The sequence below is a fragment of the Brassica napus genome, chromosome C3 (assembly GCF_020379485.1).
Source record: "Brassica napus cultivar Da-Ae chromosome C3, Da-Ae, whole genome shotgun sequence".
In the NCBI taxonomy this organism is placed as follows: Eukaryota; Viridiplantae; Streptophyta; class Magnoliopsida; order Brassicales; family Brassicaceae; genus Brassica; species Brassica napus.
Window position 1 is genome coordinate 52,249,655 of NC_063446.1, and position 120,790 is coordinate 52,370,444.

The 120,790-nt window shown below is 36.6% G+C and overlaps 10 protein-coding genes and 1 pseudogene across 16 annotated transcripts in view; 7 read left to right on the plus strand and 4 right to left on the minus strand.

Annotated features, from left to right (window-relative positions):
* LOC106349767 (E3 ubiquitin-protein ligase RSL1) overlaps nucleotides 1-153 on the minus strand; it is a gene marked incomplete at its 5' end in the record, with an annotated part of 2,755 nt that extends 2,602 nt beyond the window's left edge. The window contains one exon of the mRNA XM_013789735.3: nucleotides 1-153. This exon is cut by the window's left edge and continues 204 nt beyond it. Coding sequence (XP_013645189.3) covers nucleotides 1-153 — 153 coding nt within the window.
* Nucleotides 154-21,475: 21,322 nt separating this feature from the next.
* LOC125583165 lies at nucleotides 21,476-21,958 on the plus strand. The gene has a single exon (XM_048749763.1). It carries the CDS (start codon nucleotides 21,476-21,478, stop codon nucleotides 21,956-21,958), a length of 483 nt encoding a protein of 160 aa, XP_048605720.1.
* Nucleotides 21,959-25,917: 3,959 nt separating this feature from the next.
* Nucleotides 25,918-28,158, plus strand: LOC106346495 (DDB1- and CUL4-associated factor 8). 2 transcript variants are annotated; one of them, XM_013785847.3, is made up of 5 exons: nucleotides 25,918-26,083; nucleotides 26,433-26,684; nucleotides 26,786-26,929; nucleotides 27,009-27,713; nucleotides 27,782-28,158. In XM_013785847.3, exons 1-5 carry the CDS (start codon nucleotides 25,979-25,981, stop codon nucleotides 28,007-28,009), a joined length of 1,434 nt encoding a protein of 477 aa, XP_013641301.1. In that variant the 5' UTR covers nucleotides 25,918-25,978; the 3' UTR covers nucleotides 28,010-28,158. The 2 variants fall into 2 exon arrangements, with proteins under 2 accessions (XP_013641301.1, XP_013641302.1); XM_013785848.3 differs by having other exon boundaries at nucleotides 25,995-26,083; nucleotides 26,428-26,684.
* Nucleotides 28,159-29,626: 1,468 nt separating this feature from the next.
* LOC106349765 (glutathione S-transferase T3-like) lies at nucleotides 29,627-30,331 on the plus strand. Its single transcript, XM_022697800.2, has one exon. It carries the CDS (start codon nucleotides 29,627-29,629, stop codon nucleotides 30,329-30,331), a length of 705 nt encoding a protein of 234 aa, XP_022553521.2.
* Nucleotides 30,332-33,584: 3,253 nt separating this feature from the next.
* LOC106346494 lies at nucleotides 33,585-38,537 on the minus strand. Of its 3 annotated transcripts, none has more exons than XM_013785844.3 (13): nucleotides 38,352-38,537; nucleotides 37,774-37,878; nucleotides 37,404-37,531; nucleotides 37,178-37,328; nucleotides 36,989-37,098; nucleotides 36,787-36,870; nucleotides 36,640-36,688; nucleotides 36,445-36,536; nucleotides 36,188-36,314; nucleotides 35,802-35,878; nucleotides 34,360-35,726; nucleotides 34,167-34,277; nucleotides 33,585-34,086 (listed from the first exon to the last, which is right to left on the minus strand). In XM_013785844.3, exons 2-13 carry the CDS (start codon nucleotides 37,864-37,866, stop codon nucleotides 33,746-33,748), a joined length of 2,730 nt encoding a protein of 909 aa, XP_013641298.1. In that variant the 5' UTR covers nucleotides 37,867-37,878; nucleotides 38,352-38,537; the 3' UTR covers nucleotides 33,585-33,745. The 3 variants fall into 3 exon arrangements, with proteins under 3 accessions (XP_013641298.1, XP_013641299.2, XP_048606704.1); XM_013785845.3 differs by having other exon boundaries at nucleotides 38,257-38,518; XM_048750747.1 differs by lacking the exon at nucleotides 38,352-38,537 and adding an exon at nucleotides 38,107-38,178.
* A 9,960-nt stretch (nucleotides 38,538-48,497) lies between these two features.
* On the plus strand, nucleotides 48,498-50,368 carry LOC106405163 (mitogen-activated protein kinase 3-like). The gene is given in 6 exon segments (NM_001315731.1): nucleotides 48,498-48,808; nucleotides 48,885-49,014; nucleotides 49,089-49,226; nucleotides 49,318-49,650; nucleotides 49,730-49,913; nucleotides 50,015-50,368. Coding segments are annotated over 6 exon segments (1,113 nt in total). The 5' UTR covers nucleotides 48,498-48,650; the 3' UTR covers nucleotides 50,185-50,368.
* Nucleotides 50,369-50,563: 195 nt separating this feature from the next.
* LOC106405063 (protein NRT1/ PTR FAMILY 2.7) lies at nucleotides 50,564-54,038 on the plus strand. Its single transcript, XM_013845699.3, has 4 exons — nucleotides 50,564-51,004; nucleotides 51,102-51,837; nucleotides 52,969-53,489; nucleotides 53,571-54,038. Exons 1-4 carry the CDS (start codon nucleotides 50,926-50,928, stop codon nucleotides 53,906-53,908), a joined length of 1,674 nt encoding a protein of 557 aa, XP_013701153.1. The 5' UTR covers nucleotides 50,564-50,925; the 3' UTR covers nucleotides 53,909-54,038.
* Nucleotides 54,039-55,493: 1,455 nt separating this feature from the next.
* Nucleotides 55,494-62,250, minus strand: LOC111203766 (annotated as a pseudogene).
* A 5,187-nt stretch (nucleotides 62,251-67,437) lies between these two features.
* On the plus strand, nucleotides 67,438-70,694 carry LOC106356087 (protein NRT1/ PTR FAMILY 2.3-like). Of its 3 annotated transcripts, XM_048750749.1 has the most exons (4): nucleotides 68,209-68,395; nucleotides 69,349-69,429; nucleotides 69,686-69,753; nucleotides 69,828-70,694. In XM_048750749.1, the coding sequence occupies exons 1-4, from the start codon at nucleotides 68,353-68,355 to the stop codon at nucleotides 70,398-70,400; spliced, it is 765 nt and encodes a 254-aa protein (XP_048606706.1). In that variant the 5' UTR covers nucleotides 68,209-68,352; the 3' UTR covers nucleotides 70,401-70,694. The 3 variants fall into 3 exon arrangements, 1 of the variants encoding a protein (XP_048606706.1); XR_007320596.1 differs by having other exon boundaries at nucleotides 67,506-68,395; nucleotides 69,536-70,370; XR_007320595.1 differs by having other exon boundaries at nucleotides 67,438-69,429; nucleotides 69,536-70,370.
* Nucleotides 70,695-104,629: 33,935 nt separating this feature from the next.
* LOC106372641 (uncharacterized protein YKR070W) lies at nucleotides 104,630-107,241 on the plus strand. Its single transcript, XM_013812902.3, has 12 exons — nucleotides 104,630-104,895; nucleotides 104,980-105,083; nucleotides 105,218-105,253; nucleotides 105,342-105,415; nucleotides 105,542-105,582; nucleotides 105,771-105,842; nucleotides 105,919-106,108; nucleotides 106,194-106,289; nucleotides 106,374-106,441; nucleotides 106,605-106,785; nucleotides 106,874-106,957; nucleotides 107,052-107,241. Exons 1-12 carry the CDS (start codon nucleotides 104,789-104,791, stop codon nucleotides 107,121-107,123), a joined length of 1,125 nt encoding a protein of 374 aa, XP_013668356.2. The 5' UTR covers nucleotides 104,630-104,788; the 3' UTR covers nucleotides 107,124-107,241.
* A 389-nt stretch (nucleotides 107,242-107,630) lies between these two features.
* LOC106405375 (protein HESO1) lies at nucleotides 107,631-110,360 on the minus strand. Of its 2 annotated transcripts, XR_007320597.1 has the most exons (10): nucleotides 110,274-110,360; nucleotides 110,081-110,156; nucleotides 109,812-110,000; nucleotides 109,548-109,727; nucleotides 109,294-109,478; nucleotides 108,900-108,995; nucleotides 108,787-108,832; nucleotides 108,561-108,636; nucleotides 108,356-108,457; nucleotides 107,631-108,264 (listed from the first exon to the last, which is right to left on the minus strand). XR_007320597.1 is itself a non-coding variant. In XM_048750750.1 (9 exons), the coding sequence occupies exons 1-9, from the start codon at nucleotides 110,127-110,129 to the stop codon at nucleotides 107,815-107,817; spliced, it is 1,410 nt and encodes a 469-aa protein (XP_048606707.1). In that variant the 5' UTR covers nucleotides 110,130-110,293; the 3' UTR covers nucleotides 107,631-107,814. The 2 variants fall into 2 exon arrangements, 1 of the variants encoding a protein (XP_048606707.1); XM_048750750.1 differs by having other exon boundaries at nucleotides 108,561-108,641; nucleotides 108,755-108,832; nucleotides 110,081-110,293.
* Between the last annotated feature and the right edge of the window lie 10,430 nt (nucleotides 110,361-120,790).

Genomic DNA, 120,790 nt, shown 5'->3' on the forward strand with positions numbered 1-120,790 from the left:
CTTTCCTCCTTCCGTGGCCGGTGCAATCTCGTCACTCACCAAACCTTTGAAATACAATCTGTAGACAACATTGTCCACAAAAATTGTTGGTGCAGATTGGGATTCGAAGACGACCTTAGAATGACTGAAAATCTCCAATTCGCCGTTTCTTTGAAATTATGCCCACGTCATCTCTTGCCATGATTGTTTTTCCTTTTGTCCCAACTCCCAAGTAGTTATTATAAAAATGTGTGTGAATATATATAGGAAAAAGGAAGGGACAAGTGTAGCGTGCTTGAGAAGACGTCAAATAGCTTTGTCATTAGTTATTCTTTACACCAATTACTTGCAACCGTTTTGGGTCAGCGAGCGCCGGCTCAATGGTGTCATGGGCTCAGGAGAAAAAAAAATTAATTTTCAAACTATTATTTTTCTTTAAAAAATTTAATATATGTATGGTTTTTTTCAAAATACCATAAATATTATTAAAAATAAATCTATGAAAAAAAAAAATACTTTCATATAAAAAAATTTGGGTCCATTTTCTTATTTTTAATATTAAATTACATGTATTTTTTAAAAAAATCGGACTCTTATCTATTAAAAAGTAGGTGGACAACGGATTGGACCTGGAGCGGTCGCACCACTCCCCCCTATCTAAGCCGGCCCTGGAGTTAGTGTTGATTTTATTATCCATTACATGGATTCTCAGTAGATTCTCAATTTACATTATATTGGGAGATGAATTTGTGTAGAGTTTATGAATTTTAAGAGTTGATAGATTTTAAAAGTTATGTGGATTGTGAAAATTTATATACATTGACTTATGAAATTTGATCATAACTTTTTTGGATTAGTATAGATTTTCATGAATTTGTATTACCTATTTTCTATCATTCTTTTTGTAAAGTAAATATATAATTTATTTATTTTCTAAATCACATAACATTATTATTTATTTATTTTCTTTCAAATTAAAAAGAAAATAATAATGATACATACAAAATTGAATATTTTTTCTTAAATAGTCATTTTAAAGTTTTTGTACAAAAGAGCATCCAAAGAGAAAAATGACCCAAAAAATTACATGAAAAAGGCAAAAGACAATTTTACCCCTTGCTTTATATATATAAAAGTAATAAATAATTAAAATTAATAATAAATAAGTTTTTTTTTATAATTTTGAATTATATGTTTTCAAATTTGAACTTTTTAATAATTTTATAATTTTTGATTTTTTTAAAATAATATTCTCTAAACTCCGGTTTGTTCGCGTAACCCGGGATATGCCTCTCAAATTTTTTTTTGAAATTCAAAATTTTTTTTGAAACTATTTAAAAAAATATATTTTAAAATTATTAATATTTATAAATGTAATTATTAATATTTATATTCAAAATGATAATTATTTATAAAAATAATTATATATTCTAAAATGTAAAAGTATAAAAATGTAATGAATTATAGTTTTGGACATATAATTTGGATTTAAGGTGCAATAGATATTTGGTAAGAATAATTATTTTGCTTTCTAGTTTTTTATCATATGGATTTTGAAAATCACAAGTTTACATATGATATTTTGAAAGTTGAGTCTTATGAGTAAAAATAAATAGAATTCATCTCCCAATAACACTAGATTTTGTTAGAATTAGAGAATCTATAATAACTAAACTTTTTGAATAACAAGGGATTTGAATGGATTTTGAAAATTTTTAAACCAATAACAATGGATTCTAATAAGATTTTTGAAATCCAATAACCAATAAATATGGAATCTCAAAATTTTAAAAATCCACGAGAATTCACCTACCAATAACCCCCTAAGTGTTTTGCATTTATATCTCTAATATATAAAAGAGACTATTTTCAAAGAATTCAGGTCAATCATATGTTGATATTTCAGGGAAAATGTTGCTTTAAATCATTTCAAGTAATTTTTTTTTATTTTACAATCAGTGTCTTCGTCTCTTTTTCGATGTCAATTTTTGTTTCTACAACATGAATCTATTTCGTCATCCCTGCAAATTTGTAGATTCTTCCTGTACATTTAATAGCATAAATCCAAGAACCAATATTGACCGGTCAATATGATTCTCATTTTTCTCGCCCTCAGGTTTATGGCTTGTGGTTTGTTTGTTTTTGCTAGCTTATATGTATGATCTTTGACTTCGATTTTCTTCGGATCGATGGCTTATTCACATTAGGTTATAGAACAACTTCAGTTTTTTTTTTTTTTTTAAAGATAAAATAGAACAACTTCAGCAAATACCTGATCTGAACACAATGTTTCATTCCTTTAGGTTATAAGGAAGACTTGCAACTTGCAAGGAAAAATATGGAGGTCGCTTCAGAGAGTAGCAATCTCATGTTGAAGGTCATGCATCCTGATGGGTTGGTACTACCTTCGTTGGGTTAGAATCTCAAAACACTATATTGGTTTGTGAGTTTCAGAAAATATGATAACTTTGTTTTAAATTTCTATGCATGATGATGAATCTCAAAGTCCACACAGAAATTAAGGTAAGGGTAACGTATGTAACAAGCAACTAATGGAAAGTGTGAATGTGTACTGATGATTTTGTGTGGAAAGTAAGTGTTTTATTATTATTATGATTTGATACAACAGTGGCGAGTTTGGGATAATCAGAGATAAGAGAGTACAAGTGTATTGAGTATAGTTTCGAAGTGTTAAGTCTTGGATCCCTTTCTCCTTCTCCTTGGTTCTCTTTTTATAGATGTTGAGGGATGGATCGTAACTACGACATGGTCTGCGGCGAGGATCAAGTACCTTGAAGATCATCTTTAATGTGTAGATCTTCTTTACATTTGGTTTGACCATGTCAGCTCGGCATGGATTATATTCTAAGCTTGGGATGGGTTGGATTATATTCTAAGCTTGGGATGGGTCTTCAACCTTCGTGGGCCAATATTGAAACACCTCGACCCATAAATATATAGAAAGCCTTTGGAAATTCGAAGTAAAGTTTGGATCATCAAGTAAACATACTAAAACACAGAACCGTTATTAATAAAACCGAGTTGAATAACGTAGACAATAAGAATAAAGTTCGTAAACCTCCCATAAAATCCCCAAAATTTATGACACCCAGTCCTGATGATCTTCATTGTACCGCATTCCAGTCCAAACAACTACTCCTTATCTGCATCACAAAAAAGGAGGCATTGGCATACAAAAGTACTCACCGAGGATACTCAAACCCGCTAACATGCAACCCGTAACATATCTAATATTAACAAAGAATTCCATGCTAGAAACCAAACATTCTTTTCCGTTCTAGCAACCTAACATTTCATTTTCTTCTCGTACTTAACCATTTTCGTTTAAATAGTCATTTAATCATGGAGAATTTGCCAAATATGACTCACAACTTGATTTTAAACACAAAAACCTATACCCAAATTTGAATCAAATGCAAAACTAACCTAAAAGCCTTGTGAAATTACAGCCAGCCCCTTGTGACCAAACAAAAAAACAGAAGCTATTTTTACGAATATAGCCCCAGTAAATCGTCTGAGTCGTCTGAGACGCTAGAAGTCTTCTAGACGACTTCCAAGTAAGTCTCCTGGTGTAGCTGATCTTAAAAATAATTTTTAGATTTTAAAAAAAAATATTTTGATAAGCGTAAAATTAAAATCATGTAACTATAAACAGTTTTAAGTGATATAAATTAAAATATAACAAAACTGAATTGTTTTCAACATAGATGAGTGTAGGTAGTGAATCATGGTATTCTTTGGTCTAGGGTTTGACAACATATGTTGTAGTATTGTATGTGTTCTTAGGGTTAGATTTTGGAAAGCTTGAATATTTTTTTGAAAAATTAAAATTTTACCTGTAAGTGTTTATTTTTGTGTATAGTAAACACTTTTGAAGTTTAATTTGATTTTATGAAGTGTTTAGTTAGTTGATAAAGTTTAGGAGTTACGTTTAGGGTCTAGACGACTTCTATGGAAGTCGTCTGGTGAATAGTTTTAGCTGGACGACTTAAAGGGAAGTCGTCCATACCGGACCGAATCCTTTATTTTACCAATGTACTTTTAAACCTAACCGTATCATTTACCGGACATATAAATACCATTTTTTCACTTTTTCACAATTTTCCAAAACCCTAGCGCCGTTTCTCTCCAGAGGCGATTACGAAGGCGATTTTGCCCTGATTTCTCACCGCTTCCTTTGTTTCAGATCTGAAACCGCGTCCCGTTGAACTCCGCCGCCGGTAAGTTATTTCTCTTGTCTTAAGGCGTTTAGCCGCCGTAAAACCCTAAAAATTGTAGTCTTGATTCTTCTTTTCCCGTCGATTTTTGCATATCTGTAACCGTTGGAGACCATATCTTCTCCGACTGTAAGTCATCCATCTTTTAAAGAAACAGCTTTTGTATTTATTCAGAAAGATGACTCAGACGACTACCTGGAAGTCTTCCATAGTCTAAGACTTCGTAGAAGACTTCCTGGAAGTCTTCCAGAGTGTAAGACTTCGTAGAAGACTTCTTGGAAGTCTTCCAGACGACCTAAGTCTTCGTTGGAAGTCTTCCAAAGTGTAAGACTTTGTAGAAGACTTCCTGGAAGTCGTCTCAGTCGTCTTCTCACTAAAATTTACATGCAATTTACATGCAAGTCTTCTCAGTTGTCTTATGTGTTTGAGATGCTTGTTTTTTATTGTTTTGCAGGCCAGAAAATGGATTTACCATCACTCCCGCAGAGGATATATACATTAGGGGAAGAGCCCCCTGCACATAAGAGCATTTTGTATCACATTGATGACACAGATTTATTTAATAATCTAAGGCGAGCTCTAAACGATGACGAATATGAGGAGCTGAAGGAGTCAAAGTTGGGAGTGTTCATCAAGTTCAAGGAGATGAATTTTGGTTGGGCTTCAAGGCTGGTTCATTATATGCTCAGTTTTCAGCTTAACATCAAGAAGAAGTATGAGCTCTGGAGTCTCGTTGGTCCACAACCGATGAGGTTTTCACTGTTGGAGTTTGAACACCTCACTGGTCTGAACTGCGATTACATCGAGGACCTGGAAAATCCAAGGGTTGAGGTTAAGAAGGAGATGGCTGCTTTCTGGGAGATGATGGGTGTTGATGTCGATGCTGGGCCAAGTACTTAACATATAAAAGCAGCATTTGGGAGATGCGAGGAGTGGTATCGGGAAGATAGCATGTGGCTCGGATACCTTTCCATCTTCACTGGATTCATTGAAGGGAGAAAGTACTCAACCGCTACACGGGCTAGTCTTGCAAGGCTAGTGATGGATTTAGAAAGATTTGAGAATTATCCTTGGGGAAGAGTGGCGTTTAAGGTGCTGATGGAGTCTTTGAAGGGTGTAAATTTGGAATCAAATTCATACACTGTTGATGGGTTTGTTCAAGTTCTCCAAGTGTGGGCGTACTTTGCTCTGCCAGAATTTGGTGCTACTTATAGGCATCCCCTACCAAACAGACCATCTCCGCTAATGTTGGCTTACAATGGTGGCAAAGGAAGCAGATTTTTTAAAGAGGCCATTAGCAGATAGGTATTTAAACTTCACTTCCTAAGACTTACCAGACGACTTACTTCAAAGTCTTCTGTGAAGTCTTTTCTGGATGATTTCAGTCTTTGTTATCTGAGTTGATATCTATATCTTTTATTTTTGCAGACTAGCGTGATCAACTTCGTCCAGAAGGACTTTGCTGAGATGTTTCCACAATGGGACTTTGATGTAGAGGACCCGGCCGCGGAGAACATAATCAAAGTCATGTTTAATTCGAAAGCTAATTAGAACTGGACCATGAATTGCTGGGAAGTCACCGGTACTAAACCGAGAGTGAAGAAGGAAGAGAGTACAGCGGAGACAGAGAGTGGTGTGAAGGAGGAAAGTGCAGTACCTCAGAAGAAATCTCGTAAAGCGGCTTCTGTTGAGGCTAGTAAAGTGCCTTCTGCTGAGGCACCTGCAGAGGCTCATTCAGAGGCTTCTACGTCTGTTGGTGGGATGACCAAGGAGCAGATTGAAAAAAGCTTCAAGGGCATAGCTGATGTCATGAGGGATGGGTTTGGGAGGTGCCTTAGGGAGATCAAGTTGCTGGGGGATAGGATAGAAGCTGTGGAGAAGAAGTTGGGAATCACCAAAAAAGGGACTGCATCTAATGAACTTCAAATGACAACTTCAAATACGGAAAAGCGTGGGCACGAATCCGAGGTTAGTACCAAAACCTCTCTCAAAATCACAGAGAAGAGATTGACTAGAAAAAGTGCTAGGAATAAGGAATGATGTGATTTGTTTCTTGTATGTCGGAACATGTGTGTTTGTTTGTAGTGTGCTTGAATCATTTGCTTATGTATGGATTTTGTTTCATCCTTTCAATTGGATATTTGGTTAATATTTTATAAATACATTTTGTACATCGAAATTGCAGAGTGAGAGTGTGAATGGGGAGAAAGCAGGACAGAATGGGGCGAAAGCAGGACAGAATGACCCCCAAGAACCGAGTTCCTCGAAAGACCTGAGTCTTGTGATAGCAAATGAGCCTCTAGAACAGAGTGGTGAACCTAGCGTTCTTGTATTGCACAAAGAAGTACCCACTGATTCAGATTTACAGAAGGGGGAAACTAGAAGGCAGAGAAAGAGGAATGTTGCTATGGCACATGTCCGTGGAAAGAGTGAGCGAGCAAGGAAACTTGCTGCCTCACAGCAAACTCCTTTTCAGAGAAACAACACTGCCAAAGTGATCATTCCAAAGAAAAGGGTTGGCCAAGGCTATGATCCTTTTGCACCCTATGACAAGAAGATGTCAAAGGTGCTCACTGACTAGGTAAAACTTGATCCGTAAGTGAGAATGTCCCATAATAGCTTCCTTTAGTATACAAAATATCTTATTTATCTACATTTTGTGTTTGCAGTTATTTTAAAACACCTATGGACAAAAAACCACGATGTCCAAGTCGGTTTTATTTCACCCTCCGAACCCCCTTAGAATAGCTGAACGACGGAGTAAGTCTCCTGCTATGTCTTCTAGTTTCCACCTTACCAGTAGTTATGTCTTCTCTAGAAGACTTAACAGACGACTTACCAATTAGTCTTCTGTTATGTCTTCTAGAGAAGACTTATCAGACTTACGCTTAAGCGTAAGTCGTCTGATAAGTATCTCTTACTTGCATTGTTTTATGTGCAGCATATGGATGCTTTTATTAATGTACTGAGGCAACGGTACCGAGATAATCCACATCATTTCATGAGCGAGAGACTGTGCTTTCTTTATCATGTATTTTCTCGGCAGTGGTCCCACAAGTACCCCGAATTTAAGAGCGACAAGGGCGACATCAACGGCTTAGGAAGAAGACTCCCAGGTGGGGCGTGGAATTATCATGCAGACATGGTACCAACATTTTGCCAATCTATGAAGGTTTGGGGGTTGGATGTGGATAATATTTATGTGCCAGTGAACTTCAGGAACGAGCATTGGATTGCTATTTGGATATCGATCCCTAAGAGGCACATAGTCGTCTGGGACAGCATTTTAACACATATTAAAGCTGCAGACCTCGATGTGCTCATGGAGCCTTTTGTGAACATGGTCCCTTATCTGCTTGTTGAGTGCGCTGGCTCTGACGAAGAACGTGTCAAACACACACTGGAGCCATACACATATGAGAGAGTAAGGGTTGGAGTACCTCTGTGCCGAGCTGGTGATTGTGGCGTGTGGGCTCTGAAGTACATCCAATGTCATGCTCTTGGAATGTCATTTCCTTCAGAGTTTTGTAACAAGAACACGGAGGCTATAAGGGAGAAGATGGTGTTGGCTATATTTCAGGAGACTCCTGAAGGCCATGCAAAAGAGAACAAAGACAATGATGAGAACATGAGAACTTATGACGAGCAAGGTTAATGATGTTTTATTTGTACTTGAACTTGTGGGATGAAATGTGCTTTTGTATGACAGGAAGGTAATGTTTTAGGAAGGTGATGTTTTTGTAACAGGGTCAGGATAGGATGTAGTTTTTTGTAACCTATCCTCGTACCAAACTATCATTTCGTAGGAAATTAGTTTGGTAGTGTTGTAACCTTTCGGATAATCTAATCTAATGGTGGAGTTGTTGTCTTTTTAAGTTGCAATTAAATTCATAACATGTAAACCCATAACAGAAGCAGATAAATTGCAATACAGAGAAGTTCATAACACAAAGTCATAACAGAAGCAGATAAATTGCAATACATGGAAGTTCATAACACAAAGTCATAACAAATACGCATATAGATAGTCTTCTGGACGACTAACGAGAAGGTCGTCCAGGAGTTAAGTCTTCTGGACGACTAACGAGAAGGTCGTCCAGGAGTTAAGTCTTCTGGATGAATAACGAGAAGGTCGTCTAGGAGTAAAGTCTTCTGGACGAATAACAAGAAGGTCGTCCAGGAGTTAAGTCTTCTGGACGACTAACGAGAAGGTCGTCCACGTCAGTTCTTACAATGTGGACGCGTATGGCCAGTTTCTTTGCAGACTGAGCACCTATAAACCATGTGTTGCTTCTGGGGCATGCGTCCTCTCATCCTAGATAGCTCCAACCAAGATTTCCATCTTGATTTCTTCTGTCTCCCCGGTCCACGCTTTACTTCCGGAGGAAAGCTTTTGCGTGCCTCAACTTGTTGTCCAGCACAAGGATAGATATTCTCTGAGTATCCTGCAAACAAAATATCTTTTGAGTAGACCGGGCATACAAGTGTGGAGATATGCAACACAGCATATGATCCAGCTGCTATAGCATGACAACAAGGTATTTTCTCGACACCATAGACACCACAATCACACTTTCGATGTTCCAAATCAACAACACAGTCCTTTCTGCCACCTTGCAAAAAGAATCGCCATCCATCAATTTGTTGGACATACATTGTATCCGCTATCTCCGATCGAACAACAAGCAAGTATTTAACCCCCCGACTATGTTGAGTTGTGAGACTCAAAGCATCTTCTCTTCTTTTCCAAAACCACCTTGATAGCTTATCCCTTATGAACTCCAACAGGAAATGAATCAGAAATCCTCTAGCTCGCTTCAGTGCGGAATTAATAGATTCAGCGATGTTGCTAGTTTTTATGTTGTACCTGTCTCCCTTACAATGAACCCTTGACCATAGGGTCACGTCGGCATTCTCCAAGTAGGTTGCAAGTTTCGGGTTTGCACTCCTTATCTCACCCATGTACCGGTCAAAATCGTAAAGTGTATGAGCATAAGCAGCACATTTCACCAAGTACAAGAGATGCTTCCCTTTATACTTTTGGACAATGTTCTGTTGCATGTGATAATAACATATTCCTCGGGTAGCCCACGGAAACACCTTATCACACGCATTCTTAATACCCGTGTGCCGGTTAGAGACTATCACCAGAGGATACTCATCAGATACACAACTCGCCAATTTTGTGAAAAACCACTCCCAAGATTCATCATTTTCACCATCAACGACCGCAAAAGCCAATGGAAATATCTGAAAATTACCATCTTGTGCGGCTGCAACTAACATAACACCTTCATACTTCCCACTTAGGTGAGTCCCATCCACCACAATGACCCTTCTCTGATACCGAAAACCTCGGATTGAAGCTCCAAAGGAGAGAAATAGATACTTAAATCTATTCAGAGAATCAAGTTCTAGACCAGTGATAGAACCCGGATTTGCTAAGGAGATTTGCTCCAAATATGAAGGCAGTCGCTCATACCCATCTTCCGCTGATCCTCTCACCAATTCTTGCGCATATAACAATGCTCTGTATGAAGTGGTGTAATCAAGTGTCATGCCAAACATGTTCTTCATTGCATCTTTGATATGGTGCGGATTCAACCCATCAATGATTCCAACACGATCTATGAAAAGCCTACCAACATACTTCGGAGTACAGTGTTTCCGCTGGGCGATTCTGTCTCCCACAGAACATGTATGAGTTTCCACATACTTGGTTACCCAAAAATTGTTTATCCCATGTTTCACACTCGCTCTGATCTTCCATCCACAACCATTAACCCGACATGTTGCCACAAGGAGAGTTTTCGTTGACTTGTATATTCTGAAGGAGAACTTACGCCTCACCGCTGTCAACTGCAACTCTGAAACCAATGCATCCTTACTAGCAAAACTCTGGTTGACATAGATCCTGCTACCATACGATCTTCCTCCTTCACTACCATATGTCCCTTTCAAATCTTCAAAACACATATCATCATCTTCTTCCTCATCCTCATCCTCATCTTTAACCTTCCCATACTCACTGTAATCCCCAGCATCATCAACCGCTTCAGCAACAACATGGATATTAGCATCCTCGTTCCCATCATCCTCGTCCCCATCATCCTCCTCCCCATCATTCTCGTTCCCATCATCCTCTTCCCCTTCATCCTAGTTCCCATCATCCTCCTCCCCATCATCCTCCTCCCCATCATCCTCGTTCCCATCATCCTCTTCCCCTACCTCTGAAACAGCTCTCATCTTGCTAAGGCTTGATACACAAAGACGTACTTCATGCGTTTTAGCTATCTCGAGCAAGTTTCGAACTTGTCTATCAATTGTAATATGAATAGGAGGGGTGTCTGGAGCCATTTGTTGCATCATTGCCTCAGGTAATGCGTAGGCTAACTGCACAGACTCTGTGTTCATGTCCAGGTTATAATCTTCTTGAGCCATTGCAACAAGTTCAGCATGTGTCGAACCTAGACTCAAAAAGAATAGTCTCGCTCCTTTGAACTTATCAACCACAAAATTCCAACGGCCATCTTTCGATAACCATTCTCCATACAGTGCATGTAACTGACGATCCATCTGAAAAAAAAACAAAACAAAACACATTAGCAAACATAGAAAATGCAAGTTCTTTAAACATTGAGGCAGACGACATCCACGGGGGTCATCTAGTAGACTTCCAGAGAGGTCGTCCTTTTAGGTCATTTTTGCAATTAAAATTTTGCACATGATGACTTCCAAAGAAGTCGTCTCTACAGCAGACTTCTTTGGAAGTCATCCTTTGTAAATATTGACATACTTTTGTTTAAAAGAAATTCCCGAGAAACCCAGAGACGACTTCCGTGGAAGTCGTCTGGGGTGAACAGGTTAGTTTTGCAATTGACCGGACTGTGTCAGAAATTTGACTTTCCCTGGACGACTTACTTGGAAGTCGTCCGGTAGAAAACCAAAATTTCAATATTTTATTATAACGAGACGACTTCCATGTAAGTTGTCTCAGGTTAGTTTTGCAATTGGAAAATAAAACAAAAAAAATTATTTTTTTATAGACGACTTACACGGAAGTCGTCCGACAGACGACTTACATGGAAGTCGTTCAAGATAAGCAAGGTTTGACCAGAATCTCGGAATAAAATCTTGGACGACTTCCGTGTAAGTCGTCTGGCGGACGACTTCCGTGTAAGTCCTCTGGCGGACGACTTCCGTGTAAGTCCTCTGGCGGACGACTTCTGTGTAAGTCGTCTACAAAAAAACTAAATTTTTAAGTTTTATTTTCCAATTGCAAAACTAACCTGAGATGACTTACATGAAAGACGTCTCGTTATAATAAAATATTGAATTTTTGGTTTTCTACTGGACGACTTCCAAGTAAGTCCTCCAGGGAAAGTCAAATTCGGTCAATTGCAAAACGAACTTGTCTATCCCAGACGACTTCCACAGAAGTCTTCTCTGGGTTTCTCGAGATTTTTTTTCATCCAAACAAAAATGGACGACTTCAATAGAAGTCGTCTCTAGAAAAAGATTTAAAAGTCAATTACAAAATTAACCTCTCCTTTAACCAGACGACTTCAAGGTAAGTCATCTACGCTAAGAAGACTTACCCAGAAGTCTTCTTCGCGAACAGATCTGGATAAAAACTCGGTTTAGTGAGATAACTTCCTTAGCACACAGAAGTCTTCTCCAAGCACACAGAAACTCAAACGAAAGTGACCCACCAAGAATCGTAACATTCAATGCCTCTATGAACCATAAAAATTTTAGAATCAAAATCTTGGATTTTTTTGGATGAATATGGAGTGAAAGTAAAGAGATGTTGTTTTTAGTTCATAAGAATTGAGAAAAGAGGAAGTGCAAATTGATTTTAGATGCATTAAGAGCTTCAAATTGGTTGTTCATGGTGGTTGGTGTATTGATGACAATGGCAATCTTGTAAATACTTGAAGATGATGAGGTTGAGAGAGTAAAAAGCCCATTTTCGGAAAAAAAAATTAATAGCATTTTCGTGAATAATTTGAAATTGTAGGGTGAATAGGGAAAATGAAAATTCCAAAAAAACCATAGGTTAGTTTTGTGGTTAACTTTGAGTTTTGAGTCACTTTTGCAAAAAGCCCTTTAACCATTCCAATATTTAAATAGTTGTTGTAAACTTAAGGATTTAGAACGGTAAGTATCTGTATATTATTAATGAATAAGTGTTCCCTTTATATAGGGGTTACAAGAGAGATAAATGGAAATACAATAATAGGAAAAATTACAAATTATAAACATAAACGAATTAGGAAATTGGCAAGTTATAGCCGCCTCTCTCTCCTCTCCAAGTCTCGCGGCTGCCTCTCTCTCTCTAGGGTTGGACCGTCTCTCTCTCAAAGTGTATGAGCCGGTTATGGACCGGGCCGGTTATGGACATCCACCAATTGATTTATAACACTCCCCCTTGGATGCCATAACCATACAGGGATTGTAATACGCTTAATGTTGCCTCATTAAAACCTTATCAGGAAAACCCAGTAGGACAAAAGCATGATGAAGGAAAAAGAGTACAACACGTACTACTCCCCCTGATGTGAACCTCAGTGGAGGTCCTTCAGCCTACGCTTCCCAATCTGATGTGTGAGGTTCTTGAACGTGCAGGTAGGAAGTGCCTTGGTGAATAGGTCAGCTGAATTGTCACTGGATCGTACTTGGACGACCTGGACCTCACCGGCTTTCTGAAGCTCGTGAGTAAAGAAGAACTTAGGCAATATGTGTTTCGTCCTATCACCTTTTATGTAACCGTCTTTGAGCTGAGCAATGCACGCAGCATTGTCCTCATACATCACAGTTGGCTTTTTGCACTCGGCCATCCCGCAATCAGCTCGGACGTGTTGGGTCATCGACCTCAAACAAACACACTCGCGGCTGGCCTCATGTATGCCAAGATTTCTGAGTGATTAGATGAAGTGGCCACGATGGTTTGTTTCATGGAACGCCATGATATGGCAGTACCTCCATGTGTAAAGACATATCCTGTCTGTGATCGAGCTTGATGTGGATCTGATAAATAACCAGCATCAGCAAAGCCAACTAAACCATCTTTGTTATGGTTAGTATTATATAGACCCAAGTCTTTCGTTCCTTGAAGGTGACGAAGAACATGTTTGATCCCTTTCCAATGCCTCTGGGTCGGACAGGAGCTAAACCTAGATAATAGGTTCACGACAAAGCTTATATCAGGCCGTGTGTGAGTTGCCAAGTACATTAAAGCTCCTATGGCACTGAGATATGGAATTTCGGGACCTAGGTCATCTTCATCGTCCATCTTGGGACGGAATGAGTCAGTGTCCAGGCCGAGAGACCTCACGACCATGGGACTGGTCAGAGAATGGTAATCGGCCATATTGAATCTCGTGAGTACCTTTTCAGTGTATGACATCTGATGCACAAGGATCCCATCATTTATGTACTCAAGTTGTAATCCCAAATAGAATTTTGTTTTCCCGAGATCTTTCATCTCGAATTCTTTCTTAAGGTATTCAACCGTTTGGGAAATTGTATCCAGAGGTTCCTAGGATATTCAGATCATATATTTCGATGATTATCAATATTTTTCTCGAGAACTTGCTGTACATTCAGCTCAATGCCCTCTAGTACTTTCATTATCCAGTGGACCATATAAATATGCAGTCACTACATCAGTTTGCTGCAAGTCTAATTTTCTCTCTTATATAGCCAGACTTATAAGAAATCTTAAAAGTAGTTGCATCCACCACATGGGAGTATATCTCCTCATAATCTATTACTAGTCTTTGTGAGAATCTTTGTGCAACATTAGCTTTATATCTCACGATTTCTATTCCTCACAAGACCCATTTATATCCACTGGTTTTAACATCATATGGCGTCTTAATCATATGGCCAAATACGTCTTTCTTCTTTAAACTATTTAACTCCACGTTTTCATTCAATCTGTTCTACGAGTGCGCACTCTTATATTGACGTGGGTTCACGATCCTCGCTTATATTCATAAATTCAAGTGCTACCTTGTATCATCTTATGTCGACATTCCTTATTGTGTTCCAGACATGATATAATCGATTGAGATCCATTATTATCAGGACTTTTAATACTTTGCAGCTTGGCGTCCCAAGCTACATTGTTTGGTACCTGTACCTTAGAGCCGGCCGGCCTTATCTCTATGTCTGGGATGGTTTCCTTGACTTCGGATTTGTTTTATCATTCTATGCACCTTTCTCTTTTGTTTCCTAGGATTCTTATCTTTTGGAACTTATTGGTCTATCTTGTATAGACTATGTAGCAACTTGACTGTGTCTCTCTTGGACATCAATTTAGTTGATGCTTTACAAGCTGGTTTATATATGACTTAGTCATTCTTTTTCGGGTCAGCAAATGTGTCTGGCATTTGATTAGTTAGCTTTGTAAATATATAATCTTTGGATGTCTATTTCACATTATTTAGTCTGAGGATCTTGCCAAGACAATGATGGTCGATGCCATTCTGTTTCTCTTACCAGCTTATTATTTTCTCCCCCTAATAGTCGGATCCATTAAACTTTGCAATCTGTGTTCTTGGCCACTAAATAGAACACCCATATTTGGCTCAAGGTACTTCATTATTTGTGGGAGATTCATATCCAACATATATCCTCATCCTCATCCTCTTCTAAGGATCCATCTTAGACGGCACGTATATTTGTGGTGGCTTATCCAAATATCTCAAGATGTTATATGTTTGGCTCATGACCCGTAATAAATTTGAGATGGGAATGTCTATGCTCACTTAATGGTCTGATGCTTAGTAGTTAAGATGCATGTAAATTCGTGTGTCCCCAAGCCTTGGACTGAGAGTTTGGACCTATAGGTAATGGTCAATACAGATTTATAAAAGGATTCAGCCAAGCTATATATAGTATGGACATGTGCGGATTTGTCCTCACTGCCCCCTCATGGACATACTATAATCTTTAAGTGCTTTGGGACATCATGGCCTAATGAGTTTCCCTTGTGTTTATGCTACACATGTGAGATTCTATGGGGTAACTCTTTGTGCCCTTTCCAATATCAATTTCACATCATGTTTTGGACCAGGATGGCCAATCCGGTCATACCATAAAGTGTATAATTTCGTGTGTAAACCATTCTGGTTACCATGACTATTGCCTCTATCATACTGATCTTGGCATAGTCTAGATCAATAGAGAATGCATGTATAGGTTTTTAGGACTCATTATGGCCTTGGGCGATTTTATACATATATCTGAAGGAACTCTTTGTTTCCTTCGCCCATTGTTTCAATATGGAAACCATTCATTCTTATATCTCTATATAATCTCAATAAGTTTTTCTGGGTGAATATAAAGCATCTAAATGCTTGCCCTTATACATATCTGGCCATAGCCCTTAATGTGTACCATACCCGCAAATCATATTGGCGTTTTCACAAAAACCATTCATTCCTTTTATTAAGTTTTAATAAAACAAGTTCATAGAAATGAAAAACATCAAAACAAAGAACATAGAATTTAGAATACAAATGTCGAAATCAATCTTTAGGTTTTTTTTTTTTTTAGACAATCTGAAGTTTCATAATCCATAAGATCGTCCTTCTCATGATTGAAGTCGTTTTCATCATCTTGGTAAGTCATTTGGGCTTCAGGATTCTTCCCTTTCAAGCTCTCTTGATAGAGGTCAACTAGATGCTTGGGAGTCCTACAAGTCTTAGCCCAATGATTGCTCATTCCACATCTATGGCACACGTATTTCTCTGATTTAGTCGAGTGTTGGGGTTTGAAAGAAGATCCACGGCCACGACCATGGCCTCGTCCAAATGAGCCACGGTCCCGTCCATGGTCTCGACCATTTCCTCGCCCGCGGCCAAAGGATCTTCGACCGCGGCCACGTCCGTTCGATTTGTCTCGACCACGGCCATGCTGGCCGTTTCCTTGGACGTGGTTGGACTCTTTATTGTCCTCTGTAGCGTGTGCATCAGGTAGTGGAGCTGATCCAAGTGGTCTCATCTGACTGTTTCTCATTAGTAATTCATTGTTCTGCTCAGCGAGCAAGAGACAAGAAATAAGATTAGCATAGGTTTTGAAACCTTTCTCTCGGTACTGTTGTTGTAACAGCACATTGCTTGCATGGAAAGTGGAAAAAGTTTTCTCAAGCATATCCTGTTCCGTAATACTTTCACCACACAGTTTCATTTTAGAAACAATCTTAAACAGTGCAGAGTTATATTCGTCCACAGACTTATAGTCTTGGATCCTCAGATTCGTCCAATCAAACCGAGCTTTTGGTAAGATCACCGTTCTCTGGTGATCATATCTCGATTTCAATTCATTCCAAAGATCTAGTGGATTCTCAATGGTTAGGTATTGATCCTTGAGACTCTCAGCTAGATGATGACGAATGATCAAGATGGCTCTGTAACGATCCTTTTCATTGGCATTATTGTTCTCGGTGATACACTCACCGAGTCCCTTGGATTTCAGGATGATCTTAGCATCGAGCGCCCACTGAAGGTAATTGTCTCCAGATAGATTTAGGGCAGCGAAATCAAGGTTGTTGATTTTCGACATCTGAAGTTATAGATTAATATTTTTAGATCTTTTAGGAATAGTTTTTAATGTTTAAACGATTAGGGTTTTATGTTCAAACAATCAAACAAGCCTTCACAGCCAAGATCTATGCCTCACGGCCAATGAGCAAGCCGCACGGCCATGGATGCAAACTAGTTCGTTTTTATGCATTTAGTTTGTCGTGTAATTGCAATCCTAACATGGTTTGTTTCTATCAGTTCATGATGCAATCAAAACAAGCAAACCTATCGGCCAAGCAAAGATCAAGCCACACGGCTATTTGATTCAATTCAACACCATTCCTAGAATAAGTTCTAAGTGTAATTGCAATCAATCAATGTGATTAAGTTATGGTATGAATGCAACAAGGCCACACGGCCACGAGTATGATCAAGTCTAGAACAGTTTAGCCTAATATGTAGTTTCAGATTTTGATTTTAAAATAATCTAAGCTAGGTCATTAGGGTTTTAGTTTAAACAAGCCAAACAATCAGATTCGAGTTTGAATAATCCTAACAATAGTTCTAGGTGATCAAATCAACCAATCAATGTTCAATTTCAAACAATCAAAATCGATTTTCAGAATTAGGGTTTTAGGGTTTCGATTTTATTAACAAGCAATTTCAATTTCAGGATGATCAAATTCAATCTCAATCAATCAATCAATCAGTTTTAATTAATCAATAGTTTTCGAATTAGGGTTTAGGGATTTAGAAAATTTGATCTTAGATCAAAGGGATTTGATTTGAGATTCAAAACCTTTAAGGTTCTGATTTTAATTGATCAATGGATCAATCTTGATTTTTAGGGTTTGGGGATCGAACTTATAGAGCTTCGATTTACTCGCTTAGGGATTGATCTATTATCCTATGGCTTTCATCTTAGAGATTATATTTTAGGGTTTCATTCTTTACAATCAACCAAATTCGATTCATTATGTTCTTAGAATTCGAAATACCTTTAGTTTAGTTGTTTGTAGAAACCGGAGCACCAAGAATGAACCTCGAGCTTAGACACGATCGGGACGCGAGCTGGCCTGGAACGCGAATGGATTGAGGTTGGAGACGCGAGCTGCTTCTATCGGATCGCGAGCTGTCCTTGATGTAGGATGGAGCTGAGTTCGTCTAGGATCAGGAACGCCTTGGGGCTGGATCTGTTCAGGTGGACACGAGATGGAATGGAGTCGCGAACGGATTAGGGTTCGTCGGTATCGTCGGGTTCGGATTAGGGTTCCAAAGCTAATCGGCGCGCACTGTATCTGTGCGTGAGGGCGCGTCGGTGGTCAGATCGACAAGAGGCTTGCACTGACTGATTCGTCTCGTCCAGGGCTTCGATTTGATATCTTGATCATTTTCTGGATCCTCACGGTTTGGGAGAACGGCCTCTTCGAAGTTCCGAGGCAGATTCCTTTTCATTTAGGGTTTTAGGGTTTTAGCGATTTGGTTTTAGGCTCAGGGTGTTAGAGGTTGTCGTGCTGATAACGTGTTGTAAACTTAAGGATTTAGAACTGTAAGTATCTGTATATTATTAATGAATAAGTGTTCCCTTTATATAGGGGTTACAAGAGAGATAAATGAAAATACAATAATAGGAAATATTACAAATCATAAACATAAACGAATTAGGAAATTGGCAAGTTGTAGCTGCATCTCTCTCCTCTCCAAGTCTCGCGGCCGCCTCTCTCTCTCTCTAGGGTTGGGCCGTCTCTCTCTAAGTGTATAGGCCGGTTATGGACCGGGCCGGTTATGGACATCCACCAATTGATTTATAACAATAGCATGCATTTTAACGATTTTGTTTAACAAGTTTGAAGTTGTTAGTTTTCTGGTATCAAATTTTCTTTTTAAAAATGTTAATGTGTTAATTGGTTATCTAAAAATAAGTTGAGTACTAAATGGGAAGACGAAATATCTTATTCAGTAACAAAATATATAAATTAATAATGTATGGATTATGGTATTTATTATTTTATATAGTTATTAATTCTTAAAAAGTTTCCTTTTTAGATATTTTTCAATTTTCAAATATATTTCTTTATAGAATAAGTAAATAGTTAGCTCTACTCTATATAAATTAATTACATTTTAGAAATTTGACTTTCATATTATTTTATTATGTATTATTTTGTGTATATGAATATGTTTCATAGAATTAAGATGTAATTTTAGATATAATTTTACTAAATATTATTAATATATACTGATGTGTAAATAGTATAAAGATAATTCTATTGTGAATATAAAACCAATAATACAATGTTTTTGTAGTTATATATATATATATATATATATATATTAATTTATAATTTTAATGAGACATATATTTACCTAAAATATCTTTTAAGATCATTTTTATTATCTTAATGAGTCGTGTCATATTCTGAATCGGTCCAACTCAGGAATGAAATTTTTTATTAATTTATCATATTTATTAATTTATCGAGTTTTCACTATATATTTTAGTAGGAAATAAAAATTATGTGAGTGTTATAAATCATGGAGTGGATTGCCATTAACTAGACCCGGTCCAAGACCGGTCAAACACCTAGAAGATGGAGAGATGGCCGAAGCCAAGAGAGAGGAGAGAGAGAGAGAGTCGACTTTAGGAGAGAGAAAGACGGCCACAAAGCTTGGAGAAAAGGAAACCCTTTCATTTTCCTTGTAGATGTAATCTTTCCATTATTATGTATTAGTAGTTTTCCTAATCCTAGTGAATTTAGGTTTTTGGATACTTTCCATTTATCTTCATCTTGTAATCCTTATATAAAGGAACCCCTTTGATCATCAATAAGAACACAGAAATATTCAGTCTCTAAACTTTTCGTTTTACAACACGTTATCAGCACGATGACTCCAAAACCCTGAGACAAAACCTAACCTAAAATCCGTCACACATAAACCTTAAATCAGGCGCAACTTAAAATCGATCTATATCTCAAACCCTGAGGAACCAGACGATGAACCACATATCAAATTGAAGCTCTTGACGAGAAGAATCCATCCGCGTAAACCGTTCGTCGATCCGATCTCAGACGCGCCCATACTCGCAGAAACAATACTCGGCGCCGTCTTGGTCTTTTGGAACCCTAATCCGAATCAACAAGATTTTCTAGCCAAATTCAAATCATGTGAAAGATAAGTTTATCATACCTTAGTTGTTTGATGATATCTTGTTCAGATTATGGTGTTCATGTAATTTAATACTCCTTGTTTTTATTTCATGAACTGAGAGGAGTTGGTGCAAAGATCTAATCCCGAAGAACCCTAGATTGTTCTTGCTTGTGTTCCAGCTTGCAAATACCCGATCAGCTAAAGCCCTTAAGCGTTCCTGATCCTAGACATTCGCAGCTCCCTGTTCACAACAGAGCTAGTCCAGTTCACATCACAGCCAGCTTGAGTTCCCAATCAACTAGCTCGCGAACTAGATAAGAAGAAGACGCGTCCCGATCGCGTCCGACGACCTCAGCACACATCCGTGACCAGACGCAAGACCGTTCCAGACAGCTCGCGTCTCGTCCCATCTTGCGACCCGATAAGGAGCCAGATCGCGTCCGTGTACAACTAGAGGTTCATCTGACTTTGGTGGTCCGGTTCAACCCTACAAAATAAAGGTAATTCGAAATCTGAAAACAAGAATCGAACCTGGTTGTTTTGTAAAGATTGAAACCCTAAAAGATAATCTCTAAAACTAAAAGCCATAGGTTAAATAGTTCAATCCCCTATGAGTAAATTGAAGCTCTATAAGTTCGATCTAAACCTAAGAACGCGATTGATCCATTGATCAATTAAGATCAGAACCTTAAAGGTTTTTGAATCTCAAATCAAATCCCCTTGATCAAAGATCAAAGTTTTCGAAATCCCCTAAAACCCTAATTTTGGAAAATCGGTTTTTTAATTTTGATTTGAAACTTGAGTATTTGATTGATCGCCTAGAGCTATGATTAGGATTGTTTTAAAACTTGAATCTGAATCTTGTTTAAACTAAAATCCTAATCTCGAATTTTAAAATTCCTAATGGCCTTGAAACCCTTAATCTTGATTGATATTCCTAAAGGCCTTGAAACCTTAAATCTCTCATTACTTAAAGCTTGAAAGATTGATTTAAAAATTTTACATATTGAATGAGAGTTAGGTTGCTAGATTATTTAATTCTAAAACCTAATAGATATGCAACTAAGAAATAGGATTGAAGGCATCTAGATCCTGTTTTTGTATATGGCCGTGTGGCTTAATACATTGTTCATACTTGCGGCCTTGTGCCCTTGATTGATTAAAAGCCGTGTGGCTTAGTGCATATCAAAGTGACCGTGTGGCCTAGTATCCGGATGTTTATATAAACCGGATTGCATCATGATCCGATCCTTAAGATCGTTGTATCTTATAATGGCCGTGAGGTATAAGCATCACAATGCAAAGCCGTATGGCCTAAGCATTATAGAGAGACTTATGAAATCATATGCACTGATTATTTAAATTGGTTGCAAGAATTCTAAATCATGAATTGATTGATGATTTCAGATGCCGAGATTTGAACCCATGGATTATGCAATTTTAAATCTCTCTGGAGATAATTATCAAGAATGAGAAATGAACACTTCAATTGCCCTGAAGTCTAGAGGACTCAAGAAATGTATCATTGAAGGAAATGATGAAATTGAAAGTGAAAAGCATAGAGCCATTACAATAATGCGCCATCATCTTACTGAGGAACTGAGAAATCAGTATCTACATATTGAGAATCCTCGTGACCTTTGGACAGAATTAAAGTCTAGATACGCTATGGTATTATTACCAAAGGTCAAACATGAATGGATGAGTCTCAGATTCCAAGACTTTGAGACAGTGGCCGAGTTTCATTTTGCCTTGTCCAGGGTAGTGTACCAACTGAGATTATGTGGAGAAGAGGTAACAGATAATGATGTTCTATTCAAGACATACTCCACATTCCATCCAGAAGATTTGTTGTTAAAACATATCTACATAGAAAGAGGTTCTACCACTTACAATGACCTGATCTCTTGCCTAACGGTGATTGAGAATGACAAGGTACTAAAGAGGAACAGTGAGATGAGATACCCTGATACAAATGAGACCGATATAGATCAGGATGAATCCAAGGGAGCCGTGTCCAATATAACTCAAGGAGTGGCCGGCATGTCTATTGACTAAGAGGGATCTCGACATTTTATTTTAAAGTCCTTGATTTGTGATTTGCTTTAACCTAATTGTCATTCACGATTTTGTATATACAATGGAATTGGTTTTGAATTCATTATCTTGCCTGATCTTACTTGAACATATGAATTATTCTATTTTTGCCTAAAGGGCATAAAACCAAGTAAGAAATCATGAATGGGTATAGTAAGCATAGTAAAGAAACTATGGCTAAGGCGTTGCCTTAAAAGGCATTATACACACCCAAAAGAACATGTGACCCATTGAAGTTATAATGTATGGTTTCCAAGTAGAAACAATGGGTAAGGAAGGAAACAAGTTCCTTTAGATTTTAAGAAGAAAAACGCCTAAGACCTTGAAAGAAAGTGATCGAGACTATACCTATGATCTCTATTGATCAAAACTATGCTACAAGATCAGTATGATAAGAGACAAGAGAAGTGGTGACTATACTGATATATCCCACGAATTGTTTTACACTATATGGCATGATAGGATTAGCCATCCTAAAGTCTAAACCTGATGCAAAGATTGAAAAGGCACAAAGTTATCCCATAAAAGATCTCACGTTGTGAAACATGTACACAAAGGGAAACTCATTAGGCTTAATTGTCCCAAGCACCACGATCTTATAGTATGGTCATGAGGGGGAGAGAGGATAAACCCATGATCAATACTACAAGTTCGTATACCACTATGGTCTAAGACCATGTTATATGGCTCGGTCATTACTCGGCCATAAAGGACTATTCCTCGGCCGTAGAGGCCATGATACAAACGGCCAAACCAAAGAGGCCATTACCCGGCTGAAGAGACCATGAGAATAAACGGCTCGGCTGTGACTTGGTCGTGACTTGGCCGCATAGTGCAGGCTTGGCCGCACACGTTCCATTACCTATAAAAGTTCGGCCAAGTAAGCCATCACCTATAAATGATTGGCCATGTAAGCTATTATCTATAAGGATAAAACTATAAAGTCTATAAGCTTGGGGACATTATGAATTTACATGTATAGAATGATAATATGCATCAGGCCATATAAGTGAGCATAGATATTCCCATCTCAGATTGAATACGGGTCATAAAACCATACATACACCATCTTAAGAGATTTTGAATAAACCACCACATACATACATGTGCCGTCTACGATGGAACCTCAGAAGAGGATTGGGAATATATAAGAATAAGATCTTCTCCACGAATTCAAAGGACCGTGAGCCAAAATATGGGTGATCAAATAGTGGCCAGGTACGGATTGCATGAAACAAATGAATCCGAATATTAAAGGAGAAAGATTATAAGCTGGATAAAGAATGTTAAAAGTACGAATGGTTTTAACCATCATTGTCTTGGCAAAGATCCTCGGACTAGAGATTATAATTTAAGACGTCCAATGAAAGATTATATAAAGCTAGCTAATTGAGAAGCTAATCGAAATGCCAGACACTGACCCGAGAAATGACTAACCAGCTTAGCACCAAATGAATGTCCTAGAAGAGACATAATCAAGTTGTTATAGAGTCTATACAAGATAGACCAAGTGTTCCATAAGATAAAGGAATCTCGGATAGAGAAATGGTGCATAGAATACAGATCCGAGATTATAAGAGAAACCATACCAGACATTGAGAAAAGGTTGCGCAGCTACACATCTAAGGTACCAAACCATGTAGTCTTGGGACGCCAAGCTACTAGGTAACAAAGGTCCTGGATAATAAAATCTCAAAGTGATCAGATCATGTCTGGAACAAAATGGAACCACATGAAAGTGTCGACACACACACACATTTGTATAAAGATACATAAATTTATAGCACTTGAACATAAAGAGATGAACGAGGATCATGAACCCACGAAAGAGTACTCATACAATCATAAAAGATCATAGAGATTAGAAAAGATAAAACGTGGAGGTTCAAAGTATCTAAAAGAGAGATGGGCGTATTGGCCATATACATATATAGAAACGTCATCTGATAAACCAGTGAAATAGATGGAACTTGTGAGATAAAGAAACCGTGAGAGAAGGCACATGATCACGAGGTCTAAAAGTGTTCATGTCTTCCTACTTAACAGCATTAGATTATAGCTTGTTACACAAGGTACTCACAGAGATCAAAGGAACAGATTATAAGGAGATAAACTCCTATGTGGTGGATGCTGCTACATAATTTTCGAAATTGAAAATGGTCTGGTCATAAGAAATAAATTAGATACAAATGATGTAGTAAGCAGTATATGGATCACTGGATAAGATGAAACAACAACTTCGTTCCTAAGCTGATTCATGGACTGAAACATAAAGCAGCTGCATATAATATGTAAAAGAAATTGATCACGCATGATCATTGATCTTGGAGTTGTATAAAAGACAATCCAATACAGTCCATATATTTGAAATTTCTTGTGATTATACTAAACCTAAAAGAGGTTAGTAGGCATAGAATAAATCTATATGGGTGTCCGACCAAAAGCGTCCGGCCCCGGCCCTTCAAACTAAAGATGTCCGACTCTGTCCGTTTAAGGGTGTCTGGCTCTTCAGCAAAGAACGTCTGGCTCCTCGAGTAGACGTGTCCGGCTTTTAAGACTAAAAGGCGTCTAGCCCTTGTTCTTGATCACGGGCTAGTAGAGACAAAAGATCAACCGGATACAAATGTATTGTAGTTCATAAGCTTGTGAGAGCCGAGATCTATGACCTAATAATATATATTTCAGTGTGTGATATAATCCACAGCAACAGAGGTCATGAGACACCATCAAGAGATGGATAAAGGACTACAATGTCCGAGATAGATATGGTACTACCTAAGGCAAAGAAATCGATGTCCACATCCATGAGAGTGTTCGGCCGCAGACCCATAATAAGAGATTATAAACTCACAGCAATGATCATTGATCTTGAACATTCATGAGACAAGTAGTGGACATGTATAGAAGAGGTCTATGATCCAGACATGGATCGGCCAGGTCGAGATACAGGTTCATGATAACCACGTCTAGTACATTGTCCATAAGTACTTAGTTTGTCCGATCAAAGTAAAGAGTTAACAGTAGACGATCAAGTCTAGACTGTGGACACATGCAAACACGATTTGCAAAGACCAAATAGTGATCCCCGAGAACAATATGGTTCACATTGTTTAGCACACATGCTTTACCGGGACACTCAATGTCAAAAGACATGAGAAACGACCTAAGAGGTCGAAGTGGTCTAGATACGGCTTAGTAATGATATTGGCCGATTACTCCCTTCCTACATATACATGAAAGATCACGCACCAAGATGCGTAGAATGTAGAACCTACACTGAGGTTCACATCAGGGGGAGTAGTGCGTGTTGTACTCTTTTTCCTTCATCATGGTTTTGTCCCACTGGGTTTTCCTGATAAGGTTTTAATGAGGCAACATGAAGCGTACTACAAATCATGTATGGTTATGGCATCCAAGGGGGAGTGTTATAAATCATGGAGTGGATTGCCATTAACCAGACCCGGTCCAAGACCGGCCCAATACCTAGAAGATGGAGAGATGGCCGAAGTCTAGAGAGAAGAGAAAGAGAGCCGACTTTAGGAGAGAGAAAGACGGCCACAAAGCTTGGAGAAAAGGAAACCCTTTCCTTTTCCTAGTAGATGTAATCTTTCCATTATTATGTATTAGTAGTTTTCCTAATTCTAGTGGATTTAAGTTTTTGGATACTTTCCATTTATCTTCATCTTATAATCCATATATAAAGGACCCCCTTGATCATTAATAAGAACACAGAAATATTCAGTCTCTAAACTCTTCGTTTTACAACAGTGAGGTAGTTTTGGGAATTTTTTTCCCTTCCAAATTGGTAAAAAGAAAATGAAACAAACTAATCAAATGTGGGTTTGGGACTTATGATGCGTATGCCGTTTAGAGTGAATAAAACAACAGGACGTCACGGTTTGATTGCCGCAGACGACAGGATGTCCGAAACCGACAAGAATACTTGTAGAAAGGCATGCATAGAGACTTCCTGTCCTACAAATGGCGAAACGAATAGGAAGCGATGAAGGGTTCGCGGAGATATTCAATAGGGAGGTGGGCTTCTCTCATCCGAGGTCAATATCTCGTCGAATCTCCGCCTCTGAGGTTCTCATTTTACTCCTTACTGCTCGAATATTCCTCGATGGTTATATCACACACTCTCTCTCTCTCTTGCTTGTTTCCGTTTTCCGATGAGACTTTTGAAACTCAGGGAGGGGTTCTTCTTATCGTGTACAAAATGTGGATTTTGGATGCTTATGTCATAAGTATTAGAAAGTCTTGTCATCTTTCTGGATTTGTACTTTGAATTCATGGATCGTAGTGGTCATTTCCAGGGACAAAGTTTCTAGAGGACGATCTTGAATCAACACAACGCTTTGAGAATCATAACCACAAGTTGTAGTTTTCTGTAGGACTTTGTTAAATTTAAATGTATTGATTTTTGCTAGTTCAGGGGATAGTGAAGAAACTCGATCTATACGGGAAGTTAAATGGGCATGAAGGATGCGTCAATGCTGTGGAGTTCAGTTCCACTGGAGATATTCTTGTTTCGGGCTCTGATGATCGACAAATCATGCTCTGGAACTTGTTGAATGGAACCAGGACACTGACTTATCCTTCCGGCCACTGTGAAAATGTGTTTCAGACTAAGTTCATACCCTTCACAGATGACCGGACCATCATAACATCTGGTGCCGACGGACAAGTATGTGTCTGATATAAATCGTATATATAGAGTATAGTTAGTTTTCTCAAAGAAGATGTTATACTTGCTTTAAATCATCTAGTGTCGATTCCATTTTGCAGGTAAGACTTGGTCAGATCCTGGAAAATGGTAAAGTGGAGACGAAAAGACTCGGGAGGCACCATGGTCGCGTGTACAAGCTTGCTGTTTTGCCTGGAGATCCTAACGTATTCTATAGCTGCGGCGAAGATGGTTTTGTTCAACATGTTGAGCTCTATATCTCTCAATGTCTTTTCATTTCTCAATCTCAGGTTCTGAACTTGTCTTTGTTTCTTCATCGGACAGTTTGATATACGAAGCAGCACTCCCACCACGGTTTTGTATTCCTCTCCGTTCACACACGGATGCAGGAGACATCACTCCAGCAGTAGAATCAGACTTAATTCTATAGCCATAGATCCCAGGAACCCACATTATCTTGCGGTTGGGGGTTCCGACGAATACGCACGAGTTTACGACACCAGAAGAGTACAGTTAGCTCCCGTATGTCGCCACATCGTACCAGACGCCCCTGTCAACACCTTTTGTCCTCGTCATCTCCGAGAAACCAACAGCGTTCACGTCACGGGATTGGCATATTCCAAAGCCAGCGAACTACTGGTCTCTTACAACGACGAGCTCATTTATCTGTTTGAGAAAAACATGGGTTTCGGTTCGTCCCCCGTTGGTATCTCTGCAGAGAAACTACAGGAAATGGAAGAACCACAGGTGTATACAGGTCACCGCAACGCGCAAACGGTTAAAGGAGTGAACTTTATGGGTCCAAATGATGAATACGTGATGAGTGGTTCAGACTGTGGTCACATTTTTATATGGAAGAAGAAAGGAGGTAAGCTTGTTCGGGCGATGTTGGGTGATAGGCGAGTGGTGAATCAGCTCGAGTCTCACCCGCACATAACGTTTATTGCGTCCTGCGGGATTGAAAGAAGCGTTAAGCTCTGGACGCCAGTGTCAAACGATGTTATGTCTCTCCCAGAAAACATCGAAAAGGTAATAATCACATCTCCTCTGGACCAATGTTTCCAGACACTGAAGCTGTGTTGTTTTGGGGAAAGCAGGTAACGGAATCGAACAGGGTAGGAAGAGAAGAGCAGTCGAGGGTGACATTGACCCCTGAAGTAATCATGCATGTTCTGCGGCTACAGAGACGTCAGACATCGGCTTTTACAGAGAGGAGATACGTTTTGACTGACGTGGACGGTGATGAAGAAAATGAAGCTCAGTTTATTTCAGGGTTAGTAGCTGGCGATGATGACTCTTCAGAAAGAGAGTGTAATGTCAGCTAAAGTCCTAAACTAGTGTGTGATATATATACATAGTAAGAGTACAAGTGTTCTCTTTCATGTGTTTGAAATTTACTTGTGGGAGTATTTTGCTTGTGTGTTTGTAACTCTTAAATAATGAAAACAAGAAAGAGTGATCTTGCAAAAGGAAATCTCCTGATTAAGCTCGAAATCAACGGTTAAACACACAAAAGGACGTCCTCCAAATCAGAATCGTCACTCACAAGTCAAAAAACTCGTGATCTACTAAGGAAGTAAGGCCATCGGTATCGGGAGCCCTTAATCCCGTCCCGTAGATATAAATGGGTCGAGAATAAATGAAAAAGAAATTAAAAGAGAGTGGGACAGACCTTTAGTAAGGGCTGTTCGGGCTCGTCCCGTAGGCGACGTGGCAGCACGGGAGTGGACGATGGAATCGGTGATTTGTTCGGCTGTTGTTCTCCTCGAGAATTCCGAAATCGAAATCAAAAACAAAAATCAAAAGCTCGATGGCGATGGCGATGGCGAAACCTTGATCTCCAAATACATCTCTTCAAATCGAAAGCCAACCCTGCGTCTTCTCTCTTTCACTGGAGTGGGAGATCTCTTTATCTCCGTTGGCGAGGTCGCAGCTTCCGTCGTCGTTTGATCCCCAGATCCTCCTCCAAAGCTCAATCCACATCGGTTCGCTTCCGTTCCAATACGACGAGAACCAATCCTCCCCAAAACCTTTGAGAATCGTCCCAATCTTAACAAGGTTTGTTTTTCAAGTCCGATCTGATTTCGAAATTTTTTTTAGGGTTTTGTCGAAATTCGGCGAATAAAATGGTATTTATCCGATGTTGTTTGATAGATTCGATGGCAAAAAGATATAGATTCATTGGTTTGAGAACAATTGTATAGATTCTAGGGTTCAGCAATTTATGATAGTTCGTATAGATTTCAAAAGCTTTCTATGGTTCGATTGTATGATTGTTTCGTTGTAGCTTGTGTGATTGTTTCGTTTTGATTGTATGATTGTTTAGTTGGTAAAAAACATCCTTATTCGGTTCAAATTTCTATGTTTGATTGTTTAGTATAGATTTGAACAACTGTATGATAGTTTCGTATAGATTTCTATGGTTCGAGATCAATTTTTTAACTGGTTTAGAGTTTGATATGTGTGCAAATTCCAATCTGTGAAAATAAGCTCATGTCATTTGTATAGATTTGATTCGTATAGACTAATAGTTTAGAGTTTGATTCGTTTAGATTTAAATATCTCATGTCATTTGTCTTGATTAGCTTTCTTCATGAGACTTTGCATTTTCCATAGTTCGTAGTTTATAGATTAATGTTTTTTTTTAATCTTGCAATAGTAATGCATTCAACTGATTGTTTCTCTGTCTTGTGTTAGACATTTTGTGGTTGGAAATATTAAATGTTAGATATATATTTAAGTCACTGATGTTTTAAAAGAAAGTTGATAGCTTTTTAGTTGTGTAATAAGTTGGGATTAGACATTTCTTGTTCGGAGTTTGCCATTAAGGAGGTGATGTACTTTGTATTCTTCACTTCCTCCTATTTAAATCTCTGATCATTTCTCTCTTCTATCATCTCATTAGTCTTTCTCCAAGAAATCTCTTATATTTTCTTACTGTTATGGATCCAAGCAATCTTCGTAGCCAGTCCTCTAGCTACATAGGACTGCTTCACAGTCAACAAGGTAGCGTTTTCCATGAAAACTTTCCTTATGAAAGTTTTCATTCTAGTGTTAACTTTGGAGAATCACAGACTTTTCCGGCTTTCAGTTCACAACAATCTCAAGACGCACCAGTAGAGACACCAGTACAGACACCAGCAGCCCGTGTTGTAAGACGCAAATGGAATCCAGCAGATGACGAGGTACTGATCAGTGTGTGGCTTAACACTTCCAAGGATGCTATTGTTGCAAATGAGCAGAGGTCGGGGGCCTTCTGGAAACGGGTTGCTGCTTATTATGCATCAAGTCCTCATGGAAGAGAGGATGGTGTGAGAGAGCACGGTTGTTGCAAGAAGAGGTGGCACAGAATCAATGAAGATGTTAACAAGTTCTGTGCCGCATACTCGGCAGCAGAGCGACAAATGAGCAGTGGTGAGACTAACACTGACGTTCTGAAGAAGGCGCATGACATTTTCTTCTCTGATCAAGAGCACAAGTTCACACTTGAACATGCTTGGTGTGTGTTGAGGTATGAACAGAAGTGGCTCAGCCTTAACACACCCACGGCTGGTGGCGTTTCGAAGAGGAAGAATGTGGAGATAAATTCCCAAACTTCTACCAACGAAGGTGTCAAGGCTGCTAAGGCTAAAAGAAATTCGGGTTAAGGGAAGTCCGTGGCTGAGATTGCGACCGTTTAGGAAATGAAGAAGGACGATTTGGTGAGGAAGGAGAGACTGTCGAGGCTAGCAATACTAGACACTCTCCTTGCCAAGACTCAACCATTGAGTGAGGCGGAAGAAGCTGTGAAGAATAAGCTCGTAGCCGAGTTATTCTGAAAAAAAATAAGAAGAAGATGTCTCTTTATGTCTTTAATTTTCTGTATGCTCTATGTTCTTGTTTGGTGTTTTCTCTATGTAGTTCCGGTTTCCTTAAATGGGTTTTTATAAATGAATCATTTTCTTTTAATGTGTTTGCTCTATGTTTGTGTATAGCTCTTTGTTTCTAACTGTATAGAGCTATTTGTAAATAAATGTGTATAGCTCTATGTTTGTAACTGTATAGCTCTATGTGTATCTAATTTAAATTTCGACAATGTATGCATGTTAAGTAAAAATGGGACGTTACAGCTATACGCAGCCATCAGATGACGAGGATTTATTTGGAAACAATGACGACAGTGACTACAGCGAGACGGATGATCTCATACAGCGTGACAAAGCTGAGTTAAGCTTGGAACGTAGTTCACAGGTTCACTACCCTCCGCAACCGGAGGTTGAGTTTGGTTTCCCGCAGTTTTGCTATCGTGGTGCTAAGCCACTGCTTGCAACGTCTAACACTAGGCAATATCAAGGTATGTGCTAGTTAGTTACTGACTTGCTTATGTGCTAGTTTGTGTATGTGCTTAGCTAGTTTTGCGTATGTGAAACAGGGAGAAGATATTACACTTGTGCGAAGAAAGACGACGGTGAATGCCATGTCTACAAATGGTGGGATGAGGCGCTGATGGAGGAGATGAGAGCCAGAGATATACACGTGCTTCAGCTGGGTGAAAAGGTAGAAAGCCTAACCCTTTTGACTGACTATGACACAGAGCAGAAGATACGAAACCTAGAGAAGATTATGGGTGATATGGCTAAGGAGAAATCTTCTTTTAGTTATGGGTTTGAGTGCTTTGTAATAGGCATAGTTGTTCTTGTTGTTGTAATAGGCTTGGTGGTTATGTTTGGATAATTTTAACTATGTAATCGATGTATTTTCTCGGATGTAACCGACATGGTTTTGTATTTTCTCGGATGTAACCGATATGGTTTTGTACTCTTTTATTTGTGCTCGTGACCAAATAGAATGGCTGACCATAAATCACATGATCACAAGTTAGATTGTTTATACACATGTTTAACCATAATAAGTTAGATTGTTTATACACATGTTTATTTCATTTATAACCATAAGTCACAAGTTGAGTTTATTTGTACCAATAAGTCACATGATCCAAAGCCACATGTTTATTTTGCTTTCTACCAATAAGTCACAAGATGTACTAAAGAGTTTATACCAATATTCATTCACGGGAGGATTCGTAGAGACTTCTTCTTTATCATATAAGTATTGAGACTTCTTCTCTCATTACAAATGTGCAAAGTCTCATCTTCTCTTAAATTTCTAAACATTTTTTTTCTCTCGTAAAAATTGTCAATGGCTTCTTCTTCCCATTATCATTACGACAAAGATGATGATGATGAATCAGATGACGTATTTGAAGATTTATTTGAAGAAATTGATTTCAATCCAAAACCAAAAGAGCGAAAAACACGAGTTTTTATCGAGAGACACCGGGAGGAAGGCCATCAGAAGCTCTGGAATGATTATCTTAGCGAAACTCCAACATACCCGCACAATGTATTCCGGCGACAGTTTCGAATGAACAAGGCATTATTCTTGCGTATTGTGCATCGTCTCTCTACAGAAGTTGAGTATTTTCAACCCAGAGTAGATGCAACCGGACGTTCGAGTCTAACTCCGCTCCAAAAATGTACCGCAGCAATTCGTCAATTGGCGTATGGTGGTGGGTCTGACACAGTTGACGAATATGTCCGAATTGGTGAAACAACAGCTCGAAGAAGTTTGCACAATTTTTCCGCGGGAATAATCCACTTGTTTGGCGATGAATACCTAAGACGTCCCATACCGGAGGATCTGCAAAGACTACTATATATTGGAGAACAACGTGGGTTTCCAGGGATGATTGGAAGCATCGACTGTATGCATTGGGAGTGGAAGAATTGCCCCACGGCTTGGAAAGGAATGTATTCACGAGGAACCAGAAAACCAACGATTGTCTTGGAGGCGGTAGCTTCATATGACCTCTGGATATGGCACGCGTCTTTTGGAGCTCCATGTACTATGAACGATCTTAATATCTCGATCGATCACCCGTTTTTGATGACATTATTAACGGAATAGCGCCGCAAGTTAACTTTTATGTTAATGGTAATCCATACCATTTGGCATATTATCTCACGGATGGTATTTATCCGAAATGAGCTACTTTTATTCAATCTATCCGACTACCACAAGGTCAGAAGCATTCATTATTTGCTCAAACCCAAGAAGTTGTGCGAAAAGATGTCGAGCGTGCCTTCGGAGTCCTACAAGCTAGGTTTGCCGTTGTTAGAAATCCATATAAGATATGGGATAAAGAAAAAATAGGAAATATTATAAGAGCATGTATCATACTCCATAATATGATTGTCGAAGATGAACGATCATCAGGAACTGAGGACAACGTTCATGAATTTGAAGAAAGAGAAGAGGTGACTACATTTTCCGTCAATATGCCTTCACCTATCGTGAGTACAATTGATCGTCGAACGAGCGTTCGGAATAGACAAGTCCATCAACATTAAAAAAATGATTTGATTGAAAATATATGGGCTAAATTTGGACATCTTACACATAACATATAATTTATAAGTTTCTATTTGTATTGGAATAAATGTTTGTGTGTGTTTTTTTTTTATTATGATGTTTGGTATTTTTTTTTTCAACTTTGTAATTTTCTTAAGATTTCAATTTTAATGTTAAACTTTTCTTTTATATGTTTTATTTAAAATTTCTTTTTATATGTTATTCATTATTAAAATAATAAATTAATTAAATAATAACCTAAGGGACCAGCAAAGTCCCACTAATAATCTACCAAATTTTTCAATGTCCTTAGCTTAGGTCCCTTAACATATAACTTTACTAAAAAAATGCTAAGGGCTTGTGAGTCCCACCAATACCAATGCCCTAACAACTCTTAATAAAGGATATTGTCTACATACTCAACTATATAACTATTGCCACTTTTTATTACTAGTATTTTTGGCTTCGGTTAAGTTTAAACACACATGCAATCTCTTACAAATTCTCCAATGCCATTTATCTGTAGTTCTTATTTGAAACCAAAAATGTAACCATACAAAAATTCTAATAATCTATCAAGTCAAACAATTCATATAGAAATGTGGCCCTTAGTCGTTCAAAAAAAAAAAAGAAATGTGGCCTTTTTTAATGTACAATTTGTTTCAAGAGACCTAAGGCCATTGTTTGTTTAGTAAAAAATAATGATCTGAGACTGAAGGAGTAAAGTTGTTAACATTGACTTGTTGTTGTTGTTGTGCAGCCTGAGACCTCTGCGCCAACAACTGATGAAGTCTTGCCTCCTTCTCAAAGGAATTTAGCTGAGAATAGAACCCTGATCTCATATCAAACTCTGCTCCATTTTCCATCGCATTCTGGATTCTTCCTCTTCCAACCGCTAAAATTGCTGGATCAATAAACTCTATGTCTCCTGCAGTATTCAAATTGCTACTTGGAGGTGGTACATGATACGCGTTCCTTATCACAGAGGACGACGAGTCATGCAAACGAGTTCCTACAAATAAAATATGTGCGATTAGTATCAAGCTTACGCAAAGCTAACACTAACTCATCGTTAAGACTGTAATATGATACCTGAAACGAAATCAGATGACATGTTCGCTCTTTCATGTGAAAGGAAACCAGGAGGAGGTAATTTGCTGGGAGCAGGAAATCCAGGAGGAGCAGAAACTTGGGACCTCACAGCTGCAAGACGACAACGGTGACAAGTTTAAAAATGCAGATGAATAAACAATCTTGAAGAAGTAGCGATATGATATTTACTAACCAGGACTTTTGTAAGAAGAGAATCCAGGACTAGCAGTAAACTGTTCATATCCACCAGAATGATTAGAAGCAAAACCATTTTGACTCCTGAACTTATCATGATAGATATCCCGATTCACTCCAAACTCCTGGATAGGCTGACCTCTTGACAACTGCCCATATATGCTGTAGGTATTATTATTATTATTATTGTCATATGCTTGATTATTTGATTCTTCATGCCGAGCAAAAGAGAATCTGGACTGGTCATTACGCTGCTTTAGAAGGTTAGACTGTTCCAGAGAACTGCCCCTATGATCACTCTGGCCAAGTAACTTTGCAAAATTGGGTGGCATAGTCAAGGATTCATCCCAGGGGTCAAAGTCCAAAATGTTTGAAATTATATCATTCTCTGCACTCTGAATGTTGTTCCTGCCTTCAGTATTAGCAAATAGAGAATGCTGCATACTGGAACCGGATCTGGAAGTCTCAGAAAATTCATTTGGATGATGCACTCTATCGCTACCTATTTCAAAGGAGGACCCTGTATGTGAATAAAATCCACCAGAGGTTTCCCTGGTCTGGAAAGGACGATAAGCAGTATGAACTGAATCCAGGATGGAACTTGATGAAGTACACCTATAAGTGGAGTGGCTAACAGCCTGTACATCACGCCTACTACTATTGATCGATGATAGACCATCCACTTCCAACGCTGAGTTGACTTGCAACTGGGATTGCAAATCTGATCTCCAATCCCACTCTCCACTTGAACCAGGAATCCTATTCTGTGATACGTCAGCTTCTGCACCAGTGTTTGTAGGAGGATTGTTTCTGCACTGCTCAAGATCTGGTACATTGTTACCAGGTTTTCTAATAGAACCTTGATCACAATAAGCACCGGAAGCCACTGGAACACCAGGGTCTTCATCTTTAGCATTTGTAGTTATCCCCATCCATGCAACCTCAGCCGCCAAGTTACTAACATTAGGTACATCTTCAGAGATTTCATTTGTACTATCAAAAGAATTCTCAACAGCTGAAGGCTCCTCGACGACTCTGCTATCGTAGGAAGATTCTACTATACAGGATACTTGATTACTACTCGGATCTCTATTAGGTGATACAGTTCTCTTGGACCCAGGATCAACTAGAATATTATTCTGCGAAGGCTTCAACATACCCGGTTTGCTTTTCTGAGCCAATGTTCGACTTTCTTCCTTGTGAGGTGGTTTCTGAAGAGTGTTACTAGTGGATACATGCGAATGAGCTGCCTTTGCAGTAGGCATAGCCAAAGTTCCATTTTCCGATGTAGATCTATGCTTGTCCAAAGATCCATTTGACGCAGCTGAAATTGCCAAAGATTGCTGATTTGTTATACGAGTCCCCCTGCAAGACATTTTCGATTTTATAAATGAACCATTAAAAACTTCACCAATACAACTGCTTGTGACACAGACTTACCATGATGCTGCAGCAGGAAGGGCAGTAGATCTAACAGAGCTCCCACTAGGTGGAGAACTAGATGCTGCAGTGACAGTCTGCACAACAGATTGTACTGAATATGAAGAATCAATCTCAGACAGCATTGTTGTAATACAGAAACCCAAGGAGAACAATAAATCACACAGAAAACACATTTCCACAATTCGTATAGCAGGGGTTAAGTTTTTACATAATGCTGCATATTCTACTCAAGTTTGCAGTGATCAATATTAAGATGCATTTAACCATATATGACTGGTCATAGGAGATCAAAACTGAATATCTTAAATTTTCTCTGAAACAAAGGAAGCAAGCCAGATAGCACCTTATGCATCAAGGTAGTGTAGAAATTTTATAGAGCTTACAGTAGAAGGAACTTTTGCAATTGGTTTTGCAGTAGAACTGTCACTGCAATAAGCATCCAATGGTGGAGGTAGCAAGCTCCCTGAACGGTTTTGCAGAGTATTTGTTGCTCCAGTGATTTGCTGAACTCTGCTCATTCAAAATTACTAAAAGCCTTAATTAATCGTCCAAGATATGAAAACTCCCGTCAATATATACGCTAGGGATAGTAAATGTGTGTACAAGAGAAAACCTTCAAATATCTATGGATAAAAATTACCTTGTATGGGCAGGTATGATCTCATCTTTTGTAAAACTATCCTCTTGGGAACCAACCTCATGCAAATAGAGGCACTCAGGATTGTTGCATGCCTGGAAATAAAAACAAACAATCCATAATCAAATAATATAAATTGCAATGAAAGAAAAAAAATTAAGATCCATAGAGTAGAACAAGAGTGCCTATCGGACATACCACATTTCTTAACCACGCATGACAATACTTGGTTGTCCCAAAACATCCCCTGCAGTATAGGAAGAAAAAACGATCATGAGCTCAATAAAGATAATTTACATTTGTGCACAACGAGTCTCGAACAACAGGACGTTCGGCATGACTTACTTCAGTCCTTTACCATCCAAGATAAACCCATGAACAGACTGAATGCATCTGACAGCCTCTTCCTCTTTAGCATAAGTGATATATCTGGAGTCATACCCGTTTACAATCAGAAAGAAACAATAATGGAAAACAAACATTTAAGGAAATCAAGTCATGTTCAAACAGAAACGTAGTTGATAACACTAGTAAAAATAAAACTTACACACTGCATGTGTTGTTAGGGAACTGTTGGATGAGACCGGATGCTGTCCTGGACATGGAAACCTTAAGAACCTTTCCATACTGACCAAAATAGTCTTTACGCTGGAGGATCTGGGAAAAGAAAAACCCCCATTAGTAAGCAGATGAGTGTGATATAATAAAAAAGTATTGAGAGAAAAAGATCAGGTACATCTTCATCTGCTAGTTCAATGGGCAACCCGACAATGTAAACAAGATTTCTCTGAACCACTCGGACATTGGCTAGTTGCTTTCTCCCTTCAGAAGGTTTCAATTTTGACTTGTGTGTCTTTTTGCGATCCATGTTCCCTTCAGAGTTCAGTCTGAGAACAGGAATATATATATAAAAAAATCAGCAAAACCGCCAAAAAGACAACATATCAGGTGTATATCTCAACCTCTCGGGATCAACAGTCATCCCGACAATTTTTTCCTTGTCATAGGGAGTGCGGCAAGCAGGACAACGCCCTTCAGATTGATCTTTCTCGGCCATGTCCATTATGTGATGCCAACACCAAACACAAATCTGAAAGATTGGTGTAAATACATACAAGATCATAAAAATCCGCAGAACAAAAGAAAATGATCTGTAACAATAGCTAACACAAAACATGGTTTTTAACATAACCATCATCTACAATATTATATGCTTCTTAGATATACACCAAGACACAAGATTCAAAGTAAAGGAATAAAAAAATTGCTATCACAATCAGTTGTACACAACAATGCATGCATGGACATGTAAAAGAGAGAGGATGGGTAGACCTGATAGCCACATTTGCAAGGATTCAATTGCTGGTCGGTGAGATCCATCTCCTCTGCACACAAAGGGCAAGTCTTCTCACCGTAGTCACTCATGGTCTGATACTCCTGAATAAGACAAAAGAAAGCAAATGCGATATGTAAGGACGAGTGAGATCTATAGCAACAGACAAGAGTAATAAACAGGCTATTGAAACTACGTTCGATTTGAGTTAGGATAATTAACTGCTCTCTATATGGCTAAGCTAAACAGTGGCAATTCAACTTCCCGACCAAGAAGCCCTAATATTTCTGTTTACTGGTTAATGATTATGATATTTCTCTAAAGGAACGAACTTTCAGATCGATATCGAGAATCAGAAAACCCAAATGTTGAAAGGGCTCTCCGTAATTAAATCAGTGCATGCGATGCGACGGTTCAACAATCGAATCGTAAACGGAAAGACAATCGACGATTCAATATTTACAGAAAAATCTAGTGCGTACAGATTTTTCAAATTCTGAATCAGTAAAACCCAAACGATCCCGAAAAGAGACAGAATTAGGGTTCTTGAGATCCGGAAATGAGAAATCGAACATACGAGTGAAGGAAAGATCGATCGGGATTTGGGGATTGGGAGAAGTTGGAACTGGAGATTGCGACTTGCGAGAGAGAGAAACGGATGGATGGCTGTGATTTTGGCCGCAGGCTTTTGAATATCTCTTCTGTCACAGATCCGCCGCGTCGCTGTCTTGGTTGAATAATAATGCTACAAAAGCTTTACTGTACCCTTATATTCTCCTTTTATTACGATTCTATCACTACCCCGTTCGATCACTCCGGTTTAAGTTTTTTGTGTGTGTGTGTGTGGTTGATGTTAACCGAATAATTTTGCGGAGAAAAGAAAATTAAAGTTTGTTGACCCGATTATATTGAGTCAATTTTGTTTTGCGCAAACATTAAAATTAGAGAAATTTATATTAATGTTTTATTTCATGCGTAATTTTTTAGTTTGAACCATTCCTAAAAAATATCAAATTTTATATAAGTTCATTATTATATCTTTTAATATCTTTGTATTTTTAAGGGCCCATCTTTTTTTTTGAAATACAAATGGATATATTTAAAATGTTCTAACGAAATCTCTTAAAAATCTTTTTAGAATCTTTTTAAATTTACTTTTGAAAATAAGTTAGCTTTAATTTAAATTATCATAAAATATAATTAGAAATTAAAACTGAATTTTGTTTTGATTTATAAACAAAAATTAAATTTTTTTTTTTTTAATTATATTCAATCATAATAAAAAAAATGAAATTGATTAATTTCAAAATATACTTTACTAATATTTTTAAAAGATTTTTTTAGAAATAAATATTTATTTCTATTTTAATATTTTAAATATATATATATATATATATCTATTCTATTAAAATAAAAGTCATGACTTCTTTTATGTGTGATATTTTTATTTAGACCATCATTTAATTTTTAATTAAATGTATATCCTTAATGCTAATAATATATAATTTTTTAAATACTTTAATCATAATTTCTTTTGATATTTTTTAATTTATATATATAAATTCTAACAAATCTGTTCAAAAAGATTATAACAAGATCTAATTGTCAAAAATTGAATATAAATATTTTCACTAATTTCGTAATTAGTAATGAAATGTTATTATATATTAATATATATTCAGCTATATTTTATAAAATGAAAAGAATAAAATTATATCCTATTTTATCTATTTTATAATAATATCTATTATTTTAAAATAAAACCATTATATTGAAGTAAATATGATAAAATTATTTAAATTTAAAAGTTAATATATATTTTTTAATAAATATAAAATATTTATGCTAAAAAAATAATATGTTGGTAGAACGGGTTAACATTAGTAAACTATATAATACATGAATAAAAAGTTAACTTCTCTAAACATTTTTATATATAGTAAATTATTATATAAAATGAATAAATTGCTAAAGAAAATCTAACGCTTTGAATCACGAGTTACGATCAAAATAAATTATATATAAAATAATTTTAAAATATGTTATTTTATGCATAAAAAATTAGTTTAATAATCAAACGCAAATTTAATAGGACAAATATATAATAAAAAGCAACATATATATGTGATGATTTGAATTTTTAACATAAAAACTATAAAATTATTGTATTTGAAATAATTATACAAATATTTAAATATGTGAGTAACATTCAAAATGTATATTAATTGTGTAAAATGGTTGACAGAAAAAAATTGTGTAAAACAAATATCTATATATAAACATGAAAGTATATACACGCAGGTTGTGTGGATCAAAATCTAGTTATATATTAAAACAGAAGTCACAACCTTGATTCATGTGTGATTTTTTTAAAAAAATAGACCTAATCGATCTATTCTTAGAAAATAATGTTACATTTAATCTATAATCTTATCATTTAAATTTTGGGCCTACCAGAAATATTTACCAGAAATTTTTATTGGGCTATCAATAATTAGATTTAAACAATCGATTATTCATTGGATTTATATAGAGTATAAATTAAATAGATATAATTTAATGTTGTAATACTATATTTTCATATGTTAATTATTTAAATATTTGTCGATGTTAGCTTTTAAAATTATAAAGATTTTTTTTTAAATAACAAAAAATTATATTATCTAACAATGATTAATCTTTACTACCTTAAACCAATGAAAATAAATTTTAAACTATATAGTTAATTTAAAAATTAAATAAAAACTAAATTTTTAATTATTTACTGGATAATATAAATCTATGAAGCGAAAAGTTTAATTTTTTAAAAACTTTCTAAATTTGTGAAATGTTACAATATTTTTGAATATGACAATAAAACAATATTTTACTAATCTTTATATATATAGTTACGATTTTAATAATGAAATAATAATCCGAAAAAATATATATATATATACAAATACATGTGAAAGTTTGAAACAATCTATTCAATGAAAAATATACCGTAAACTTATTATGTTTTAAAAATTGATTGACACATATATATTATAATATATAAAAATTTAGAAATGAAAACAAAATATTTATATAAAAATAAATGAAAAAAACCTGCGCGGTTGCGCGGGTCGAGATCTAGTTTTATTAAAAGAATATCAGCCCTATCGTATCCTTACCATAAAATCTTGCTGATCCATTTTGACTTTCAATATCCCTAAATTACTTAAAAAAATATATGAGAAAATTACGGTCAAAGATACAATTTCACTTTGCAATTACACTCTAAGGCCATAGTGCTTGAAGAGCACTTTTTGAAGATACAATTTCACTTTGCAATTACACTCTAAGGCCATAGTGCTTGAAGAGCACTTTCTGAAGATGCTTTTACGACCATACCCTTTAACCAAGTTGATCTCTTTCTACGTAAGAAAACAATTTGTTTCATTAATTGTTTTTTCTTTTTCTTATCAATCTAAAGCATATTTATCTCGTTGCGAACTAATTGTTTATCTTTTTCCAGAACTTTAATTTTTTCATTTCCCAATTCATATTCCATTGCGAAATCTTTGTCCATATTAATTCAAAGTGTTAGTGGTTACTTGTGTCGTCGTAAATTTCCCTTTTTTTCTTGTTTCCAGATTATCTAATCAGGTTTAACATATGCTGAAGAATCAAGCACGCAAAAAAAAAAAAAAACCAGTTCAATCAAGTTTTGTGAGAACATGGAGGATGCCATTGCTGCTGCTTCTACCACCGTAGAAGCCGCCGCAGCAAGTAGTTCCTAAGATTTCTGAGTTGTTAGTCACTTCAATCTCTTTGATGATGAAGAAGATAGATCCAGTGGAGGCTGTGGCGGTAATGGAGGAGGTGGTTACGGAGATGGAAAACGTGAGGGTAGATACAAGACACTCGTGGATACAATGGTGGTGGATGTGGTTCTTTGAAAGGTGGAGTTGGTGGTGGTATAGTGGAGGTGGCTGTGGATACCGGAGTGGAGGTTGTGGTGGTTATGGATACGAAGGTGGTAGTAGATACAGAGGTTGATACGTTTGGAAACTTTGTTGATGAAACTTCGTTCACAAACCTCATTCACACAATCTCATCCATGGAACTCCGTTAAAAAAACTTAAGTTACAATTTTTTGGTCAATTTGAAATTAGTTATTGTCCTTTTGATGATAAATTTACTATATATGAAAGAAAGCTTGATCATCTTTTTTTGAAAATGATGAACTTATAACCCACTAAAACCATCCACAAGACTTCGTCCACGAAATCTCGTCTACAAAATCTGTAAGATTAAAAACCTCGTCCACGAAAATTCGTCCACGAAACCTCTCCACACGTTTACATATCTCCCATCCACGACTGCACCATCCGTATATATATATACATATATATTATAAATTTAACAAGAAATATATACATTATGGACATCAAAATGTACAAGAGAAAAAATAATAATTTGTTTACGCATAAATATAAAATTTTATACATTATAATTTGCAATAGTGACCAATAAAATATATTGGGGAAATACATAACCAATTAATATGTCAACTAAACTAATAAAACAACTAATAAACTACCTTTATGCTTTCCCTTACGGCATCCAATCTTGTTTCCTCAGAAGGGTATTGGCAGAAGGGTATTATGGTTTCAATATTGCATCGAAACCAGCAATTGTATCCTACAAACATAAAGTGTCTAATTGAGTATGAAGAAAGAAAAAATGTGTCTAAATATGTAACTCTCTCAAAATATATTTTATACTAGGGGTTGGCCCGCCCTACGGACGGGTGAGTTTACATTAAAACTATTTATATTTAAATATTATAAATCATTGAAACTTTATTTTATATTGAAAATAATAAATATAATCTGTTTTTATTCTAAGATCATATGGTAATTATTTTTTGATGAAATATCAAATTTATTGAACTATCAAAAGAATGTTATATACGAATCAAACTCTTTTAAGAACTGAAAAGCTCTTCTGTAGATGTAAAAACTACTCATAAGTTGTTACTTCAAACCATCTTCTTAATAACCCCTCCAGCTTATAATTTGGCTTGTAATGGAGTGAACTAATCATGTTCTTCACTGCCTTGTTTATTATCCCTTGCATGTTGTTTGTAGAAATTCTCGGCTTCTTATTTATTAGCCCTCGCATATTGTAAATTTTATTTTGTTGGTTTGAGTTGACCACTAACAATATTTTTGTTAGAGAACACAAAATTATTAAATAAAAAATTAAGGAAAATAAAATGATTTATATATTTTTGTTTGATTTCTATTTCAATTTCATATAGTTGGAAAAATATAAAGTAAGAATAGCTACTTTTTCCTAAGAGTATCAGATTTTTCAATAACTAATTTCATATAGTTGAAAAAAAAATAAAGTAATAATTTTTGACAATAATAAATTAATACACCAACTCCAAGCCAAATCATTGAAAATCAAATATAATGTGATAAAATTATAAAATTTAATTTTTAAAATAATAGACAAATAATTTCAACAATGTCATAAATAATAATTAGTACATATTATGTAACAACAAATGATGTTTTATAATATATGTTTGTTTCAGTTTATATTAGATTTTCAATTTATAAAAAGGTAAGTTTATTATTGTAGTTAAAAATGACTTCTGTAATATTTAAAAATTACTTATGTAAAATATTTAGTATACATTAATAAATCAAATTTATTATAATTTGTTGAATATGTATTTAGTAAAATCTTTTTTTTTTAAATCGGAGACTCTTTAACCATGCAACTTATGCTTTAATCTTGTTTATTTAAATCGTTGTGGCAGGTAATGAGATTGTTTACTTGAGGATTAGTGATAAATAGTTGTATTGTAAAGATAACTGTGTTGTAAAAGATAATGTTCTACTCATCAATATATCATTGCCTAAATTTTAAAATCTTTATGTTTTTATTTGGAGGCTTAACATTTTATTATTATTATGTTTTGGTTGTAGCTGAAAGAGTGTATTGACAATGATATGCAACACTAAGCCGATAAGGTAAACTTAAATCCAGTTTTGGTGTTATATTATTCTTGTTTCATGTAGAAACTCTGAGTCTCTGACTTTGTTGTGCTCTTAGAGAATGTACATAATCAATTGATTTAGATTCAACTGCTTCTTACAATAGCTATCTTTGTTGTTGTCTTTTTGTTGGCTGCGAGTTTTTGGGATATATCTCCTTGAAACTGTTTTTAGAGATGAGGCGATGTTCCAATGGTGACATTCGTATAATAGGTTTATTTTTCCTATTATAAGGGAATTTTTACCATTGGTATAATGGAGCGTAAGGTTAATCTCTTAAGTCAATTCTCAAAGATAAACAAATTTGAACGTGAAACTGTTTTTTTTAATTTAATAATAATCTGTTATGTTCAGATTTAGATGCACCATAAGAGCAAACAAACATTGAAAACGGCAGGGGAACACTTTTTGGAATGATTAAAACCGATAATGGTGATGCGTGAGATGGTTAGGCTGTAAGATATATGTACGGTGTAGGTCTTCATCGATTCCATAAGACTTATTTATAGGTCGAGCTTGTATATGTTACAGAAATCGTTCGTAAACCTGAATAAATGAGGCGGAGTGAGAGGAGAGGTGAGGTGGAGTTTAATGACTGAATTAAAGCATGTGTTCAAGAAAAAGAGAAAACATTACAGAAAATCTAATCGGAGACCATGGCAAACGATAGGGTTATTGGGCCGAAGAGGAAGGGGAAGACAAAATTGATCTAACCCTGCCAAAGCGTACCACAGTTATGAAAGTAAGAAGGACCCAAAAATAACTAGAGTCCATCAATGCTTTGCACTAAACGAACAGATTCAGAAAGAATAAGAAGTTGTCTCTCTTGCTCGACATGTGTCGAGAAAAGGGATATGAAGGGTGATGTGGCGCATTGTGGAGTCTTTCTCTTCTACTTTATTATTATAAATAGATACTAAATCGCAAGTCATTTGGCCAATTAAGATCTGCCAAATATCTTTTATATACTTAACAAATATATTTTAATCATATGATAAAATAGATTTGATATAAAGAAAATATTTTCTTACTTTTAAAATATATAGTAATTTAAGTTACTTTTTAATCATATGATAAAATAGATTTGATATAAAGAAAATATTTTCTTACTTTTATAACATATCTTATGTTGTTTAAGAGTATATTTTAAAGAGATTATTATTTCCTTTTTAATATCAAACTTGCTTTTTGTAAACTTTCCTTTTTATGAAATTACATTATATATATATAGTACATTTTCATGCTCATATCATATGACTCATATGTTTATAAAATATATTTTCCTATAATATGTTTTCCTTTTGTAAATATTTTTTTGTTTTTATTTTAATATTTGTTTTTATTATATATCTTATTTGGGAAAATAGAAAAAGAAAATTAAAATTAAAATATAGTTGACAAAAATTATAAAATAAAATTATAATTATAATAATTATATGTAATATTTTAATTTATTAAGATTATATTTTTAAATAACCATTGTAAGAATTAACGTGAATGCGACACATAAGAAAATATTTTTTTTTTAACAATTACTTCTCCGATAATATATAAAGATGGTTTTTAATATTTGTTTGCTTCAAAAATTTACGGATATCCATAAATGAATAACGAATAGAATCAAAATTAACGAATAAAATACCCTCCCCGGACGGAACGTTGTGGTATGTTGCATTAATTTTTTTTTTAATTCGTTTAAATTTCTTTTATAACATTAAAAAATAATTTATATTTTAAATTTGTATTTTCCAGGTGGGGGGTTGACGGATGTCTTGGATCGTACGTAACCGACACGATCAAGGGTTACTTCTCCATGGCACATCCAAACTGGAGTAAGACGCCTCACTACGTCAGAAAGACGTGGTTCAAAATTTACGCTGTAAGTTTCTATTAATTATATATATTTTAATTTTTTCATGATTTATATATATACTTTCTAAAAAACTAATTGTTAATTTATTTTTTCCAACAGCAAAAATATAATTGGGCCTTGGGGATCACTGAGAGGGTGAGGAAGAAGTTTAACGCGAAAGCGAAAGTTCGCTTGTTGGACACGGTCTCCAACTGGAAGGGTGACTGGATCGTGAAGGGGTATGAGCGTGGCAAACCCGCTGAGCTCACCACGGATGTGTGGGATGGCCTCATCCGTTATTGGCGTCTTCCTGATTCCATTAGAATCGCCCAGGCTTGCTCTAACTCCCGTAACACGGTCGATGAGCACGGGAACGGGCCGATGCTTCACACTACGGGCCAAAAACCCCACGCCGGTGTCCGTTTGGAAATGGTAATTAAATATTTTATTAAATAATTTTTTTAATACATATATTAATTTATTCTAACTTTCTTAACTGTTTTTTAGGCCAAAGAGACGGGACATCTCCCGTCTCTTATGGAACTTTACGAGAGGACCCACAAGAACAAGGCGGGCGTATTTGTAGATGGCAAGCTGTCCGAGCAAATCTACAACGACGTAGTTGCTTGGGTTGAAGACCGCCAGACTCAGCTGACCCAGCAGTCTACCGACGGATTACCCGTCACCTTATCCACACTTGAAGTGGATAAGATTTACGAGGAGGTAAATTTTCAAAAAAATTAATTTTTAATTATTCATTTAATTTAACTTTAAATTTTTACTTACAATATTTATTTTTTGTTTTTAAGGTTGTCCCTAAAAAAAAGGGACGGACGTTGGGTATTGGTTCTGTCAACGATGTTCCGAGAGCGACATCGTCTTATGGTCAGCGACGGGATGATGAAGTCACGGAGCTGCGTAGAGAGTCCGCTCAACTGCGTAACTAGTTGACCGCGACAAAATCTCGTATGGGTGGAGTCGAGGGCTTCTTGGACGTTATTGCGGCCACAAATCCGGAATGAGAGTCCATGTTGAGGAACATGCGACAACAACATCCCATTCAAGGCGAGTCATCCGACGTACATAACGAGGCGGATGTTACGAGGAGGAGTGATGAATTCTACAGGGCGATGAACGACCCTTAGTTTTTTTTTTTGGTTGTTGTATTATATAAATTCAAAACTTATTTATATATAAAATATTTTCATATTGATTTATTTTTATTTTGAATTTTAATTTATTATTAAATTAAATAATTTTAATTATTTTTTAATTATATTTTTAAATTCTGTAAAATAATAAAAACGAAGTAAATTCATAGCCAATGTACGACCTCTTTACGTGGAAACCTTACGAGGAAATGACGAGAAACATTTAACGAGTATTTTACGAGGAACCATTTACGAGGAAATAACGAGGAAAAGTTTACGACCATTTTACGAGGAAATCATTTTGTGGTTGTTACGTGTATTTTGCGAGGAAACTCTTTCAAGGTATTTACGTGTAGATTACGAGGAACTATTTTCGAGGTATTTACGAGGAATTATAGCGACGTCCTTACGTGGAATATTGACGTGGAATATTGACGTGGTCTTTACGACGAATCGCCCTACTTCGTCTTTACGACGAAATATATTCCTCGCTAAGTTACGACGAATTAGCGAGGAAATATGTGTTACGACAGACGTGTAACGAGCAAACGCGTTTCCTCGCTAATTCGTCCTAAAGCTTCTTTTACGACGAAATAACGAGGAAAACCGCCATCGTTAAGATTATGTTTTCTTGTAGTGGTTTGCGTAAACTTGAGATTTTCATCAATTATTTGTTACATTTTTTCCTTTTTCCTTTTGGTTATAAGTTAGTTATTGGCTTATGACCAAGAAAAAATAAAAGTTTAGTTACAAAAAATGTAAGTAGAATCTGTCTGCGGTATATGATTTCTCCATTATCATGCTGCCTAACATACTGGAAAAAGTGAAATAAAAAAAAAGTTCTTAGAAAAAGCTTCAAAAAAAACTGGTAGTGAATTTTTGAACAAAAAAAAGAAAGAAAAGAAACTAGTAGTGAATTAAAACACGTAATGAAGATATGTTAGTAAAATGATTGGTTTTCATAAACCACACGTGATATTAATGTTCGATTTTGTCAAAAAAAAGAAGTTTTTGATAATCTCGAAAAGAAGTAAGATTAAAATATAACATAAACAATAGTATATGTTAGTATATGGGGTAAAGGAACCTAGGAAGTGGCTAAGCTTCGGGATAGAATTGGAAAAGATAGAAATGTTGTAGATTTGTTTTCCAGACTTCAAAATCACCCATGTGCTATGAATGCGCAATCAGTTTTCGAAATTTTTAGCTAAGATTGATAGGACCGTTCATATGAATTTACTTTTCATTGGTTGTTCTATTCCGGTCTGGTTATCTAGACCACCTCAAGTTTGAATAATAGAATGACTGTTCGACGTAAAAAAAAACACGAATAATATATAACAACATATTTATGGTATAAAAAATCTACTCAGATATATGAAATTGACAAATTAGTGAACACCCACGTTGCACATGCTCTTAAAAGCCACCTAATTTATATTGAAATAAACATTGAAGAAATACATAAAAATAAAAACTTTACAGCCTTAAAAAAAAAATATTAGAAAAACAACTATGGGCAGAGAGAGATAGAACTGTAAAGGACGTCGGGAGGAAGACCGTTGACGAAGTCAAAACCGAACAGCAACCGTCGATCTGAGGCGGCTCAAATCTCGTCCACACAATCTTTCCATCTCCCTTCTTCTTCCTCGCAGTTACCGCGAAAACTCATCTGAAACTCGTCTTCTCATTTCAGTCCCTCATCTAACTGTAATATAATTATATATATAAAGGAGTCACACAATACCTTCAGATTCACTATACCTCAAAGCACAACAAGTCAAGCTTGAAGTTGACTTAGCGCGTCATCGATTGAAAGAGAGAGAGAGAGAGAGATGAACAACGCCGGCGGCCAATATCCAGATTTTCCGGCGGTGCAGACGCACGGAGGACAGTTCATAAGCTACGATATCTTCGGTAGTTTATTCGAGGTCACATCCAAGTACCGTCCTCCGATTGTTCCAATCGGTCGGGGCGCATACGGCATCGTTTGGTATGTTCGCTGATCTTCTTATTTCTGGAGAGATCGGAGTTTTGATATTTTTTTTTGTAAATTGGGATTGGTGAAGCTCTGTGTTGGATTCGGAGACGAACGAGCTTGTGGCGATGAAGAAGATAGCCAACGCCTTTGATAATCACATGGACGCCAAGCGTACACTTCGCGAGATCAAGCTTCTTCGTCATCTCGATCATGAAAACGTTTGTATATTTCTTGATTAATATCTTCTGAAATTAGATGAATAATTATATTAATACGGTTGTTTTTATTACAGATCATAGCTATAAGAGATGTGGTTCCTCCACCACTTAGAAGAGAGTTCAGTGATGTTTATATCGCCACTGAGTTAATGGACACTGATCTTCATCAAATCATCAGATCCAACCAGGGCTTGTCTGAGGAACACTGTCAGGTAATAAAACTACTCCTCTTGTTTTTTTTTTTTTGAAGATTAATAATTTGTTTCAAGAAACATGAGACTGACATGAATCTTCTTGAAACAGTACTTCCTGTACCAGCTTCTTCGAGGGCTCAAGTACATCCACTCGGCTAAAGTTATCCACAGGGATCTAAAGCCTAGCAATCTTCTCCTGAACGCCAACTGCGATTTAAAGATCTGTGATTTTGGTCTTGCTAGACCCACTTCAGAGAACGAGTTTATGACTGAGTATGTTGTTACCAGATGGTATAGAGCACCTGAGCTTCTGCTCAACTCATCTGATTACACAGCTGCTATAGATGTTTGGTCTGTTGGTTGTATCTTTATGGAGCTCATGAACAGAAAGCCTTTGTTCCCTGGTAAAGACCATGTCCATCAGATGCGCTTATTGACAGAGGTAACAAAGCAAAAATACATATTCTTTTTAGCATGGATTCAAGATTGGGCCTGTTTTGTAATATGTGTGAATCTTGCAGTTGCTTGGCACGCCGACAGAATCAGATCTCGGGTTTACACACAACGAGGATGCCAAAAGATACATCCGGCAGCTTCCCAACTTCCCTCGCCAACCGTTAGCTAAACTGTTCTCTCATGTTAACTCATTGGCCATTGATCTAGTTGACAGAATGTTGACGTTTGACCCCAACAAAAGAATCACTGGTAAGTGTATTATACGTATACATGTTCTCTGTTTCTGTCTTCTCATCATCATGGTTTGATTCAAACTTAGTTAAAACGTATTATCTTGTTGCTGTGTGTAGTTGAAGAAGCTCTGAATCACCCGTACCTAGCCAAGTTGCACGACCCGAATGATGAGCCAATCTGTCTAAAGCCATTCTCTTTCGACTTTGAACAACAACCTCTAGACGAGGAACAGATAAAAGAGATGATCTACAGGGAAGCCATTGCACTCAATCCAACATATGCTTAGAAGAGCAGCAACCGAATGAATGGCCAAATATCCTGCCCTCTAGCATCTTTGCTTGTTCTTTTATTCATGTACCTTTTTTCCATGTGTAATCCTATTTGTTTGTTTAACATTGTATTACTGCTAGTGAGTGAGTGCATGTAGCTCTCATGTAAAAGTACTCCAGCTATGAAATATTTACTTCACACTTTTTTACTTCACATACAAAAAGGAATATAGTATAGAGTTCTGTAATATTCTCATCAAGCCTGACTTTCCTATTCTCAAAATTAGTGGGTTCCATCATGGTATTGTTAGTAGTCTATTCACATTCAATGCTTTTTTTTTTTCTGATCTTGGCTCTAGGTAGCTGCTTGCATTATTGAAGTATGTATGGCCAAATCATTGGAAATAATTTGGCAAATGGGTACTAATTTAGCAATATCCATTACAAGACAATTTTTAGAGTTGACTTATTAAAAGTTAGATAGGATAAAAATGTTGTCTTCACACAGGCTGTTCGAAGCTGACAGTGATGGCTCAACACACATCAAATGAAAAGCTTTGTGTTTTATACCTTTTTTTTAACGTTTCTTGTTGGAGGGTGCTGCTCGTGGAGAATAAAATATCGTGACCACCATCGAAAGTCATCTTCTTTAAACATTGTCTTTAGTGTATCATTGCTTATATATATCTTCCAGCATTTCAGGCCATTTATAACAAACAAACAGAAACAGGTAGAAGCTCTCTACTTGATTTAGAGACATGGCAGGTGATGCAGAAACACAAATATCAAGCACCAAACGCCATGGTGGAGGTTGGATCACCTTTCCGTTTATGATAGGTGAGAGATTCTGTTTCTCTGTTTTCATCTTTCACATAACCCTTAGAGCTTAGAACAAGAACCTTACAGGTAATCTATCTATGTTTCTATGGTGCAGCGACGTTGTTAGGCCTGACAATAGCTGCGTGGGGATGGTTACTAAACTTGATCGTCTACCTGATTGAGGAATTCAACGTGAAGAGCATCGCAGCAGCTCAGATTACCAACATTTTCAGTGGCTGCATCTGTATGGTTCCAGCCATTGGAGCCATTGCTGCTGACTCTTTCTTTGGAACCATCCCTGTTATCTCAGTTTCTGCTTTCGTTTCTCTTATCGGCGTATCTCTGCTGACACTAACAGCTGCGCTTGACTCTTTAAGACCCAACCCCTGTGACACTGCTTCAAGCCTATGCCAATCACCTTCGAAAAGCCAGCTCGGTGTTCTTTATACGGCCATAACTCTAGCCTCTATAGGAACAGGTGGGACACGGTTTACTTTAGCAGCCGCTGGTGCGAACCAGTACGAGAAAACTAAAGACCAAGGCAGCTTTTTCAACTGGTTTTTCTTCACAACGTATCTGGCCGGAGCTATAAGTGTAACCGCCATTGTCTATTCTGAAGACAACGTCAGCTGGACCTTTGGGTTTGGTCTGTGCGTAGCTGCTAATTTCTTCAGCTTTTTGGTTTTCATCTTAGGGAGAAGATTCTACAAGCATGACAAGCCCTTAGGAAGTCCCTTCACAAGTCTACTTCGCGTCATTTTAGCCGCGGTATTCAAAAGAAAAGCTGTGGTTTCCACCTACGAAAAGGACTACCACAGTGAATCACTCTCAATGCCCACAAATAGTTTGAGGTAACAAAACATCCTTGAGAACAGCAGTTTTATTGTAGCATTTTTTTTTGAGAAATTCTTGGGTTATCACCTAGGTGACCCTCTAGATTCACCAACCAATAGTGTTTGAGTATTTGATATTTGATATCTTTTAAAAAAAGAAATAAATTGAATATCCAAATTAGATTATATTTTTAAAATAAAATAATAAAAATACATAAAAATAGTTAAAAAAAATAAATAAATTAATATTGTTAAATCTTCAGCAAAATACTAAACCCTATACCCTAAACCCTAAACCCTAAACGTTAAACCTTAAACTTTGGATAAACTCTAAACCGTTGGAAAATCTTAAACCCTAAATCATACATTAAAAACTAAATTTTACTAGCATTAAACCCTAAATCCTAATCACTAAACCCTAAACCCTTGGGTAAACCCTAAACCCTTGGGTAAACTCTGAACCCTTGGATAAATCATAAACTCTAGGGTTTAATTTTAAATATTTTTGATTTAGAGTTTATGATTTATCCAAGGGTTCAGGGTTTATCCAAGGGTTTAGGGTTTAGTGATTAGGGTTTAGGGTTTAGTGATTAGGGTTTAGGGTTTAGTGTTATTAAGATTTAGTTTTTAATGTATAATTTAGGGTTTAAAATTTTCCAATGGTTTACGGTTTATCCAAGATTTATGGTTTATAATTTAGGGTTTGGAGTTTAGGATTTAGGGTATAAGATTTAGTATTTTGGTTTATCAATATTTATTTATTTATTTTTTGTAACTATTTTTATGTATTTTTATTGTTTTATTTTAAAAATATAATCTTATTTGGAAATTCAATTTTGTTTCCTTTTTTAAAAAATATCAAATATCAAATACTATTGGTTGGTAAATCTAAAGGTGAACCCAAAATTTTTTTTTTTTTTTTTAAATGATTAGGAAGTTCTGAGCCCGAAAGCCCGTATATCTCCCTAGGGAGGGGTCAAAATTAATGTTAAATTAACTCTTCTTAGGATAATTGAACCCATGACCCCTTAAACCCCTACTAGGTGATCCAATAGTTTTAGCCACTAGGCCAACTCCTAGTTGGTTTCCATTCATTGCAGCATTGAGATTCTAATGATTTTTTTATTTATTTATTTCTCAAACACGCAGATTCTTTAACCGTGCAGCCTTGAAACAAGAAGACGAGGTTAAACCAGATGGCACAGTTCACAATCCGTGGAGACTATGCAGCGTTCAACAAGTGGAAGATTTCAAAGCAGTCATAAGAATCATCCCTCTTGCGTTAGCCATAATATTCTTGAGCACTCCAATCGCGACACAGCTAAGCTTAACAGTTCTTCAAGGTCTAGTGATGGACCGGAGGCTTGGTCCTAACTTTAAAATCCCTGCAGGCTCTCTACAAGTCATCACACTTCTCTCCACTTGCTTATTTATTATAGTCAACGATCGGATTCTCTACCCATTTTACCAAAAGCTAACGGGGAAGTTTCTCACACCGCTCCAACAAGTCGGTATAGGCCATGTTTTCAACATTCTAAGCATGGCTGTGACTGCCATTGTTGAAGCAAAGCGATTGAAGATAGTAGAGAATGGTCATTTCCTCGAGTCATCTTCTATTGCTGACATGTCTGTCCTATGGCTATTCCCTCCTCTAGTCATAGTAGGAATCGGTAAGGAACTGATTTTCAGACCAATCTATCAACTTGAACTGAGAAAATAATCATGTTCTTGGTTTTGTCTTGTGCTTGCAGGAGAGGCTTTCCATTTCCCAGGGAATGTAGCTCTGTGCTATCAAGAGTTTCCAGAGTCTATGAGGAGCACCGCAACATCCATTACATCGGTGGTGATTGGGATATGCTTTTACACAAGCACTGCTATAATCGATCTGATTCAGAGGACCACCGCATGGTTACCAGATGACATAAACCATGGACGAGTTGACAATGTTTACTGGGTTTTAGTCATTGGAGGAGTCTTGAATCTCGGCTATTTCCTCGTGTGTTCTTGGCTTTACAAATACAGGAATCTCGAGGATGATGGTCACGAAAAAGATGTTGCGGTTTCACACTCTACTACTTTGTCCTCATGATCTTATAAGATGAAGAGTGAGAGAGACAGAGAACATGTTATTTGTTGTCGGTATCTTCTAGTGTTCTGTAATTGTGTGAAAGTATCTTCACTTTGTAGCCACTGAAAAGTTTATATATTTTGCTTTATTTCTTCTTCCTCTCACACTTGTTCTCTCTGAATGCTGCATGCATGTCTCAATGTTGAATACTATAAACTAACTATAGGTTTTCTCTCTTAGCTACTATATAAGTATTCTTCATCGATGCCAATTTGATTCTCTCTCCGACCATAGGTTCGAACCTCATTCTCCTGTTAACTATTGGTTTCTCAACCCATATTACTAAAAGAAAACAAAAAATTTCCTCACACGCTCAACATCTCAACATCCTAAGCACCGGAATTAGTAAAGAATTTATTTCGGGTGTCATTCCATTCCAAAAATTGAGATAAAAAATGATATCATGTTTTTGGTTTTTGTCTTTTGCTTGCAGGAGAAGCTTTCCATTGCCCAGGGAATGTATCTTTGTGCTATCAAGAATTCCCAGAGTCTAATAGGAGCACCACAACTTCAGTTACCTCGGTGGTGGTCGGGATATGCTTCTAAACAAGCCACAAGTGCTGCTCTAATCAATGTCGTTAACCATGGAAGAACATGTCTTCTGTTGTCATCTAAAGTTCTAACCTTTGATTGGAAGTATCTTTTCATTCTTCTTCTACTTCGTCAGTTCTTCTAAACGATTTCTCTCTCTTGTTCTTGCAACAACAGTTTTGGTTAAAGCTTGCTGCCGGTTTAGGAGTTAGGTTCTTGGTAGGTTGATGGCGGTTAAATTAGGCAACAGTCTAATTACTGGTTTGGTCGTAGGTTTTGTCGGAGGATTTGTCCACTTCCGGTCCGTTTTCCTATATGGTATTCTTGTTAAATGGGTGTATACGGTCTCGGTGGTTTGAGCTAGAGGCGGTAATCTCTGGTCATTTCTACCGAACGACGGCATCGTCGGTTTGTCGGTTTATTCTCGTACCGCCGGCGTCTCCTTAACCAGGTTGGTTTGCGGGTTCGGGGTGGATTCTAGGCTCGGTATGTTGCGTTTTAGCGACTCGGAAGCTGTAGGAGCTGTGCTTCTGGGGTTTGAGGGTGCCCTATCTCTCGGTCTTTTGTGGTAACTGGATTGTCTCTTCTAATCTTACCAGTGTTGTTTGATCCACCATCGCCTCGTTAAGCTCTTGTCCTTCCTCGATCGGGCCACTCCTCTTCTAGTTTACTGTTTTAGCTGTCATGTGTTGTATGCTTGTTGTTTGGTTTCATTTCATCCACTTCTAGTCATCTTTGTATTTCTGTCAAAAACTAAAAAATTTGATATAATCAACTTAAGAGCATCTCCAATGGTAAAATTCATTTTTTCTTCAAAATATGAAGATCTTAAAAAAATGAAGAAGCATGTTCTCCAATGGTTTGCTTCATTTTTTTCTTCAAAAAGGAATATTCCAAATATATTATTTTTTTCTGTTTTATCATTATTTAACAAAAACATCTTTTACTTTTGCTAGTTTACTAATTTTACCCAATTATTTTATTTTAACAATATTTCACCACAACTGCTAATTAGTATTAAATAAACATTATCATACAATATAATTAGTACATATAACATAAATACATAACACAAGAACACTACATTTTATAAGGAAGCATGAAATGTATATTTTTCCCACATGTGATCAATTAAATTGTTCCGAAGAGTGAAATGAGCTTCTTGATCTTTAATTCTTCTAAATCAAGCCAAAAATTCTTGAAAACGAATATTATCATGCTCTTCGATATCAACCTCTAGAACTGGAACTTCTCCACCAACTTCAATTGGAGCATCAAGATCACACTCATCTTCAATTAATTATCATGTTATGTAGAATTATACATTTAGTCATTATGTCATGTAGCACATTTTTTTCCCAAAAAAAACGAGCTGGTCCTTTCACAATTGCAAAGCGTGATTGAAGAATTCCAAAGGCACGTTCCACATCTTTTCGACATACTTCTTGTTGTGTAGCAAAATATTTCTTATTTGAACCCACTGGCTCATGAATAGTTTGCACTATGGTAGACCATTTTGGATATATATCGTAGGCCAAATAATAACCCATATTATATTATTTGCCTTGAATGATGTAATGAGCAGGAGGTGCAATACCTTGATCGAGCGAGATTGGAGAAAAGATGTGAAGACTCCAAGACATTGATATCATTATTGCTGCCCGGCATCCCGAAATATGCAGGCCATATCCAAACATCATAATCCGCAACAGCTTCAAGAATTATAGTTGGTGATCCACTACCACCTGCATATTGTCCAGCCCAAGCGATCGGACAATTTTTCCACTTCCAGTGCATGCAATATAAGCTACCCAACATTCCCGGAAAGCCTCGCTCTTCATTAATCTTCAGAAGTCTTGAAACATCTATAGGTGTTGGTGATCATAAGTATTCCTCTGAGAATATTTCCACAATAGCCTGACACAATATTTTTATACTTTCGATTGTTGTTGATTCGCCAATTTTGATGTATTCACCAATCTTCAGAAGTCTTGAAACATCGGTAGGTGTTGGTGATCGTAAGTATTTCTCTGAGAATATTTCCACAATAGCCTGAAAAAATATTTTCATACTTTCGATTGCTGTTGATTCGCCAATTTTGATGTATTCATCAGTAGTATCAGCGGGCAAACCATAAGCTAGCATCTGAAAGAAGGCTGTTGCGTTCTGAAGAGATGATAAACCAACTCTTCCAGTTGTATCCTTTCGCTGTCTAAAGTAGTTGTCATGGTCTTCGACAGCATTAACAATACGAAGGAATAAATAACAAGACATACGATATCTCCTACGCAACATGGTGTCGTTGTAAGTTGGATTCTCTGAGAAATAGTCGTTGAACAATCTTCAATGTGCGCTTTCTCGATCTTGGTGGATAAAAGAAGGTCCAGGAACTGAGCCTCCATGAATCACCTGGCTGCTTTGTTGATTACGTAGGTATTCTATTATCGCATTGTTATTTCGATAGCAGAATGTATCGCCAATTCTTCTTTCTCATGACTATTAATCAGTTATACATTTTCAGCATCATCATCTGAATAGGATGAAGAAGAACTCAAATATAGAGGTGAATTTGTGAAATTGTAATTCATTTTAAAAGAATAAACTTAGAGTGTGTGAAGTAAAAATTAAATTTGTGAAAACCAACAAGAACTATATATAGATCATTTTGGAATCACTTTTATTGTAATATTAAATCATATTATTTTAGATTGAAAAATGTGAGGATCTTTGAATCACCTTTTCATTTCATTATCAAATCATGTCATAGTAGATTGAAAAATGTGAGAATCTTTGAATCACCTTTTCATTGCATTATCAAATCATGTCATAGTAGATTGAAAATTGTGAGAATCTTTGAATCACCTTTTCGTTGCATTATCAAATCATGACATAAAATATACATATATATAAGAATATTTGAATCACCTTTTCATTGCATTATCAAATCATGTTATAACAAATTAAAAAAAATTGAGAATCTTTGAATAAACTTTTCATTTTACTATCAAATCATGTCATGATAAGTTTAAAATGTGAGGATTTTAATTCACCTTTTGATTGCATTATCAAATTATGTCATAGTAGATAAAAAATGTGAAAATATTTAAATTCACCTTTTCATTGAATTATCAAATCATGTCATAACAAATTAAAAATCTGAAAATCTTTGAATAAACTTTTCATTGTATTATCAAATCATGTCATAATAAGTTAAAATGTGAGAATCTTTGAATAACATTTCCATTGTATTATCAAATCATGTCATTACAAATAAAAAAAAATCTGAAAATCTTTATTGTGTATAAATAACATGTTGTGTTCTACATTTTCATTCACATCACTGAATCATTATATTTTCTATTGCATCCACATCTGATTTTAACTTTGTTTACAAAATGCCGTTACGTTCTGCTGGAAATACTCATGAAGAAGATAGACTTTTATGTCAAGTATATATGGAAATATCTCAAGATCCAATCAAATGTGTTTATCAGTCGTTCGACCAATTCTGGTCTTGTGTGGCATCTGCTTACGAGAACGGAAAAGATGCACGTTGGAGTGAACGTACAAAGAAGTCTATCCATTGTCGAATTCAAACTATTGAGAAAGCAACAAAGATATTAGATGCATGCATCAAGAAATGTGAAAACAGACGTCCAAGTGGTGCTTCAAAAGATGACATTGGAAGAGTTGTTTTTAGATTGTGTAATATATATCTTACTTACTTTGCAATAATGTTTTAAAATGATATGCAATTTAAACAAGCCAAGTTAATGTTATTGGATGATCCAAAATACAAAGGAGGTTAGAAGTTCGATCATGTATGGAGCATTATAAAGAATTTTGAAAAGTTTAAAGATGGTGACACATCCACAAGAAAAGTATCAAACTCATGTGGTTTCGAAGATACAAATCCACAATTAGAAAATGTTACATAATATTTTGCTACACAAGAATCTCCCGGTTTGACTACTTTTTCTATGAATTTAGATGATGAAGAAGATAAAATGGGTGGATCTTTGTCTAAAAAACCAATTGGAGTGTAAAACGCCAAACTCAAAAGAAAAATTGATGATCAAACATCACTTGTTATTAACACCTTGGAAGAAGGAAATAAAAAACTACTGGATAAATTAGAGAAAACAAGCGCACAAAGACAACAACATTTGGAGATTCAAAACAAGAATTATGCTTTATAGAAGTTTAAAGAAGAGAACACAATTTTATTTTGTGATTTGAACTCCATACAAGATCCTAACGTTCGTGCATGCATTCAATCTGAGCAAAATCGAATTTTAGTAGAAAGCAGTGAACAACAACAAGCTCAACAGTCACTTCATTTGGACAATATTTTAACAATCTTAGTGGATCTGGAAATGGTTTACCAAATTATTAAGTGTTAGTTTATGATGTGCTAAGTATTTTTTAATATTTGATTTGATGTTTATCAAGTCTTTTGGTTTTTATATTATTTATGTAATTGTGTTTCATCTAAATATTAGTAAAAAAAGAAAAACATGTTTCTGGTATATTTAATATTTTAAATTGATTGAATAAAAATAATAATAAAAAATTTAAAAGATCAAAAGTGTGTATCAGTCGTTCGACCAATTCTGGTCTCGTGTGGCAGCTGCTTACGAGAACGGAAAAGATGCAAGTTGAAGTGAACGTACAAAGAAGTCTATCCACTGTCGAATTCAAACTATTGAGAAAGCAACAAAGAAATTGCATGCATGCATCAAACAATGTGAAAACAGATGTCCAAGTGGTGCTTCAAACGATGACATTGGAAGTGTTTTTTTTAGTTTGTGTAATATATATCTTACTTACTTTGCAATAATGGTTTAAAATGATATGGAATTTAAACAAGCCAAGTTAATGTTATTGGATGATCCAAAATACAAAGGAGGTTAGAAGTTCGATCATGTATGGAGCATTATAAAGGAACTTTGAAAAGTTTAAAGATGGTGACACATCCACAAGAAAAGTATCAAACTCATGTGGTTTCGGAGATACAAATCCAGAATTGGAAAATGTTACATATGATTCTCCTACACAAGAATCTCCAGGTTTGTCTACTTTTTCTATGAATTTAGATGATGAAGAAAATAGAATGGGTGAATCTTTGTCTAAAAAACCAATTGGAGTGTAAAAAGCCAAACTCAAAAGAAAAATTGATGATCAAACATCACTTGCTATTAACACCTTGGAAGAAGGAAATAAAAAACTACTGGATAAATTAGAGAAAACAAGCGCACAAAGACAACAACATTTGGAGATTCAAAACAAGAATTATGCTTTATAGAAGTTTAAAGAAGAGAACACAATTTTATTTCGTGATTTGAACTCCATACAAGATCCTAACGTTCGTGCATACATTCAATCTGAGCAAAATCGAATTTTAGTAGAAAGGAGTGAACAACAACAAGCTCAACAGCCACTTCATTTGGACAATATTTTAACAATCTTAGTGGATCTGGAAATGGTTTACCAAATTATTAAGTGTTAGTTTATGATGTGCTAAGTATTTTTTTTAATATTTGGTTTGATGTTTATGAAGTCTTTCGGTTTTTATATTATTTATGTAATTGTGTTTCATTTAAATATTAGTAAAAAAAAAGAAAAACATGTTTCTGGTATATTTAATATTTTAAATTGATTGAATAAAAATAATAATAAAAACTTTAAAAGATCTCAAAATTAAAGGTGTGTATCAGTCGTTCGACCAATTCTGGTCTCGTGTGGCAGCTGCTTACGAGAACGGAAAAGATGCAAGTTGGAGTGAACGTACAAATAAGTCTATTCATTGTCGAATTCAAACTATTGAGAAAGCAACAAAGAAATTGCATGCATGCATTAAACAATACGAAAACATTTGACATTAGAAGTGTTTTTTTTTTAGTTTGTGTAATATATATCTTACTTACTTTGCAATAATGTTCTAAAATGATATTCAATTTAAACAAGCCAAATTAATGTTATTGGATGATCCAAAATACAAAGGAGGTTAGAAGTTCGATCATGTATGGAGCATTATAAAGAACTTTGAAAAGTTTAAAGATGGTGACACATCCACAAGAAAAGTATCAAACTCATGTGGTTTCGGAGATACAAATCCACAATTGGAAAATGTTACATATGATTCTGCTACACAAGAATCTCCAGGTTTGGCTACTTTTTCTATGAATTTAGATGATGAAGAATATAGAATGGGTGGATCTTTGTCTAAAAAACCAATTGGAGTGTAAAAAGCCAAACTCAAAAGAAAAATTGATGATCAAACATCACTTGTTATTAACACCTTGGAAAAAGAAAATAAAAACTACTGGAGAAATTAGAGAAAACAAGCGCACAAAGACAATAACATTTGGAGATTCAAAACATATGTAGTATATAAAAGGGTAGTGTAAGGGTTAAAAATAGATAGGATCCTGCTTTAATAGTATAGATATAAGTTCGAAATGCATGTCAATTTTTGCGTGGTGCAAGATTTGGTATAGATTTTGTTTGCTCTGATTATAAAATAGCTAGCCAAAATGTGACATTTCATCTACTGTTGTCGTTTTCCAATATCACGTTGGTGGATATAAAAAGATCTAGCCAGATCTTCAATAGTAGTATCCACTAATTAATCATCTTTGTAGTCTTTATGTCAATTATGAAAATTTTTAAAAGTTTCCCGAGACTGATTTGATCAAGATTTGTGCTAAATGTTTTTATAGTCGTGTAATGATCACGAAAGTTGAAGCATCCTTGTTGGTTATGTATCTGTAAAAAAAGAGAGAGTAAACGTTGCCTAGTATAAAATTACCGGTAAAGATATCATTTACTGACCCTGAATTTGATGAGTGAAGGTATCTGTGGTTTGATCTGTTGTTATCAAGGAAGAAGAAGATATAAGCTTAACTGAAAACGTGTACACCTTGATGAGTGAACATTTTATGTTATTGAAATGATTTGGTAATGGTTTACATTTAGAAGCACCTAACCACGTTTTGACATTAGTGGTATCAGGAGGAAGATATGTATATATATATATATATATATATATATAACGTTATACAATGATAATTTTCTCCCTATGCCACCTATCATAATCAGAAAAAGTATCGTGAGACTTTTTTTTTTTTTTGGCATCAAAAACTCCATATATAGTTTTATTACAATGATTCCAACCAAGAAGTGTCAAGCACTATCTAAGTTGGGACCTCAGAGTTTACATGGGCAAAACAAAGACCGCGAGACCGGGCACCTTTCGCAAGGCGATCAGCTCGGAAATTCTGAGAACGAGGAACAAAAGATATAGAGCAACAAATAAATTTAGAACGGTGCTCGATAAAATCATCAAACTCGGCCATAAGACTAGGCCATTCTTCTTCTTCTTCGATAAGCTTAACCAATTGAAGACAATCTGATACGAAAGCCATCGAAATGTAACCGAGAACAAGTGAGGATCTCATTGGCCACAGCAGAGCGTTAAACTCAGTGTGTAGAGGGGACAAAACTCGATTACTAGCACATGAACCGAAAATTGTATTCCCATCCTCGTTCTCGATCACAAAACCTCCTCCATAACGTAAATCGTTATCCTTCCAAGAAGCATCAAACCTGCAACACGGCCGCTGTGGGATAGAGTGATGTGCTAGGGGCTGGTGGCCTTCATTTTCATTCATCACCGTTGAGATAACGTTCGCAAGCCTCCAGCTAGCTGCCTCTGATGTCGCAGATTGCAAGATCTCCGTAGGTGATATTTCTTTCAGTTCGAACACCATGTCGTTTCGCGCCTTCCATATAAACTAGAGGATCCATGGGTAGCGCGCCAGGTCCTCCGGTGAGCTATCCTGGTTCTGCCATTTATTCAACAGGAAGTCAAAATTACTGAGCAGAGATGAGCTCGGGAATACTCCCGGAGTGGTGGTGGGCAGCGTTGCGAGAGCCCAGGTTTTTCTTGCTGACGGGCATTCAAACAGCATGTGGTTTGTCATCTCGTCCTCTTACCCACACCTTGGGCACGTCCTGTTCGAGCTGCAATGGCGTTCTACGAGGCGGCTGCGCACATGAACACAATTCGATATAGCTTACCACATAAAATGTTTGATCTTTCTCACTGTTTTCACCGACCACACTTTCCCTAGCAGTCCGGTGGTGCTGGGTTCAGAGACGATCTGCGGCTCCAGTTCCTCTTCAAGGCGACATGCTTCAACGTATCCAGTTTTAACAGAGTAAGCTCCCGACTTGGTATGGCTCCAACAGTAGCTATCCACCTTAAAAAACCTACTGATTTTGATGCTGCAAATCAGCGGAATATCTTCAGGGTCAAACAGAGCTCTCAACGAATCACTCTTCCATGTCTTAGTATGGCGGTCAATCAGTTCGTGGACCAGCAGATTCGGGTTCTGTATCGGTCTTACTCCACAAGGGGGTCTGGCTGGAACCCCAGGGATCCAAGGTTCATCCCATACCCGAGTATTGTACCCGAGCCGATTGATTTCCTCAGTCCTGATTTTAGTAAGGGTCTGGCCGCCATCATGCTACGCCATACATACGATGGCGAGCTCGCTTTCTCGACAGTTATCGGATTAGTGTTGCGAAAATATCTGCCTTTCAGGACTCTCGCCAAGAGGGAGGAGGGATATTGGATTAGCCTCCATAGCTGCTTTGCAAGCAGAGCAAGATTGAAATTTTTGAGGTCTCTAAATCCCAAGCCACCCTTCTCCATGGGTATACAGATTTTCTTCCACGCAATCCAATGCAATCCACGGTTATTTTGCTTGGTACTCCACCAGAATCTTGCAATTGCGCTGGTCAGTTTTTTAATAGTATCCTACGGTAAGAGGAAGCACGACATCACATAAGACGGGAGAGCCTGTGCAACTGACTTGATGAGAACTTCCTTGCCACCTTTAAACAGAAGTTTGGCGGACCAGGAGTTTAAACGCTTTATTAGTCGCTCCTGGATGAATGCGAAGGCCTGTTTTTTGGAGCCGCAAATTTTTTCAGCCAGTCTGAGGTACATCCCCATACCTCCCTCTCACGAAATACCTAGCGCTCCTTTGATTTCGGCCTTAAGCTCTGCAGAGATTTTACTTCCAAAAAAGACTGAAGATTTAGCTACATTTAGCTGCTGACCCGACGCTTTGCCATAATCTTCAATTATACGCATAAGTTCTCTGGATTGGTTTGTGTCTGCTTTGCAAAAGAATAGACTGTCATCAGCAAAGAGGAGGTGAGATATCGGTGGGCTATCTCTCGCAACTTTCAGTCCTGTAATCCGTCCTTCTCTTTCTTCCCCATTAATCTGGGAGATGAGCGCCTCATTAAGGATAATAAAGAGGAACAGAGAGAGAGCGGGTCTCCTTGGCGAATAGCCCTAGAGGGTGTGATATTGCCTTTTGGTTCTCCATTGATAAGCACATTGTATGATACAGACGATATACAAATGTGTATCCACGATATCCATCTATCACAGAAGCCTAGTTTACACATCAGAACTTCCAAAAAGGACCATTCCACTCGATCATAATTTACTCATATCGGTTTTGATAGCAACAAATTTGGCCTTGCAGCTCGGGTCAAGGCATGGAAGACTTCCTGAGCCACTAATATGTTATCTGTGATCATTCTCTTAGCCACGAAGGCTGATTGCGTCTCCGAAATCAAAGTCGGGAGAAAAAGTTTCAGTCGCTTGCTCATAATTTTCGAGATGATTTTATAGCTTACATTACATAAGCTGATCGGTCGAAATTCCGTCATCTCGCATGGACGGTCTGTCTTAGGGATCAGACATATATTCGTTTGGTTGAGCCTTGCATCGAGTATATCAGCTGAGAAAAAATCTTTCACCGAGCGGAAGATTTCACCTGCAGTAATTCCCCATAATTTTTGAAAAAACAGGCTCGTCATGCCATCGGGGCCAGGGGCTTTATCCGGGTTTATATCAAAGAATGCCTTTTTTTATCTCATCATCTGATGGAGCACGAGTAAGAGAGTCATTGATATCCAAAGAAACTTTCTCAGAAACGTACCGAAGGGCATCATCAAAGTTACCTGGATTGGAGCTGGTAAATAGGACCTGAAAATACGCAGCGGCCACCTGCTCGATATCTTCTTCACACTCAGCCCATCCGCCGAGTGGGTTCTTGAGCTTGGTTAGTCTGTTCCTAGCTCGTCTTTTTTTTGTCGTAGCATGGAAGAACTTTGTATTTCTATCTCCAGCCCTCAACCAGTTCGCCCTACTTTTTTTGTTTCCAATACAATTCTTCATCCCGGAATGCCGAGCACAAGTTCCATTTCAGCTGTAGAATTTAATCATTTGAGATCAAGTCATCCACCTGGGCTTTCTCTAATTGATCTTTGATCTCTTCAATTTTCGCTATAGAGTTCGCCGGGTTCATCTTTTTCCACTGTGATATTGCCTTACGGCATCTCGCAATACGGTCAAAGAGATCAGGAGGACGCAGAGAGCCTGGATCATTCCATCCCTGCAGTATCGCCTCTCTGAAACTGCCACGGGCGATCCATCTCTTATCAAATTTGAAGCCCCGTCGACCTTTACCTCTACGGGAGAGAAACCGAGTGATAATGGGCCTATGGCCTGAGCCCCAAAGCCATAGATACTCCACATTGGTGTGGGAAAATAGGTGGTGCCAATCTTCGTTTCCAACTGCTCTATCCAACTTGCATTTAACTTTGCCAGAGCACCTGTTTCCTACCCAAGAGAATGAGTTACCTTTGGATGGGAAATCAATCATACCGCAGTTGGCTAGCATAGTTGACCGAAACCGAAACTGTTGTTTTTTTTTTGGTAAAATGCCGGAGCATCTCTAATGATGCTTCATTTTTTCACTTTTTGCTTCATTTTTTGCTTCATCGGTGCTTCATTTTTTCCTTCATTTCTTCATTTTTCGAAGAATTGAACAATATTTTTTCAAATTTGAAGAAATACTTTTCGCTTCTTCATTTTTTGAAGATACGTTTTTCTAACTACAGATTGGTCCCTAAACTTTAATTTGTTCTTAGTTTTTACTTAAATAAACTATAAGAGCTAATATTACCAACTTACATTAAAATTTTTATTATTATTTTTATTCAATCAATTTAAAATATTAAATATACTAGAAACATGTTTTTCTTTTTTCTTTTACTAATATTTAGATGAAACACAATTACATAAATAATATAAAAACTGAAAGACTTGATAAACATCAAACTAAATATTAAAAAAAACTTAGCACATCATAAACTAACACTTAATAATCTGGTAAACCATTTCCAGATCCACTAAGTTTGTTAAAATATTGTCCAAATGAAGTGGCTGTTGAGCTTGTTGTTGTTCACTACTTTCTACTAAAATTCAATTTTGCTCAGATTGAATGTATGCACGAACGTTAGGATCTTGTATGGAGTTCAAATCACGAAATAAAATTTTGTTCTCTTCTTTAAACTTCTATAAAGCATAATTCTTGTTTTGAATCTCCAAATGTTGTTGTCTTTGTGTGCTTGTTTTCTCTAATTTCTCCAGTAGTTTTTTATTTCCTTCTTCCAAGGTGTTAATAACAAGTGATGTTTGATCATCAATTTTTCTTTTGAGTTTGGCTTTTTACACTCCAATTGGTTTTTTAGATAAAGATCCACCCATTCTATCTTCTTCATCATCTAAATTCATAGAAAAAATAGCCAAACCTGGAGATTCTTGTGTAGCAGAATCATATGTAACATTTTCCAATTGTGGATTTGTATCTCCGAAACCACATGAGTTTGATACTTTTCTTGTGGATGTGTCACCATCTTTAAACTTTTCAAAGTTCTTTATAATGCTCCATACATGATCAAACTTCTAACCTCCTTTGTATTTTGGATAATCCAATAACATTAACTTGGCTTGTTTAAATTGCATATCATTTTAAAACATTATTGAAAAGTAAGTAAGATATATATTACACAAACTAAAAAAAACAATTCTAATGTCATCGTTTGATGCACCCACCACTTGGACGTCTGTTTTCACATCGCTTGATGCATGCATGCAATTTCTTTGTTGCTTTCTCAATAGTTTGAATTCGACAATGGATGGACTTCTTTGTACATTCATTCCAACTTGCATCTTTTCCGTTCTCGTAAGCAACTGCCACACGAGACCAAAATTGGTCGAACGACTGATACACACCTTTGATCTTGAGATCTTTTAAAGTTTTTATTATTATTTTTATTCAATCAATTTAAAATATTTAATATACCAGAAACATGTTTTTTTTTACTAATATTTATATGAAACACAATTACATAAATAATATAAAAACCGAAAGACTTGATAAACATCAAACCAAATATTTAAAAAATACTTAGCACATCACAAACTAACACTTAATAATTTGGTAAACCATTTCTAGATCCACTAAGACTGTTAAAATATTGTCTAAATGAAGTGGCTGTTGAGCTTGTTGTTGTTCACTCCTTTCTACTAAAATTTGATTTTGCTCAGATTGAATGTATGCACGAACGTTAGGATCTTGTGTGGAGTTCAAATCCCGAAATAAAATTGTGTTCTCGTCTTTAAACTTCTATAAAACATTATTCTTTTTTTGAATCTCCTAATGTTGTTGTCTTTGTGCGCTTTTTTCTCTAATTTCTCCAGTAGTTTTTTATTTCCTTTTTCCAAGGTGTTAATAACAAGTCATGTTTGATCATCAATTTTTCTTTTGAGTTTGACTTTTTACACTCCAATTGGTTTTTTAGACGAAGATCCACCCATTCTATTTTCTTCATCATCTAAATTAATAGAAAAGTAGCCAAACCTGGAGATTCTTGTGTAGCAGAATCATATGTAACATTTTCTAATTCTGGATTTGTATCTCCGAAACCACCTGAGTTTGATACTTTTCTTGTGGATGTGTCACCATCTTTAAACTTTTCAAAGTTCTTTATAATGCTCCATACATGATTGAACTTCTAACCTCCTTTGTATTTTGGATCATCCAATGAAATTAACTTAGCTTGTTTAAATTGCATATCACTTTAAAACATTATTGCAAAGTAAGTAAGATATATATTACACAAACTAAAAAATCACTTCCAATGTCATCGTTTGAAGCACCACTTGAACGTCTGTTTTCACATTGCTTGATGCATGCATGCAATTTCTTTGTTGCTTTCTCAATAGTTTGAATTCGACTATGGATATATTTCTTTGTACATTCACTCCAACTTGAAAAATATACTACATATGCCACTCTTTCAATTAGGGTTAATAGGACATTTTAGATTTAATGCAAGCCACAATTTTTTCTGGATTTTCTTGCTATATTCTATATTTTATAATATTTTAATAACAATTAAAGGTAACCAAATCTAACTAATATTGATAATAAGTAAATATATAATTTAAACTAATCCCATCGAAAGTGTTACATTTAAAAACATATTGTTATAATTTACAAAAACAAATATCATTTTTAAAATATGTTGAGCATAGCAAATGTGAATTTAAAGTTTCATGTTAGTACAAAATTTACTTGGTCATATATGAATTATTTTATTATGAAACAAATATACTTTTTTTATAATAATTTAAGATATTTTCAAACTTGGGTAACTATCAAAATCACATTGTTTGAAATATGAATTAGCTCGAGATTTATAAGATCCACAATATATGAGAATAGCAAGTATACCTATATTTTGATACACAATATCTTTCAAGTTTGGAATATGCTATACGTATATTCCTAAAGCTATCTTATCCCTAGCTTTACAGACACGATTTCTCATTACTATAAATATGGCTTCTTTAAACCTTTTCTTAACAAACCACTTATATCGTAAAATTAGCTCGAGATCTTTAATATTTTTGAGGATTCGATTGATGTGGCTCTGGAATGATTTCTCTTTATGCATTGATTTTCCTATTCTGTTTTCAAGGTTTTGGAATATTGAACTGGATTCTCTGGTTTCTTTTGAGTTTTTTTTTCTGTTCAGTTCTTTTTGAGCTTATTGGATATTTGTTTGAGGTTTTTAACACAAAAGTTTGTAAAGTCATTACAGCTTTATCAAGTAGATAATACAAGGTTGGTAGGCTTTTGACATTTCAGGATTAGTATGACTGTTTAGGTCTTATAACCTTTTCTCGTGGCTCTGGTGTTTACAAGCATATAGAGTTCTATCACTTGATTCACTGTGGTTGGTACTTTTTCTCTTATTCTATTAAACACTTTACATGTGTTCATGGGGTCTTGGGGTTCAAGTTAAGCGGGATGTAGAGTCATATATACAAGGAACAAGAGGTTGCAAAAAAAAAAACTAAAAGGTCCCAGGTTTTTGTGGATACATAGTATCTCAAAGGAAGTACAAGAAAGGAAATGGGGTGGTCTATCTTGGTATATATTACATGAGTTTTTGATGGATACATGGTACACCCTTCATTCAATAGGTTTCTCAACGATCAAAGGTCTATGGGATGCAATAGTTTATGGGAGGTCCTTATTATGGGTTGATGGTTGTTTATCGTGCTGTACGGTTTTACGAGTTTTGAACATAGTTATGTTATACATGGCTGGTTAATCAAAGAATGCATCTTTCAGTCCAAGTCTTATTATGATAACAAGGAAATATATAGCGGTTGTTTATGTATTCATATTTCATTGGAAGGACATTTTACTAATAGCATAGCGAAAAAATTGAAAATACTAATATTTAGAAGAAAAATATTTAGATGAAAAATAATAATGAAAATATGACATTTACTAAATATTTGTAAATTTTTAAAAACATTTCAAGGAAACTAGTATAGTGTTAAGGCTTTTACATCGTCATCAGACACACAAACATAAGTCAGAAGTAACTCCTGATTGTTCTTTCCTTCATGGCTGATTTAGTCTCTGGTGACATAGAAGTGCAACACTCTGGCGATCCAAGCGGCAAGTGTGGTGGCTGGATCACTTTTCCCTTCATAATCGGTTGGTGTTTATATAATTTTCTTATTTTTATGCTCTATGTTGTCTATGTTCTTGGGCTCAAAAGCATAGACAGGTGATACTGGTTAACTGGTTATATATGGTGCAGTTACGTTGTTAGGACTGTCCATAACTTTTTTCGGAGTGATACTTAACTTGATCGTATACTTGATCGAGGAATTCAACATCAAGAGCATCGCTGCTGCTCAGATTTCAAATATTTTCAATTGATGTCTTGCCATGTTGCCTGTTGTTGCAGCCATTCTAGCCGACTCTTTCTTCGGAGACATTCCCGTCATCTTGGCTTCTACTTTCATTTATCTGCTCGTAAATCCAAAACTCATCGAGGCTCTACTCTCAATTTATACAAATGCTCACCATTTCCAAAACGTTTTTTCCAGGGCATCTCTCTTTTGACTCTTATCGCATTTTCGGACTACTTGAGACCTCGACCATGTGAACCGGGCTCAATCCTATGCCAATCACCATCAGACCTCCAGCTTGGGATTTTATATGTAGTCCTAGCTCTAGTGACTACTGGAACAGCTGGGACACGAGTGGCTTTGGCATCTGCTGGTGCAAACCAATATGAGAAACCTAAAGATCAAGGAACCTTCTTCAACTGTTACTTCCTCATGGTAAATACAGGCGCGATCATTAGCGCGACAGAAATTGTATATACTCAGGACAATGCTAGCTGGAAGCTCGGGTTCGGTCTCTGCGCTGCTGCTAATTTAATCAGTTTTGTCCTTTTCATCTCCGGGAAGAGACTTTACAAGCATAACAAACCTATGGTGTTGGGAATAATACCCAATATTGATGAGATGAAAATGAGATTTAGACAACTAAGAGATTTAAGAAGAAGACTCTTAATATTTAGGAAAGGGTTTACTACAAAGATTTTGTTTTTGCAAACTCTCTCTTACAAATATTTTCTCTCTTTGTTTTCTCTCTTCTTGGATGATACAAAATGAAGGGGGGGGGGGGGAGTGGAGGTATTTATAGCCTCCATGATACAAAATATCTCAAATATGTTAATCATAATTCTAGATAATTCTTTTATGATATCTAGATTATTTTATTCTAATTATCTAGATTTTTTATCTTAAGGAGGTGGAGGATATTCTAGAATTTGGGTTAAGATTTGAGCTAAATATGATTAGTAAAATATTAGCCCAAACATATGACCCAAATCAAATTTACTTCTCAACACCCCTTCTTATTTCTTCTTCTTGGGCTAATGAGGGAAATCCAACAAATCTCCCCCTTCCCGATTTAGCCCGAAACAGTTGCCATACCCGTGCCTTTGCAGCAATCTTCAAACTTCTTGAGCGGTAATACCTTGGTCATAAAGTCTGACCAGTTTTGGTCGGTGTGTACCTTTGTGAGATGTATGAGCTTCTCTTCGAGAACTTCCCGGATCCAATGATGCCGGATATCGATGTGCTTTGAGCGAGAGTGAAATGTTGGATTCTTTGCTGAGTGAATAGCACTTTGGTTGTCACATAACATGTTGTACTTTTCTTGCTTCACTCCCAAATCAGATAAGAAGTTCTTCATCCATATCATCTCTTTGCATGCTTCCGTTGCTGCAAGGTACTCTGCTTCTGTGGTAGACAAGGCAACACACTTTTGTAACTTTGATTGCCAAGAAACAGCTCCCCCTGCAAAGGTAGTTACAAATCCTGAAGTTGATTTTCTTGAGTCTTTATCACCAGCCCAATCTGCATCGGTGTAACCGCTTAACTCCAATTTTCCATTGCCAAAACATAGACACTTCTTCGCTGTGCCTCTTAGATAGCGTAGGATCCACTTAACTGCTTTTCAATGCTCCTTTCCTGGATTTGCTAGAAAGCGACTCACAACTCCTACTGCATAGGCAATGTCTGGTCTGGTGCACACCATGGCATACATGAGACTGCTTACTGCTGATGCATATGGGGTAGTCTTCATTTCCTCTTTCTCCTTCTCACTTGTTGGACTTTTCTTCGAACTTAGCTTGAAATGTCCACCAAGTGGAGTACTCACCGGCTTTGCTTTGTGCATGTTGAATCTCTCCAACACCCTTTCAACATATCGTTCTTGGGACAACCATAAAAACTTCTTTGGCCTATCCCGAGTGATCTTCATTCCAAGAATCTGTCTCGCTTGCCCCAGATCTTTCATCGCAAAACACCTTCCCAAATCTTTCTTTAATGCGGCTATCTTGTTGCGATCTTGACCCACAATTAAAATATCATCAACATAGAGCAATAATATGAGAAAGTCGCCGCTTTCGTAACTCTTTATGAAAACGCAATGATCATTCTTGGTTTTCTTGAAGTTATGATCCACCATGAAGGAGTCAAACTTCTTGTACCATTGTCTTGGAGCTTGCTTGAGACCGTAAAGACTCTTCTTTAATCGGCACACCAAGTCTTCTTTTCCTGGAACCTTGAATCCTTCAGGTTGCTCCATATAGATCTCCTCCTCAAGTTCACCATGTAGAAAGGCCGTCTTGACATCGAGTTGTTCAATCTCCAAGTCTAGAACCGCTGCTAGACCAAGAACCACTCGGATAGAGGACATCTTCACCACTGGAGAGAATATTTCTTCAAAATCTATGCCTTTCTTTTGGTTGAATCCTTTCACAACCAATCGAGCTTTGTATCTTGGATTTGAGTTTTTCTCTTCATACTTCAACCTGTACACCCACTTGTTCTTCAAGGCTCTCTTTCCTTTTGGTAGCTTCATCAGCTCATAAGTGTGAATATCATGCAAGGATTGCATTTCATCTTGCATAGCTTCAACCCACTCATCTCTATGAGTGTCTCCTATGGCCTCCTCATAGCTTTGAGGCTCCCCCTCATCTGTAAGATTAACGTAATCATCTCGATAATATCTTACAGATGGTCTTGTCTCTCTTCCAGACCTTCTTGGCTCATGTTCTTTCTCTGGCTCCACTTGAACTTCTTCTTCACCTTCATCACCATTCGGATCCATGATGGGATCTCCTTCTCCATCATCTCCAATCACTTGTTCATGATCTTGCGGCTTATGTGAATCTTCATTCCTTACAACCCTTAGCTTTGGTTTATTTGATTTGTTGATGTCTTCGATTGTTTGATCTTCGAAGAAAACAACATCTCTGCTCCGAATAATTTTTCTGTTAATCGGATCCCAAAGCCGATAGCCGAAATCATCTCTTGGTGACCCAAGATAGATGCACTCTTTAGTCTTGGAGTCTAGCTTGGCTCGTTCATCCTTAGGTATATGGACAAATGCTCTGCAACCGAACACCTTCAAATGGTTGTAAGAGACCTTCTTACCCGACCAAACTTCCTCCGGGACATCGCCTTCCAAAGGAACTGATGGTGTAAGATTTATAACGTCCACTGCAGCCTTTATGGCTTCTCCCCAAAATGGCTTGGGTAGTTTAGCGTGAGAGAGCATGCACCGAACTCTTTCTGTAATCGTTCGATTCATTCTTTCTGCTAGCCCATTCAGTTGTGGCGTCTTTGGTGGTGTCTTCTCCATCCTGATTCCATGAGCTTTGCAAAATGCTTCAAAGGGACCTCGGTACTCTCCACCATTGTCAGATCGAACACACTTGAGTTTTTGACCCGTACTTCGCTCTGCTTGGGCTACAAATTCCTTGAAAGCATCAAGAACTTGATCTTTTGACTTCAAAAGGTATACCCATACCTTCCTTGAATGGTCATCAATAAAGGTGACGAAATATGATGCCCCTCCATTGGATTTCTCGGACATGGAGCATACATCAGTATGCACAAGATCAAAAATATGCTTTCTTCTCATAGGCGTAAACGATCTTCGGAAAGCGACCCTATGTTGTTTTCCGGCTAAGCAATCATGACATGGTGAGAGAGAGGTACCTTTCATATCAGGAAGAAGTTTATTGCGAGAAAGTATATTCAAACCTTTCTCACTCATATGCCCGAGTCTTTGGTGCCATATATCGATGTCATCACTTGCGACATTTACTTCATCCTTGCAAAGCTTGGCTTGTGTTACGTATAATGAGCCTTCTTTTCTTCCTCGAGCCATGATCAAGCTCCCTTTGATTAGCTTCCATTTTCCACTGCCAAAGTGACTGTCCAAGCCGGCATCATCGAGCTTTCCGGTTGATATGAGATTGAGTCGCATGTCGGGAACATGTCTCACATCTTTGAGAACTATCTTACATCCAGTGTTTGATGTAAGCATAACATCCCCCTTTCCAACAATCTTACTTCTTCCTTGATTTCCCATTTGAACATTACCAAAGTCACCACTTTGGTAGTTTGTGAAGAAGCTTCCATGAGGGGTGACGTGGAAAGAAGCACCAGAATCAACGATCCATGAGCTATCATCAGAGCTAAGATTACATTCTCCAACAAGATATAAATCTTGGCTCTGGTCTTCAACAATGGTCGTTGTCTTGTCCTCATGCTTCTTTGTAGGATTGAACCGGTCTGGTTTGATATTACCGGCTTGTTTATCTTTCTTGAGAAACCGACATTCTGACTTCATGTGACCCAACTTACCACAATAATAGCATGTAACTCTTGGACGTGACTTGGATCTTCCTCGAGATTGGTCTCGTCCTCTGCTTCCATTGTGACCACGAGTCTCTTCTCTACCCCTTCTATCAACAATGTTAGCTTCTGAATAAGAACTCGAACCTCGCTCCTTCCTGCGAACTTCTTCGTTTAGAAGGCTATCAGTGACGGTGTCCATGGTAAGCTTTCCCTCCGGTGCTGAATTGCTTAGAGTGACGACTAGTGTGTCCCAACTCTCTGGTAGTGAACTAAGGAGTAAAAGGGCTGCATTTCGTCTTCAACCTTCATATCAACTTTGTTAAGCTGATTTACAATCCCCTTGAAATTGTTCAAGTGCTCCATCATGCTCTGGCCATCCTTGTACTCCAACTTTACCAACCGTCGAACAAGAAGAGCTTTGTTTCGAGGTGTTTTCTTTTGAATCATGGATTCAAGTTTTGTCCATAATTCAAAAGCATTTGTGTAGGTAGAAACATGTTCAAAGAGAGATCGGTCAATGTACTTACAGATTACAGCAACCGCCTTTCGGTTTAATATTTCCCATGTTTTGTCATCCTTTCCTTCCGGCTTCTCCTTCATGATGATGGGTTCATGCAAATCCTTACAATAAAGGTGATCTTCCATCATCGGTTTCCAATAAGAGTAGTTGTCCGTCGTGAGTTTGAACATGTCACCTTCAACCGTAACGGTAGCCTCCATCTTGAATCTCACGGGTCTTGATGTTATGTTTGAACCTGGCTCTGATACCACTTGTTGGGAATAATACCCAATATTGATGAGATGAAAATGGGATTTAGACAACTAAGAGATTTAAGAAGAAGACTCTTAATATTTAGGAAAATGTTTACTACAAAGATTTTGTTTTTGGAAACTCTCTCTTACAAATATTTTCTCTCTTTGTTTTCTCTCTTCTTGGATGATACAAAATGAAGGGGGGGGGGGGGAGTGGAGGTATTTATAGCCTCCATGATACAAAATATCTCAAATATGTTAATCATAATTCTAGATAATTCTTTTATGATATCTAGATTATTTTATTCTAATTATCTAGATTTTTCTTTAAAAAATATCTAGATTTTTTATCTTAAGGAGGTGGAGGATATTCTAGAAATTTGGGTTAAGATTTGAGCTAAATATGATTAGTAAAATATTAGCCCAAACATATGACCCAAATCAAATTTACTTCTCAACACCCCTTCTTATTTCTTCTTCTTGGGCTAATGAGGGAAATCCAACATATGGGAAGTCCCTTCACAAGTCTAGTCCGTGTTAGTCGCTTCTACAGTGAAAAGAAAGGCTGTTATCTCATCCAAAAACGAAGATTATTACCACCATGGGCTCGGACAAAAGAACAAGAATTCTGCTGTAGTGCCCTCCAAGAGCTTCAGGTGAAAACAAAAAAGCTTGAAAAATTCATCAAACTTAAACCAGAACTGAAAGAAAGAGAAATTACATATGCAGGTTCTTTAACCGTGCAACATTGAAGACCGAAGGGGAGAGTGGCGACACAACTAATAACAAATGGAGACTATGCTCTGTTCAGGAAGTAGAAGATTTCAAAGCCGTTCTTCGACTTCTTCCTCTGTGGCTATCCATCATCTTTGTTAGCATTCCCATTGCTGTGCAGTCAAGGTTGATGGTACTCCAAGCTCTAGTTACGGACCGTGTGTTTAGCCCTCACTTCAAAGTTTCGGCTGGATCTATCCAAGTTATAGCAATCATCTTCTCATGCATCTTTATCATAATGAACAACTGGCTTTTTTATCCCATGTACCATAAGCTAACCAACAAGGTGATGACTCCGCTTCAAAAAATTGGTATGGGCCATGTTTTCACCATCCTAAGCATGGCGATCTCCGCGGTTGTGGAATCAAAAAGGCTGAAAACAGTTCAAAATGAGCATCTCATGTCAGTGTTATGGCTGTTTCCTCCTTTTGTGATATTAGGAATAAGCGAAGCCTTTCAGTTACCGGCCCATATTGAATTATTCTATGGAGAATTCCCAGAGTCATTACGGAACAAGGCGACTTCATTGACCTCACTAGTGATTGGAATTACGTTTTAGTTGAGCACAGCTCTGATCGATCTGATCCAAAGGACCACTGCGTGGTTACCGAATGATATTAACCACGGAAGAGTTGATAATGTTTACTGGGTTTTAGTCACTGGAGGTGTTTTGAATTTTGGCTATTTTCTTGTCTGCTCGTGGTTTTACAATTAAAGATTCCACAGGGATGATGGTCAAGAACAAGATCTTAAAGATGTTATACTCTAAGGCACACCATGTTTGGTTGAATTTAAGTTATGTGTTTGTGTTTGAAATGATAGCTCGTGTCTAAGTTTGTGTTTTCTGTAAGTTACTTATGGAATGGAAGTACCTTCAACAATTACTACTATCAATTTGTTGAAAATTTCGTAAAAATAAACCAACTATTTAGTTAAATCCTTATTGTTGCGACTGATTTTATTGCGGTCTATCCATACATGACACTGCAAATGCAACGATTCGACAAACAGCTTGAACCAGTTGCGAATGTAACAGGATCTGCTGTAGCGAGTTTACCGAATGGAATGATCGAGATGTAGTTGAGTGGCAGACTTGGAAACCGGAGCTGTAGCTGGCCTAGATGTTACACCATCACAATCGGCAAAAAGGATTGAGTTAGAACAAACTCAACTTGGAAATAATCAAGGTTTGGTGGTTCCATGAGACTTTTACACTGGAGCTGTCAAGGTTTGGGAAACACTCTGACCGTTCCTCACATCAATGATATCAGGAGAATATACAACCCTGATATCATGCTTTTGGTGGAAACTAAGAATATAGACAGTTATGTAAATAGTGTGATTAAGGATCAAGGATATAACCACTCTTTTGTTGTCATGGCTAAAGATAGTAGTGGTGGGTTAGTTATGAGGTGGAATGATGGGGTTAAGATACATTTTTGGGGAACCCCTTCTTTAAACAAGACTGATATGTATGTTGAACATGGAAGTAATATATTTTGTTTGACGTATATTTATGGTTATCGGGAAGATAAAATCTAGAAAAGTTTTGTGGGAACATCTTGGATCAGAGAAAGTTATAAAATGTCTTGGATCAGCTGGAGCAAAATAACAAAATCACAAAATCAAAGCAGGATGGATGGTTAGGAATCAGGAACTTGGAAAACTTCAATCTGGCTCTTCTGCCAAAACAAGGTTAGCAAATTCTAACCAATCCATCCAGTTTTTTAGCTTGAGTTTACAAAGCTAAATATTTCAGACATACAAATTTTTTGGACGCCAAATGCTTCACAACATCAAGCTACATTTGGAAAAGCATATCCCATCTAAATGGATTGTAGGGAATGGAGGACATAATAACATATGGAAAGATCCCTGGATACATTCTAAACCAGCACGCCCAACAACAAGATTAGGAGGAGAAACTCATCCACATCTCATGGTAAAAGACCTCATCAATAATATCAGTAAAACATGGGATGAACTGACAATCAATCTTTTATTGAGTCAACATGATGTGCAGTATGTTCTAAACATTAGACCTAGCATAACAAATGGGGAGGATAAACTGATATGGAGCTACACCAGGACATCTGGATACCACCTGCAAAGACAAATCACAAACCAGAATGATCAACTGCAAGGAGGTTACAATTTTATTTCAGAGGATATTTATATGCTCAAATTAACCCTAGAGCAACTTACTCCCTCAAATAAGAGGTTTGGTTGTAGTACTTAGGGATCGAATCCACAGAGACTCTAAGATTACACAATAGATTTATTGTTTTCGAAGTAATGCTAGACAGTAATGATTTTAAAGCAGTAAATAGATAGAGGTTGGGTGAACAAGGTAGTTGTTCGGTTGGTTGATTGAAGTTGTAAACAATTAAAGGTAAAAAGCTAGATTCACGTAAATTCTCAGGTATGATAAGTATGCTTATCTTGTGGTTTATCAGAGATTTAAGAATATTAATTGTTCTCGAACTCAAAATTAAGTTATAATCTATCAACTCTCGTATGTAGAGATTATGTAATGAACTTAGAAATCCAACTCTCGTACGTAATTCCTAAAGGAGTCTCGATCAATGCTTCCTATGGATTATCGATCGATGTCTCGAATTGATTGTCGATCGATGTATCTAATGGAATGTCGATCAATACTAACTCTAGCAAGCTTTAGTGAATGGGGTTTGATGTGTTCTCTAATCAGCTAGATCAACTTTCGTGTGCACCTAGCTGATTAGATCAATCTAGTTTAATTCATGCAACATACCAAGTTCTCACTTGTGCCAATTAATCCTAAGATTTATGTTCAAGAGAATTAATCCTAACCCTAGCAATAAGAACAACTAGATGAAGAACTAATTAAATCACCCTAACAACAAACACATATTTAGCAAACCATAAATCAAACTTTGAAAACCTTAAATCCAACAATAGAACTACTTAAACATATTCATAAGAGGCATTATGATGGTCTGAATAATACTGCAATAGAATAAATCAAAAAACAAAATAGAGTAAAGAAACAAAGGAAGTTCAAGATCTTCCCTCTCTGAAGGTGTTCAGATATCTCTCTCCAATCTTAAGCTTTCTCTCTCTAGAGTAGTATGAAGCATAGCCGTCAACAATGACTTAGAAACAGTAAAATAGGGTTTCATGTCGTCCATGGGTATTCTTGTAATATGTGGTGACTTATGGACCTAAATTTGTCACGAAATAGGCTCGGCTCCTCTTCTGGGATCACCGTCGATCGACACCATGGGTGCACCATCGATCAACGTTCCTTCATCTCCTCGGCAGCTTCCTCTGGCGAGGCAGACTGACCACGCTTCAGTAAAACATGTATAACTTCGGATCTAACCGTTGGATTGACTTCAAACCCGTGGCATTAGAAAGCTAAATCACAGATCTATCTTGTGTCAAACGATGGGGTCAATCTCACCGGGGGAAGGTCTCCATCCATAGCTAAACATCTGAAGTGTATGTGCAGTTCTGCACCTCAAAAAGCTCAATAATCACCAAAGTTCTCCAAAACGTACCGAACCTGAAAACACTCTAAAACAACTCCAAACACATATAATAGATTCTAACATAACTATATACCATGGTCTAAATGTGGTAAAATCCATGGTATATCAACTCTCCCAGACTTATCATTTTGCTTGTCCTCAAGCAAAACAAAAATAAATCTGTGAAAGAGGTTTGAAAACAGTAGGGACTCACACAATTTTAAAATTACTACATTTACCTCTGCAATGTTGCAAGCCACATCCGATCAGTGCCAACTTTAGAGGCACTTCATGTACTAGACCTTAGCTTAGCAACCAAACCATCCAGCCCACAGCTCAGCTGCTTCCGCCTGACATACCCCTCTACTGACCTCATTTTTGCATATAAATGTGTAAGCTAAATCTTGGGAGTATCTATCAAGGGACACATGGACTCTTACTCCAGCAGGTATTTGAGTAAACATGTAATCTTATTCTGGTTTCTTTTCTCCCTATATCTCTCTTCTCTGAATCAAGTTATCTCAAATCTAATAAACAATGATGGTGATGCAGTCCATCTTATTCATCTTCTTTTTGATTTTTCTCTTTTATGTATATGTATTTTTTCTTTTCTTGACAAAGTGTAGGTGAATAATGGGGTCACATGAGACACTCCTACCCCTCGCTTTCAACGTTTTGTGATCATTCCATTAGAGAAGAATAAATGGGTCACAAGAGACATTCCTACCCCTCTAAACCGGAGGAAATCATTTCAATCTTTTATTTTTCTTCCTACTTGCTTGCTAGAACACTTCCCCTTCTTTACTCAATAAAACTCAATAGAACACATAATAAAACTCAAAATAAAACAAACTTCAGTAGAAACCTCCCCAGACTTAAACAACACTGTCTCCAGTGTTATACAATCTCAGATTGGTGAGAACAAAAATCAAAAGTACACAATGTAACAAGGAAGAACGATATACCTGCTCGCTGATGTAAGTGTCGATCGACACAATAAAGTGGCAATCGCCTCCTCCGACCCTTTTTTTTTTGATAAATAACAAAATATCTAATTAGTGGGTTGCCTCCCACTCAGCGCTTATTTTACGTCGTTTAGCTCGACTGTGATGCCATATCAATCGGTAGGTGGCATTCCCAGTCATGTAATTTGTTTGCCCGGTATCTCTGCTTTCACCCAATAATGCTTTACTCTTTGTCCATTTACCAGGAACTCTTTTCCCTTAGAGTTTACTAGCACGAGGGTCCCATAGGGACTTACTTCTTTAACAGTAAAGGGACCTGACCATCGTGAGCACAATTTTCCAGGAAATAGTGCCAAACGAGAACTGTACAGAAGCACCTGGTCATTTGGTTCGAAATGTCTAGAGATGATCTTTTTATCGTGATAAGCTTTTGTTCTTTCCTTATATAGCTTTGAGTATTCATAAGCGTGATGTCTGATTTTATTTAAGTCATTCAGCTGAACCAATCTCCTTTCCCTAGCAGGTTTGACGTCGAAATTCATCATTTTACGGCCCACGCCGCTTTGTGTTCTAACTCCACCGGAAGGTGACATGATTTTCCATGAAATAGGTGAAATGGTGTAGTTCCGAGTGGTGTTTTAAATGCAGTTCTATACGCCCAAAGTGCATCATCCAATTTTGTAGACCAATCCTTTCTTGTTTTTCCAATTGTCTTTTCCAAAATTTCCTTGATTTGACGGTTGGAAACCTCTACTTGTCCGCTGGTCTGAGGATGATAAGGCGTAGCTACTCGATGGTGGACTCCATGCTTCATATGCAGATTTTCAAACACTTTGTTGATGAAATGAGAGCCTCCATTGCTTACGCCACTCGATGGTGGACTCCATGCTTCATACGCAGCTTTTCAAACACTTTGTTGATGAAATGAGAGCCTCCATCGCTTATTACCACTATAGGAACTCCAAATCTAGGGAAAATGATACTTTTGAAAAGTTTCACGACTACAGCAGCATCGTTCGTCGGGATGCTATTGCTTCTACCCACTTAGATACATAGTCAACAGTGACTAGGATATATGTTTTCCCGTATGAAGAAGGAAAATGGCCCATAAAGTCGATGCCCCAACAATCAAACACTTCCACTTCAAGTATGAAATTATGTTTCATTTCGTGTCTTTTGCTGATTTTTCCTCTTCGTTCGCAGCGATCACATCGTGCTACCAGAAGTCTGCTTGTAGGATCTTAGCTACTGTTTTGAAAATTTCAAAATGCCCAGCATAATCATCGATTGGAATGTCATTGTCAACTCTAATTCTAGAAAGATGATCTGCAACTCCGTTTCCACCCCCCCCCTTTTATCTTTGATTTCGTTGTCAAATTCTTGGAAGAGCAGAATCCATCTCAAAAGTCTTGGTTTTGCGTCTTTCTTTTGCATTAAGTATCTCAAGGCTGCGTGATCGTTGTGGACAATTACTTTCGAACCAACTAGGTAGGGACGAAACTTTTCAAAAGCAAAGACGACTGCTAGTAGTTTCTTTTCCGTTGCTGCATAATTTCTTTGTGCATCATCGAGAGTCCTACTAGCATAGAAGACAACATGTAATTTTTTATCCTTTTTCAGACCAAGTACTGCGCCTACAGCGAAATCACTTGCGTCGCACATTATTTCAAAGGGTAAAATCCAATCATGAGCTTGCACGATATGGGCGGTTACTAAAGCTGACTTGATCTCCTCAAAAGATTTGAAACATTCAGGGGTGAAGTCGAATTTTACTTCTTTGCACAGAAGAGTTGTTAGCGGTCTAGCTATTTTGCGAAAGATCCATATGGATAAGTGAATGTGGTCTTTTCTTGGTCGTCCGGATGGATAGGAATCTGGAAAAATCCCGAATACCCATCAAGAAAACAGTAGTACTTGTGGTTTGCAAGCCTTTCTAACATCTGATCTATGAAGGGTAGAGGGAAAATGATCTTTTTTTGTAGCAGAGTTGAGCTTCCTGTAATCTATGCACATCATGTGCTCAGAAATAGTCCTCATAGGGTTCAGCTCATTTTTTATCATTCTTTACCACTGTAACTCCTCCTTTCTTAGGAACCACATGTACCAGGCTGACCCAGTTGCTGTCTGAAATTGGATAGATAATTCCTGCTTCCAAAAGCTTCATAATCTCTTTCTTCACCACCTCTTTCATATTTGGATTCAGTCTCTTTTTATGCTCAATAGATGATTTTGACTCGTCTTCCAGGTGTATCCTATGCATGCATAAATCAGGTGAGATTCCTGGAATGTCATCGAGAAAATACCCAATAGCTTTGCGATACTTGCGCAGCTTATTTAGCAACAAAGTTAGTTCTCCGCGCTAGTTAAATTAGCATTGACTATGACATGATATGAGTTATTGTAGAGGAAGGTGTATATGAGTCTACCTGGAAGTTGTTTTAATTCAACTTTTGCTACTTTTCCGAGCCCCATCTGTCTGATGCAAGAGGGTGTCAATCGACATTGTATGATAGGTTTCAATCGACTTTTATTTAGAATTCATCATCTTCTTCATCGTCAGCACCCATGGCATTCATCCTGGCATCCATTAGTCGAGAGTACTCATCGACTCTGTCATCAATACTGAAAATGTTTCTTTTAGAAGCCGTGAGAGTTTTTTACTAATGGATCGTTAGAACACATATCTATGAAAGATTGGTCAACTGCCTCAGATAGGTGATCGACAAAGAAAGTTTTGCCATCGATCAAAGGTTTCTTGGCCAGATTTTCCATGTCGATATTTATTGATAAATCTCCAATTTTGAGACATATACTCCCTTTCCTAACATCAATGATTGCATCGTCTGTGCCCAAGAACGATCTTCCCAAAATAAGAGGATCTTTAGGTTCATGCCTATACTTCAGCACTACAAAATCTGTGGGTATATGGAATTCATATATCCTTATGGGCACATTTTCGAGGACTCCTTTTGGAATCCTAACAGATCTATCGGCTAGAACAAGAGTGATATTTGTGGGTTTAGTTAACTCAAGGGCTACTGCAACAGAATAAGGTATTAAATTCACACTAGAGCCTAGATTACAGAGAGAACTTTGGAACCGCTCATTGTGGATGTTGCAATCCAAAACAAAACTACTGGGGTCTGGTTGTTTAACTGGGTTTCACTCCTGAATCATAGCGCTTACTTGCTCAGAAACCATCATCACACTCTGTTCTGTTGGTCGAAACCTCCGGTCTTCATAGCTTTAACGTACTTTTTGATTGGAAGTGAAATTTGTATGGCATCACTGAGTGGCAGCTCGACATTTATCTTGTCGAATGATTTCTTGCATATAGCTTTTTCCAGTTCTCGCCTTTCATTTGGGTGGGAGGGAAGGGAGTCTTGGGTCAATATATCTTTGATACAACTGGTTTGAAGACTTAAACGGTTGGGGATCCGGTTAAACGGTTGGGGATCCGGTTAAACGGTTTGAAAGTTTTGGGTCTGAGTAGTTCTCTCATCAATCAGCGATTCAGCTTCCTTTTCATCAAGATCGGTTTGCACATCTTCTAATCCTTCAGCTCGATCTAATTCCTCCATTTCGTTTCTCAGATGTGGGGTGAGTTGTCTTCCACTTCTCAATGTAACGACATTAATCGGATGTCTTGGATTAGTGTCAGTTATTCCAGGAAAGAATCCTTCTTCCCTTCTAACAAGCCCATCATAATGCGCAACTTGGCTATCCAATTTCTTGAGATGAGCACTGACACCTTCGAACTTCTCATTTAAATTAGAATACATGGAATCCAATCTTACATCAAAATTCGCACTCATCTTCTGCTGGCCTTTCAGAACTTTTCCCATTATAAATTCCACTCTGCCTTCGTGAGTAGGTGCTGCCTGGTAGCCTCTTGTAAAGCTCATGTTTCTCTGCTGATCAGCAAATCTCTTTTCACAAGAGCCAGTCTCATCGATGAGGTCTACATTATCTTCTTCATCTCCTTCACTTGAAAAGGATGGACTCTCATCGGTAAATTTAACTTGCTCCTTTCCTATTACGAAAGCATGAACTAAATCTGATGTTACTTTCACCTTAGATATCCGATCTCCATTCGAATTCTCAGCCATCTTCCTCCTCTCAAGATCAGTATTCTTGGCACTAGTACTAGTCACCACATTTTCAATGAACCTCGTAGCTTCTTCGTGGATCCTGGTTTTGAAGTTCCCTTGACTCGCAGAGTCCAAATTCGCTTGGTATGTCCAATCGAGACCTCTGAAAAAAAATATTAAGTTGTTGAATCTCAACAAAACCATGGTGTGGGCAGTCTCGCTGGTAGGCTCTGAATCTTACCCAAGAAGCATTAACAGCTTCAGTAGTGCCTTGAGAAAAATTATAGATCTTATTCCAAAGTTCTTTGGTTCGTGCATCATCGAAGAAATTGTTGAAGAAGGCGCTTCTAATATAACTCTAGCAAGTCAAAGATCCTGGCTGCAATTGTTTCAACCAGTAAATTGCATCTCCAGCAAGAGAGTGTGGGAAGAGCTTACAGAATAGGTCGTCTTCAGAGACTCTGTGCACCTTGATGTTAGACACAAAGTCCTCAAGGGCTTCGATATGGTCTATAGGATTATCATGAGGATGACCATGAAATGGGTGCTGACCCACTAGAGAGAAATATTTGGGTTTCAGCTCAAAGTCTTTCCTCTGAACTGCTGGTGGACGGATCACAGACCTGTTAGTGTATAACCGATCAGGTCTGTTGTAATCTCCAAGTATTCGGTGATGCTCCAGCCCATCATTCAAAACAACAGCTATTCCAACAGGAATTGCAGCCCTATGTTTATAATTAATTTGGTTTGATGCGTTGCATACTCGACCCTTTGGATCTCCTAGAACTACTTTCCTATAATTGAAATTGGTAAGAGCTGACTTACCTGCTTCCGACCAATTGGTGTCGATCGATAATGTTGGCACATCATCGGTCGATTCTTCTTGCAAAGCATCGATCGATTCTTCTGTCATCTTGTCGATCGGCGCTCGATGTCGGAATTCTAGTCCTTCTTCTAAAGTACCTTTGTCACCAGAAAGAACAAAAACTTATTAGTAAACAGAAAAATAAAAATCTAGATAATATTCTAAACTAAATCTAATGGTAATAAGAAAGAGTCTCCGGCAACAACACAAAGTTTGATATGCTCAAATTAACCCTAGAGCAACTTACTCTGTCAAATAAGAGGTTCGGTTGTAGTACTTAGGGATGGAATCCACAGAGACTCTAAGATTACACAATAGATTTATTGTTTTCAAAGTAATGCTAGACAGTAATGATTTTAATGCAGTAAATAGATAGAGGTTGGGTGAACAAGGTAGTTGTTCAGTTGGTTGATTGAGGTTGTAAACAATTAAAGGTAAATAGCTAGATTCAGGTAAATTCACAGGTATGATAAGTATGCTTATCTTGTGGATTATCAGGGATTTAAGAATATTAATTGTTCTCGAACTCAAACTTAAGTTATAATATATCAACTCTCGTATGTAGAGATTATCTAATGCTTAGACCTAGAAATCCAACTCTTGTATGTAATTCCTAAGGGATTGTCGATCGATGCTTCCTATGGATTGTAGATTGATTGTCCATCGATGTATCCTATGGAATGACGATCAATACTAACTCTAGCAAGCTTTAGCGAATGGGTTTGATGTGTTCTCTAACCAGCTAGATCAACTTTCGTGTGCACCTAGCTGATTAGATCATTCTAGTTTAATTCAAGTAACATACCATGTTCTCACTTGTGCCAATCAATCCTAAGATCTAAGTTCATGAGTATTAATCCTAACCCTAGCAATAAGAACAACTAGATGAAGAACTAATTAAATCACCCTAACAACAACACATATTTAGAAAACCATAAATGAATGAATAACCCTAAATCTAACAATAGAACTACTCAGACATATTCATACGAGGCATTATGATGGTCTGAATAATACTACAATAAAATAAATCAAAAGACAAAGTAGAGTAAAGAAACAAAGGGAGTTCAAGATCTTCCCTCTCTCAAGGTGTTCAAATCTCTCTCTCCAATCCTAAGTTTTCTCTCTCTAGAATAGTATGAAGCATAGCCGTCAACAATGGCTTAAAAACAGTAAAATAGGGTTTCAGGTCATCCAGGGATATTCTTGTAATATGTAGTGACTTCTGGACCTAAATTTGTCACCAAATAGGCTCGGCCCGTCTTCTGGGATCACTGTCGATCGACATCATGGGTGCACCGTCGATCGACGTTCTTTCATCTCCTCGACAGCTTTTTCTGGCGAGGTAGACTGACCACGCTTCAGTACAATAGGTATAACTTCTGATCTAACCGTTGGATTGACTTGAAACTAGTGTCATTGGAAAGATAAGTCACCGCTCTATCTTGTATAAAAATATGGGATCAATCGCACCGTGTAAAGGTCTCCATCCATAGCTAAACATCTGACGCGTCTGTGCAGTTCAGCACCTTAAAAAGCTCCATAATCACCAAAGTTCTCCAAAACGTACCGAACCTGAAAACACTCTAAAACATACTCCAAAAAAATATAATAGACTCTAAAACAACTATATACCATGGTCTAAATGTGGTAAAATCTATTGTATATCAATATTAAGAATCAAAGTGCAAAACTTTGGAAAGTAAATCTACCACCAAAACTAAAATTATATTTTAGTGGAGGGTAATCCACAATAGCCTCCCTGTAGCGGCTAATATAAGAAAGAGGGGAATAAAAATACATGGTATATGTTAGACATGTGGAGAACAAGTGGTAACACTTCAACATATGATATACCATTGTAGAGTCTCCAAGGAGATTTTGGGACTATCTAAAAACAAAATTTAAAGTATTCCCTACAATTGATGGTGATCGGCTCTCCATTACTAATAGAATGTTATCTCATGCATCAGTCGATAAGTCTGAACTACTTAAATTTTTTCTTGGGTGGAAAATTTGGAAGATGAGAAACAACATTATTTTACAGCAGGAGCGAGAGCACATCATCCATATTGTTCATAAGGCAATAAGAGACCACCAGCTCTGGCAGCAGGTGGTAAAGCAAGAGGAACAACAGAGGCAACCTGTTCGAACTACAAGCCCACGAGAACTACTGTTTAATGGATGCTTCTTGGAAAAATCAAACGGAACCTAGTGGTATTGGATGGTACTTATATAGCATACAAGGAATCCAAATACTGCAAGGTTCCTCTTCGGTCCAACCTACAAACTCAGCGTTCAAAGCAGAATCACTAGCAATGAGAATGGCGACACATCAACTTAGAGCTTTGAGATTCACCAATGTAGCTTTGTTCACTGACTGCAAAAGAGTCATTGATGAGATCAAGTAGGGGAAGAGTATGGAAACCCTCAGCAACGTCTGTATCACGAAAGTACATTCTATGATACATGACATCCATTCTTTATCAAAAGAGCAAGATTTCACTTTTCACTATATCTCTAGAATATGGTTACATAGTGTAGATGAGAAATCTAAGTTAGCAAGAGAACATAATCAAAACTATGTAATTACTTGGCTTTCCAATTAATAATATGTACCATTTACAAAAGAAAACATAATAAATTATTATATAGGAAAATGTAATAACCTAAGATTGAGGTCGAATTGTCTAATAAAATATTAAAATACAAACATATGGATAGGGATGTTAATTTCAGGGTTAGGGCCTAGCCCTCTTTTGTTTAATATAAGCCCATACCTATTTTAACTTTTTTTTAATCAAGGGTTAATGATGGTATCATGTTAGCGCATTTAATTTTCATGCTTGTCAATAATTCTTTGTATATCAAATTTGATCAAAATTTACATGTTTAAAAAAAATCATATATGATTCATATAGAAAATGTCTCTTTTATTCATTTTTGTTTTCAAATGCTAAGCATGAAATTAAAAAACAAAGTTTACATGTTATTTTTATTCAATTACTAAGTGGTTTACCCGCACTACGGGTGTCTTCTGGTGTAATTTGTGTTTAGTTGATGTAGCCATATTTTGTGTTATAGAATGTTGTATAAAAGTGTGAGTTAAAAATGTATTTATGAAGCTTTATTTTCAAACTCGTTGATGATAATGTTTTAGGTTTAGTAGTGATCGAAGATATATTGGAAGGTAATGGTGAATTGTAATAATAGCCTTGTGTAGTGTATTTGTTTGTTGTTGTTGTTTTTTTTTTATGAGAAAGTAATGGTGAGAAATAAAAATATATATTAATGAGGAGAATTTTTTTTTTTTTTGATGTTGTGTTTTGGTTATAGTCTTTGATAGTTAGAGTAACTTGAAGATCATTAGCTAAGATATTGCTGTCGTCTTTTACTTCATTTATCACGTATGGGATAGTTTATTCAATAAGGAATGTTGAATCGGGGTGGTGAATATCATGGTATGTTAATATGTATTTCATGCTCTCAGTTATTGAGTCACTACAAGAAAATGAGTGTATTGTTACGAAATGTTTCGTCATAATAAAAAATATTTTGTCACAATATTGACATTGTGACGTATTTATAACTGTTTGTATACGGTTGCAATACAATCGTCACAAATTTTTTTTGTAATGATCGAAAGTTCCTAAATTAACTTCGGTATGTAGATTTGTAATAAAATACTAGACTTTGATGCGCGGGTGTATATTTTAAAAAATATGTTGATATTTGTTTTTCATGTAATTATTAGGGTTTGGCAAAATGAATCCGAGGAACAAAACCGATATTGATCCGAAAATATAGTACCAAACCCGAACATAAATTGATTAAATATCCGAATTATTCAAAATTTTGTTATTTAGAGAACCGAAACTGATCCAAACCGAAGTATTCGGGTACCCAATTTTATCTAAAAATAGATATATATATATATATATATATTAATTATTTTTAAAATCTATTTTTAGATTTAACGTAAATAAAACATCAAGAATGATACTTTTAAATTGGTTTAAATACTTGAAAATATATATAGATAGTCAAAAGTAAATATCTGAAATAGTTAAAGTATACTCAAATCACCAAAAATACTTAAAATAATTATTGATTCCGTATCCAAAATTTTAAATCAAGCCAATTGATATGTTAAGCTTAGGTATTCTGATATATGTTATTCAAATTTATAGGTTATATATTATTTTATTTATAGATTTTGAGAAATTTAAAATATATAATGATTTAAGACTTTAAAAATAATTTAAATGGGTTATCCAAACCCGAACCAAACCCGCAAAGATCCGAATCGAACTCAAACCAAAATTCAGAAACATCCTAATAGGGCTGAAATCTTTGACCCCGAAAACCCGAAACGCAAACCGATCAGAACCAAGCCCGTATGGGTATCCGAAAGGCCGAAAGCCCATCCCTAGTCATTATTATATATCGTATATTGTCATCATATAATTAATCATATTTTATACGTACCATCATATAAGTAATTACATATATTATATTTTTAAAACTTAATATGAAATATAAAAACCATAATTTGAGTTGGTTTTTCAAATTGGGCTTTGTATTGTATTTTTCTTATATATATTGACAACATTGTTTTATAATGCTTATTGAAAAATAGTTTAGTAAAAATTCATTTTTGAATATATGTATATTTTTGAATCAATTTTTGATATAAATCAACTTTAAATTATTATTTTGATTTGAAATATGTATATAAAGTTTAAATTTTGTTTTATGGTTTGTATAGAAAAAAAAAAAGTTTTAGGCAATTAGATTGACCAATTTTCGTATATTTTAAAACATACATAGATAGATAGTTTCTTATAATATGATGGACTTTCAATTTTTCTTAATAACATAAGCCCATTACTTTTTTCTTAATACTACTATCCTTGTTTCCAAACAAAATTAATTTTTTTTAAAATACTACAATCCATGTTTCCAAACACTTCAATTTTTTTTAATAGTCCTATTCAAGTCTCCAAACACTCCAGTTTTGTACTTGAATTTTAATAATATAGAACTAACCTATTGTATTCAAAAATGAACTAAAAATCAACATAAAATGCAAAAAAAAAAAATTAATCAAATTCTTCATCACTTATTTCGATATCAGGATTTCTATCTTCAGCCTCTGAACCAAGTTCTTCTTCCTCTTCCATATAATCAAGATCTTCTGCTTGACCATGTACATGTGCTGGTGTCTCAACGTGCACTGGATCAACACAAACAATTGGATCAACATTTTCATATTGCATTGCAGTAAAATCCAAATTTTTGCTAACGAGTACTTTTCCCCTTGGTTGTATCACGATTGCTGCTTTCCAGTTTTGATCCTTTTTCTGTTTTATCAGTGGATATGGAACATAACATACTTGATCTGCTTGTGAAGCCAAATAAAGGGGTCATATTTACCATGACGTTTGCCGACATTAACATCGATAATCCCTGACTTGTTTATACGTATGCCTCTCTCAGTGATCGAATCATACCAATCACATTTGAAAAGTACAACTTTAGGATGTACTGGTCCTGGGTAATGAAGCTCAAAAATTTCTCTTAGTACTCCATAGAAATCAGGCTCTTCGCTTGAGCCACAAGATGTTATGCCCTTAACACAAACTCCATAATTTGCACTAGTTCTATCTTTTCCATAGTCGTATGTGTGAAATATATATCCCCGACAAAAATACATTGGCCAAGAGATAACCTTTATCATTGGACCATGTACGAGTGTCTGCAACCATTTTGGATATAAATTATCCTTTGAAGTATCTTCCAACTGATTTGTATCAACATAAATATTTAGTTTAAAATAAATTAATAAACTAAGTATCTATCAGAAATAATAAGAAAACTTTACATGTTTTTGTAGCCAGATTGAAAATCTCTGTTCTTTAAGCGTGATTAGATTGTCTCCAGTTATCCCAGGGTAAAAAACATTCATACTCTCATCAAACAACCTATATAAAAAATCCCACCGTGAACAATGACGAATGCTTATATATTCAGTATATGAAAAATCAATTGATGTGCCTTTATTTTGTGTACCTTTCAAATGGCCCTAGCTCGTCACAATTAAGCAGAACATATGTATGTGCGATGTGGTGGTCTTTATCTTGAAGCCACAACTCTTTTTCTCTACAGCCGCCCCTCCCTGGTTGAGAAAAAATGTCTGGTATATCACTGCACTGATCATCATGATTTCCTCCATCATAGTGTCGATCTTCTGCTCGGGCTTTCGTTTTGATATGTGGTTCAAAGTAGTAATTACCAAAAGTTGAAATCTCTTCGTTAATGTATTGTTCTACAATAGAACCTTCAACTTTCGCCTTATTTTTCACCATTTTTTTTAGATGCCCCATGTGTCTTTCGAAAACATACATCCATCAAAATTGGACAGGTCCTCCAAGTCTAGCTTCATGTGCCAAATGAATTGGTAAATGCTCCATAACATCAAAAAAGGATGGAGAAATTTTTTTCTCCAAATTGCAAAGAACCATGCGTATGTTTTGATCTAATATTGCAACACTGTCTTTATGCAATGTCCTTGAACAAAGATTCCGAAAAAACAAGCTAACACCTATAAAACATATAACAAAATAAGATAGAGTTATGTAAATATTAAATTTAATCAGGAACATATTTTGAAACAGAGCATAGTCGTTCCAAGTCTATCTAAGAGCAAGCAACACTTTATAAGACATTTAGAAGAAAAAACACAAATTAAAAGTCAAAGAAACCTTGACGGTAACGTCTAAAGCCTTAATGTAAACGACGCAAAATTATCTAACCAACAGGATATACTGACATTTTTTAAAGCAAAGCACTACGAACTCAAATCAAAACAGAGCACTATGAACTCAAATCAAAGCAGCAGCCTCAAAAAATAACTGAAAAATAGAGAAACGAACATAGACAAAAATATAAATGTAATAAAAAGTTTTGTGTTTACCTGATAGTGCTTCATGCACAGATTTATCCATAAGTTCAGCAAACACAACTGGAATGAGCCGTTGCATTAGAACATGACAATCGTGACTTTTTGTTCCCGTTAATTTACCACCAGATAAATCAACACACTTTGACAGACTCGATGCATATCCATCAGAAAACTTAACATCTTTTTCAAGCCATTTTAAGAAAGCTGTTTTTGCATCAGCTTGTAGTCTGAAAATTGGGATGGGAACCTTGCCATCAGTTGTTAAGTGTACATCTTTCCTGTTACAATACTCTTCCAAATCAAGTCGTGATTTGATGCCATCCTTTGTTTTTCCTGGAACATTCAGTAGAGTATTGATGATATTATCGAAAAAATTCTTTTCTATATGCATCACATCAAGATTGTGTCGAAGTTTATGATTCTTCCAGTAAGGTAACTCCCAAAAAATGCTTTGCTTGTGCCAGTTGTGAATGTCACCATAACCCTTTAAGCGCCCATGGTTTCCTCCGCAATCAACTGTTTTTGGCAAACCATTTACCTCGTTCCATATTTCCTCGCCTGTAAGCAACTCAGGTGGATCGTCAGTCACAACCCTCCCCCTTTTAAAATTTTTCCTATTGCGCCGATAGCTATGATCTGCTGGTAGAAAACGACGATGACAATCAAACCAACTTGTTTTTCTGCCATTCTTCAACTGAAATGCATCAGTCTGGTCCATACAATAAGGGCATGACAATCGACCATGAGTTGTCCATCCAGAAAGCATAGCATAAGCAGGAAAGTCACCTATTGTCCACATAAGCACAGCTCGTAAGATAAAGTTCTCCTTAGTAGAAATATCATAGGCCTCAATCCCATTAACCCACAGATCCTTTAACTCTTCTATCAGTAGCTGAAGAAATATATCAAGACTTCTCTTAGGATGATTAGGACCAGGGACTATAATGGTTAGAAACATAAATTCTTGTTTCATGCACATCTCAGGTGGCATATTATACGGAGTCAGAATTACAGGCCATAGCGAATTATTATGTCCAGACATACCAATTGGATTAAAACCATCCGTGCATAACCCAAGGTAAATATTTCTCGACTCAGATGCGAATTCAGGATATACCTCAAGAAAATGTTTCCATGCTTCTCCATCTGAAGGATGACACATTTCTCCACCATTCATTGTATGTTCTGCGTGCCATCTCATGTCTCTTGCAGTATTATTAGATTGATATAATCGCTTCAATCTATCTCCAACCGGCAAATAAAACATTTTGTTGTATGCAACCTTTTCTGTCCAGACTTTTGAGTAGGTCGATATCTGTCTTTTTTGCAGAATAGACAGTTTTCTAGGTTTGCGGAATCCTTCCAAAATAGCATACAATTATCTTGGCAAACATCAATTTTCTGATAAGGTAAACCTAAAGACCGCATAAGCTTCTTTATATCATAGTAAGAATTCATTGAATTGTTACCTTGTGGCAAATACTCTTGCATCATCTGAGAAATCGAATCCATACAATTTTGAGGCAAATTATAATCTGTCTTCAAACTCATGAGTCGAGCTGCTAAAGAAAGTTGTGAAAGACCTTCTTTACATCCATCATAAATTGGATGCTTGGCAGCATCCAAAATATTGTAAAAACTTTTAGCCTCAGCATTAGGCTCTTGTTCCATATTCTCATCGAATGAAGTTTCCTGATTACCATCTGTATATGCATCTGATACCATTGACACATAAGGATTTACTGTCTCGGTTTGAGAGTCAAAACCAGAAGCATCTTCACTAGAAATTATATTCTCAGGATTGTTTAGAATATTATAATTCTCTCCGTGAGAAATCCAAACCCAGTAGTTGCATGTAAAACCCCTATTATATAGATGACTCCACACAGATTTTTCTTCTAATAATCTTCCATTGTCACACTTATAACATGGACAAAAAAGCTTGCCATTCTCGAGAAATAGAGGTTGATTCTTTGCAAATTCCATAAAACTCTCTAAACCTTGACAAAAAGTTTCTGAAACTTGATTAGTGGAGCCATCGATTCTTTCATACATCCACTTTCTTGCAATTTTAATATCATTATTCAGTGACATTATTTTCTACGGCAGAGAGCTTCTTTTTCCTTCTCCTCGACAGTAGATGGCTTGAGAATCAAATTGGACTCTTTTCTGTTTTCAAAGGTCTCGTACGTATGCCATGTATAAAGAGATTAGGATTCTAATTAATAATATAAAAAAGAAATAATAAAGTATATTCCATATTAGCTAAGGACTATAGTCCTTATAAATAGTTATGCACTGAATAAAAAAAATGTAACATTGACATATGTTTGTAAAAGAATTTCTCCCAATTTTTTAATATTGTTATGCAACTATTTTTATAGACTCAAAGGTTTGTCACAAATCGTGAAAAAGTAAACATGAGATATTTGGTTTTAATTAACTACAAAATTATTACATCATTTATGTAAAAGTTTGCAACAATAGATATATCTTTCGTCGGTGTTAGTTAATGACTAAAGGTGAGTCACACTTACATACCAAATAGAGATGTATCTTTCCGTCACCGTTTCGTATCCAATTTGTGATGATACGTGTAGTCACAATACCGTCACAACCGTTACGTTTATTACTATAGTAACAATTACGTCTGTAGTTGTGACTAAATATAGCAACGACTTACATCGTCATAATATAGTGACGAAACAACTACAAAATTAAGACGAAAAAACACAGTCACAACTACGTATTAAAAACATCACTAAATTGTGACCGAGATAGTTCGTCTCAAGATGTAGTCACAATATATCCTTTTTTTTGTAGTGAGTCATTAAAATTACGTTGGCTGTCGATGATAGATGATAGCTGAAAATCAATGATGGATTGTTATGTGTTGGGTATGTGGATGTAGACTTGGAGTGTTTGCTTTGGATTTTTACCTGAAGATCTTGTTTGATATGAGAGCCGATGAGATATAAGTGGTTGGTTACTCATTTTTGGAGTATTTGTGGGAGCAAAATGTATTATTTAAGGTGAGGTTAAATAGAAGATTTTATTTTCTTCTTCTAACGTTGGTTTTAAGGATCATTTATTCATGGGTGCTAAAAAATTTGGAGTTATTTTGTTTGTGTTGAATTGACTTTTTTTAAACGTTTTACAGTTTTGTTTTTATCTAGACTATGTATTATTTTCATATTGTGTTTATTTGTAAGAGACTTCCATAGTATTAGTTGTTATGTTGCGTTCAGCTTTAGTAATAATGTAACTTTAGTTTTAAATTGTTAAAAAGTATATGGTTTAGCTAACCAAAGACACTTGTACTCTTTATTGTAAAGTTTGTATAGGGAGTGTTGTTTTATAACCTATTTACTCCTCGCTAAGCTTTGCATGAATCTTATTTGAGATAATTTTATATAATTCATGGTCGTAGTGGAATATTGTTGCCTTGTTTTTGCAGAGGATGGGTTATAGATATATAGACCGTTTTGTCATTTTCTGAGTTGTGTATCTGTAAATATGAGATACTAATTTTTGCATGGGACTGGGAGAAAAATTAAAGGGAATTGTTTAAATGTAATTCATAAAGTATTTTGGGAGCTTAACTTGCGTTTTGGTACTTTTCAATACATGATTATGAATATATTTTATTTTATTGGTGCTTTTATATTTGTGATATGTACATTTGAATTTTTTATTTGGAAATGGTGTGATTTCATACTTATAGCTTTGTATTTATATTGGTATTAATTTTTTGTATCTAGTACTCTGCCATAGCTAAAACAAGACTGTATTCATCCCAATATTTAGCAAACTTACTTTGCATATCCATAGCCATTAATCACATCTCATAAGTGGAGTTCCATCGTGTGTCCACATCTAAGGAAAAACCAGCACTGCGTACAATACCAACACTCTCAACACATGCATCAAAAGAGTCCTTCCTTGAATCAGAAGCTTTCACAAACTTAACGCTCTCCCTAATGTTCACCAAAAGACTAGAACCTAACTCTAATCCTTTCTTGACAACCAAATTCAAGATGTGGACGCAACACCTCACTTGGAGATACTTTCCATCAAACAACAACCCATTCCCACTATGCAGGCGATGCTTAAGGATCTTTTGCATGTTGTGAGTAGCAGAGGCATTATCTAAGGTGACTGTAAACACTCTTCGCTCTAAGTCCCAATCCTTTATGATATCAAAAATCTTTTTGGCTATTGCTTCACCGGTATGTGGGGGTTTGATATCACAAAATGCCAAGATGTGACTATGTAAGTTCCATTTATCATCAATGGGGAGGTGTATCTTTTACACACCTTCCTATTTCAATTTGCAAACACCTATTTCATGACTATGCTGCAGCCTGCAACAAAAGATAAACAAACAGACATCTAATACAGTCATGCTACAGAACACACCAAGTGAACAACATGCGTCTGCAATAACATAATAAGAGACCAGTCTTAGACTAAATTGAATCCAATACTCAACGTCCCGTTAAACATCAAACATTGAAGACAAAGAAGGATATTATCCTCCAAACCATGCAAATACAGACAGAAAAAACCATCTTGAAACACTCAATAATAAAAATCTATTGATATCAACACAGAAAGTCCAGTTCAAGAGCAAACACTGATGATATATGAGTCTATTCTAAATCATGCAAATACAAATAGGAAAAGCCACCTGGAAACATAATCATAAAACTTAGCGACATAACTAAAAAAAAATCCAGTTCAAGAGCAACCATTGTATACAAATGAGCCTAACATCTTCCAAACTCATACCTGTCGTTAAGGAAAACTATGCTTAAGGCCGTAAAAGCAGCACCCACAATAGCCAATGGTTTTGTAATGAAAGAAAATGAGTCAACGGTTTTGCCTACACAATACACCAAGTACAAAAAATTCATAAAGTAATCTACTTAACAAGAGCAATACACCAAATCAAATGGATTTAATCCTCACTGAACAATACACTAAATAACCAAATCAGATTCACATATTTATTTGTGCAAACCCCTCCCTTGATAAATGACTTAAAACAATGCTCTAAACGATTAAAAGGACTCAAAGATCAATAAGAATCACAAACCATTAAGCAAGACATCATCCAAGCTTAATACACAAAAGTCTAACCAACTATAGTGTAAGCTTTGAAGCAGAGAGGGATGTGAAGAACAAAGCGAAAAACCACAAACACAAAGCAAAGAGCGATGTGAAGAACAAACCCACAAACCACACACACAAACCAAATTGAACTTGAGCTATGTGCAGTACATCATACCTAAAAGATCGAGAGAGCCTTCGATTTTAACAAACCCAGAATGCTTCAATCACAGAACAAACCTAGAAGATCGAATCAAATGAGTTTAACCTGCTTAACAAGATTGAATCAAATGGGTTTAAAAGTTTAATCGAACACCAAATCAAATGTACTTCATAGTCATAGGATCAAGCTCAGGATCAAGTTTCTCTCGATTTGGAGCTAAGGTCTAAACAAGAGACATGAAGAAAAAATGAAAAACGACGTCGTTTATGTGATTTGTTTTTTCCATATAAAATATAAAATAAAAAGCTTTAGAATTAGTCCGAGCATTATTTTAGTCGGCCCTATTTTAACCCAGATAAAAAGTAAAGGGCTCAAAGTTTAATAAATTAAGACAGACTAGGATAACCCACAGATCAAAGGTAACCCTACAGATCAAAGCCATGGCAACGGGTAATAATCTCAGATGCTCTCAATGAGGCAAAAAGTATTCTGGCATACTCTTACGAATTCTGGCGTACTCTTGTCTATTCTGATACTCTTTAGGAATGTGGTTAATGTCGAAAGTGCCCCTGACCGATTTAAAAATAAATTCAATTAATTAATAAATTCTTCTTCTCTCTCTCCTCTCTCGAGGCTCCACTGCCCTCGAACCCGCCCTCGATCCTCTCTCGTCCTCGTCGTGGTGTTCTTCTGAATTCCTCGCTATCATCGAATTGCTAACTCGGTTTCGTCGCTTGGATGCTGAATCATTGAGCTATTGATTCCGTTTTGCAGGGTATGTCTCAAATCCCATCGTTTTAGAACCGTCATCCACCACTCATAGACGATTAACTCAATTCACAGGGATTCCGATTTGGATATAAGATTTTATATTTGTGTATGAACTAGTCGAGGATCGGAAAGTTTGGATGGTCTGTTTATTAGGAAATTCGATAATCAACAACTGTATAATTGCATGTCGGGAATCAAAGCTGATTACAATTTGGAATTGAAGACTCGATTCGTAGTAATGGAAAAATTCTTATTCATTTGTGTATAAGGATCGGAAAGTGTGGATGGTCTGTCTATTACTCAATTGGATAATCAACAACTGTATGATTGAATGTCAGGAATGAAAGGACGATTGAATCAAAGAAAGCTGATTACTATTTGGTTTTCAGAGAAACATCTAGAACTCTGAAACTTGGGGAAACTTGGTTAGATTATACGGTCTGATTACTGAAAAAACTCTGTAACATGGTATAACGAAGTATAAGGTATAACTTTAATGGTTTAATTTTTTTATATTGCAGACAATGTGCCTTTTTTCGACGAACGTATACTTTGATTATGATGGACATTATTCGAAGGCTGGAGATGATTATGAATGGATTCCAACCGATGCTCGTTTGTATGCTATATCCTTTAAGACATCATCATTGGAGGAGATCACTTGTTCATTGTTGAAGGAGAGGATACGCAGGAAGATGGGAATAGATCCGTTAACGAAGAAGCTCAATTTGGGTTACATTCCATTGGTAGTGGAACCTAAGAGGCAATCATATATTTTGGATGATGAAGAGGTGTTTGTTTATCTAACATCAGTGGATAGAGAGCAAAGAAGAAGTATTTTCCATGTGGAAGACATCCAAGAATTGTAAATAGTTCAAATAACCGAGCAGTTATCAAGAGTTGGAGAAAGCTCTTGTAGTAGGGATTATTGCGAGCGTGAGAGTGGATATGGAGAAGAAGAGAATGTGGACACTAGTTTGGAACACGATGAACACCCCAGAAGAAACATAAGAGGAGTAGGTTGTAAACCTTTTGCTTTCAATTTTGATGTGAAGTAGGTTGTAAGCCTTTCGCTGTCAGTTTTGATGTTTTTATCGTATGGGAACGCTGTAAGGTGAAATTTTTATTTGTGTGTTCTACAACCAAGTGAAACTTTTTTCCTTTACTGATATAACTACGATAGGTAAACTGAGTAACATGATTGTAAATTCTAAACTTGTTAATAAGTCATGGAAGTAATAAGATAAAGTAATAAGATAAGATGGTGATTTATTATTAAAATTATGATTTAATAAGAATTATAAAAATTTCATTTCATTGCTTGTTAGCAATCATTTAGGAAATACACTGAGTTCTCATATCTTTTTCGTTAATACTCACCTCGTTACATTTTAAAATTTTCTACTGGTAGGAAATCAAGTTTATGTGTACATGATCGTATGAGAAATGAACCAAGGAAACATAATATAATTGGTATAACTATAAAATCAGTCATTCAAGTAGAGTATAACTAATATAAATGGAAATAATTAAAAAGTACAACTTTGATGTTTTCTGTAAAACTAAAAACTTGGGGAAACTTCGACCACGAAAATCCTTGGATAAAATTTCCCGCCCAGCTTTTCGAATTTCGAATTTCGAATTTCCCTATTCCCAATTTGATAAAACCCCAAAATCGTTTAATCGAAGTATTAAAGACCTTTTTTTTGGTTTTCCCCATTCGCTATCTTCTCCTTTCTCTCTCTTCCCTAATTTATCTCTCTCCCATTCGAACTCCCCCCAACCCCGAGAGAGAAATAGTGGAGATGTCCGTTTCATCTTCCACGACCAGTGGTCGGAGATGAGTACGAACTCCGGGGATACCTAGTAAGTGTTGGTGCAGGGTGGGCATCACCGAGCTCATCTCTAAAACCAATCAAAACCCATATCGCCGGTATTATCGGTGTATCTATGCGGCGTCACCAAGGGTACATCCGTTTAGCTTTTGTTATTGAAGGCTTACTCGTTCTTGTTTTAATGGTACGTTTAATCCGTTGTAGCTTGAGAACGACAATCACGTCTTCAAATGGGTTGACGAAGCTTTCACCAATGAGATACAACAGTTGGACAACCAAGTTCGAATGCTAGAAGAAGAAGTTCAATTTCTCAAAGCAACAATAAGGAGTGAAAGTGAACTCAGTGAAGGTCCCAAAATAATGGAGCCCAAGATAAAGATATCAGGAGGTTGTGTTATTCTTGCTGTCGTTTTAGTTCTAGGAATTATGATGTACAAGAAGTAATTCCTAAGAGACTTTCAGCTACTTTCTGTTTTTTCTAAGTGTTTTGTAAGTTTCTCCTAAGTTATGCGAAGTTGGATAAACTATGTAGTTTGGACTATCGAAAAAGTTTCTATAATTTTTACGATGTTAGACAATTGAGAAAGTGAAAGTAACACAAAGTCTGACCTATTTATACGAAAACGAATTTCAACTCTGTCTAAGTTTTACAAAGTTGGACAATTGATCAAGTGAAAACACAAATTTTTACCAGTTTATACGAGCACGAACTAGTAGTTCATCTAATTTTTTCGAAGTTGGAAAATTGAAAAAGGTAAAACCACGATGTTTCACAAACATTTGACATAGTTTCACCAACATTTAAACAAAGTTTCACCAAGTTTAAGACAAGTACGAAGATGGAGAACATTGAGAACAACAAGATTTACAAAAGATCTACAGCCCCATATCGCTGAACATAAGGGTCACTGCTTAGTAGCGACTGCCTGAACTCCTCAACCTACGGCAAACACGGATTGAACCTGAAGTCAGACAATCCACCCTCGGTCTCAAGCCATAGATCAGGAGGACCAAAATAACCTGTGTAAATGAGTTTAGTAAACGTTTTACTCAACTATCACTTACTCAAAATTTTTGCTGAGATCACATACTCATAAACTACACTTACTCAAAAATTTCCAGACCCTCCACATCTTAAGGACCACAATCACCTGCCCACGACCCTTCATGTTTTCAAGACCATCCCGGAAGGCATAAGCATGAGCGCCAGTTGCCACACATTTTATATGACTGTCACTATTCAGATAAATTACAGTATAGATAAATTTTACAGTATAGATAAATTTTGCTTTGATCATATGTTACTTTCTACTTACATGTTGTCCCTTATGTAAAACACCATCCTTGGACTTGCAGGGTCATCGAAAAGGGCTTCCGTGTTGAAGACCACTCTCATTGTATCTACCAGATAAGTGTTACGTTTTCCTTAGTTTCATAAATTTAGACAATCTAAATCACTTAGTTTCACTTACTTATACATAGTTATATTTTTAATACATTAAAGCTATACAAAGTTCCGAAACCAAGACATGTGAATATATTTTAATTCTAGTAGCATTCATACCTATGGGATAGTTTCGGTCCCTGTGGTCCATGTGAGGGATTGCATGGATGTTCTTGAAGTCCATGAAAAAACGATTGTTCAGAGGATCAATGATGTGGACTTTCGTATTGCGCGTAGCAGATAGATTGAACCGAGAGTTAGTTGCTTGGAAACCTGGATAGGAACGGTTAACTTCTACTCGAATGATTTCCACCCATTTTCCCTCTTGCTTCTCTAGGCCTCGAAACCTATCAGAATTCCCATAAATGGTCATCTCCATCTTAGTTCCCTACATAAATAAAGTACAAGGATCAAGTTTTTATTTTTCACGGTTACATGCTATTAGAAACTCGAGAGATGATGATTTAACACATACCTCTTCATCTGCTAGGACATATTTATAGAAAGGCCCACTGCTGGTAACATAGGAATAGAAAGGGTAGATCCTGTGTATTTTGACTCTGAAACGCCAAGACGTGATCTTGGGGTTATAAGAAACTTCAAAAAGTTTATTGTAGTGTGAATTTTGTAGAGAAATGTTATATCCGGACCGAAGAAGATGATTTAACTTACTTTCACTTATATTGCAGACTGTGGTGGAGTTATATCCCGACTGTGGTGGAGTTTAAATGCAATGGTAATGATGATTGTAGACGGTGTACTGTTATGGCGTTTAAATGCAAGTGTAATTATTATTATAAGAGACTTTTTCATTCGAGACATGCAGTTATTTTGCGGAGTCCATCATTATCATTTATCACAGGTTTTTCTCAAACTAAATACTAACATTTACATTTATTATCTCCTATACTGCTAGTTTCTGTCATTAAATATATCCACTAAGTATAATAAGTTTTGGATACTGATCATTTCTATCAAAATATAACAAGATACTATCTAAATTTCGTTAGGTTTTACATAGTTTCAAATATTTATACAATCTAAATTGTTACGTTTTTCTTAGTTTCTTAAATTTAGACAATCTAAATAACTCAGCTTCACTTACTTATACATAGTTATAAATCTTAATAAATTAAAGTTATACAAATTTCCAAATTCCAGACATGCGACTGTTGCAGTCAGAAGGCGTGTCAGAGAAGTCTTGCTTTCTCGGGAGTCAATCAAATCACCCTTAAGTGGACACGTCAATGCTTGAATCATTAATTACAGGTTTTTCCCAAACTAAATACTAACATTTACATTTATTATCTCCTATACTGCTTGTTTCTGTCATTAAATATATTCACTAAGTATAATAAGTTTTGGATACTGATCATTTCTATCAAAATATAACAAGACACTATCTAAATTTCGCTAAGTTTTACATAGTTTCAAATATATATACAATCTAAATTGTTACGTTTTTCCTTAGTTTCATAAATTTAGACATAGTTATACATAGTTATAAATCTTATAAATTCCAAGAGATGCGACTGTAGGAGAGAGAAGTCGTGTCTTTTGAACTCGTGTCTCGTCGCGCCGTCTCCCCTTAAATGGAAGAGTTACAACTTGTATAATAAATGGGGTAATAAATCGAGAATTAAATAACATGAAATAAAGTTACAAAATATTAGCATTTTCATTTATTTAATAACATGAAATAAAGTTACAAAATATCTCATTTTCTTAACGTTTTACATAGTTTCATATATTGAGACAATCTAAATTTTTAAAATTGTGCTTAGTTTCATGAATTTAGATAATCTAAATCAGTTACTTTCACTTAGTTATACACAGTTATATATCTTTATCGATTAGAGTTTTTCAAAGTTTCAAATCTAACCCATGCACACTGAGAAGTCATGTCTTCTGAACTCATGTCTTCTCGAGGCGTCTATCAAATCACCCTTAAGTGGGGTAATAAATAATCAGTTTATACCTTTCTCTACACGTCAGTTGAACTTCCATACTACGTGTATTTTGGTTAGAGGATCATCGCCATTATAGAAGGGTTTATCACCTTCTCCAAATAAGTAAAACAAAGATCTCTCCATTTACTTGATTAAACAAATATCTCTCCATGTCGAACAGTAACTTGGCTTCTCTCCCTCCTTCCATGCTTCATAAAATTCTCTCAAAGGTAGCAACAAGCCATCTTCGGGACTTCAGTAGTGCAAGAATTGCTTTCTCCGAGTTCAATCAAATTGGCAGAGAAGAATACTTCTACCGATCTGCAGATCTCTTTAACTTGAATGACTGGATTGATGAGGTTAATGCTTTAAGGACATTCAGGCTTAGGTGCTACCAAGCCGGTAATCTAGAGGCCATCTACATGTGAGGTATGTCTGAGTTCTTCGTCCTCCATTTACTTGATGAAGGAAGGGGGAAAATCCGTCTTGCTGGTGAGAGAGGATTGTTGTGGGCCAAGTATGTAGATGGAATGCTGAACTTAGCGTTTAGTGTTGATGCTGGAGGATTTGTTCACAACTATCCTAGCTTTAGTCGTGAATTTGTTGATCGGATGAATTACATGATCACGACTTCGTTATCCTCAGGCCATTGGGGTTACGAAAAACCTAAGGTGTTTATGTCTCTACTGGAAAGAATAAATCCCAACGTCTCACATGATTGTTGGTGCTCCGCAGTAATAGAACTGGTGTTTGTAGTCTCCTTAGATGGATCTAGAACACGGTGGACATGCAATCGTTGTTTCTGGCAATGTGCAGCTTGGGACTTCTGCAATGAAATTCACTTGACCGCTGGCCACTGGCCAATTGAAGATTAGTTGTGTGTTTATGAGTTATGGCATGTATTTTTTATCTACTTTTACTAGGTTTATGTAAAATACATTTCATATAATATAATGTCTCTAGTTTTTCTCTATAAAGTAATCTTTATTTATTATTAACAACACTGTCTCCATAAAAGAACATAATGCAAATGTAAAAGATACAATCAAAAATAGTTGAACTTTGCAAATAAAAAAATGCGACTTAATTCTTAGAATAACTTTGTAATTGATACAGCTTATATTAGTCGCAGTCTTATATGCTGTATAACCAAGATTTACAAATCAAATAGATCAAACCGCACTCAAAGGTAGGGCATTTCTCATTTTTATAGGAACTTCTGTACCAGAAACAATGGTATCTCCAATTATAGCCCCTCTGGGATGTAAAATATATATCTTCTCACCATCCTCATAGTGTATGAGACTACACCAACTCGTACAAAGTTCTCGAAAGTTATGAAGAAAAAGATTCGGATTTTATGGATTGGGTCTGGATGGTCTACGAAATGGTCATGGTTGAATTATAAATACGCAAAATTCTGTTGGTTCTGTGGTCTTTTAATAATTTTTCGGATTTAGTTAAAGATTTATCTATTTTCTAGTCCGGGCAACTTCAAACAGTATATGAGAATTTTTTTTTCCGGGGAGTAGCAGGGGAGCAGTTGTCTCCATGGCTAACATCCGTACATATGTACCCTTAGAGGATCATAAAGTATAAAACCTTTGCCCGAAATTATTTCTTGGCCGTCGAGTAAAAAAGAAAATGAATAATTTTAGAATCATCGCGAGAAATTCGCTGCGGCGGCGGGATTATAGTCTCCGATCACCACCGTCTCGTTCATTCTGTAACCTCTCCCAGGAATCGAATCGGTGAGTTGTCCTCTCCTGCTGATGCGTTCCTTCCTTTGCTCATTGCCTCTCTACTTGACTATGAGTATATGAAAAAAAACACAGACCGTCGTATGGCATTGCGTTCGACATCGATGGTGTTATCCTTCTGGGTTCCTCCCCCGTTGGTGGCTCCCCTGGTGCCCTCCGCCGACTCTACGATGATTCCGGTATATCCACTTTGTTTAATTTTCGCAAATTCATCAAAGCTCTAGAAAAGTATCTAAGTCTTAATGTGCTTAGATTTGTGTATAGAGAGGTGTATCTGTGTCTGTTTTTGATGAGTTTGAGGTTTCTTTTGAAGGTGCTTTGAAGATACCTTTCTTATTCTTGACTAATGGTGAGGAGCTATATACAACTTTTGAATATTTTTTTATCCTGTTTTGCATTGATAATTAGCATGAAAATCATTTGGCTACCTATGACAGGAGGTGGCCTGCCTGAATCTGAACGGGCCTCTGAGATGACTCATTTATTAGGTGTTCCTGTTTCTCCATTCCAGGTTTAAACCCTTTGTCGCACGCATCTCTTCGTTTTTTCATCTTCTTTCTCTAGAATAATATTTACAGTTATCACAAAGTTAGTTACTTTCGGTAAGTGTAACGCTCTCTCTCTTTTGTTGTTGCAGATGGTGCAAGCACATTCACCTTTCCGAAAGCTAGCTAATAGGTAGCCTTACGTAATATAAAAAAAAAAAAAAACTCCCCCATTACAAAAAGACATATTGTTCATCAATTGGTATATCAAGGATTAGAATTTAGAAAGCAGTATATATGGAATCGGCAAATCATTGGATAGGGAATCACGCGGATTGATGCTTTCTTTGTTTTACTCAGTTTAATCGGTACCTGGAACAGGTTTGGAAACGAGCTCGTTGTTGCCGCTGGAAAAGGGGAACCTGCCGCTGTGATGTCTAATTATGGTTTCAAGTTAAGCTCTTTTTGTTTGTATATGTGCTTCACACTTTGTATTCAGATGACTGAAAAATTGTGCATGGATTTTCAGAAACGTGGTTTCATTGGACGAATATGCCTCTTACTTTGACAACATTGATCCCTTGGCACCATATAAGAAATGGATGACCGGGCAAGAAGTTCACAAGGAGACTTCTAGATCAAGAGAAAATGTTGTATCCGAGAGAGTTCAAGCAGCATTTATTGTTAGTGATCCTGTTGATTGGAGCCGAGACATCCAGGTTATCATCATATTCCCCTTTGCTCTTCAAATTCAATCTTACATAACAAATCTGACTGATGCTTTTTTTTTCTTTTCTCTCTCAGGTCCTTTGTGACATTTTACGAACTGGAGGACTTCCTGGGAAAGAAATTGGACCTCAACCTCTTTTGTACTTTGCCAACGACGATTTAGACTACCAGGTTATGAGTGATCCCATCCCGTTTTATTTTTCCATTTCTGTTGACTTACCATATAAGATTACTGATGCATTGTGAACTGAACAGACAAAGTTTCCTACTGAACGTCTTGGCATGGGAGCTTTTCGAATCGCTTTAGAATCCATATTCAACAGGTAATATCCAAAATCAAGCACACGTCTTCCTCCATATGAGTCACTGCACATCTTTCAGAAAACACAGACTACTCTTCTTTAAAAAGGCCTAATAAAATGTGATATATTTATATATATTTCCCTGATTCCTTTTTTACATGATTGAGTCTGGATATGTGTGCAGAATCCATGATAACCCTCTGGAGTACATATCTTTTGGGAAACCAAATCCATTTGTGTTCAAGGACGCAGAAGATGTTCTCAAAGAGATCGCTACATCCCACTCAAACCAAGGAAGCCACCACTTCAAGACGCTATACATGGTCGGAGACAACCCTAAAATTGACATCAGAGGGGCACGACAGGTTCTGTGCTCTTTCTCTCAGAGTCGAGATGGTTATCAATACATTCCACTATTCTTTATTTGAAGACTTAAACCATTGAATGTGACAGGCCGGGAGTCCTTGGTTCTCAATCTTGACAAGAACCGGAGTTTTCAAAGGGAAAGATAATCATCCTGAGTTTCCTGCTGATCTGGTCCGTATAGACATCATCTCTTATGTAGCCTTTAGAAGCTAATCTTGTTATTGTTTCCACAGCTAATGTTCATCTAACTTCTTCTTTTTTTCAGGTAGTTGACACAGTAGAGGAAGCCGTTGACTTCATCTTGACAAGAGAGTCAGCAAAACGAAGCTTGATTTGAGATAATTTCACTCGGATTTATTTAAGATTTTATTTAATCCAACAAATTGTGGCTGTCTTTGGCCAGATGCATTATACTTAACGAAAGAGTCATAAACTAATATATTCTTTGAGCCGTCTACGAGATTTTTGGAAGCTTCAAACTAAAAGTATAATGTCGATCTCGAACCAACAAGTAACAACCTTCTGGCAATAGATACCCACATAATCAGTAGATTAAAATGCATTTTAGTATCGTGGAAAGTTAAATACTTAATAAAATAGAGGCGGAAAGGCCATGCTTCCTCTCCTTTTTGGGCCTGAGCCAGAGTCAGGTCTGCATGAAAAATCGTCGATTTTTGTTTGTTTTTTAAGAATACAAAAATCTATCGTCGAAAACATAGCCATATCACTGGAGTTAGCATTGCTCTGATGAGTCTCTGACACGAGTTGTCTTAAGACAGTTTGGGTTCAATGCCTCCAATTTAAATTCAAAACCAAAACGAACATAAAAGTTAACCAAAGTAAATAATTTTCAGCTAACCTGCGTAAGATATATATAATAATAAAACCATGTATTCTCTCACAAGTAACCAAAAACCCACACCAAATACATTTGCTTCTTTTCTTATCGGGTCTCAAGACTCTCAACTCTATAACATGAAATTATATTCATCTTTCAAAAATGGTTGGTGAATGAGCAAGAAAAAAGGTCAGGGGAGGTTTTGAGGACCGAATTTATCACAATAAATTCTATAAACTCTGCCAAAAGGTGGTGGTGGCGGTGGCAGATCAATTGCATGACTGTCGTCACCTGCTGCATGGATTGGTTCTTCACCACCATGCCTATGGCGAACGGTGATATGATCACCATTTCCAAAACGAGGCCTTTTGTTGTGATGACCCTTAAACTCATCACATCTGTAGATGTGATGAGGTGGTTGATGGTAAACTTCGACTTGCGGCGCAGGAGGAGGAGGAGGAGGCTCCACAAGGGGTTGGGGGACAAACAACTTGTCTTTGAGATGTGCTCCATCGATCTTGCCATTAAGAAATTCAAAAAGTTCCTCGACAGTTTGATTTATAGAACTGTAAATCTTTTTAGCTCCTCTGTCATTAACCACCCTTGCAACATTTTGAGACACGTCCAAAAAATCCTCAACCTGTCATAATTACACACCGAATCTGAAGATAAAAAAAAAAAACAAAAGTAAAGAATGCAAATGAAATATTATTATCGATAAAAATAGTTACATTAATCCCGACACCAGCTCTTCTCCACCTTTTGGATATCCAAAGACCACTCCGCAAACTGACGCAGAGTCCTTGTCTCCATAGGAACTCTACAGATTGCAGCTGCAAGCCACAGAAAAGCTATCTAAGATATAGCAAACGCTTCCTGTGGAGGCTTTGCTTTTTCAATTGTTGTTTCGATTCAAAGGTAAAAAAAGATGAGCACCTTGACAAAAAACGTTACAAAGAGTCTACCCAAAGATTCTTTATTTCGCTTCTCCCTGTTCAAGAACTCCTGCGTCCTTTTCTCAACAAGAGAGACAAGTTGATTTACATAAAGGGAAATCACATAAACAAAAGCCAGAGTAGGATGATAACAAAACATAAATCTACAAAGGAGCGGACAATATCACAAAAAACATTCACAAACTTTGAATATGTGATGATATTACCTTTAAATAGTAGAGAGAATGGAGGTAGAATGGGAGGATCTTGAGTCTGCATTAACACAGAAGATAAAAAATAAAAAAAAAGGAGAGTGACTGATCCAACAAAGAGTGGCTACCTGTAAATGATGAGCGACTAGCAACGTTATAGATATAGAATTCAGAGTGTTGCGTAACGCACTGTTAACATCGTGTGCTTTGGCCCAATGCTTAATCTGACATAGGCAACATAGTGGCATTAGTAAATGTATTGATTGACCACCACAACTAAAGATATATACATATTTGGTATACATTCGTTAAGTTCACTATGTGGTAAGCCTTGCGTATTCCACTTTGATATCTACTACATATTTGGTAGCCATAAAAGTCCTTAGCACTTAGATGTTCAATAATATCTATGCCGTATTCCACTTTGATAGCATAGTAAAGAGAGAACGATATTATTTTCTTAAAAAAAGTCAGAAGTCAGAACTGAGGAGACTTGAAAGAAGTAAAGCCTTAAGATCTTACCAACAGACAAAGTTTCTGAAACCTGTCATCAATCTGAGATATAATCTGAATGATCCGTGAATTCAATACGCTTTCTTTGCTATCAACAGCCAAATCACATTCAACAGAAGTCCTTTGATCAAGGAACCTGACAATTGGCACCCTAGCACTCAAGATGGATACAACATTCCTAACATGCCCTTCTCCTACAAAATGCAGTTTCACATTCATCCAAATACTCTGCCAATAGTACATGATAACATCCAAATACTTACCCTGCAAAGAGCGGAGCTTTTCCGCAAATCTTTCAAGGATTTGGAGCTTCGAATCACGAGGAAGCTCAGATACTCCATCACCAAAGTTAATAGACACATCTAAATCACTCCGCGCGAAAAACATATCCATCGCAAAAGACCCATACGCCTTGAGGACCGGCCTGCCACCCTTAGAATCTCCTGATGGAGACCAAAAAATAAAATAAAATGATGTGTGTTTGTTTGACGTTAACAGAGCTATCTTAGACAAGTAATGTTGGTTACCATAGATATCAAAAGCCAATGCGTTGATGTGTTTCAAAGTATCCTTCCTAGCTTCGTAGTCAGCAGAAACAGGTCGACAAGAGCAGTAGACATCATTCAAAACCTTATCAAGATCCACTAAGTTGTAAGTATCAATCTTGTATCTCTGTAACGCTACTGACTCAGAGTTCTTCACCTTCTTTCGAATCCCTGATTAAAAAAAGGATGGATGATTAGTGAAGGCAAACCCAATCTTAGAGGTTTCAGCCAAATAATAATATTCAGTTCACCTTTACTTGAAACAGTATTTTCCTCAGCCACACCACTTCGAGATTCCATTGGAGAAGAAGATACCAATAAATTAACCTTCAATTTTTATTATAAAAGAGAAAGAAGTTATCACACTAATAAGTTTTATAAAAGCGATCCTGAAGCGCAAGGAAGGAATAGAAGCAGTCAATTTTTCGGACATAGGTTTCATACCTTGGGGGAAAAAAAAAGAACCCCCAATGAAATTCCAGATGAACACGAGCGGCTACTAGTTTTAGGGCTTTCTTACCAAATTCGTTGTGGTTTACTTGCTTCCTAGAGCATCATTGACCGGGGTTGCAGCGAACTTTCGCTAACAACTCCACTTTAAGAATCCCGAGTTAATCATGATCTTAGAATCTTTTCAATATTAAAAAGGTCGGGATTGCCCACATATAAATTAAAATACCAATTATCGTGTATGAATATGTATTTCAATTGTTGTAAAAGTAATGAAAAAGTCTATTTTTATTCATAACATAGAAGTTCCTTATATAAGTGCATCTTTATCCAAGGATACTAGAGGGGTTCTTAGCGTGTGGATCCCGCGTAGGACCCATTTTTTTTTAAGAAACCGGTTACCAAAACTACCAAATAGTAGTCGGTCCTTAAGGGTTTCTTAGAACATCATTAACCGGGTACCGGGGTTCTTAGGATAGAGTTTTTAGCTGAAGACCGTTTCTTAACTTTTAACTAAAAAAATTAAGAACCAGTTCTTAAATAAAGACTTTAAATTATAATCTTTTCAATATTTAAAAAGTCCGGATTGCCCGCATATAAATTAAAATACCAATTATCGTGTATTGAATATGTATTTCAATTAATTTTTCTGTTAGAATTGTTAAGTTTCCTACAATAATTTATGAGAAAACATTTTTTTATGAGAAAACATTTAATATTACTGTTAGTGATAATTAATGCTGGAAGTTATTTTTTTCTACTTATAAATTAGGACGCTGACTTTCTTCTCCACTATTTCTGATTTCAACGTTAGATTTTTATTTCGTCTCTGGTAAAGTGAAAAAGTAGTACTAAAAATAAGTTTTTTTTTGTTATAAATTATATTGTGAATGTCCATAACCGGCTCTGTCCATAGCCGGTCCAATACCGAGAGAGAGAGAGGCGGCTTAGATTTAGGAAACCCTAGTTTTCTTTTCCTTGTATTTGTACACTTTCCATATTTATGTCTTTTCATTTATCTCTTTGTAATTTTCATATATAAGGGCACCTTATGTTATGATTAATAATAAAAACTTACAGATTCTAAATCCTTTAGTTTACAACACGTTATCAGCACAAAACTCTAAAACCCTAAAGCTAAAACCAAATCGAAAAACCCTAACCCTAGCCGCGAATCCGACGAACCCTAAACGCGTCTCTTGCATCTTGATCCTAGGCGTTCCTGATCCATCTCAGCCCAGCCTATAGACGATCTCAGTCTGATCCTAGCTCAGACGAACTCAGTCTCAGCTCATCCAGCTCGCGTTCTCGATCAGACGTTCACAACCCGATAGACGTGATCTCGTTCCTGCTCGCGACGACATCAACCTCAATCCGTTCACGACCCGATAAGAGTCAGCTCGCGTCCCGTTCGTGTTCAGCTCGCGGTTCATCCTTCTTGGTGGTCCAGTTCAACAAATCATCTAAAGTTAAAGGTAATTCGAAACCTAAGAACCTATGATCGAATTTGGATTTCTTGATAAAGAATGAAACCCTAAAATCCTAATCTTTATGAATCAAAACCATAGGGTAATAGATCAAAACCTTAATTGAGTAAATCGAAGCTCAAAAGTTCGATACCCCAAACCCTATATCGAGATTGATCTACTGATCAATTAAAATCAAAATCTCAAATAGTTTTGAATCTCAAATCAAACTCCTTTGATCTAAGATCAAAATCGTAATCCTAAACCCTAATTTGAAAATCGTTTTGATTGTTTGAATTTGAATCGAATTAATTGTTTTGATCACCTAGAACTATTACTAAGATTGTTTAAACTCGAATCTGAATGAATTGAAATTGCTTTGCTTGTTTTTAAACTGAAATCCTAATTGAAACCGCCTGTTAGGATAAATGTTTCCTTATAACCTAGTCTTGATTGTTTTGATATAGAAACTGAAACTGTATAATCCGGTTGAAACTGAAACTACATGCTAGGTTAATTGTTCTAGACCTGATCATACCTCGTGGCCGTGCGGCCTTGTTGCATAATTCATATCCTAATTTGATCTCGTTGATTGATTGCAATTATACTTAGAAACTTATGCTAGGATGGTAATGAATTGATTGCATCAAGTAGCCGTGTGGCTTGATCTTAAACTTGGCCGAAAATTTTGTTTGATCATTACCGTATTGATTGCATCATGCACATCTCGTATGAACTGATAGAAACCATATATGCTAGGATTGCAATTACGCAATGAACTGAATGCATAAAAACGAGCTGATTGCATCCATATCCGTGCGGCTTGCTTCTTGGCCGTGAGGCTTGATTCATGGCCGTAAGGGTTATTGCTTGTTTAAATTAAAACCTATTTGTTTAAACATTAAAATTACTAAAAGATCTAAAATTATTAAATCTATGTTTTCAGATGTCGAAAATCAATAACTTGAATTTTGCTGCCTTAAATCTCTCTGGAGATAATTACCTTCAATGTGCGCTTGATACTAAGATCATCCTGAAATCCAAGGGACTCGGTGAGTGTATCACCGAGGACAATAATGCTAGTGAGAAAGATCGATACAGAGCCATCTTGATCATTCGCCATCATCTAACTGAGAGTCTCAAAGATCAGTATCTGACCATTGGGAATCCATTAGATCTTTGGACATAATTTAAATCGAGATATGATCACCAGAGAACAGTGATCTTACCAAAGGCTCGGTTTGATTGGAGGAATCTCATAATCCAGGACTACAAGTCCGTGGACGAGTATAACTCAGCACTGTTTAAGATTGTTTCTAAACTGAAACTGTGTGGTGAAAGTATTACGGATCAGGATATGCTTGAGAAAACCTTTTCCACTTTCCACACAAGCAATGTGCTGTTACAACAACAGTGCCATGAGAAAGGTTTCATGACTTATGCTAATCTTATTTCTTGTCTCTTGCTCGCTGAGCAGAACAATGAATTATTAATGAGAAACAGTGAAATGAGACCTCCTGGCTCAGCACCACCACCTGAAGCACACGCCACAGAGGACAATAAAGAATCCCATCACGTCCAAGGAAATGGCCATTATGGTCGTGGTCGAGGAAAGTGGAACGGACGTGGCCGTGGTCGTAGCTCTTTTGGCCGCGGGCGAGGGAATCAGCATGGTCGAGACCATGGGCGAGACCGTGGCTCATTTGGAAGAGGTCATGGTCGCGGCCGTGGATCTTCATTCAAACCTCAACACTCGACCACTTCAAACAAATCAGTGTGCCATAGATGTGGTATGAGCAATCATTGGGCTAAGACTTGTAGGTCTCCCATGCATCTAGTTGACCTCTATCGAGAGAGTTTGAAAGGGAAGAATCCTGAAGCCCATATGACTTATCAAGATGGTGAAGATGATTTTAATCATGACAAAGACGATCTTATGGATTATGAAACTTCAGATTGTCTAAAAGACTGAAGAATGATTTCGACGTTTGTAACCTAAAAATCTGTGTTCTTTGCTTTGGTGTTTGTCATTCCTATGTTGTCATTTCTTTGAACTTGCTTTAAACTTAATAATAAATGAATGATTTTATATATGAAGTCTCTAAGTAGCATCCTTTGAATCTTGTTTTAGAAATGAACGAGAACAAGGATGTACTCGTTGTGGACAGTGGGTCGAGCCACACGATCTTAAAAGACAAGAGATACTTCATAAACCTAACCCTTAAAAACGCCAACATCTCCACCATTGCGGGTATAGCTAGTCTCATAGAGGGTCACAGCCAGGCTAATATCATGTTGCCTATGGGTACACATCTTGAGATATCAGATGCCCTGTATTCACCCAACTCTAAGAGAAGTCTATTAAGCTTTAAAGACATTCGAATGAATGGCTTTCATATTGAAACCAAGGGCGAAGGAAACAAAGAGTTCCTTCAGATCATTGAAATCTCCCAAGGTCATAAGAAAGTTTTAGAATCCATACCCGCACTATCTACTGGTCTTTACCATGCTAAAGTCAGTATGATCGAGGCCAATGCCACTTTTAACAAAGACGCAATCGACAACTTCACTTTATGGCATGACCGGCTTGGCCATCCCGGTTCGACCATGATGCGTAAACTAATCCTGAACACAAACGGCCATACCCTTAACGAGAAACGGATTATCCCTAAGCACCTAACGTGTGTTGCTTGTTCCCAAGGGAAACTCATTTCTAGGCCATCACCAGTTAAAGTCACTAAGGAAAAGATAAACTTCATGGAAAGAATTCAAGGAGACATCTGTGGACCAATACACCCACTTTGTGGGACATTTCGATATTTCATGGTCCTCATTGATGCGTCCACTAGATGGTCGCATGTATGTCTCCCGTCGACCCGCAACCTGGCATTTGCTAGATTGCTTGCTCAGATAATTCGATTACGAGCTCATTTTCCAGATTTTCCTTTGAAGACTATACGTCTTGATAATGTTGGTGAGTTCACTTCCCAAGCGTTTAATGATTACTGTATGTCCATGGGGGTAACTGTGGAACACTCCGTGGCACATGTACATACACAGAATGGCTTGGCCGAATCATTTATAAACGCATACAGCTCATTGCTAGACCGTTGCTTATGAAATCAAAGCTGCCGGTTTCTGCCTGGGGACACGCCGTCCTACACGCAGCCGAGCTCATACGCATTAGGCCATCTAGTGAACATAAGTATTCTCCATCACAATTGCTTACGGGTCATGAGCCAGACATTTCCCATCTTAAGACATTCGGCTGTGCCGTTTATGTTCCAATTACTCGACCACAGAGAACAAATATGGGACCTCAAAGGAGGATAGGGATATATGTTGGATTTGATTCCCCCACGATTTTAAAGTATCTCGAGCCAACTACGGGTTATTTGTTTATGGCCAGATACGCGGATTGTCATTTCAATGAATCCGAACTTCCAACATTAGGGGGAGATAGCAGTAAAATGGTAAAAAAAATCACTTGGAATAAAACATCCATATCTTGGCAAGATCCTCGAACTCAAGAATGTGACCTAGAAGTTCAACAGATTATACATTTACAAAAGCTAGCTAATCAATTGCCAGATTCTTTTGATGACCCGAAAAGAGTGACTAAGTCATATATTCCAGCTGCTAATGCACCAATAAGAATTGATGTTCAAGAGGGACACAATCAAGTTGCTACAGAGTCTAGACAACGTTTGAAATGTGGTAGACCAATAGGTTCCAAAGATAAGAACCCTCGAAAAACAAAGAAAGGTGCTGAAATAGAAACCGAGGGTCATGATATCCGAGACACGGCCGCGGCCGATCCGAAATCCCATGACACGGCCGTGGTCGACCCTGATGCCCTAGATGTGGCCGGCTCTGATGTACCAAACAATGTTTCTTGGGACACCAATATTCATGGTACATAAACTATGTCTTGTCTGGGATACAATGGAACAGAAAGAATGTCGACATTGATGATATATTTGCATACAAGGTAGCACTTGAACTTATGGATCTAAACGAGGATCAAGAACCCACGTCCATTTATGAGTGCACTCAACGATCAGATTGGATCAAATGAAAAGAAGCTATAAACGTGGAGTTAAACTCTTTAAAGAAGAGAGGTGTATTCGGCCCTATAATCCGAACACCATTTGATGTAAAACCAGTTGGATACAAATGGGTCTTTGTGAGGAAAAGAAATGAAAATGGTGAAGTCGTGAGATATAAGGCATGGCTTGTTGCACAAGGATTCTCACAGAGACCAGGAATCGATTATGAGGAAACATATTCCCCTGAGGTGGATGCTACTACTTTTAGATTCCTGATAAGTCTGGCCATAAGAGAAAACTTAAACTTGCGGTTAATGGATGTAGTAACTGCATATTTATATGGTCCACTGGATAATGAAATTTACATGAAAGTCCCAGAGGGTATTGAATTGAAAAATAAAGAGAGTTCTCAAGAACAACATTGCATAAAGTTGAATAAATCTCTTTATGGACTAAAACAATCAGGTCGAATGTGGTACAATAGACTAAGTGAGTACCTAGTGAAAGAAGGATATAGAAATGATCCGATCAGTCCTTGCATTTTCATAAAGAAATTCGAAAATAAAGGATTTGTGATCATAGCAGTGTATGTTGATGATCTGAATATCCTAGGAACCTCTGGAGAGATTTACCAAACAGTCGAATATCTTAAGAAAGAATTCGAAATGAAAGATCTCGGGAAAACGAAATTCTGTTTGGGATTACAACTTGAGTACATAAATGATGGAATCCTTGTGCATCATATGGCATATACAGAAAATGTACTCAAGAGGTTTAATATGGCCGAGTGTCATCCTCTGTCCAGTCCCATAGTCGTGAGGTCCCTCGGCCTGGACACTGATCCATTCCGTCCCAAGATGGACGATGAAGATGTCCTTGGTCTCGAAGTGCCATATCTCAGTGCCATAGGAGCTTAAATGTATTTGGCAAGTCACACACGGCCTGATATATGCTTTGCCGTGAACCTACTATCTAGGTTTAGCTCTTGTCCGACCCAAAGACACTAGAACGGGATTAAACATGTTCTTTGTTACCTGCAAGGAACGAAAGACTTGGGTCTATTTTATACTAACCATAACAAAGATGGTTTAGTTGGCTTTGCTGATGCAGGTTATCTATCAGATCCACATCATGCTCGATCACATACAGGTCATGTCTTTACACATGGAGGTACGGCCATATCATGGCGTTCCATGAAGCAGAAAATCGCGGCCACTTCATCTAATCACTCGGAAATATTGGCCATACATGAGGCCAGCCGCGAGTGTGTCTGGTTGAGGTCGATGACCCAACATGTCCGATCAGATTGTGGGATAGCCGAGGGCATAGATGCTCTGACCGTGATGTATGAGGACAATGCTGCGTGCATTGCTCAGCTCAAAGACGGCTACATCAAAGGAGATAGGACAAAGCATATTTTGCCCAAGTTCTTTTTCACCCACGAGTTGCAAAAGGCTGGAGAGGTCCAAGTGGTCCAAATACGTTCCAGCAAAAATTCAGCTGATCTATTCACCAAGTCACTTCCGACTTCTACATTCAGGAAGCTCACGCATCAGATTGGGATGCGTAGACTGAAGGATCTTCAGTGATGATCATAACAGGGGGAGTAGTATGTGTTGTACTCTTTTTCCTTCACCATGGTTTTGTCCCACTGGGTTTTCCTGGTAAGGTTTTAATGAGACAACATGATCCAAAGCGTATTACAATCCGTGTATGGTTATGGCATCCAAGGGGGAGTGTTATAAATCATATTGTGGATGTCCATAACCGGTCCGGTCCATAATCGGCCCAATACCAAGAGAGAGAGAGAGGCGGCCGCAGCATAAGGAGAGAGAGAGAGGCGGCTTAGACTTAGAAAACCCTAGTTTCCTTTTCCTTGTATTTGTACACTTTCCATATTTATGTCTTTCCATTTATCTCTTTGTAATTCTCATATATAAGGGCACCTTATGTTATGATTAATAATAAGAACTTACAGATTCTAAATCTTTAAGTTTACAACATTTTTTGACATATTTCAGAAAATGTAAAGATCTAAAATAATTATCAACCAAGGACAACATATAAAAAAAAGGGTTCACTATTCAAGGCTTCGACTATAGAGTTAGTCCGTTAGAACTAGGGGTGGGCAAAAAACCCAAACCGAACCGATCCAAACCAAACCAACCGAAGTTAAACCGATCCAAACCAAACCGTGCTCTTTACATAACCCAATTGGTTCATAATTTACTCAACCCGAATGGTTTGGTTTGGGTTCAAACCGAACCAAACCAATAATCCAATATATATATATGTTAACATATTGTAAATTTTAGTTAAAGTTTTGTTTTCTTTTTTTTCTTAACTTCCATATATTTTTAAAAAAGTCCAAATATGATTCAAATAATTCTAATACCTAATTATTGTACTGAAAACAAAACCTAAAAACTATAAGCATCTAAATAGTAGCCATCTCGTTTTTTTCATCTTCTCCAATTTTCATTCTCTAAATTATGTAACAAAGTTATTATAGGATCAATAAAAACAAAAAGGTAGATGCAAATAGTCTTTTCGTTAATAGGTTTTGGAATGCTTACAAGGTATTTGTTACGCTAATTAGATTACAAATAGTCTGCTATTTGCTTATTATGTATTTCTTCCTTTGACGTGGTTAAGAGTTTTGTCATTGAACTTTAAATTGTTTTTTGTTTCATAGATTTTTAAAGAACCAAACTAAATCTAAACCAAACCGAACTAAACCGAACCAAACTAAACCCAAACTGAACCCAAACCAAAGCTACTTTGGTTTTAATTGGGTTGAGTTTTATAAAATCCAAATTAACCAAACCAAACCGAACCCGAAACTAAACCGATATGTCCACCCCTAGTTAGAACTAATTAATATGTTGTAGTTTCGGTTCTCTTGATTAATAAAATCGATATTTAATTTTACCAAAAAAAAAAAAATCGATATTTAATTTTTGAATCTTGTTTTTAACTGTTTACTTTTTGTTTCCGTGATATCACAAAAAGTCAGTACAAATTTGTCCTAACAGTGCGGCATTATAAAGAAGGAGGTAACTAAAACTATGTGACGATGACATGAAGTGACTATAACGTGTAACAATGGCCACTTCAGCCGAAACCAAGTTAGTAGCCTAACCCATAGCCAAAATTACCAAAATTTACACAGCTTGAGAAAGCAACGTCTTTGCTAATAACCGCATATTCATCTCGGAGGTCTAACTTTGAAAAATAAGATAGAAGAACACTCCAAGCAGTTGGAGAAAAGCGTAGATAAGCTACTGATAGACCATGGATTTTACCCATTATTAGCCATGATATATAAGTGTTTAAGGTATATTTACTACGATATAGAGTCTATTTAGAGTAATTACAGGTTCAGATAGTTACTAGAGGAAAATGATGTATTTTGAGATATTTGGAGACCTTTTGAGCTTCGCTGGAAATAGAAGATAGTCGATTATTTATCAGAATATCGACCGACGGTTACCAAGAAATATCGATCGATGAAAAGCTCTTCTCTTCGATCGATGGCGAAGGCACCCGCGAGTTAATGACAAAATTAGAATATTGCAAGTTTCACAAAAGTTTCAATAATTACACTCTAAGTCTCTGGCCGCCTGTTAGGCTATATTATTAGGGTTTTGTATTATTTTAAAGGCATACTTGCCTAGAGACTTTGGAGACCTAGTTTGGAGAGAAGCAAGAAACCACCATTGGAGGGAGAGAGATTAGGATTGGAGAGATAGATTTAAACTACAAAACAGAGAAGATCTTGAACTCCCTTGCTTTCATTTACTCTATTTGCTTACTCTTATTATTCATTTTATTTAAGTATTATTCAGACCATCATAACCATGTGTCTTATGGATATGTCATAGTAGTCTTACTGTTAGATTTAGGTTTCTTAATAGGTTGATAAATGTATTACTGACTTAAACTGTTGCTAGAGTGTTTAAAAATATAGTTCTTCATCTAGTTGTTCTTAAAGCTAAGTTTAAGATTGATCACCCTTTAAACTTAGATCTTAGGATTAATTTAGACCAAGTCATTGCTTGATTCAATACCTGAAAATTAACTAGTATGATCTAACTGACTAGATATAAACGAGAGTTGATCTAGTAAGTTAGAGAATATAAATCAAACATGTCCGTAAAGCTTTCTGGAAGAAGCATCGATCGACGCAGCGATAGTTCTGTCGATCGATATTTTGAAAGGTGTATCGATCGATGTTCTTAACGAATCATCGATCGACACTTTCTCGCGATTAACATACAATAGTTGAAATCTGAGATCCAGATTAGATAATCAAATTGATTATATCTGAGTTTGAATTCAAGAACAATTAATATCAATAAACCCCTAAAAACCAAATTAAGTTATTTACTTATCACACCTGAGAATATACCTGAATCGAGCTATTCACCCAACTGTTAACAACCTCAAATCAAACCAATCGAGCAATTACCTTGTTCACCAATTTATTTACTGTTTTAAAACCTAATATCCCATTAATCTAGCTTTAATTCAAAGACTATACATCTATTGTGTAATCCTAGAGTCTCTGTGGATTTGATCCCTAAGTACTACATCTGAACCTCTTATTTGAGAGAGTAATTCACTCTTTAGGGTAATTTGAGTGATATCAAATTTGGCGCCGTTGTCGGAGACTCTTTCTTATTACCATTAGATTAAGTTTAGAATTTAATCTAGATTTTGTTACTGAATTTGCTAAAGTTTTCCCTCTTATCCTGCTGACACAGGTACTTAAGATGGAGGACATGTATTTTGGCTGGACATCAATCGACGAAATGGCAACAACATCGGGCGACGAATCGACGTAAACATCGATCGACGCTTTCCAGCGAACATCGATCGACGCTTTCCATCAAACATCGATCAACGGTACACAGCTGGAAGCAGGTAAGTTTTCTCTTACCAATAATACTAATGAGCGAGTAGTCCTAGGTGAACCTAAAGGTCAACTAAGCAA

What these genes read in the sequence shown, in the direction of transcription:
- LOC106349765 (XM_022697800.2), top strand. Translation starts at nt 29,627, where the DNA reads ATGGATCCAAGCAATCTTCGTAGCCAGTCCTCTAGCTACATAGGACTG.
- LOC106356087 (XM_048750749.1), top strand. Translation starts at nt 68,353, where the DNA reads ATGATTTCTCTTTATGCATTGATTTTCCTATTCTGTTTTCAAG. An exon ending in CACTTTTCCCTTCATAATCG is followed by an intron (nt 69,430 to 69,685) that starts GTTGGTGTTTAT and finishes CTGTTGTTGCAG; the next exon opens with CCATTCTAGCCGACTCTTTC. An exon ending in CTACTTTCATTTATCTGCTC is followed by an intron (nt 69,754 to 69,827) that starts GTAAATCCAAAA and finishes CGTTTTTTCCAG; the next exon opens with GGCATCTCTCTTTTGACTCT.
- LOC106405063 (XM_013845699.3), top strand. Translation starts at nt 50,926, where the DNA reads ATGGCAGGTGATGCAGAAACACAAATATCAAGCACCAAACGCCATGGT. An exon ending in CACCTTTCCGTTTATGATAG is followed by an intron (nt 51,005 to 51,101) that starts GTGAGAGATTCT and finishes TCTATGGTGCAG; the next exon opens with CGACGTTGTTAGGCCTGACA. An exon ending in TCTAGTCATAGTAGGAATCG is followed by an intron (nt 53,490 to 53,570) that starts GTAAGGAACTGA and finishes TTGTGCTTGCAG; the next exon opens with GAGAGGCTTTCCATTTCCCA.
- LOC106405375 (XM_048750750.1), bottom strand. Translation starts at nt 110,129, where the DNA reads ATGGAATCTCGAAGTGGTGTGGCTGAGGAAAATACTGTTTCAAGTAAA. An exon ending in TAGTCGCTCATCATTTACAG is followed by an intron (nt 108,833 to 108,899) that starts GTAGCCACTCTT and finishes GTGTTAATGCAG; the next exon opens with ACTCAAGATCCTCCCATTCT. An exon ending in GAGCTGGTGTCGGGATTAAT is followed by an intron (nt 108,265 to 108,355) that starts GTAACTATTTTT and finishes TAATTATGACAG; the next exon opens with GTTGAGGATTTTTTGGACGT.
- LOC106346495 (XM_013785847.3), top strand. Translation starts at nt 25,979, where the DNA reads ATGGCGAAACGAATAGGAAGCGATGAAGGGTTCGCGGAGATATTCAAT. An exon ending in CATCTGGTGCCGACGGACAA is followed by an intron (nt 26,685 to 26,785) that starts GTATGTGTCTGA and finishes TCCATTTTGCAG; the next exon opens with GTAAGACTTGGTCAGATCCT. An exon ending in AAGATGGTTTTGTTCAACAT is followed by an intron (nt 26,930 to 27,008) that starts GTTGAGCTCTAT and finishes TTCATCGGACAG; the next exon opens with TTTGATATACGAAGCAGCAC.
- LOC125583165 (XM_048749763.1), top strand. Translation starts at nt 21,476, where the DNA reads ATGCGCCATCATCTTACTGAGGAACTGAGAAATCAGTATCTACATATT.
- LOC106346494 (XM_013785845.3), bottom strand. Translation starts at nt 38,349, where the DNA reads ATGTTCGATTTCTCATTTCCGGATCTCAAGAACCCTAATTCTGTCTCT. An exon ending in ATGACTGTTGATCCCGAGAG is followed by an intron (nt 37,329 to 37,403) that starts GTTGAGATATAC and finishes TCCTGTTCTCAG; the next exon opens with ACTGAACTCTGAAGGGAACA. An exon ending in TTGCAAAAGTTCCTTCTACT is followed by an intron (nt 35,879 to 36,187) that starts GTAAGCTCTATA and finishes TCTGTTGTGCAG; the next exon opens with ACTGTCACTGCAGCATCTAG.
- LOC106372641 (XM_013812902.3), top strand. Translation starts at nt 104,789, where the DNA reads ATGAATAATTTTAGAATCATCGCGAGAAATTCGCTGCGGCGGCGGGAT. An exon ending in ATGTCTAATTATGGTTTCAA is followed by an intron (nt 105,843 to 105,918) that starts GTTAAGCTCTTT and finishes ATGGATTTTCAG; the next exon opens with AAACGTGGTTTCATTGGACG. An exon ending in ATTGGAGCCGAGACATCCAG is followed by an intron (nt 106,109 to 106,193) that starts GTTATCATCATA and finishes TTTCTCTCTCAG; the next exon opens with GTCCTTTGTGACATTTTACG.